This window comes from Ostrinia furnacalis, unplaced genomic scaffold (genome assembly GCF_004193835.3).
Source record: "Ostrinia furnacalis isolate ACB-3 unplaced genomic scaffold, ASM419383v2 OfSCF0069, whole genome shotgun sequence".
Taxonomy (NCBI): domain Eukaryota; kingdom Metazoa; phylum Arthropoda; class Insecta; order Lepidoptera; family Crambidae; genus Ostrinia; species Ostrinia furnacalis.
The window spans coordinates 648,582-768,434 of record NW_021130308.1 but is presented as its reverse complement, the minus strand read 5'-3'; the positions used below and the strand labels follow the sequence as shown (position 1 = coordinate 768,434).

Here is a 119,853-nt window from a genome sequence, read left to right as displayed (position 1 = left end):
TATTGCCTATTATTATTTAGAACTCACTTGCACAGAATACTGTACAGAAGGCGGACTTAATGCCAGTCATCTATCTTAACGAACTAGCTTTCCTAATTTCGGTAAAAGAAAAAGGTTTCAAATTTCACCACTTACATTTTTAATAATTTATGTCTGATTCGGTGCGACAGATGGTTGTTAAATTAGTTCGAGAAAAAAAGTCTATCCATCCACCAAGTAATAAAAATTTCCGTTAAATATCATAATATTTTAAGCGCATCGTATTAAAATAAGTTGCAGAATAAATGTTTTAAGTGACAATAATGTATGTATTTCACTACTACACACAACTATTAATTTGTGAATTATGATCATAATTAAAAGCAGTGCGTTAATTTCTTATGTTTTTCATAGAGATTTTTATAAAATTTTCTTTATAACATATTACTGAGCTTCGTGGAATTGTTAAACGTAAAATTATTAGCTACCTACTCATGTTAGAAATTTTAAACATTGTGAAGAGCAGCCTTATCCTAGGACAAGTTTTTTAAAAACTTAAATGGATAAGGCTAATTTGTAATTACAATGTACCTAACATGATGTGTTTCATAATAAAATATTTGTATTTGTATTTTGTATTTCAAGTGCAGGCTAAAATGTTTTAAGCGACATCAAGTATGAATTTCAAGTGCAGGCTGCATGTTTAAAGCGACACCAATATAAATTTCAGATTCAGGCATAACGATTCAAATGCCTTTTGTTGCGTAGTTTTCAAGCAAAATCACTTATGTCAAATCATTTTATGAAGTTTTATTTTTCTACAATTTATGTCGTATCAGACAAACTAGATTCGGACTAGACCTAAAACTGATGTTTCAAACGACAATAAAGTGTTCAGATCGCTACAAACCGAGCTCAAACAACGCAGAAAATTCTCGCAATTCCGAATATAACTCAATATCGCCCAAGATGTCGCTTAATGCAAATATAGCCTGTGAACCCTCGAATTGCACCACTCAGCGATACGTAACTAAATTAATTAAAAATATCGATCATATAATGGATTTTGTCCTGACCATGAATACGTGTGTTTTGTTTTGAAGAGGTTATTTTTCGTTTTTATTTAACTTTTGACAATGCATGTTTACTGTTTAGTTTGTGATTTTAGTTTTAATCACGTCACAGTGTTTTTAATTTATTATTCAGAAGCGTAAATTAGTGTGGATTACAATTATGTATTTGAAGAATAATATGTTATTTATTTTTAATCGATTTTATAAATGTACAGTCAAAGAATTATTTCATCATAAGAGCTATCATTTGCGCATGACATAGATTATGTTCCCTGTCTGCAACAATTAGTAACTACTACAAACAACTAAAGCCCGGTCGCCGAGTACGTAGAATTTCGTCCAATGACCCATCTTTATCAACCGTGCAACATGCGGCCGCAGTGAGTGTGCGAGTGCGACAGCAATACAATTACGCGCGAGTGATAAGGATGGGTTTGTTACTTGAAATGTCAACCTTACGGCAGTAGTAATAAGAGCGTATCGCTGACTTTAGCCCGCGAACTACATTGCCCGCGTGCAGTATATCCTTAAAAGTATAGTTAACGTTCGAAAATTTGTTGGATTATTGATAAATCTGTTTTAATATATTATCAAATGGTCAACAGATGTATAAAAATGGACGGAGCAATTATTCACACGACGTAATTACGTAAAAATAAGAACTATAACATAGTAAAGGAAAATTTATTGGATTACTGTGAAAAGCTATGTATTTGAACATATAAAAGCGTATTAAAAAATAAAAATCAGCAGAGCAATTTTTCAGTAGAAGTTATAGTGCAAAATGTTAAAAGTTAAATTTCAGGTATCTCTGAAATCGAAAAAGTGTTGGATTCTTTTACATACATATTCTAAGTAGTACATAGGTACGTATACAGAAAGAATTTCAGGCTGAGAATTTTTACACAGAGAGTTATTAACGATTTTCATGTTTAGGTCAAAAAACATAACTTCCCAAAAAAAAAATGTGTTAAAGTATTTGTCGAAGAGAAATACTAAGGGTTCGGACAATATTTTCATTGAATAATGTTTCCGACAAAGGTTGTCAAATTGACTGACATGTTTATCGTATAGTACAGTCAACTATGAAAATTAGCTGTGGTTTGTTTCAACTACCTATTTTAAAGTTTTTTGTCACTTTCTAAGTGTTGAATTTTATGGAATTGGGAAAGAAGTACCGAGCTTGAAGCGTTCATGAGCAGACATTGTAGTTGAATATTCAAGTTCAGAATTTGATTATTGATGAATAATAATAAAATCCTACTTGCTAGATTGATGGTTTCATTTAATTTATTTAAACCAGTTTACCTATAATATAATACGTTTTTGTAAATTTATGAAAATATTAAATAAGCCTTTAATCCTGAATCCTGATACATAAAGTTAGCCTATTAATTTAATACAGGTACGACTGTACCCAGTGTTGCACTATCAAATGCAATTGAAGCGCCTCTATGCCAGGGTTTTTATGTTCCTGGTCAGGCTATACTTGACATATTATTTTGTCAGCTATTGGCGGTCATGTTCCTTTCTCAAATCGTGTATGTACCAAGCACGTTTATTTTATAGGTATGCCCGGTCCATAGTATATACGTCAATTCGGATTTGTCATTCACTATTTCTGCTACTGTCATTGCTGTCAAGATTTCACAATCTGTGGTAAAAAAATTCGGGCAGGCGAGCCGGCCGGATCGCTTTGTACCAAATTTTTATAAATTTCGCATTGATTTGTTGTTTTAGATATTTATTTCAGGGGTAAAGTAGCGTCACCATTGCAATATGGCTCATTTTAAATTAATATGCTCGACGAAAGCTTCAGATGTAATTCCTGTTAATAAATACGTGTCGGAGAAGACTGGTTTAACCGTAATCATAGCAGAAACCGAAGGACCCCTTGTGAATGGATTTTTCTGTCTTGGTAATGTTAAACATTTGGTTATCGTAATTATCTAATTATCTCTGTTCTAAAGCTGTTGTAGCGTTGGCAATTTTTAAATCAATTATATTATTGGGTCAGATTCTATAATTTTTAGTAATGAAAATTATTTTGTTTAGCTACGGAAGCCCACGATGATGATGGCCTACCTCATACTTTGGAACATCTCATTTTCTTGGGTTCCGAAAGATACCCCTATAAAGGCATATTGGACCTCCTGGCGAATCGGTGTATGGCCCATGGAACTAATGCATGGACTGACACTGACCACACATGCTACACTATTTACACCGCTGGGGATGCAGGAATGCTGACCTTGTTGCCGATATACTTGGACCACATTTTGAATCCAACTCTCACCGAACATGGCTTTTTAACCGAAGTCCACCATATTGATGGTGACGGAGAGGATGCTGGAGTGGTATATTGTGAAATGCAGGGACGGGAAAATAATGCTGATAGCAGGTAAGTGAATAATATAATTTTAAAATTCAATATTATTTAAATAAAATCATTTGAAATTTTACTTGTAACAAATGTAATTTTATTTCATTACTTGACTTGAAACACAATTTTTTTTTCAGGTGTGAACTGCGTTTGCTTCGAGCAATGTACCCAGACAGTGGTTATTCAGCAGAGACTGGTGGAATCATGAACAATCTCAGGACTTCCACTGATAATACTAAAGTAAATACATATTTTTCATAGATTCATCATTTATTGGGGTAGTGTCTGAACATTGTTCTGTTTCCAGGTAACCAATTTCCATAAGAAGTTCTATCGTGCAGAAAACCTCACGATCATTCTCACTGGACAGATCTCGGCTGAAGATGTGTTCAATGCAATAGCCATTGTGGAGGATGACATCATTGCAAAGGTGAGATACAAATAATAAAGGGGTCTGACGCAGAATATACACTTTGCAAAATAAAACATAATAAGTTTGTTGTAATGTTATCTTAATCGATCATTTCTGTTTAATATCCATTTGTTCTATTAACAGACCTGCTCTTATTGTTCTTTTTGATTGGTTTTTTGCTATTGCCTCCTTATAGCATTTTCCTCCTTGTTCTTACTTCTAAATATTATGAGTCATGGATTTAATACACTACTTATAGGTAGTACCTACATCTTCATGGAAGCATTCATGTAGTGATTATCCTTATTTTCAAAGACTAGTTTCCTTATCTTAGGTCACCACTGCATTTTAATCACATCTATTTCATTGTTCTTGTTGAGAATTGTATATGATCATATTTTATTTAACATAAATAAAGCATAGTAATAAATAAATAAATGATAGTATTTAATACTGGTGAACTAATGTAGATGAAATAGTCAACTAGGTAATAAAGAAGCAACGAAAAATTTAAAACCAATATGCTTCTGTGCTCAGACAAAAAGGTTTTGGCATTTGCATTTTGTGGATGATATTTTTATAACTTAGTTGATGTGATCAGAACAGTTCATTAAACTTGTGACCAACACTTAGGTGTGAAGGTCACCCAATTTGTTTTATTGTCCGATTCATGCACTTATTATTAGGTATAGATTATAGATCTGATACAAAGATAGAGATTTCGGTATTTCAAGGGAGAGAGAGATCTTTATAATATCACCCTTCTAAAAACGGAATTAAATTAAATAACCTGTTTTCCCTTGGATTTCACTATTTATCACAAATTGCATCTTAATGAGTTTGATGGTTAAGAGTAGGCGCACACCGTTGATTTTTCGTCGGCCGATAGTTTAGTTGGGCAGTTGATCAGTATGGGCATGTATGGGAGTGCGCACACTACGCCGATTCGATTTGGCCGATTCTTCATACAATTTAAAATCGGGCACAACTATCGGCCAACTAAAAATCAACGGTGTGCGCCTACTCTTAAGCGTGAAATGGCGGGTACTAAGACACTAACTTACTCCGACAAAAGTGTCAGAGTAATGTGAACAGGATTGCTCATAGTAATCTTTATAATGTTCGCCTTATGTACAAATTTATTTTGGCATAAAAGTTTAAATAAATAAATAAATAATGTATGAGTCTAAAATATTTTCCATAATAACTTTTATTGCTGTAAAAACATGTTTGCTTGGCAGTTCAATCGTGTTATTATTTTCACAATTGTCGCCCAAATTTAATGTAGGTCGTTCTTTTTTTATTTTGATTCTAATATTTCGTCATAAAGTTGTCTATCGTATGTGAGTGGTCTACGATCTAATCGAAACAAGTATCTTTGCTAATCGACCTCTACATCACACTAAACAGACTCGTATTGCGTGACTCATGATCTATTATTATCACGCCAATGACCACAAAAAATCTATAAGCTCAAGCTCCAATTAAAATATGAAGTCTGGTCTGTATGCTAAATATCTAGATTATATTGCAATTAAAAAGTAATTTGTAAATAGGCAGAAAGAAAAAGCCTAAGGCGCAAACCCCCGAGATTTAGTTGGATCCTGTTGGACCCGATTCTAATTTGTATGAAAAATCGGCCGATACCTAATCGGTGTAATGTGGTCTGCGACTAGGCTAAAATTTACTGAAAATGTTTGAGATTTAATTTAGTGATTTCTATGAATTCTTGCTTGTTGATTTTATCATTATACCTACGTGTAGGTCCTCTATTATAGCAAATTCTTAGCAAACAAATGTTCTCATCATGTAGTCTGCCTCTGCGTCATCTAGGATGCATCACAGCGCATAAATTACGTTTGATTAAGGACAGACATCAAGGTCAAAACCTTTAAAGAGCTCTTATTCACGCGAATTTTGAAGCAATCCGTTGAATGATAACTACAGTAGAATCTCGATTATTTGAACTTCGATTATCCGAACTTCGACTATCCGAACTTCCATTATCCAGATATCCGATTATCCGGACTCATCTTTCACGGTTCTAATTACCGATTTAGGGCCTGGACCCATCAAAACGGCACGGCGCCGCTGCCATCGTAAAACGGTACAGAAGTCGTCTTGGTTCATTGTTAAAATGGATTCATCCAATAAGTAGTCTAAAATGATGTTTTAAAAACTCCTTTCTATTATAAAAAGTTAATTATTGTTTGATTTTATTTTTAAATCGATTATCCGTATTTTTGATTATTCTGAATACCCCTGGTTTTAATTGATCCGGATAATCGGGATTCTACTATACCTACTTAAAATAATCTGTATTATTCAGAGAGCGAAGGAACCGCAGGAAGATTGGGTGAAGCCATGGCAGACCATCCCTCCTATGCCGAAGTATGGAGAACTCAAGGAGCAGTGGCCCGCAGACACCGAGGACTGTGGTCAGGTATACATTCTCTTAAATCTTGTATTGATGCCCTGACCATTTTTAGTCAATAGTAGTTTTAATATCTACAATTTATTACAGTCTAATGAATGCACTAAACATAATATGCATCTTACAAAATATTACACAATGCCGAAAAGCAATCTTGCCTTGCAAACGACACTTTATAATTTTAACTTTCGTATGAATAATATGACGACCATCACGCATACATTGTCTTAATAATTTTACAAGTTTAATAATAATTTTACTTGTTTCTACAAGTGTTATTTCTAGATTTTCATGTCAAGTAACACCAAAACCAGTACATATTGCTTGAACTCCAAAAAAGTTATCAGATCTTATGCAGAGCCAAGCTCTCATCATAGAGTTTTGTGTCAATACTATCCTTTAAGTTCTCTAAAATCCCTACACCTTAAAGCTTGTTTTAGAGGTTCATACATTCTGTTGTCATTCATTCAAGTGACTTGTCCGTTTTCCTTGGCCTATTCTACGAAATAGTGATTTAAATCATGTACAAAAACACCCCAGGTGCTGTTCGGCTGGCGCGGGCCCATCTTGCTAGAAGACAACGCTATGAAAGACCTGACAGGGTGTGCGGTTCTACTCCGCTACCTCTGTGACACGGCCGCGGCGCCGCTGCAGAAATGCCTGGTCGAAAGGGAAGACGCCCTCGCCGGCGATGTAAGTTGACTATTATAGTTTGTAGTTTCACTGCTGAGCTAACTTGTGTTTGTAAATATTCTCATCTCGTAACCAATTTTGGTAATCGGGGGCAGCTGAGATTGGAGTGAAGTAGTTTCCTTGATGCAAGTTTTAAAAAGGTATACTTCAATTAATTGAGAATTTGTCCCAGACTTTGAACTGCTGTGAATATAAATTGCTCGCCACTTATATTAAAGATCAACCATTTGGAAGCCCATTCTCAATGGATTAATGGTCCTGAGTTGGACTGCTAGAAATAATTTGTAGTTAAAATCATTTATTGACCTTCTGGGCTTTTTCATTGAAGCGATTTAAACGTGTACATACTGGATAGATAACTTCTAAGCAAGTTGTGCTTCCCGTTTCTAACGCTACAATATTGCTAACGTCTACTAGTCCAATCAACGAGGCGTTTGTAACCCGAATAATTCGTCTGTCAATGAAACTTGGCACATGGTGAAAGTAGGTAATATAGATCATAGATTNGGACTATACATGAAAAAGCGTTTTATTAATCTCATGAGGTCACTTAAACTCAACGCGGATGCCAGCAACGAGAAACGTACGTATGGAAAACTAGAAGTCTATATTTCATCAACGTTTCACAATATCATGACGTAGTTCTAGTAGTTTTATAGATTTCTAAACTCCATGCTTTTTCGTTGACGATGATAGGTTGTGTCGGGGGATGTTTTTTTTGTTATACGCCACATGATGTGTGTTTGTGTGCGTGCGGCGGCGCTGCTATCGCTTGCTGCGCGCGACGCTGCGCACGCGCTTAGTGACGTCACGCTTCCGCGCGATAAAGTGGATACAGGTGACGCAAAATGAAATAATCTGTGGAAGGATTGTGCCAGATTTTGTTGAATGAAATAATACAATGAACTATTTCATTGATTTTCTAGTAAACCTTATTACACGTCTTGACAAATAAATGAGTGTGATCTAGAACAAGATGGAACTCTGATATAGTATTTGTGTAAAGTCCATTCACATACATTTCTTAAATAGATTAATGTTTCCGAAATTCATATTATGTTATATATTTGTTGTGTGCTTATGTAATTTCACAGTTACAGCTACGTCTAATAAATGGGTTTTAAACTCTATAAAATCTGGTACTATCCAATAAGTGTCTGCTGTTATATGGGTATACTCTGACCTTCCATTATCTGATTCGGAACCAATTTTAATTTCGAAATTATCGTTATCTTCTTTTTCCGTTTTTTGTGTGCGTCGTAGTAGTTGATGCATTTTCTGTGACATTTTTATTTTACAGCATTTTATGTTCAGCATTTTTAGTTTGTTGGTTTTTGTTGGCGTTGTTATGGTATATTCATATTCTTACCTCGGTGGGCCGTCGCGAGTTTAATTTAATTTATCTGTGAAGAGCTCTGCATATGCTACACCATGTGTTGTAGACTTGTATGCAAAGACATGCTCTGCCCATTCATAGGAGAATGTGAATATATCTTTATTAATTGATATAATAATAATTGAATGTAATTGAATATTTCATTCTTGATGAACATATTTTTCTCATCCAGTGCGAATTTGTTTGTGGTTAAAGTAAATAATGTTTTATTACATTATGATGTCACCTGACACTGGGTCTTCTATGACCCACGTGTCCAATATTTTTAAGTAACTTATTTTGAAACTGAGCAAAGCATAACATTTATAAATAACCCAATCTTCTACTCAAACATCTAACATGCCATTTCGATCGGCAGGTCTCATACAACCTGACGGAGAATATCGCGTCACTCATCAAGATCGAACTAGACAATGTGCCCATGGACAAGCTAGAACTGGCCAGAGACGAGGCTCGGAGGTGCCTAGGAGCGGTCAGGTCCGGCGAGGAGCCCATAGACATGGACAGGATGAAGCGACTGCTGAAGAAACAGCTGAGAGAGAGCCTGGCTAGTCTGGAGGCGGACCCGCATCACGCCGTGGCGTTCAGGTGCATCGGTGACGCGCTGTATTCTCAGAATGAAAAGGACGTAAGTTTACCAATGATGTTTTTTATTGCCATGTAATTAGCATAAAATTAAATGTGTTTAGCTATACATAGGTTAGGAGCTATTTTCATCTCTTGATACTTTATTAGGGTTGGGCATAGTCTGAAAATTTAGCAATACCAAGTGGTACTGAGCTGTTGAAGAACCGACAAAAGATGAAGTAAACTGGTTCTCAGCTGACTTAGCCTAAAATGCCCTAAAAATGCGGCAAATTTTCTGTGGCGAAGCTTATGTCTACTATTTGTACTGCCATTGGCTGAAATGATGATTACTAATGTCCGATTGTCTTGACAAATCGTTGTGCTATTTCCGCCTCTATTCTTCACAACTGACGGTTCATTTTCCTCTATTCCAGTTCGTAGACCGCATGAACCCGCAATACCAGCTTCAGGAGCTGCTACAAGAAGATGCAGCATACTGGCTGGGGCTGTTAAGAAAGTTCTTCACTGATGACCTGGTCACCATCGTGGGCTCACCTAGCATTGATCTGCAAGCAAAGTAAGTGCTAGAAGGACAAAAATGCTACACAAATAGTCTACTTTAACAGACCTGCCCTTAGCGCCTTGGTGTTCCACTATTTCCACTATTGGGCAATGATCAGGCCTTATTTAAAGTGTTTGATAAATCAATTATTTTATTTTAGAATGGCAGAAGAAGAAAAAAATAGGATCGAATCGCAAAAAGAAGAATTGGGTGAGAGTGGATTAGCTGAAAAAGCGCGTCTGCTCGAAGAGGCCACTGAATTCAATAATGTAAGAAACAAACTGTATTTATTTTTCTTTCGATTCCTCTAAAAAGCGTGTTTTAGATTTCGATATTAGTCCTCACTCTTCCCGTGGATATCGTAAGAGGTGACTAAAATGGGGGAAAGTGAACATCAGGCCTCCACGACCTGCCAGCGTGAGGAATACAGGCCAAATTCTCCATTTGCCTCCGGTAAATAACTCCATCACAGTTCTTCACGCGCGCATTTTCTATCAACGTTAGCAAACATGAGGGTTAATGGAATAATCTTTTATAAGGCTCTATCCCGTATATTGCTACCATAATTAGAATCTTATTCACTCATCTTACGGTACAATATCAATGAAAATATCCAACATGTTGTATATCTGATAGAGGATTGAATGTGATTCTAGCGCTCCGGCACACTAGCGTCTGTCCCGGTGCCGTCGTGCGACTACCTCAAGTGCCACGTCATCCAGACCTTTAGCACGGGCGGCGAGCCCAGCCCTCACTTCTAACATACTCTAGCTTTTGTCTCTAGGCTCACTGGAATGGATGTCGATCTATCAGTTTTTCACGCGTGCGTTTTCTATCAACGTCAGCAAAATGAGGATTAGTGGATTAATCCTGTATAAGACTCTGTCCCACATATGGCTACCATAATTAAATTAGAACCTTATTATTCACTGATCTTAGGGTACAAAATCTATTAAAATATCCAACATGCTGTATCTGATAGATAGAGGATTGAATGTGATTCTAGCGTCCACCGCCTCCCGGCACGCTAGCGTCGGTGCCGGTGCCGTCGTGCGACAACCTCAAGTGCCACGTCATCCAGACCTGGAGCACGGGCGGCGAGCCCTGCCCGCACTTCTAACATACTCTAGCTTTTGTCTCTAGGCTCACTTGAATGGATGTCGATCTATCACAGTTTTTCACGCGTGCGTTTTTCTATCAACGTCAGCAAAATGAGGATTAGTGGGATCCTGTATAAGACTCTGTCTCACATATGGCTACCATAATTAAATTAGAACCTTATTATTCACTAGTCTTAGGGTACAAAATCGATCAAAACATCCAACATGTTGTATCTGATAAAGGATTAAATGTGATTCTAGCGTCCAACGCCTCCCGGCACGCTAGCGTCGGTGCCGGTGCCGTCGTGCGACAACCTCAAGTGCCACGTCATCCAGACCTGGAGCACGGGCGGCGAGCCCAGCCCTCACTTCTAACATACTCTAGCTTTTGTGCCTAGGCTCACTCGCAAGAATGTCGGTATATCGCAGTTTTTCATGAGCGCGTTCTCTGTCAACGTAGGCAAACGTGAGGGTTTATGAGTCTTGACCCAGTGTGTAGGGTGTAGAGGGTTTGCCTCTATAGGGCAAAACGACACACAGAAGATAGTGAATAAGGTCAAAGGTGAAGATATATCCAGGTCAGAACATCATAAAAGGTTAATATCATTCCAGCGCCCACCGCCTCCCGGCACGCTAGCGTCGGTGCCGGTGCCGTCGTGCGACAACCTCAAGTGCTACGTCATCCAGACCTTTAGCACGCGCGGCGAGCCCTGCCCGCACTTCTAACATACTCTAGCTTTTGTCTCTAGGCTCACTCGAATGGATGTCGATCTATCAGTTTTTCACGCGTGCGTTTTCTATCAACGTCAGCAAAATGAGGATTAGTGGATTAATCCTGTATAAGACTCTGTCCCACATATGGCTACCATAATTAAATTAGAACCTTATTATTCACTGATCTTAGGGTATAAAATCTATTAAAATATCCAACATGCTGTATTTGATAGAGGATTGAATGTGATTCCAGCGTCCACCGCCTCCCGGCACGCTAGCGTCGGTGCCGGTGCCGTCGTGCGACAACCTCAAGTGCCACGTCATCCAGACCTGGAGCACGGGCGGCGAGCCCTGCCCGCACTTCGACCTGAAAGAAGTACCTTTGTACACGAGGGTGCACAGCTTGAAGACCAACTTCGTTTATGTGAGTTGAAAATTTGTCAATTTAAATAGTTCTTTGGATAGCTATTTCAAGAAGAGAAAAGAGAGCCCAATCTCAAATAATACTGTCTTTATATGAGCCTGAAAATATAAAACAATACAAGCTGGTAAATCGTCTAGGTGTTGAATATCTAATTCGTAAAAGCTAAACTGGCTAAGCTGGTAAACTTGTATGGTATTAATTTATCGTGACGTCAAATGAAATTAAAAATCTATGCATATCCTTTCTATCTAAAATTAATAATATACTTAGGTTAGATATCATACCCAAGTCAAATAAAGGTTTTTTAGACTCTGACATCCATTTCTTTGCTCTTACTCCTCTCACAACTATTAACTTATTATAATTTCCAATATTCCAGATCAACCTAGTCCTAGACATGACGTCAGTGGACCAGAAGTGTCGCAAGTGGCTCCCTCTGCTGCTAAACGCGTTGGCCGAGTGTCCAGTCCGGCGTGGAGACAAGCTTATCCCCCACGAGGACGTCATCTCTACCACTGAACAGCTGACGGTGCTGTTCTCTAATAACATCGGATTCAATTCCGGAGGAAACTTCTCGGTTGGAAGCTATGGGAATTTCTTGCATATTGATACGAGGGTAAGTTAAAACTTTTGCTTGGTTACTGATTTCTTTATTGGTTACATTGCTCCTATGTAAATATGTACATACATAATGTGATTAGCAGGAACATGGTCTTGGAATAAAAGACGAGTTCTTACACTGTGGAAATAAATTGGATTACTATTTTTTTGTGATTTACATTACATTATTTAATTTAAAATAACACATAAAATCTACGTTTTAAGTCTCCTAATAGGGGTCGTCAAATATTTTTGTCCACTTTCAAATTAACAAAACAAAATTTTCTTATTCCCTTATTATGTAACATAACATGTTCGTTTTTTTTAGTGTGAACCCCAAGATTACGAAGAGGTTGTGAACCACTTGTACGAAATTCTGTACACAGCTGAACTGACCAAAGAGAGGTTGCTGGTCTTCGCACAGCGGTTGATCAACGATGCAGCTCAGGTAATGTAAATTTATAAAGAATTGTCTTTATAAAGAACAAACTACACGACTTTGTTGAATATCCGTATTTACAAAATATGTTATTACAATAAAAAATATACTCCTGGAGGCGAGATGCGAAATAAAGTGAGGTTTTGCGTCTGGCACAATACAATACAATGTTTAAATTACTCTGTTTATATTGCACGCTTGTTGTAATTTTCGCTTTCACAAACATGTTCTTTTATCTGCAAAGTCATTGATAGATATTCTCGATATTTGAATCTCGTTAGTAAAACATCCGTGCGTAGATTTTATTTAAATAAAGGTGCTAAATAATCAAATTATAATCTACACCTTCAGGTCCGTCGCAACGGCCACAAGATGGTATACGACACACTGCGCGACCTACTCTACTGTAAGGACAGTAACGTGCACTGGTGCTCCGTGCTACGTCAGCTCAAATTCCTCAAGGAGCTGGTGGAGCAACTTAACGCGGGTGGAGACGCCGCTTCAGCTGCCCTCCGCGACGCTAAGGAGACCTTCAAGTGAGTACATTTACTGCAGCCCCGAACTGGTGAGACGCGGCGAAGAGACCAGTAAGGAAATAAAACCTTATTTTTTATGTCATACGGTTGGAAATGACATGCCAAATTGATGTGCGACTACTCTGCGCGACGCTTGACAGCTCCATCCGGTGTCTTGTGTCTCCGGATGCCGAATCTCGATGGCTTTGGCGAGTGTTGGAATCTCTTGTGACCCTATATGCTGTACGATATACCCTATGGCTGGTTTTAGTGTCGCGGACCGTCCGGTGTGGACCCGCTCCGCACGGCTAATCTGTATGGACTTCTAGGGAGCGTTTTAGAGTAATGCGGTCCGGAGGAACCGCTCGCTCGCTAGCAGTTCATACAGATCGGCTCTGCGGAGCGATCCGCACTGACAGTCCGTGTGACACTAAAACCAGCCTATGTGAGTACGATTAAATCATCCGGGTCATCTAGTCCTTAATAAATTCTGGATAAAGGCAGTCTCTAACAGGCATGGCTATTGCAGGTGCATCGCGGCGCGGCCGTGGCTGCACTTGGCGACGGACTTCGACCGCTACAAGCTGCGTACGGAGCCTTGGAAACAGTTTGCGCACGAGAACGAGATCACGCCGCTAGAGTAAGTACATGTAATATTTTTTATGAATTAAATAATAAAAATATAGGTTGTAGTATTTGTAGTTAAATTATCTAAAATGAACAAAATAGACCAGTAACGTCGCAATGTTTTCAGACTCCTTAACATCGTTCGTAACGTTTCTATAGTCTGGTCTGTGAGCACGTAGAATTTTGTCCAATGACTCCAAGCTACCCATCCTTATCGCTCGCGCGTAATTATGTTGCAATCGCGCTCGCACACTCACTGCGGGTGCCAGTCGCACAGTCGCGACAGCAATATAATTACGCGCGAGCGATAAGTATGGGTAGCTTGAGGTCATTGGACAAAATTCTACGTGCTCACAGACCGGGCATTAGACTCCGTAACGGTGTCTTAATTTTGTCAGACTCCGTAACATTGCAGTAAGATTGGGCAATCTTGAAACGTTTTCGTAATATTGACAGACCCCGGCTGTACATGGACGCGTCATTGATGTCAGACGTCAGCGGCGGCTTCGTGGTGGGCGTGGGCGGCGTGGAATCGTCGTTCCTGGTGCAACTGAGCGCCGGGCCCGCGGGCCACGCCGCCGCCGCGCTCGCGCCTCTCACCGTCGCGCTCAACTACTTCACGCAGCTCGAGGTGACTCCTATTGCCGCGCCGTAAGGTCGCTACTTAGGTCGCCACCTAGTAGGAGGCCTGCCCCCGCTACGTTTTCCAGCCCGTGGTCGCCACTCGAGAACTTTCCTGCCCCAACGGCCATCGTCTCTACGAGCTATGTGCCCCGCCCCCTGCCCCTTGATTTTAGCAATTCTGCGAGCTATGTCGGTTACTTTNGAGCCCACCCGTAACCCAAGCTTATTTAGCTTAACACAAGGGGCTGGACGGGACTATTAGTAATTTGTGCAATACAAAGTGCTTATAATCTTTAAAAAAATCTTTTTATTGCTGTATTTAACCTTCCTTTCGTATACTAATTTATGCGTCAGTGTCAAGTCTGCGATTTTTATTCTTTGAAATTTTCGTAAAATGGCTGCCGCCGCGGTGACGCCTTGTAATTAACAAATTAAAATTAAATTAGTGTTTTAAAGTGCATAAATGTACAACTTAATGGTAAAAAGTCATTCCTTGATTTTTACTTAATATGTATCTGGAGTTATTTGAACAGTATTTTCGTCTATAGGATGGCATATTTCAAAAAACAAAACTGCACTCAAGCGTGTTGTCACAGCAACCGCTGAGCACATACTAATTGAATTTCGGTCCGTGGACCTATTTACGTGCCAGAAACAGTCTAGTTGACATGTCTTCTCTAGTACGTAGTACATTATAACTCAATGCGTTAAACTTACGTTGTTACGTCAGCTGCAGTGTTGATGTGCTGTTTTGATACAATTTCACTATCACGGGCATTATTATTAGACTAGGAATTTGTTCAAATCATCTTATAAAAACGGAATATTTTTTAAATACGAATAGTAACTGCTACCTATGCAGTGACTGCTATTTAATAAATTTCAATAAAACTAAGGACGAGTAAGACTATTGTATCGAATCTATCGTATGAAATGCGGTCCCCACCCACAAGATAAGTACAAGATAATTTTAACCCTCGCTGTACGAGGTGGGGTGTGACACACCCCAGTCCTTTAAAAATCGCCATAATTTAAAAAAATTGCAAGTGCTGAATTTGAAATTCTCAGTAGCTGGAATTATGGCGCTGCTGCTTCGATCAGCGTTGCAAAATCAGTCCAGCGGTGACTACCAACTAGGGGTTGCAATAGAATATTCGAATATTCGAATTTAGATTCCAAATTTAATATTCGAATAGTAAATTAACATTTATTCGAATATTCGAATATTAAAAAAATAAACAGAAAAGATAGAACGAAGTCAAGTGTTTGCAAATGTGGTCGGAGGCATCAAATACATATCACCAACTAAAAGAACTAGTCATTGATGCTTCCGACTTCATTGGTGAACACTAAGTTGTCTTGCGAAACCAAGGTTCCAAATTACCTGAAAGAGACAACTTTATTGAGCAAAGTCAGCTAACGATGCTGAAGACGGCGGGCGGTAACGTCAACAAAAGCCGAGGTTCTGGGTGAGATCGAAAAGATTTATTGACAGCTACATACCTCCAAACCTGTTAATAACTCCGCAACAGATGCAAGAGCTAGGTTAACGCGACACTATACCAAAGACATCCCGTATATCAGCCTATACGAGATTGATTAGGAAGGCTCTCAAACAGCTAAAGAACAGCAAGGCACCGAGTGATGACGGAATAACCTGGGAGCTTCTGAACGCGGGTGGAACACCGAAACTCGTTCCGTCTTACTCTAAGGAACAACGCCAGAGGCATGGGATAGAAGCNCCATCGAGCCACGCGGCCACGTAGCGTGGGCAGGCCTCCTACTAGGTGGACCGACGATCTGGTAAGGGTCGCGGGAAGAACCTGGATGCGGGCAGCGCAGGACCGTCCATTGTGGAAAACCTTGGGGGAGGCCTTTGTCCAGCAGTGGACGTCATTTGGCTGAAACGAACGAAGGTCGCTACTGGTGTACGGATCTGAGACGTGGTTGCTCACTGTGGGCCTCATATCATCATCATCATCACAGGTCTTCGACCTTCTCGGCCGGTTCGGGCGTCGAGCTTGTGCTCATGGCCCGTGCTGCATCTCGACTGGCAGTAGCCGGTGGTTTTGGCGTCGCTTTGGCGACGGACTGCCTGGGCTTCTACCTGGCACCACTGTCCCGCCCTCGGCGCGGTACCAGCCCACCGGGTGAGTCGACGTTGGTCGAGGCCCAGTGAACGACCAGCGAGCGGGCGGTTCCTGGATGCCAGGGAGCTCATAAGAAAGCTCAAGGTCACCCAAAGAGCGATGGAGCGTGCTATGCTCGGAGTTTCCCTGCGTGATCGGATCAGAAATGAGGAGATCCGTAGGAGAACCAGAGTGACTGACGTAGCCCGCAGAATCGCAGAGTGGCAGTGGGCGGGGCACATAGTTCGAAGAGCTGATGGCCGCTGGGACAGGAAAGTTCTTGAGTGGCGACCACGAGCTGGAAGACGTAGCGTGGGCAGGCCTCCCACTAGGTGGACCGACGATCTGGTGAAGGTCGCGGGAGGTGCCTGGATGCGAGCGGCGCAGGACCGGTCTTTGTGGAAATCCTTGGGGGAGGCCTTTGTCCAGCAGTGGACGTCTTTCGGCTGAAACGAACGAAGGTCGCTAGTGGCGTGCAGCGAGCGCCGGGCCCGCCGACTGCTTCACGCGGCCCGAGGCGACTCCTGTTGCCAACAAATTGTTTGGATTCTCGTCTCTGGTACAGCTAAGCGCCGCAGTCTTTTTTGAAGGACGAATCCACGCCTGCTGAAGAAAATTGAGATTTTCGTTTTGATCAGTTGCTATAACTCATCCACTGAAAAGCGAATACTGTACTAATAAACCAGGAGCTTATAACTCCTGTGGCTAGGATGGCAGAGAGTATTATGTTAACACATCTCGTTCCAATCAAGGGAATCTCACAAAACCTGTAGTCGTCGGGTGGGGTAGGTCTTTACCCGTCAAGTATACGTATAGCATTTTCATCGCGTACCAAGAAAGTCAAAAGGCATTTTAAACTTGTAAGGTCTACTTATGCTCGAAAATATTTCTTGCGGTCAACTGCAAGGTACATTTTAGTAGCAACAATACTACCAATTTACGACCGACTGAAGATAGACAGTGTTCTTGGCGCGAATAGCAATATTTTAAAATAAGCAAATATTATTTTTTAACATTGTTCCCGTTCAGTTTATTTAACTCTCGCGGGCTACCAAAGTCGTCTTCGCGGTCGTCCTCTTGGCCATCACTGCCATATTATTATAGTAACATCATTGTATTGTTCCTCAGGGCCCGATGTGGCGGCTGATCCGCGGCTGCGGGCTGTCGTACGGGTACGGCATCCGGCCGTCGCAGCACGAGGCGCGCTTGGCCTTCTCGCTGTACCGCGCCAACAACGCCGTCGCCGCCTACTCCAAGACTAAGGCTATCGTGGTGAGTGGACATCTATAACGCTTATAACCTTGCCAGAACAGGTGCATTACAGAACGGAAATAAATATTCTATTCAATTTCAGTCAAGAGATTAACGCCCGTATTCAAAAACAATTCTTCCTTAAGCGAAGCAGCAAATCGAACGCACAGCGTTGAATAGAGCTTTGTGATTGGTTCGTATGTCACCCTGTGCGTCCACGCGCACTATGAGACCTTATAGTAAAGTTTGTGAATACAGGCGTCTATCCTGACAGAACGTCAAATCTATAAATCTTTTCTTGAAATTGAATTCAGTTTAGAGCTTCGTTCTAAGATTAAGTGTTTGACACTGTCAATTGTATGACGTACTTTTCTATGACTTGTCAAATCAACTCAATGACTATAGATGACCCACGCTGAACTGTCCCACCAAACTAAATGACAGGGGGGCGCTACCATCGTTCAACTATATGGTTTCCAACATGGCAAAAATCGGAACCAGCGATTCGGTCTTGACTGTGGCGCCCCACTGTCACTGTCATGGATAGGACTTTTCAGTATTTTGGAACTATAGCAAACTAGTCACCTAATTTATGTAAAAAACTCCTTTTTAAATGTTTTAATGAAAAACTAGATTTTAATGGCTTTATAATTTACTTTTGCCCATTTTCACCATCAATCCCTAATTTTTATATGTAAACAAAATTCCTGTTATTTGTTACCATAGGGGTCACTTAAAAATTAGGAATTGATGGTAGAAACAAGCATTATTGTATCTTAAGAGCTTGCCGAATGCCGACCCATGGCCTAAGCTATTCTGATCCAGTCATGTTTCATCACGTCGATCATCCACGTGGTTTCCAGGAGGAGTTCTTAGCGGGCGGCACGTTCGACGAAGAACTATTCGCGTCGGCCAAGAGCACGGCGCTGTTCGAGGTGGTGCAGACGGAGAAGTGCCCGGCCGACGTCGTGTGCCAGTCGCTCTGCAACTACGTGCGCGAGGTGCCAGCCACCTACACGCGGTAAGCTGACAGTTTAAGTGTTTTTTAGGCTTGATTTCCTCCTACGCTGACGTCGGTCGCGTACATCGGTCGAGCGTACGAATAAACACAATTTTCTATGAAGCATCGCACTGCAACGCCGTCGTCAGCGGCAGATGATTACATAGAACTAGTGTGTAATCGTGCGCGCCGCTGACGTCGGTCACCGATGTCAGCCTAAAAGGAAATCAAGCCTTGGGGTTCCGTAGTCCTGACAAGGAACCCTTATAGTTTCGTTATTTCTGTCTATCCGTCCGAGGTTTCGCTTGGAAAGTTTGCACTAGGGAGCTGTAATTTTGTGGAGATATGTATATTAATCACGCCGACAAAACGGTAGAATTAAATTTTGAAAAAAAAAAATTTTTAGGTAGCTCCCCTACATGTAAATTGGGGATGATTTTTTTTTCATCTTCTACCCCATCGTGTGGGGTATCGTTGGATAGGTCTTTTTAAATGACTTAGGGGTTTCTAAGACTATTGTGTTAACACGGACTACTACGGAACCCTACACTGCGCGTGGCACGACACGCACTTGGCCATTTTTTTTACGACAGAGACTGATATCAGACGTCAGCGGCAGCTTCGTGGTAGGTTTAGGTAGGGTAGTCACTCACAGTTTTGTGTCGGCGTCACGAAGCTCCCTACCACCAGGGTGATAAATGCCATCTATTTGGTGTCAACCAAATTTGTGTTGATGGGAGGTCATAAATCATCATCATCAGCATTCAGCCTATGGCAGTTCACTTGAACGTAAAAGTCTCCTAGGAACTACTCAGCACGATCTGCTTGTTTTATGAAGCTGCTGTCAGGTATTTTACTGAAGATATTGTTTTAAAAATATCTATACTATCTTTTGTTTACTTGATATCCATATTATAGAGATACTCTTGATGTCCCTTCAAGATTAGATTCAAGATAAGAAACGAGGCGAGTGCAAGTTATGTTTTACCACGAGACTATTTATGTAGACGTCAGGCAACTATGCCAGCAGTGTACAGCTACTATAATTATGCCAATAGTCTACCGAAACATTTTAAATGAGAAATGGAATTTTGTAATGCCACCTGGAGGGAAAGTACTCTTAATATTGTAGATAGAAAATTTCTCTCAAAGACATTCTCTCCTTTATTTTTGAAAAGAAATAGAACTACATTCAAAAAATTCCAAAAATTAGCTTGCCGCACCCGGGAATCGAACCAACTAAAATCTGTTAAAAATTACACCCTGTATATAATCCCTTCCCTCCCAGTGAGCTGGTGTGCGCGATCGCCGCGGTGACAGCGGAGGAAGCACGTGAAGCCGCGGTCCGCTGGCTGGGCTCGCTGTTCACGCCGAGCGCCGCGCTCGCCATCGTCTGCCACCCCACCAAGGTCGCAGACATACAGACCGCCTTCGACAAGTGAGTCTTCGAACTATATCTTATCAAGCAAACAAATGGATTTTGATCTTTTTTAAGTTCTTGCTTCGAAGTAAATAAATAAAGGCATGTATTTAAATGATCTTTTTAAATTAGCAAAAACGGCAAATAAAAAAATCTATTTGGTCATCTATTTAAATGATTGATCCTCTTTCTTTGAGACATAAAATAAATAAAATCGATCGATATTTTAACCTCATTTGAACTACGCAAAAAAAATTTGAGATGTAAAAATTATATCTGATCGTTACTTGTTGGTCCTCAAAAATAAAAGAAATGAGCACCAAATATTCAATATTGTGATACTTTTTTAAATAATTCGATTTGTATAAATTATTTTTTGTCTTTATCAAATAATCTTCAAAATAATTATGTTATGGTACTTATTTTTATTAAGTTGTAGTCAAAGGATGGAAACTATTTAAAGGCGCTTGATGTTCAAAGATTTTTTTTTATTAAAAAAGCATACTTAACACGTTCACACTGCGTTATCGGGTCGAATTGACCTTAGGTGCTGGATGCGTTGGTGCGGGATGGATATATTCGGTCTTTTCAGTAGTACGAAAGATAAATATTGTTTTGCAATTGTTTCGTCAAACACAGTAAATATTTGAAAAAAAAACTTATCAGGTCCTTACGACCCGATGTCGCACTAAAAGTAAACAAATATCGTTTAGTGCTTTTATCGTGTCTAATCGACCCGTTGACAGATGACTTTATGGTCACTGAGCACGGTCGAGATCGGTATACTAAGAGAAAATCAACCTTGCGATTTGAAAAAAATAAAGAGGTAAAAATTATGATGTCGGGTTCAGGGATGTCAGAAGTAAGAAATTATTTTACATAGCGCCTCTAGTCCCAAACTAAGCAAAGCTTGTAATTTAAACAAACATGGCAATGTACCATTCTGCTTGCTTATTGGCCGCTAAGCCCTTGGCCAACTCAGTAACCAATGACGGACGATTGTCACTCAACCACAAAGTACCGCGTAAATTAAAAGATATTTTTTAGTTAAAAATATTAACCAATAATATTTTTTGTTAGATCAAATATATTTTAAAGTTAAGTTATACATAGATCGAAATGTATTTATTAGGTGATCAATAATAAAAGGCAAACTTGATATAAAAATCATCAAATTAACAAAATTAAAGATCAATAACTAAAAAAGAGGATCAAATATTATTTTTGTTTACCAAATATTAAAAGAGTATGTTAAACATAAATATTATGTTACCTTAAATGAAGATCATTCATAATTTATCCGTAGATCAACTAATATAGACCCAATAATTAATTTAAAGATAAAATATAATAAAATACATCATTTATTTTTAAAAGTGCACATACAAAAAAGATCAATTAGTTTTTAGAGGATCAAATAATATTGTCCCATAAATAAATACATAATCTTTGAACAATTTCACACAGCACCAGCTAGCCCCAAAGTAAGCAACTTAATGCTTGTGTTATGGGTGCTAGCTTAACGGATATACTACTTATATACTTTTTTTTAAATACATAAATATTATACATAGTCACACCCAGACCCGTCACAGAAATTAAAATTCATCATTTCAATTTCTGCCCGGCCGGGAATCGAACCCGGGACCTCTCGGCATAGTAGTCCGTTCTGAACCACTACACCAAACGGCCGACAAAGTCTTCTTATATTCGTCTTTCGAACCTCCCCTATACTTATTTCGAACTTCTATACCTATTCTTATTTCGAAAAATAACAATAATATGGGAATATCCTCCTATCATTTTTCGAAGTCCTCCTTTCGAAGAGGAGTCGTAATAAGTATGTTCCAAACTCCTATTTCTCACGCTTTTTTCTTCCCGATATTTCAAACTGCACACCAACTTGTTACTGATGTTTTATTTCTCTCAGGATTGGCGTGAAATTGGACGCATTTGAATCCATGGAGGCGTCCCACTTCAACAACTGAGTGCTGCTATGTAAGCATAAGTATACCTCTACCTACATTATAAATACATGAACCGTATGTAATTTTATAAGTATTTTAAATAACCGGATTATTTAAATGTATAAGTATAACGAAAGATGAATATGTATAAATAACGCAGAATTTTAATCTTTTAAAGTGACTGTTTCTTGGCTGTGCCTTATTTTAAATATTGAAAAACACTATCTCCAGCTCAAAAACGCCCTTTTTGTTAATAACATTCACATAATTATTAGTGTTTAAGTAATAAATATTTACATTAATTGTAATCGCGTTTTGTGTTAAAGAAATAAAAAGCCATTTATTAAATATGATAATCATTTTAATTACCATTTATCTTAAAGCTATGTCTATACAAAAAATATAACTTAACTTAGTCAGATATTTAGTGAACATCTTTATAAATCATCTCACAACCGCTGCAACACCTGCTACATAAATTCTCAAACCCATCCATAGAATAATATCATTGTTCAACATTGTTTTAACATAAACACCGTTTTCAACAAATTAAAAGAATGTAGTGGAAACGTCTTATATTAATCAAGTTTAACAACTAGCTAGCCACTTTCGCTCGTAATGTAGATTACAGAGAATTGAGCTTTACACTACATTCTAAGCCCTGCGATAGAAGATAATATTTTATAGAATATTAACATCACGAGTGTCTAACGATATAATTTCAATTTGTAATTTTTGAAACAGGTGACCTTTATTCATTTTTAATGAAATAAAATGGTTTACATTTTTTTTTATTTCATCCATTATTAATACTGGTTAATAATTTTGTTAGTAATATATCATTGAAATGCGTGTTTAATGAGGTACAAAAATAAACTGGCCTTTTAGATAAGAGTGAGACATTCATTCCGCTAGTAGGCCACGTTACTCTTCCCACCACCCGCTACTGGTGAGATACATATATTTATAGCAATAGAATTATGTATATTATATAATTTATCCATACGAGAACATAGAGTTGCATTGTACACGCAGTTATATTTACAAGTTTTATAATAAAATTCTTAACATTTACTTATAGAGAAATAAAACTATTCTCAAGTAACAATTTTAAATTATGCATTTGATATGCTTTCGCATATGATTGCATGTCAGCACCATTTTGTTGAATTTCAAGTTTACAACTGCAATTTAAATAATACTTTTATTAAGATCGAGTTCTATTTTTTCGAAAAGGACCATAATCTGTGCATGAATTGTATCTTCGGTAGTGCTTTGAAGGGAGTTTTGGTAATGTTAAATTATTAATTATGTGTACAATCTAACAATATTACTATTAATAATAATAATTCACTAAAGAATATCTACTTGTAGAATATAATTCTCTAATAAATGACCTAATTACATTAATATTATTAAAACTACGTAATAATTAATTAAAGAGGCGGCCCCATTTCCATTACCTAACGTTGCAAGATCATTCTCGTCAGTGGAGGAGACGAACAGGTCTCGCACTGACACGTCGAAGCATTGTCCTTTTAAAATATTTCAGTCACATTGGGGCTTAATCAACAGACATTTCAATAGTATTGTCTTTAACAATAAAAAAATAAAACGCTCCTATTAACATATTATGGCATCCGCCTTGAGTTTTGCATATATTTCAGTGTAACAATACAGATGCCCCTTGAATTTTTTATAACTCTCGTCTTTCAATATTTACAGAGATTGTCCTCTAGAGAACCATTGAATTATTCACTTTAGAAAGGCCGTAGTGTCATTTACGTACGCCGCGAAAACAATGACAGTACGTAACGAAGAAATTCAAAGTTCATATTTTACCTGTCTTTATACGAGCAAAACAACACCTAAAAACTAACGAAGAGAAAGAAGGTACATTCAACATAATCCATTAGGTACAATGTATTTATTATTATCTTATTGTTCTCGGTATGTAAAGCATTCTAGTTAACAAAGTTAAACGGTAGGTTAATGACCTATATTAAAGTGATTGATGACATGAAATCTGACTAAGAATAAACTCGGGACAGAATCTACGTTCGATCTTAGATTCGGAAATAAAAGTCAGAGCAGCGGATATCTAAATCTTTTGCAAAATCTCGAAATAAGATATTACAAAAATAGAGCGCATTTGTTATCTTTTTGGTTTTTACAAATAATAATTACGGTGACCTCGAATATTTTAAATGAAGTTCAACCGTAATGAGTTTATTTATACCTAAGACAATTATTATACAGTTCGTGGCCGGTTGGTGTGGCTTAGTACAGAGGTGCCCGGATAATTTTATACATTAAAAGGTGAATTTGCTGTTTATTAGTCAACTGGTGGCGTCTTGAATGTAATTTTTAGTGTCAGATTGTTTTTTGTAGTAGAGCATGCTAAACGCAGAGGCAGTGTTGTTTCTCACATAAAGGTGTATGTTGTCCGCTGATGATGCCATACGCTATATCGATTAATAATACGATCCAGTGTTGTTTATTGCACCAAACTGGTTTTTAAAGAATGAACCCTAATCGAACTGCGTATGGTCACCATTCGCGGACGCAAGTAGCGAACGAATGAATGTATGCCAATAAATCGACAGATCGCCTAGAGATCATCTAAGGATCGACTGATGCGTAGCCACAAGTTGTAAGCGCAGCGTAACTGACGCGAGGCGTAACTCGGGGAGAGATGTAATGTATCGTAGACAAGGTAACAGCATAAAGTTAATATACCTAGAGGAATAGAGCAACAAAGAACTGAGCGAGCGAGATGTCACTAGCAGCAACACTGTGTGATAAGAAGAGATGCGTGATGCCGTCGCCGTCACGTCGAACAGAACCGTTTTTGGATATTGTGGATGTTTATGAGAAAAAGTGCTTCAGAAACGTAGTGAATGTTTCAGTGATTGATTACAAAACAGTGAAATAATCCTGACACTAACACACAAATGATATCCAGTGTCATCCAAAATCGGTTTCATTTGACAGCTCGTGGTTGTTGCCTTATTCCGAAGGAATATTAATTTATGGGTAACAGACTCCAAAAACTGTGAATCGTCGAGTCGTGATATCTGAGTGGCAAGCGCAGTGTAACCGACGGGGCGCGGCCTAGAAGATGGCAGAGGCATATCGTACCCAGGTAACCGACCAACCGGCTTCTAGACCACGATTGTTGACTGACTTAGCGCTATGCTAAATCGAAACCGCATGATAGTTAGCCTATAAGACGTGCGGCAACCAACTCTTAGAACGTGCGGTTTGTCGACTAGTCATAGCGCTAAGTCGCAAGCGTATTTTAACCGGCGCAGTGTATTTCTGGGGTTCGGCCTAGATCACGATGGCGTCGTCATAGCATATTCAAAGCGCAGGGTGTATTCGCTCGCCTAGAACAGAGGCGTCAATATATACAGGTAACCGACTCCTAGATCACGTTGATGGTGTACTGGTGAAACGTCGCCGACTCGTCGCTGCGCTTGCGACGAGTCGGCCTGCAGTCACTTCCTAGCATGGCGGAGGCGTTGGTATACACAGCACGTTGATTTTCGACTGGTGATGTCGCCGACTAAGACTTTACAGTCGCTTCCTAGAGCATGGCGGAGGCGTTGGTGACTTTCGACTGGTGATGTTGCCGACTGAGACTTGTCGTATAGTCGCTACCGAGAGCATGGACGAGGCGTCAACATACATAGCACATTGACTGTCGACTGATGATATGTCGCCGACTAAGACTTTACAGTCGCTTCCTACAGCATGGCCGAGGCGTCAACATACACAGCACGTTGATTGTCGACTGGTGACATGTTGCCGACTAAGACTTTACAGTCGCTTCCTACAGCATGGCCGAGGCGTCAATATACACAGCACTAAATTGTCGACTGGTGATATGTCGCCGACTAAGACTCGTACAGTCGCTTCCTAGAGCATGACCGAGGCGTCAACACACACAGCATTGATCGTCGACTGGTGACACGTGACTTGTCTTACAATAGCTTCCTACAGCATGGCGGAGGCGTCGATAGGCGGCGCGTGCGTGCGCAGCGCGTCGCGGATGTAGGCGGCGATGGAGGCGTCGGCGACGAGGTGGAAGAAGAACAGGTGCTCGAAGCTCTTGAGCGAGATGGAGCGCAGCGCGGGCAGCCGCAGCAACAGCGATGCGAAGCGGCCCTCCTCCGTGCCGCGCGAGCGCCGGCAGTACTCGTCGAGGCACGAGTACATCTGCACACAAATACGAATAAGGTGACACCACTATACGATGTTCATGCTTTTTACGAGCTGTTAAAACGCGATTCTTGTGGGTAGAATATAAGCCATTTGAGTTTTTAAGACGAGCATGTGTCGCAGAAATCTATACTATCTATACTAATATTATGATGCGAAAGTAACTCTGTCTGTCTTGCTTTCACGCCTAAAGTACTGAACCGATTTTGATGAAATTTGGCATAGAGATAGTTTGAGTCCCGGGAAAGGATATAGGATAGTTTTTATCTTGGTATTAGAAACAGGGACGCGCGCGATAAAGTTTTTCTGTGACAAACAAAATTCCACGCGAGCGGACAGCTTGTTATTGATAAATGATATCGAATTGATGTCTAATTAGGCCTTGTCCAGACAGCTATAATCGCACGGATGCTGGGCCCATGAGCCCATGAGAACTTTATATTTTATATTTTCTAAAGATTAAAATATAGTGTTAGAATTGCAAGATCCCGCACTTCTTTTCAAATATTGCATTGAGGTGAGCTCTGTCTGAAGCTAATAGATATCAAGTTTAGTTGTGATTAGATAACTGAAAAAATGAACTATACCTTTTCCCGAAGTACTTCGACTTCCTGACGGTTCTTCAATCCTTTTACATCTGAAATAAGAATTGATAAATTAATTATTATAATCGTCATAATTTTAATATATCAAGTTTTTAGTAATTTCAAAATACGTGGCAGGGTTGCGACCTCAGTTGTTACAATTAACCAGCGATGAGCAGACTTACGGCCTTGCCACACTGGCAGATTGCAAGCGTCCAGAAAACGCTTGCAATCCGCCAGTGTGGCAAGGCCCTTAAGCTGTGTTTCACCATCTTACTTTAACTTTGACAAACGTCACAAATTAATTAAGTTATCATTGTAATTTTATTGAATTGTATTCTGTGGTAGACCTTTAAATAAATAAATCTGTTCAACTCCATACAAAAAACACTAGTTATCGTTCAAATCCAAACGGTCAAAGTTAGGTCTGCACCACTCAGTCTTAGGCTGGGTTGCACCATCTTATTATAACTTTGACAAACGTCAAAAGTCTGTCAAACTCCATACAAAATACACCGGTTATCGTAATAGTTACTGCTAAAGTTAGGTCTTAATGTCTATCATAAGATTCATAAGGGAAGTGGATCGAGTTGTTACCGCCCCTTAAGAAAGAGTATGTTAGTAGTTACCCGGGTTGAGCAGGATGATGGCCTTGAGCGCGACGTACTCGGCCTGGTCCATGCGCAGCGCGCGCATCTTCAGCGACAGCTCCGACAGCACGCGGTCGAAGATCTGCCCCACGCCCGCCTGCAGCGCCGAGTTGCGGTGCAGCGTCATGCCTGCGAACACATTCATGCGGCACACTGAACACCAGCGCCGTGGCCTTCGTCACCGTGGGCCACGCCATATGCTGAGTGGGGTCCCGTTGCAGTGGGCATCTTGTTTGTGAATGGGTGGCACTGCTCAGTTTTACTCTTGTTTTTATTTTATCTTCTTCCATTATTTGTGTGAAGTCCATTGTAATAAATGTATTTTTATTTCTTTCATATTTTTAATCAGTACTAGTTTTCGCCCGCGTGAATTTCGGTCTGTCAAATCAAAATACCCAAACCTTGGCATTAAAAAGCCTCTTTCTTCCATAGTCCAAAGTCGTATTCTCGCTTTCTTTGGCCATATCACACGTGGAGACAAAACAAGCGCAATGCAAGTCGCAAGTAAGTCTGCATGCAATGCGTGACGGATTGTGAAGCTTATCACCATCCCAGGTGTGAAGACCACCACGACTCCAGAGTTTAGCGACGGAGAAGGACTTTTTGAGTTAACAGAGACAGAGGCGACAGAGGACTTTATTTTTATTTTATGTAGTGATTGACCATTTTTTTCTATCGGGAAATGCTTTGCACATACCCACTGGTCGATACGACGACCAGTATGTGGGACTCGCCCCGCAAGAAGGATACCTACTACCTGCCTACCCACTAAAACCCGAAGGTCTCCTCCGAAACCAATGAAACGGAGGCGCAACTTTTATCCTAACTCGGACTTTCGCCCGCGACTCGTGTAGTGATTGACCAAATGCGACTAACACACATCCAATAGTGGATCATACAGCGGTCTTTAAAATGTTTTAAAAGAAAATTTTATATTTTGTTCCAAATGAAAAAATCTTACGCGAAAGTTCAACTTACCAGGCATCAAGCACATGAGCTGTGGCGGCGAAGAGCTTCGCGTGCCATCCATGTTTTCACGCTCATCCGTCAGGAACTGAAACCAAATACATACATCGTGAAAGAAAATCTCAAAACTGCCTTATATCATACTTTCAACAACATCACTTGATTTTTTTTGCTGTAAACACATCTTAATCGTTGGAAATTATAGTCTTTTTCACGTAAGATGATCCGTATGACACTTCAAGGTTATCCATATTACGCATACTACACATGCAGAATATTTTTGAAAAAATATTTGTATTTTATTAGCAATATAATAAAAAAAAATAACTACCTTGTCTTAAAATATATAGTAAAATCTGAGTCTATTGATTATATTTTAATTAAATACGATATAAAAATATTTTTTATTTGATGTACGCAATGTGTGAAACGGAATAGATTTAGTGCTGGGGTATTTCTTGTATAATAAAATCGATTATTTCCGCGGTTCATTAATCGATTGAAGTGAATACTTAGTTATTAAAAACATCACAAAAATCAACTATATTTTTCGATTATTGACTTTAATAAACGCATTAAAAATAAATTAATAGTTTTTAATTTAAAGAAACAGAACCAGTGCTTTTTAGGAATCGTTTTTTTGAACACGAACCATGAAATTTGAATATTATCAATAAAAAATTGTTACAATAATTTGTAATTAAAAAAAACATGCTTTTTTGTTAAATAACACCTATACAAAATATTTCTCTAAAAGTAGGTTTTACTAACTCTTCGAAAAAATCGATAGATAAATCGCTATGGTTTAGTTATGTGACATCTCTAAATCTTTCAAACTCGAAACGTCATACGGATCATCTTAGGTGAAAAAGACTATAGAACTAAAGCACTATTTTCAGTTCACTTAAACTACCCATTTCGTTGGAAACAAGATATTCATGCCGATAAGCCTGTTGAATAAATCAACGCCCACGCCCTTTAAAATTTTTAGACGTCTTTCTTTGAAATAAATTTCAATAGAAACTAGAAACGCCCCTCAGTAAAGTGGAAATATTTAATATTACACAATGTTCTTTGATAAATTAAATCAAGGCTTTGTTATATAAAACTGTAATTCCTTTTTTACGTTTTTTAATAATGCCTTTGATCTTGACTGGTATAGTTCTAATCTGCCTTAACTACGATACCTATTCGCAATTTCTTAATAATAATTATTTCATTTTCTTTTTCTTTGTTGAAATTTAATCAACTTTCTTGAAGTGGTTTACATTTGCGCGAGTGTAAACAAGTCGTTAATGTTTTTAAGGCAATCAGAGGGTATATTAATTTAGGTTGGATCGGTCTCTGTAATTTTAAAATAATACAACGAAATAATAATGATAGTGTTGAAAAGATAATTTTCTATATCTAGCTAAAAAGCTATCGAGGCGATCGGGAGAAAATGTTTTCAGTTCATAAGCAATCTGTTAGAACTTTTGTATCATCAAGGCAAAATAATTAGGGCAACCACACCGGGCAACAATGTTTTAGTAGGTCATAATAACTTTCCATTAAAATAGGTCGTTCGTATGAACGTGAATGTAAGAAACACATTTTAAAACAAACGGTGACGTTATTATGGCCCAGCTTCTGCGAGGCGAGCTTATGAGGAGAGAATGGGCAAATCTTATTTTAGGCAGGATACCCAGCACTGAAGAAACGTGGCATGTAGGTGGGGCATACCATTACTAGGGGAGGGGAGCTTACACATTGGGACTTTTTGCAGCGATACAAACGCGCGTTTTACAGTCACGAGGCTGTATCGCAACGGTATCGCTGCTTTTAGTACTGCGTATGTGTTTTGCCACTGTTTCACTGTTTCGATGCTGAATCGTGTTTGCCTGCAATAACTCGCAAAGTAAAAGGGCCCTTTAGCCTTATGGTATTGAGTCGGATGTTACCTCCATCGAGCGCCACGCTATCGCGAAGAGCAGCAGCTCGTTCCACGCGCTCTTGATGAGCAGCACCTGGTCCTCCATCTCCAGCTGCCCGAAGTGCGGGATGTCGCGCGCCCACACCACCAGCGCCGCGATTTGTTTGTTACCTGGAACCAACCGCACAATACGGTTAAAACATATCTACACTTATAAAGAGGAATCATTTTTGATTGTCTGTATTGAATATAGGTTACGATACTAATGGGCCGATTTGAAAAATTCTATAAAAGATAACATTCGAGCCTGCCCGATCCAGTAACAAATATTTTTCTAAAAATAAGGCTTCGTTCGTATTTATTTAGCTATATTTTGACATAGGTATTATCTGTATGGGGTCTTGTAAAACGGTTGGTGAAAATCGACTCAAATATAAAAGATTTCCAATTTCTCAACGTCAAAAACTTATTGTTTTTTATTTTCTCAAAAATTAAAACATACGTATATCGCAATGCAAACGATGAAAGTTCAAATGGATCGTAAATTCTTTTCGCGCAACAACCTAAGCGCTTTATATTTATTGAGATTGGCCCCAAAGGGTTAACACATAAAACACCTAGAAAAGGATATAAACCTGTTTTACAGGGGTACAAGACTTTATGACGCTGCTCTAGTTGGTACAGCAAGTTCTATTTACTTAATTTTTGTCACCGTTTCATTCAACTTTAATATTAACTTCCATTTTAAACGCACCATCAAATCGTTTACGATTAAACAAAAAGCATAAAGGTAATTAATCAAGTTTTAATGATGCATGAAGTCAATAAAACATCAATCAACACAATAATTTATTCACATATTGTTGATTGAGTATGAGCACATTGTAAAAGGTAATCTAATCCAACACATAAGTAGGACCTAAGAGAGGAATAAAAATAATCTTTTGATTCTATTTAATGAAGCATAAAAATCTGTAAGTATTTACATTATCTTGGGTGATTATAAACGGAATCCATGTTAATTAAAACTTGTTCGATTAATAATTTACACAGGGATACTGCAGAAATAACGTCGTCCCGGGCGAGGATAAAGCTGCAGAAAACAATTTCAAGCCGAGCAATAAATATTAATTATCACTTTCCCCTCCGGTCATTGTAAAATTCTAAGAACGAGATTGAGATAAGGATATTTTTTCTCCTTTGTGTTTGTGTTATCATCCCAAACGCAACCACACAAAGGGTTGGCATTTATCTCGTTTTGTTCACTCTTACTCGACTTTTATTAGAAAATCGTTTTACGGACGCATACCATAGTTTGAACAGAAGGCTAACTTTTATTGGTAACAACAAATACTTTTATGATGTCTGACTAATACTCAAACATTCCATGATGTAAAGTTAAAGAATTTTGTATAGATAAAACACAAAAAGTACGCATTTTTGTGGAACGACGACATTACAAACCAGTTTCGCGTTATATAGGTACGCTATATAATTATGTACATAATACATATCTGCGTTCCTTCGCTTTTTGTAGTGTGTGGAATTTATTTACGCCGCGTAATAGAGCCACACCAATAAAACATAGGGACAAGTTGCAGCCTGGACAGCGACAGAGGTCGCGCTAGTAATTGAATCAATCATAGCAATAAAAATAAACTAGTAAATCGATTACTTACGTCGCGAATGATATTCGTTTCAAATCGATTAAAAATAAGTGAATGATCGTGGAATCTTTAAGATTAGACTGTTTCACACCTATTCGTGGTCTATCTATACTAGAAATAACAAGGAAACCTGTTTTTACATTAAAATATGGACAATAATAAATATGCCGGTAGATGACGTGCATTGGGCACGTGAAGTTTTAAAAGACTTGCTTGTTTGCTAAATAAACAGACTATTTATATTGCAATAACATCTAGAGCCAAATGTTTTATACCTAGAGCGTAAAGTACAGTCACTATTTGTGTATGAAAAGTACGGAATTTTTGGTCGCAAAGATCATAGAATTAGAATATGGCTCAGCTCGACACCAACTCACAATTTCGTCCTTCGTTGTCCTGTTGTATCACGACAATACCTTTTATCGTAATGTTTGTCGTACTCGTATCGTACTTGCCACGTCATTCATATATCACTTTGTTTTTCGTGACCATTTCGCATTTAAAACAGCGTTGTTATTTATTTAAGTTATTTGAAGAAATAAACGATTACTAATGTACATTGGACTCATTAATCTGCTTAATCAAATTACACCAGTATAATTAAACGTTTTGCAATTGCAATAAAATCCACGACATCATTATGATTAGTGCTCATTGATTTATGACCTATCACTTTATTTCCTAATCTACCTACTTGTTTGTATTTTCATCATGACACCAACCCATGATGTTTCTAGTCAATTTTGCAATAAAATTCATGACTTCTTTATAATTAGTACACATTATGCCTTACATACTATAATTCATAATATACTTGCTTGTACTTTCATCATGACACCACCCCATGACGTTGCAATAAAATCCACGACATCATTATAATTAGTGATCATTATTACTTACTTTATTTCGTAATCTATTTATTTGTATTTCATCATGACAGACCACCTATGACGTTGCTAGTCAATTCTGCAGCGTGAAATAGCATCTTTATAATTTATTGAAATTACTGAATCTCTCGTCACGTACCCGTTAGAATCGATTAATTAAGGGTGCGATACCGAACCGATAGGCATCTTGTCCGAGTATTAGGAATATTTAAGCCCGGAGAACCCTAATTTACATTTGGTTTAAGCTTCATCTCCTAAAGGGATAAAATAAAGGTTTTTTTCGGATTTGTTATTGTTAGCGTGAGTAACCTAAACGTTAATATAACATACAGGGTGGAAACGTTAAGTGATCTCACTCGATTATTTCTAAACTATACAGGATATCGAAAAACTGGTTACTGATCCTGAAAGTGCTTCACGAGCTCTTTCAAACGGCATCAGTAGTAGTTTACAGAATTAACTGGATCTATCCGAAAATTCAATGTTTTCAGCCTCCATACTAAATGTATTCCAGCCACACAATATTAGAAGTGTTAAATGTTTTTAAAAAGTAATAAACACTTATGGAAAACATTGGTTTCAGACTTTATTTGCTAAAATATTATCAAGATATGAGTGCCATGACTGTGGCAGTACTAAATGTATGGAAGCTGGAAACATTGAATTTTCGGATAGCTCCACTTTATTTTGTAACTTATTATTGGTACCGTTGGATAGAACTCGTGAAGCACTTTCAGGATCAATAACCAGTTTTTGGATATCTTGTATAGTTTAGAAATAATCGAGTGAGATCACTTATCGTTTCCACCCTGTATAATCGTTTTTCTGTTGATGAATGTGCATGATTGTATAAATTTTAGGGTTCGGCCAAACCAACGCGTGCAGCCTGTGTGCGCGATGGCGATCCTACTGATTTCCACTGATCACCATCGTCATCGCGCACGCAGGCTGCACTGCACGCGTTGGTTTGGTCAAACCTTTAGTGGTCGAATAAAGAGTTTTACTTTCTTTCTAACATTTAAACACTGACCTATTTGACAAAGGCTAGAGTCATAGTAAGATTTTAAAAGCTCACCTATAAGGCTAGAGTTACAGTACGATTCTAACGCTCACCTATTTGACAAAGGCTAGAGACGGGAGCGCGGAACTTGGGGGGCACGTTGCTGTCGGGCCCGACCCGCAGGAACTGGCACTCCTCGCTGGTGTCCGCCACCAGCGACTCCATCTCCAGCAGCCGCTCGATCGACAGCTCCTGTAACAAGATACGGAGATACAGGACTTGGTACTGGTAAGTGCGGAAGGGCTTTATTTATTTGGCATCTTTCATTTGCGTGTTAGTTAGAGGGATAGACTTCCCTCCCTAAACTTTAAACTCCATTGTCAAAGAGACCGCGGTGGTATACCGTCTAGATACGTCGCAAAGGTAACAAAGGCACTCTTCAGAACGTATTTTTTCATCCTTCTATATTTGAGAAATGTCGACGCGGTTCTCAAGATTTCCTCCTGGAAACTTAACCATCAATGGCAGAAATTTAGGCCTGGTTCAAACACAGCGATAATCCCACGCTAACCGCGAAGTTTCTTGGTGGTTCTCATTGGCGAGGCACCGAGGCAATAATTTTTGCCAGGTTTGATACAAATATTTTAACAACTGCTCAGAAACCGCGCGGTTATCCGTTCTGAACCAAGCCTTATTGACGGTTAAACTAGACCAGACGGAACGTACAATACGAAAACAGTGTTATTGCCTACCTTGGATTACCGAGTTCCATTTGATTTCAAACAGTGCAGTAGTGGTGTAAATTTTTATCTAAGACAAGAAACAATTTATTATTATCTATCTATACCTACCTATTACGATGTTTTAGCTAGTCGGTGCGATGCCGACTAATGTCACCTTTCGTAAATAGCTAATAAATAAGTTAGTAATTGGTGCGTCTGAAAAGTATTTGTTTTAAAGTTAACTAGGTCGAAAATACAGTTGAAAAATAAAAAGACAAATCGACAAGAAACCCGATATGTACTTAGATTTAAGATGTTTGCACTATAACGACCCAATAAATATTGTTTAATTGACTGCACCAAATATAAATATTACCTACAATGATGCATTATGGCTTCTTGCCATTTTATGATATTTATGAGGTACAATTTACAATTTGAAAAATGTAACCTATTCATCTTTTCACTTGAAAGCAAAGGACATTGTCAGAAACCGCCTAAAAAACCGCCCAAAAACATTAACCCATCATAATTATTTTCTATTTTTTTTAATACATTAAGCACCCTTTCATTCTAATGGACACTTAAGCATTGAAAAATTAAATAAATAAGTCTTTTAACGTTTATTCTACAGGNAAATGAACGTATAAAATGAGTTTATTTTTAAAAGTATAGGTACAGGGTGGAAACGATAAGTGATTTCACTTGATTTTTAATTATACAAGATATCGAGAAACTGTTTAATGTTCCTGTAAGTGCTTCATGAGCTCTTTAAAACAATAACAATAAATAGGTCAAAGAATAAACTGGATCTATGCGAAAATTCAATGTTTCCGAATTTCATACTAAATGTATGCCGTCAGCCATACCTACCATATTAGAAGTGTTAATTTTTGAAATTTAAATTTTTAATTGAGTAATATACACCACTAAATTTTAATCACCGAAAAAAAAAATTCTGGGTAATGAGTTATTGATACTGATCCCATTTGTGCAAAAAAAAGAGTAAAATAAAGTGACTCAAAATATCCTCCTAAAATTGGTAATTTATTGACACACGCGTCGCTAGCACTATTTAAGTACGATAATGTAACACTTATTAGAATTAAAAATGGTCTAAGTTAGCTAAGTATGTAATAATAACACTGGAAGCGTGGTCGAGGCGTGAGCGAGACAGACAGATCGATGCAACGTGCGAGCGCGTACGACTACTCTAGCAAGCAGCGGAGTGACCCAGCTGTAACGCGTAAAATACGGACTAACGAAAATTTAATAAAAAAATTAACTTCATGAAAACCATTTCTTTTTCTTTTGCTTTCAATATTCCACACGTTTCTACATAATCTGTTAAAATTTTTTCGGTGATAAAAATTTAGTGGTGTATAATAATCAAACAACAAACTCGTAAATTGCATTCTTATTTAAATTGTTTACGGAAAACATGATTTTAGGTTTAACTTGCTACAATATCATCAAGAGATACTAATTAATAAATACTAAATAAACAGATAAAGGGGACGGCATTAAGGCACTTAGAATTCTCAGAAACCATTGATTTCGTGTTTGTTTGTAACAGACTGTATTAAATGTATGAAAGCTGGAAATATAGGTTTTTGAATAGATTCAGTTTGTTCTTTTAAACATATCATTCATTGATGCCGTTTGCTAGGTCTCATGAAGCACTTTTTCAGTAAGTAACCATTTGTTCGACATCTTGTATACCTACTATAAGAAATATTCGAGTGAGATCACTTATCGATTATTTTCGTCATCCTTATTTGTATTAAATTTAATTAAAATACACTAAGGCTGAGATGCACCACCTAACTTTGACCCTAACTGACAATAACCGGTGTTTTATGTTAGACAAATTTTTGACATCCAAAATTTTGATGTCAATGTTAAAGCAAGACGGTGCAACACGGCCTAACAAATGTATCGTAGACAGTACTTTTTATTTTCTTTATAAATCTTTCTTTTCTTTGTAAAGCTATCTACAAGCTTTTATTTTCTTTGACATCTGGAGTTGTAAAATCTTGCAACTTAAAATTTACTTACTTCCCGTTTTCCCATTGAGCTGAAATTTTGCATAAAAGTGGAATGCCGAGTTGTATTTCTAAAACTTGTTCTATTATTTTATACTATTTGGCTGCGACTCGGCGTGACGACAATACAAAACATTTTTCGCGAATCGGTGTTCATACATTCACACAATACATTAGACGCCATGTTGTCATAAACGACATATTATAAAATCGCTGTGATTTAATATTCTTAATCATTAATTTTATGGCAAGTGTCCATCAGGAATCATTGTTCTTACACACAGAATCGTATTATTTCGCTTTCGGGTAGTAATATGTCAAAATTGTTGGTTCTTTAGGCGAACAATGTATGGAGAACGAACATTGTCCTTTTATTTTTGTTTATAAACCACTCTTCAGATCCTTAATCCATTGTGATTTATAGACTTTATTTCTTTCTTGTTATAAATAACATTAAGTTTTTTATACTCAACAATTTGCTACATAGGTATGTTTGGATCAATAAAAGGAACGGTATAGTTAGAAACAATAAAACACTAATTAATTCCGGGGGGTTATTTAGCTATTCTCTCAGTTCAAACAACGGGACATTTAATAAAAGACAAGGCAAATAAGTGTCTTTGATACGCAATAAGGGCACCCGTATACATATTAAATTACGCAATTTTCTAGTTAGGTAACAAAATATAATGCTTCTGCTAAATGAACCTGCAATTTGTATGATAGCTTCACTGGGTTTTATAAACCGGTAATAACTAGACCTATTAGATTAATATAGGTACATTTATTATCTGGCTATGAATAATTCGATACAGCACAACTTTTATGGAAATTATTGTTATTGTTCAGAAATCGACTTAAGCCCGTATTCACAAACGATGCTTGCTTAAAGTGAAGCGTTGAATAGAGTTATTTTAATTATTATTTATTTAGAGCTCTGTCGTGCGTCACCCTGTGCGTCCACGCGCACTGTGAGACCTCATAGTAATGTTTGTTAATACTAATACGGGCATTAGTCATGTAACAACAATCTTAGCAAAAGTTTTCATAGCGGCAATTTACTGTTTAATACTCCATTTTACACTATTTTACTAATATGAGTAAATATCGCACGCATGGAACGGTCACGTCACGTCCGATATAAGGCCGCAAATCGTTCTATCGCGACATTCGTGATATTTTATGTAAATTTTTTAAGCTACGGCAAATCAATCAAAACCAGGTAGGTACTTACTAAAGTTTCCAAAATCTGGCGTTATGTCGACTGTACAACTTTACCACGAATATCCTCGTGAATATTCGCCGATATAGAGTTTTGAATTGGATTTAAATGAATTTAACGGGACAGTTCGCATACCTCGTCCGAAATTCCTTTGCAGCCAAGTTCAACTGGATAAGTGTGCGCGTAGCCTATGTACCCAGTTACCTTCAAGGTCGTAGCCAGGGCGACGTGGTCCTGAACGCCCTTTCAGCCCTTTGTAGGCGCCCTCAAAGGGAAACCGTATCAGCAGCTACACACAACAATACAACATAAGTCTTATTCAACCGAAAATACTTAAAAATAACGTGTAAACGTGTTTTTGTATCGATATTCTCCGATAAAGCTTGTTATTGTATGCCCTTTGTACATTTAGGTATGTTACACACATGGTTCTTGAATGTGTTTTATAAACTTATTGTTGTATTGCTAATGAACACCTCACAGTCTGTTAGGTACTATCGATTAGCATGAGGCAAGTCTTAATTAAACTATAATACCTAACATCTAAATTGGTTTAAAACAAATCGCCGAGTAATATTGATGTTTGGTGTAAACAGCAAAGCGCGTGCGCGTTTAAAATTGTATTTTATTCGGCAAAATAAGAGATATTGTAATTTCACTCTCTGTGAATCACAAATTCCACCCATTATTGTCAACAAACTTTAAATTTTAAAAACTCCGCAGCGAATAGTAGTGGGCAAAACAAAAACACAGCTATTACGCAACACCTAGCTAGATAGTACCAGATTCGAGGCGTGACTGTAATGTGATTCGCCATGTTTTTCTGCAAACAACAAAGCTACATAGGTACTTTTCGATATCTTCTCCAAATATAAATTACGCAGCGTCATCAAGCCGCGGAAAACGAGTAAAACGACACAAGATCGATGGGATAGTCGGGCCATAAACAAAGAAATCTGTGGCGAGTCACCGGTCAAGTTATTTTTATTGCAGTCGTTTTAATTAATCGGACCGCGAGTCTTTTATTTCTAACGACCGTACGCGACCGTATCCCTGCGATTTTGTTGCATAAAAACACCACGCGATTCCTGTGTAGTCAAGTTATTTATGTTATTGTTATAAACCTTAACTAGGTAAGTAACATTGCAATACTCATTATTATACTATGGTTATAATAAGGTAATATAGATTGTTTAATTAAACTACTTTAAGAGAAGAGGCTCTACGGCTTTTTGCTAGGATACAACATGCGTTTAACGCAATTAAAATACGCGTGCACTTATGCGCACGCTCACGCACGAATATCGAAAATAACATATGTACACGGCAATGCAGGAGTGCGGACGAAATGGCTTATGGCACACCATAAATTTTACCAGCACTTCTGCTCCTGCTATGCCCTTGCCCATACCACGATTTGACAGTTTATGTGTAGTGCGTAAACTCTTAAGACTTCTTTTAAATTATGAGTAACATGTAATAACTGAATAAAACACAATAAATACACGATTAATAATCTCGTATATGGTAAAATCACACCAAAAACTTTTAATAAACTTGTCTGAACCAGAAAGTAGTTTTTCTCTTGTCTAACGCGAAGAAATAATCAGGTGAGCAATTAATTTTAAAACAAGTGAAGGCGTGCTGAAACCTAGTAACGCATTAATTAAGTCATAGGTGAAACGAGCAAAGTGGAATATTTACGCTAATTAATTTCCAAGTCGTTTTTGCGATGTTTTCATTGAAGTGAGTACTGTATTTGACGCACGAGTTAATTGCGTGTCATTCAAACGATAGCAAATTGACTCTGGTAATATTTATCGAATCAAATATCAACGTATCATCAAAGGTGCCTTCAATAAAAATAATGTCGTATCTGTTTACGCTCGTTTATTCCTAATTGAAGAATTTTTTCTACTCTCATTTGTTTCCTTCAATAAGTAAGTACCTACCGTTAATGTGAAATTTTCATTCATTGTGTTTTGTGAATTCGACTCTTAACTTTAACAGGTGCACTGGTGCAGTCACCAGCACATCAGGCCACATATTTTATTATTATTTTAATAGCAAAATTAACAAATTACTCGCATATTATAGTGATTGTGTGGAACAAAACCACTTCTTGTAATTACAAAGTGAGAGACAGACGTAGGTGGATCCTTCAAAAGGTTGGTAAACATCTTCGTGTTTTATATTCAAATATTGCCTAAATAAACAGTCGAAATAAATAATGAACATCTAATTCTGTCTTCAAATCATCGTGGCTGATGAACAATCCCAATTTCTGATAAGCAATCTTCAGAAGCGTGACTACGCTCGCTTTAATTATGCCGATCGGGCTAATTAGCTAATTTCACAGCCCATTGCCCAGCGGTGGGACAGCGGGGGCTCATTACATTTTATTATGATCAAAGATAAACATATCCAAGTAAAAGTGTTACTAAGAAACGTAATTCACAAAACAGTTTATTGCTGAAAATAACTCTCAAGGGCGCCTCCAAGCGCTAAATTGTGGGTTGTTGGAATACAAGTGTGGTGGCACATCAACGTTGAGATAACCTTTACAGACATACCATATGACCCCAGGTGGCCTGCTCTTTATATCTTGCGCCACTGCGCATTTCATGAGGCCTTCAATACACATTAAGCACTTTGAGCTGAAGTACAGTTACGAGCAAAAGTGACAGTAGAATAATTTAGGTCGACACAAAATTCATGATATTTTGGATGTGTACAGCTAATCAAGCAAACGTGGCGCTGCAGACACGGTACACAAAAGGCAGATTTTCAATGCTACAGGAAGATTAGTTAGATTAGAGAATAACATTATTCACATACATTTGAAACAAAAGCTGGGAAGAGGGGGATACATTTTCTTTGACAGAAATACACATAACTTCCTCACGAAAAAGCTCACCTTATACAAAAGCTGAAATTAGCAATCTCCAGACATTCAGCCTATTGCCACCTGTACCACAAATTTTATACGTCTGCATCAATACTTCTTTGTCGATTGAGCTCACCTGCACAGTACTGCTTGGGTCTTCTGTCCTAGCCATGACGTCCTGCCATAGCTGCCATTCCTCTCGCTTTCTCTCACGCGTCATATTACGCGCTTCTGCTAGACAATCCCGGTATAGTTGAGTCCAAGCCTTTTTGCGAAAGAAAATAAACCTAATAATAATATTTGTTTAGATAAACTTGTCTGGACTGTTATTACTTGACTTTTGACATTAGGTTATTTATTTTGCATTGTTTGTTTGACATACTTAATTGAAAAAATTAAAGCTGTCCCTCCGTAACTCTTCACTTACGCTGCACCAAGACCCTTCAGAAAAGTGAGACCAAGGCCACCTGACCGTTCTATTCAGGTTCGTATCACCTATACAGATCACCTGTGAGAATTCTGTCTCTCTACCGCTAGCGTTCCTCCTGCCCTGTCTCACACTTCACATGCCACAGCTACACATCAGGCTACGTCAGTCATTTGTTTTCTAACTAGGGCTGTGCTCACCTGTACAAAACTGCTCGAATGAGCATCCTCTCTCTAGCTGCCCGCTGCCGCTTCTCCTGCACGATCTCCCACTTCACATGCCACATCTACACATCAGGCTACGTCAGTCATTTGTTCTCTAACTAGGCCTGTGCTCACCTATACAAAACTGTTCGGATGAGCATCCTCTCTCTAGCTGCCCGCTGCCGCTTCTCCTGCACTATCTGCCACTTCACATGCCACATCTACACATCAGGCTACGTCAGTCATTTGTTTTCTAACTAGGGCTGTGCTCACCTGTACAAAACTGCTCGAATGAGCATCCTCTCTCTAGCTGCCCGCTGCCGCTTCTCCTGCACTATCTGCCACTTCACATGCCACATCTACACATCAGGCTACGTCAGTCATTTGTTTTCTAACTAGGGCTGTGCTCACCTGTACAAAACTGCTCGAATGAGCATCCTCTCTCTAGCTGCCCGCTGCCGCTTCTCCTGCACTATCTGCCACTTCACATGCCACATCTACACATCAGGCTACGTCAGTCATTTGTTTTCTAACTAGGGCTGTGCTCACCTGTACAAAACTGCTCGAATGAGCATCTTCTCTCTAGCTGCCCGCTGCCGCTTCTCCTGCACTATCTGCCACTTCACATGCCACATCTACACATCAGGCTACGTCAATCATTTGTTCTCTAACTAGGGCTGAGCTCACCTGTACAAAACTGCTCGAATGAGCATCCTCTCTCTAGCTGCCCGCTGCCGCTTCTCCTGCACTATCTCCCACTTCACATGCCACATCTACACATCAGGCTACGTCAGTCATTTGTTCTCTAACTAGGGCTGAGCTCACCTGTACAGAACTGCTCGGGTGAGCATTCCTCTGTCCCCCTAACAGCCCGCTGCCGCTCCTTCTGCACTGTCTCGCACTTTAAGCCACACCCTGAGTCTGGCTACGTCAATAATTTGTTCCCTAACTAGCGAAGTGCTCACCTGTACAGAACTGCTCGGGTGAGCATCCTCTGTCCCCCTAACCGCCCGCTGCCGCTCCTTCTGCACTGTATCGCACTTTAAGCCACACCCTGAGTCTGGCTACGTCAATCATTTGTTCCCTAACTAGAGATGTGCTCACCTGTACAGAACTGCTCGGGTGAGCATCCTCTGTCCCCCTAGCTGCCCGCTGCCGCTCCTCCTGCACTGTCTCGCACTTTAAGCCACACCCTGAGTCTGGCTACGTCAATAATTTGTTCCCTAACTAGCGATGTGCTCACCTGTACAGAACTGCTCGGGTGAGCATCCTCTGTCCCCCTAGCTGCCCGCTGCCGCTCCTCCTGCACTGCCTCGCGCTTCATGCCGCACGCCAGACATTTCTGATATCGACAGTACTGGCATCTATTCCTCTGTCGCTTGTCGATGATGCAATTCCGTTCTTCGCGACACGCGTATGTGAGGTCCTTCCGTACTGTCCTCTTGAAGAACCCTTTGCAGCCTTCGCAACTAGAAAGAAATATTTTTTGTTTAGTGATGGATTCATCAAAACTCAACAGACATTATGTAAATTTTAAAATAAGTCACTTCAGATTTATGACAAGAGAAAAGTATCGAAAATGTTTGATAATTTCTTTGGAGGCGTTAAATGCCGTCTAAAAAAAACCATCTCGAAAATGTATAATTAATTATTAATTTATACCTCGTGCCTAGCAAATGAAGTCGATTGCAATAAAAAATATTTATTAGTTGTAATCCAAAAGTATATATGCCTCTCATAATAATTATTCATGTAATAAAATTCACAAAATTCATAAATTATATTCTGCATAAGCAGGCAACGTGGTGGCTCTATATGCTAAATGTCAAAAACATAAAAAGGTATCTATAATGACTATAAAACAATGCCGGCATTGTGTCTGAAATAATTTACACTGGGTTTTAATAGCGTAGACACTGCCCGTGCCGCACCAAGTGTGGTGACTAACATATGGCATTATCTCAACGTGAAATCTCGTGGGATATAAGCGGTCAATGTCAATGGTCAAGTAAGCTTAACAATGAGACATTAAATAGCCTCTTAAAGCAAAGGAAATTATAGTCTGTAACACGAAGCACCACATTATGACTTATGATGAGATCATTATTACACCTTGAATGCGATCGTTTATATAAATCAATCCAGTTTTTTTGTTACTTTCAAAAGGAGTCATCATTCGTATTATTAGAGATGCAATTGGGGTCAGTTTTTGCCGGGGTCAAGTAGTGCCGTTAACGCCGTGACACGAAAGAAGTATTATTTCGCTTCCATCATTTTGTAAGACGTGATTACATAAGACCCTTTTCTGCTAGCCCTTTTCCACCTTCATGAAACCAGACGTTTAGCGTGCCAGCCCTATCGCGTTGTGACACCTGCCTACACAGAACGTTTTCCTAACTCTATTCTGTTGCGAATAGCTAGATATTGAAACTCGATACCTGCCGATGTTATTCCGAGAACGAAAGTTCCATTTGAAACTTTCCACCACCCTTCTGCTAATAACGAGATTGCAGTCAAATAAAAATAAACTTTCGTCTTCATCTTTAAAACAATAATAACACGTCACCAACAGCTCGATGTCATCAAAACAACGAAACAAAAAATATTTTCTCATCTAATCTTCTTTTTCGCAACCATAAAATTGATTTGTATATCATCAGTGTGTTTGAAGAGACCTATTAGTGCTTGTCTATCTATAATGACTGACTTTATGTTGTGGTCAGCCAGTTGCCGATGGCAACCCCTATTATCTGTGATTAATTATTAATGCAAGTTAATAGAAACCAGTTACCTATATCACGTTTCCTGTAGTTTGATAAGTATAGGTTTTAATACTTCAAACTAGTTATAATTATAATGATACTGAGGAACCATCATAAAGACATGCATAGAAAGTGCGGTGGAAAGGTGCACCTTTACAGAAGAAAAGGTATCTTAGTAAAATTATTAAATAAACACACACTACTGCCCCCGGCTTCGCTAAATTTCTGTCCGACAGTAATCTTACGCATACCACAGTTAAAAGTATTTTTTTCTTTAAAAAAAAATCTAACCAAAATTACATAAATAATTTTCATATCCATAACGGCCATCCATAAAAAGAATTGCAACAAAAATTCTGCAAATCCCAACCTATTTCTAGATACCAATATTAATCGGAATTTTAATACAGCTTATTAATGTAACAAGTGAACATACAGCGCTTCTTTCGCATAATAAATAATAAAGTATCAGATCCTCTTCTACCCTGGATGGAATTTAATACAAGCCTCTCTATTAATAACAGCTTCTAAGTTCACTAATCTCAATCAGATTATTAAGAGATTATTAAAACAAGTATTATATTTCACACACGTCACTCTTCATTACCAATGTGTAATTGGTGCCTAGATGCACTAAACATTGATTAATCATTATTGATATTGTACTTGCATAAAAGTTAATTATGTAAATGAAAATGAATGTTTTAGTGTTCTAAAAAACTTAGTTAAGAGACAAAGGTATGCAAATGACGGACATTAGTTTTATTTCCAAGTAGAATTCAAACCAATAGTTTCTGTACAAATACAGTATTCTGGGGGCAACTATTTAATCCAGGAATGATTTGATTGTTTGTTTGTATTGAATAGGCTCCGAAACTACTGGACCGATTCGAAGTCTTTCACAGTTACAATCCTACATTATTACTGAAGAAAGAATATAGGCGAGGTACGAAGTTCGCCGAGTGAAGGACTGAATTAGTACCTATGATTAACGACTAGCGAAAATAATGTATCGCGTGAAAGTAAATAAGAAAATGCGAGTGATAAGGGACAACGGTCTCTAGACAATAATCACACTTGTCACTCGTTGGAGTGAGAGGCAGAGGTATAATTAGTCTCCAAGCAGATGGATGAGGGTTAGGCTTTAATTATCAAGTAGGCGTTGAAGTATACTGCCGTCTGATACATTACAATACATAAGTAACTTTATGACATAGACGGAATACTGAGAAATGAAGAAGAGTATATTATCAAAGTTTGCTTATCATTTATTTAAGAGCGTTGTCACATTTTTCATGCAGAAATCGAGAATTTGGCAGATTTCGAAATGATTTTAGTCATATAATTTATTGTTATAGCATCTTTTGACTTATATCATCGTAATTATCATACGTTTTTACGGAATGTCTATTGACAAAATCTCGTTCAAATTGGATTTTTGCCTACGAAAACAGCGAATTTCGAAAGCCCGATTTCCAGGTAACTCGCGAAGGCACAACTTTGAACTAATATTACAACAAATTTATTTCTAAGTAAGAAGATAGAATGTATTCATTAGAATAAGCATACCCTGAAGAAGAAAGTGTATTGAGAAAATTTTGATGTTTAATTCATTAAAATGCAAACCCATCAACTTATTACTTTACTCAATTTAAAGATTAAAAACTTGTCGCGGGATTTACTAGTGTAAAAAATACATTAATTACGTAACTTGATTTTGCTAAAAGTCTGATCTGAGAAAAAAATCAAATAGGTAAATTATACATTATTTCTTTATAATTATGTATGATGTACTGTCTTAGGTACGATACAACTACGGATTAAGATCGTTTAGTCGACGCAGCGTTGAAATTGTACAGATAAATGCAGTTTGCGCACTCACTACGCGACGTCAAGCAATAAAAACCTAAAATTCGAACGCCAACTTTTTGCTACAACGCTCTTAAGCCACTCAGGGTGAAGTTAAGATTTGAGACTTATTAAAGCATTATTTAATGAACTAACGGCCGCCCGCGACTTCGTACGCGTGGATCTCGTTTTACTCCCTTCATCTATCCTACGCGGTTTAGATTTTTTCATATAAATGTTTTTTCCCGCTAACTCCCGTTCCCGTGGGAATTTTGCAATATCCTGTTGTAACTAAGCTTTAAGTTTACTAAGGTACCTGCATGCCAAATTTCAAGCATCTAACTTAAGCGGTTTAGATTTTTCATACAAAAGGATTTTCCCACTAATTCCCGTTCCCGTGGCAATTCCTAAGTATACTATAACCTGCCCAGGAGTATGAAGAATAATTGTACCAAGTTTCGTTAAAATCCGTCGAGTAGTTTTTGTTTCTATAAGGAACAGACAGACAGACAAAAATGTGACTGATTGCATTTTTGGCATCAGTATCGATCTAATCGCCCCCTGATAGTTATTTTGAAAATATATTTCATGTACAGAATTGACCTCTCTACAGATTTATTATAAGTAGATATAGATTAATGTATGAAACACTATTAATTTAGTAGCAATTTGTGCAGATTAGATTAGATTATTCGTAAGTGTGAATTTTCTAACGCCTCTACATCACGCATTGTATCGCGTGAGCTACAATATTCGAGCTTAAAGTTAGAAGTGTCTGACTGATGTTCTGGCACAACCGATTCACATAACACGCAAGCCTATCTCCATTCTTATAAACTACCTCCCTGCATGATAAATCTTTTTTACGGGAACCTCTCGTTCCCACCGCTGCAACTCCTGTGTAGCTAGGATCTACAGCTTGAACGCCTTTAAAAATTCACCCAGAGAACCGAATATAGTCAAGTCAAGGGTACAGTGACTACAGTGAAGGCGGATCACTCTCGAACTCGATATCATTCACGGAAATGAAAACCGAATGTTTTTTTTTTTTCATTTCTTTTTTCAATCTTCATCAATATTCAAAATTTTACAGCTTTTCATAATGTAAGGTATTTGCTTTGTGGTAGAGCCATACTACAGAGTTTAATTTATTAGTTCAACAGTTTGTTAATTTCTCAAGTCTGGGAAAATCGTTACTTTTCCTGAAAGAAATTCACTTATTTTTCTACTGAAAAGTATAGTTTGAATGAATCACTCTTCATTTGAATGTTAGTGTAAGTATATTTCAGTTAGTGCCTACACCTTTGCCTATTTTGATAGTCACGATAAATAACATCAATAACCCTAACAAATGAGTGAATATTTTCCCTTTGCGAGACCATCCTTTGTTGGAACTGGCGCCACTCATCCATCTTGCTAATGTTGTCTAATGTGTTCCTGTCAATCCGTATGAATGTGTCTTTCACGTCATTATTATTCGGTAAAACAATATCGCTATCTGATACGATAAAGGAGAATGAGCGGTAAACAAAGGTGTCTCGGGTCACGACATGATGGTGACGCTTGAGGCAACAGGCTAATGTCACACTACGTTGCTATTTGATATAAGGGATAAACTATGCTACTTGTATACTATGATTTGTGTACGGCATCTCAACTTTAAAGATACTTGAGTCAATCAGCTAATTCACACGGCTACCCGCAGGGGTGTAGAAAAATTACATGCTATGAAGCTGAAGCGAAGGCGATCACTTTTAAAAATTAATTTTGAATTGAAGTCTAAAAATAAAAAGGTTCATAAGTGGCTCTCTACACGTTTCCTTATCTTTTGGGTCCTACTACCAGGTGCTGTGCGGCATATGACAAGTGCAAGAAGAAGGTACCGAAACTCAAATCGCTTGAGGAACTTTTTTACCCTATACAATTTGTGTGCATTCGCGTGCGAATACAAATTCTATAGCTTCGAAAATACGTGTCCTCGGCCTTAGTCCTCATCGTGATTTATGAGGGCCGCCTCACTCATTCGGCGCCCGTCCGAGTAGCACCTACCTACACGTTTCAGACGCGTTTCAGCCGTGAAATGTGTCCTTATAATATTACGAAGGTAAATAGAAAAGTCCCTTTCTGAAACGTAATATCGCCGCCGAGGCGTAAGCTATGATGATATCTTTCGTGAAATCAAAGTAGGTACTTTGAGTAGGAATTTATTAACATTTAAGCCTTAGGAAAATCTTTTAGGGCTGTGTTTATGATAAGCTAGCCAGAGCCCGCGGCGTAAATTGCACGAATTTTGATTAGTAATATAAAAAATATTACTAACCTGGGAAGTACCTAAGTTTCCTGGCAAATCACGTAATAGAATGTTGCTTTTTATAATGCATCTGGTCTAGTGGTTCGGTCCGCCAGCTGCGAGTTTGAATCCCGCTGGGGGCAAAGTTTGTGTGATGAGTACGGGCATTTATACACGTTGATGGACGTTTATAGTTCTCATTGTTTGTCTCTATTTATGTAGCTCAACAAATTGTAGAGACTACATAACTTGGTGTTATTATTTAAAAAATCTATTCAATTATTTTGTTATTACTGAAAAATATACCTGAAATATAGCAATGTAATGGTTACAAAGCAACAAAGTAAAGAAAATCAATTGGACCGGACAAACTTGAATTCCAAGCAAAACATAAAGAACTGAGTAAGCAATTTGCTTATCTCTCGCTACTATAGATATGTAAACTTATCAAAGGATTCCAACCCATTGGCTACGTCATACACTTACTAAGACCATAAATAAATGATCGCCAAGTCTGAGTGTTTTGCAAGCGTTCGCTTTATTTTTATTTCCATGCAGGTAGATTTGCTAAATCTGGATACCTATAACAACACATTTCCTCAACATACCTTCCTATGTAGTTCAGAAGATCCATAAATTAGTGGATCACATTTACAGAAATAACGACGACGTAGTAAGACCGGTTTACTATATTTATTTCAAAACAAACTCAGTAGATGAATGTAATTCGTTATGCTAATTTAATAAATGATTTCTTTTTTTACATCGTTAGTCGTTACACTTTAATTATAATTATTTAAACTAAGTTACGAAGTCAAACTTTGGTACACAGGATCAGTAGTTTTTGATGCGGCAAATTAAGATTTTCCATCTAAAATACGTCATTAATTAACAACTCCGTATTATTGAGCTGTAAGTTTGTTTTACGAGCTAATTAGCGTTGTATAATTAAGAATAATTTAAACACGTTAATGGCAAATTAAATTTAGGTTTGCATTACGTTTATGCCTACCTAAGGCGGATTTTACGACAGCATGTAATTGAATCGCTTGTTACTAAAGGGATCTTATAGCAGTTGGCAGCTAATTAGTTGATAAATGGGATCAACATAAAAAAATCTGAAATCTAATGAAAAGGTAGTAAAAGTGTTGTTTTGACAGATATTATTGTTAAGGTAGAGTCCGCAATATACATAGGATCTCTCCAGGACTTAACACCCAAAAATGGAGATACAGGCAAAAGGGGCTCAACAATCAAGCGAAAGGGAAAGACTTGCCTACACAATGTGTAACCAATGTAACCATGTCATGTTATAACAAAATAGGTAACACAAAAATATGAAATTAATAAAACACAAAAAGTGATTTAACTGAACATAAAACATCCGTTATGGAGTACTTTTGAAACAATAACAAAACATTCGCGAGTGAACGTCACTTCACATAGTAGTAGGTGATTAGGTCATAGGAGAAGTAGGCAGGTATACGTAATTCACAAAAAAGCAGCGGCTCGAAATAGCGCACGCGCTCTATCAGCGTGTACCAAAATGTGCCAAACAGCGAGTTTGCACATCATCGCATGATGTTTATATCATTACCAAACACTAGTGATGCAACGGATACTCGTAGTTTTACTAATGTAATTAGGTTTGTACGATTCACATAAAAAACCATGGGTTTACACATTTCTGGTCACGTGGAATCAGGCCACAGTAATCAGATTTTACATTAAGATCAGATGTCTAAACTTGATGTGCGTCGTAATGGTAACTATAAAATTTTATATGGACACCACTACGATAAGATTTGGTCTACTCGTAAATTCGTGGTTTGACATCTCCATCTCCTGGGTCGTGTTTTATGAGCGCCACTGGTCACAACATAATAATTTGTTTTACTGAATTTATAATCCAATCATTTTTACAAGCTTTTATTTTCCGTAACCACAAATCAGTGTTATTCCCACAGAGAACTTAGGAGTAAAATGAAAAAAAAGTCCATAAAATCGTATTCCTAATAGATTTTTTTTCTGCTTGTTGCATCACTATCAAATCGCGTGATTTTGCTAAGAACAAAATTATCAAAGTACAACTGACGCTTCACAGTGCCTTATGATAAAATTAAACATGCTTTGAAGTACTCGATGGGACTGGGCTCACAGTGGGTTGGAAGCTTGGAACAATACCCAAAAAACTGAAGTTTTGTTTATTTATGCGTTGTCGTCAAATCAAATGTAAAAGACTAGACAAGGAAATTAAATGTACGAACTAAACACTAAAGAAAGAAAAATAAAATAATACTAGAAAGGAATGACAAAGGAAAGATAAATTTACAGATGTCACAAGTAAAACCACAACAAGAAACAATGATCTCATAGTAATAGACCAAGCAAAAATAGAGTTTTATAAAATCTAATTTATTGACAATAGGTGCTTGATTGAACGAACATGCTTGCTTGCTTGCTTGCTTGTATTAGTCTATGACTTGTGTTTATATGTGTAATACTAGTAAGAATAAAAAAAAATTAAGTATGCTTTTACCCGTTACATACTAATTAACTAAGCTAATCTTTGTTATGATTGAGAGTAGACGGTGCAGTAAAAGATGCCCAATGACATTTAATTTTATCAATATCAAAAGAACCATAACTTCTACCCCTGTATTGTAAACACCCACAAAGTTAATCCTGACAAGAAGTTTTAGCACAACAAAAACTCGTAAAATATATCATTGTGAGAAACGTAAAGTAGGATTAGTTAACTTTAAATCCCAAGAGTAGGTTGTCTTATTTGTTTTATTTAAATTTCTATTTGTAAATTCAGTTTCAACGTCTCTTCAGTCGTTGCTTTTTCCAGTGGGTAGATAGAGCTTGACTTTCTAGAATTGGAAGTTCTAGGTTCGATTCATACACGGTACACATAGTAGTGTAAGAAATATTTGCAGGCTTGAATCAACCTTACATTCTGGCGACATCAAGTCAAGAGCTGAGTCATCTACAAGTTGTAAATTATCTTAGTGTGATTTTGCAAGAAACCTAGTTTTTTAAACTGGTCTTGACTCTACATAATTATTTATATCTCATAAATTCTGGTTTAAAACAAGGCCAAGTTATTGAAAAAATAACTATGACCTATAGTGTATTTCGCACCAGTGTTCATGTTGTATGTGTACGTAGTGCAGGCTTTATTAACATAACAATACCGCGCTACATTCGATACTAACTCGCTATTGTTATACAAAAGTTTTCAGAACTAAATTGATTTGCATGCGTCAAAATGGTAAACAATTCAACAATGTTGCAAAATGAAATTCCTGTTATTAATTTGTAACTCTTACAAAGTTTATAAGGTCAGGTAATGATGCAATTTGGTGGTGGTAATGGTGGTCAAGATGTAGATCCTGTCTACACAAGAGTTGCAGCGGTGGGACTGTCTGTATATTAGTTTTCGCAACTAGGTATGCCGATGATCATTAATTTTCACATAGAAGTAGACTAGAAAAAGTTAAGCCTCCAATATTTTCAGAAACTTGTGATTTAGGTGGACAATATTATTCTCAATCGATTCTCCTGACACGCCAAAAAAAATAGCTACTTTATTATTTGCATTCACAAAACGACCATGATCGAAGGACCTATAGAAGACGACTTCGCAATTTTTTTGAATTTAAAAACATGTAAATCCATGAAACTTAACTACCTGCCCCGAGGGTAGACCGTCAGTGGGCATAAAGAATTCCCAAGGTGAAAATAAAATGTCTTTGCATGGGAGTACAATCGACCGACGGCCGATAGAATTGTAAATCATCTCAATAATGTATGCCCAGCCTAATTTCAGATTCACACACCTATTATAGTCGAAATAGTTTTTGAGTGCCTCCCACGCACATCGACAGTCGATAACCAATTAAATTGACACACGAATAAGGTGCAAAATCTTTAATTTTGCGCATGCCGCAGTATTTGCTCGAAATCTATAATAAAGCTTAGCACTCATATAAGGTAAGAAGATTTCATTTTTATACACACATAATATAAAGCGCACCGCAGCTGTCTAGAAGTCTAGACCAGACACATTTTCTGTTTATGAACAGACTGGGACGGAGCTTATATTGCGTCGTTCGTAACTCTGTAACTATATTTTAGAAAACATGCTGTATTATTCAATATTTTGATTTAAAATTTATGACAAAAAACGTATCTAGTGAATATATTCATCGTTTTCACAGAGACCACTTGTTATTTTTATTTAAACATGCGAATATAATATTTCTTTCGGCTGGATCAGTATAAGGAAAACCACAAGTAAAGAGAAAATATCAGCGTTGAGCAGAAAAAGGCTGTTTCCAAGTTAATGTTATAGGTAGTACTAGCAGTAATTGTTAATTATTAAAAGGAAAAAGCTTTCAAAAAGTACCTTTAATTAATGTCTTGAACACCGATAGTCCATGCTTTAATCTAGAATGTGCCTAATAGTTAAGCGTAGCTAGATTAGTCCAGTAGAATTAGCTTTTAAATCGGAAATAATTCCTACAAAAGATTTTATTGTTTTAATGGCTTCATTGGTTGCCCAATAAGACTCTCCTAAGTTTTCGACTTCGACGGAGTTGTGCTTAAGTGGTGGGGGCCCCCGAAAGGGGCATTTTCTCGGTTTTCCGGTTATACCGCGTAAAGGACTTACCCTATCAAAAAGTGATCCTCATGACGGTTGAAGGGCACTTAATTCTGCATTGAATAAGACCAAATTCATATGTTTTGGACAAACCGTTCTCGCGCTAAAGTTCGGCAAAGTAGAAAATATACGTATAATTAATGACCCTCTCCATGTCCAATGGTTAGTTACCCACAGGCTTCCAAGTCTTGAAAAGGGCCACCTCAACCAGTGTAACCCTATCAAGGCTTACGAGCTTGATGCGCCTATCCTTGTTCGTCCCAGCCGTTCCTTAACTGCGGTTGCTGCACCTCTTCCTGGCACTCACCTGAACGACTCTGTGTAACCTACTGTGGCTGCCCCTCTTCCTTGTATCCTTCTGCATGACTACGTTGCCTAGCCGTATGCCTGGTCTAAGGTTCGACGCCAAAAATCAACAACAACAAGTTCATATTAAAACGCTGAAGAGTTTTTTGTTTGTTTGTTTGAACGCGCTAATCTTAAGAATTACTAGTTTGATTGAAATCATTATTTTTGTGTTGAATAGCTTATACATTNGGAAAACCAAAAAAACGCCCCTTTCGGGGGCCCCCACCACTTAAGCACAACTCCGTCGAAGTCGAAAACTTAGGAGCGTCTTAATGGGCAACCAATGAAGCCATTAAAGCAAAAAAATCTTTTGTAGGAATTATTTCCGATTTAATCAATTTTTGTGTTTAATTCTACTGGCCTAGATTACAATCTAATATATCACGCAACGGTTAGGTCAGGTTAAAATACTTTTCCACTCTACAAAATAATTTATCATGCTAAGTGGCACCTAGTAGCAGTAAAATAATGGTCGAGGTTATAAAATGTTAAGCGTCGAAAATTCGAAGGAAACTTCTGTCTATAAGCTAGACTTGGTAAAAATAGTACCTAGGTAAACCTAAAGGTCACGTGAAAATAAGCTTTATTTTTTCGATAAATCGCGTAAAACAATCTTTATGAAAAATGGAACAATGTTCCATTTAGTTTCTGAAATATNATTGAATCATTATACACAAAATAAATAATCATTTGTCTTTTACTTTTTGTGATATAAATTAAGTTACATTCTTTTTCACCAACCAACAATACATAGTTTTTTTTGTGTATATTAATATGAGTCATCTTATATTGTTAATCACAAATTCAATCTGAACAACTTCAATCGTGTAAAAAGTAGTAACACGAGTCGTACCTCTTGACACAATAAAAAATTGAAAGAAGCCTCCGGTACACTTTGTTAAAAGTAGACATGTATCAATATACACGAAAGAAAACTCAAAATTGGTTCACAAAGCCTTACTTGTATCATTTGGCACAAAATTATTTTCTTTTCTATACGTCGTAGAAACATACCGATTAGATACAAAAATAGCTAATTTTTCAGAGATTCACATTATGTTATAAAGTCAATTTTGATCTAAGTCGAGTTAGATCCCTTTTCACTGGGGGTACAGATATTTCCTGTTCGTAGCTATTAAAAAATATATCCCAGTTTCAAAATGTGTTAACCACAAAAGTAAAGAGGTTTTTATGTATATGTTTTTAACCGACTTTAAAAAAAGGATATACATAGCATACATATATCCAAGTACTTGAAGATACTAACATCAAATAATATACTGTTATAGACAGAAAAAAAAGGTAAAGTAAAAGCTTTTCGCTGTAAGTAAATCACCCAGGTCATTGTAACCCCAAAGAATTTGAACCAGAATGTTGAGCAAATCGTAAACTCACTTTAATTTAGAACGTTGTTAAACTAGAGTCATCACTATAATCGGCGAGGATGACATTGATGATCATTATGTCATCATGTCAGACCGACCATAAAATATTCATATTCCATTTAGTTGGTATGAGCTAAAAATATAACTTGTCGAGGCGAATGTGAGCTTGAGTTAGTATACATATTATAATTATATTACTTTATCGGAGGTATTGTTAAAAGAGAGCCGTCAATACCTGATTTTTATATTCTTTTAAGCTCTATAATGGTCTTTTTGTGGTATTATGTAACTGTTAAGTTTCAGTAACTGAAATCTAACATGCAATGCTATACAAATACGTTTATTTAACAAAATTGAATTTCATTAAATTCCTTCCTTTTTGTCAGATGAGAGGTGGCTATAATTCATCGTTATCAAATATCATAATTCATTTGTCAGAACCAACCTGTAATATTGTAAGCTGTTGGGTGATATCTCCGAATTAAAGGATCTGATTATAAATATAATTTCGTTCTCGTGGACATCCTAATCTTCGTCGATTGAGTTTCGTTGCCTACTAGCCTGTAGAGTACTACGTACAGGAATTTCAGTGATAGAAAGTAGACAAGTCCATTTTATATTGACTGAGTTTCTTGCCCTGCTTCTTCTCAGCACTTGCCCATATTACTGTCCCGAAGCAGTGGTAGGGTTGGGACATGTAAAATCCTACTTGCATAAACGATTTGATTTGTTAAGTAGAAAAATAAGTACCTGTATACTCCGTAGTGTTTCCCCGAGGCCCTGTCTCCGCATATTGAGCAGAGGTGTTTCGACCCGCTCAGTGGGTGATTGGGGGGGTAGTTCTTGAAGGCCGGGGGGGAGGTCGCGTCGTCGCGGAGCCCGTCCAGCATGGCTGTGTCGGGCTTCATCTCAGGCGGGGACATCGGCGACATGAAGCTGCTCTCCAGGTTTAACCCTGCAGACAAGAACACACTGTTTGACTAACGACTTTAGGGCGGAAAATAGATAGCATAAGCCCAATTGACTGCTCTACCCTAGGCTAATATCCTGTAGCATAGATTTTTCTTTGGGACATTAACACCCGTATTCACAAACGACTCTTTCTTAAATGAGGCAGTAACGCTACGCGAAGTCGAACGCACAGCGTTGATTAGAGCTCGGTGATTGGTGTGCACTCACTCAAGTATTATCTATGAATAGGGTTTGGGACCCTGTGCGTCCCACGCGCACTGCGAGACTTAGACCTCATAGTAACGTTGGTGAATACGAGTGTAAGGGTCTTAGAACATAATTTTCACCTGAATAAATCGAATGCTTCAGGTAGGACTCGAGCCCACGACCAATCAGGCCATTTCTCTAGCCACTGAGCTACAGATACATTTGATTTGTCATTTAGAAGTAATTTCGTGAATCTGTGTGTGTCGCCATTACAATACAAAGCTAATAATAGCTTTTAGCACGACTAAAAAAGCTAAGTAGTATTTTGTTACAATTCGGCAACCATTTATTCTGATAAAGTTAGTGAATAAACTTGACTCTCAATCAAAAGCTCTTAATAGAAAATCTATTTGTAGTTTACGTAAGAATTAATCGATAAAACAATCAAGAGCCATTTAAGCTTCATAATTAAAAACTATAAGGAAAGTTCTATTCTAAAGCACAATTCTTACTTGATGAGATTCATGAGTAATCCCCGAGTATTAGCAATCAGCTTTCTATATAATCTAAGTTGAGATATTTGATATGAAATCTGTAGACGTATAATTTAGTTTCACGAGTTTATAGCATACGTTTATTTAATAAGTTTTATGTCTCCGAGAAATGTTCAGTTGAATGCTATACGAGTTCTAAAAACCAATCAAACTAGACAACTAGGTAGATAAGAAGAAAATGATAATAAATACCGCGCGACAGGTGTAAATTTTCATTTTGGCATGAGCCACCTGCCGGTCCAATTATTAACAAAAGATGGAAATCCCGACGCTAATCAACGTTTCGTAGATTGTGAAGGATGAAAAATAAAGCACAATAGCGACTGTGTTGTCGAGGTGTGCACTAAGCCTACAGTTTAACTACAGTCAAACTCTAAACATCCCTTTTGTCTTGATTATTGTCAAGAGAAAAACTTTAAGTCTGTAACAAAATTGATAATTGAATTGTTTTCACAATATTTTAATGGATGTTTTCTAAAATTACTAATGTCGATATTTCATTTACTTTAACATAGGTGATTAATTTCTCTTCAAGAGCTTTTACGTTTTCAGGTTGTGACAAATCTAAAATTCTTAAATTCAACGTGGCGCAGATGTTGGTCCATAAACGGCATTATTGCGATTCTTGAATTTAACAGGAAGATGAAATCCGACCTAAACAAATAAACGCTTTAATTCGAATATAATGAAGTCTATTATCATTAATTTGCTGGGACAAAGAGCAGGCTCTCCGCATGAGCCCACAAAATGCGTTAGGACCTCGAGACAAAGGACTGGCCGCATCCGCCAAAATTTGAAGCAGGCCCGCCGACTGCCGTCGCATAACTTCAAATGCAGGAAAAAAATCTATGTAGACGGTTCCGAAAAACCAACAGAACCGGTCCATTAGGAGGAGGGCTGGCGCGGGCAAAAAGAAATAAACACGCAACCCTCCGGCCCACGTTAGAAAACTTATGCTCGAATATTCCTATTTCAGACATCAGACTTTGTTATAAAGCTTGATGTAAAACTCTTTGTTTGTCTTTGCTTATTTTAATGAGATTTGTTTCAAACTGCGAATGTAAAGGAATCCATTTTCTCTACATCAGCAGTAAGTACTTATCAATATAGCCCTGTAAAGCTTAGCAGATTACATCTTTTACATAATTCATAATAGGTATTACATTACCATATCATAAAAGTCTCGTAGGTGACTGTAATTATATTTAAATTATTTTATTTTTAAGCAAACAAACGACCCTGAAAATCCGTAGTCAGACCCATAATAATTATAGTAATTAGGTATACTACTTTTATTATTATTTTATTTTTACCACTGGTTGTACTTTATTAAAACTTCATTATCAAAGGAAAATTATTCTCGGTAGAGCTCAGATCGTGATAAAAATACTTTTTTTGGCCACGTTCACTTGAATTTATTTAAATGTTTTCACAATCGGATGCAAGAACGAAATAAATAAAATGGCGAATGAATAAAGGAACACGTCTATGAACATATCACTTGCATACTTTTAAATAACGCTTTTAGCTCATAATGATTGTATTTTATTGCTAATTTATGCAACTCCGTCCAGTCATACAAAATAATCCTACCATGACGACATGGTCTCGGATAAAGTATATTCGTTTTAATATTACCAATTAACGTTAAAAAAGCCGAAATGAAATAGTAGAGGGCAATTTGTTATGCAAGGCAAAAAGCATACATGCATGATTAAATCAAAGATTTTTACTTGAAAGTCATTTTGAAATATTCTTTAAACCTAAATAGTAATGTTTCCAATGCCCGAACCATCTAGAATTATACTAATCCACCCGAAGTAAAACACAAGGGAACTGCTTATGGTAATCACGGACAGATATCTATCTATTAGAATTTACAATTGTTTAAAAAGGAAAAAAAATAACATTAATCTTGAATCCATACAATCGCGAATCGTCAAAAAAATATGTTTTGTTTGTAAGTAAGTAAACACCCTGAGAGTAAATAAAGGACATCATTCTTTTTGGGCCTTTTCTAAAAGTGCCGGCCAACAAAAAATTATGGTACGTATTGTTAGAACTAGCTATTTGGAGCAATAGTTAATATGGCACAAAAGTTGTAGGACCACTCAGAACAAAGTCATACAAGTTCGATGATTCATCATTTTCATACATTTATTGACTTTTAAAGTGTTGGCAAACTTGAAAATAATTACATATATGTTTTGTTAGAAACTCATGATGCAAAACAATTATCAACCGACCGCTCTAAGTTAGCGATCAAATGACGCGATGACGAAACGAAAAAGATACATCCGTGGCCCGCGCTAGCAGTGTCGCTGTGGCCGGGAAGAAACGAGCAAACATGCCAGCCAATAGGATGGCTCGGAGCATACCCGTCAGTGAATGAGACGGGGACATTGAAAACTGAAGTGAAGGTCATCCAGTTATCCATGCGACTCGCGTTACATCAAACGGCTACCTGCTTGCGTTATCGTTAAACATCATTGTTAAAGCCCGGTCGCCGAGTACGTAGAATTTCGTCCAATGACCCCAAGCTATCCATCTTTTTCGCTCGCACGAATCTATGTTGCTGTCGCGCTCGCACACTCACTGCGGCCGCCCGTCGCACAATCGCGACAGCAATAGGTATAATTACGTGCGAGCGATAAGGATGGGTAGCTTGGGGTCATTGGCCAAACTTCTACGTGCTCGGCGACCGGACTATATGTGAATATTCGACTCAGATTCCGTTTGTTGTGTGAAGTGGCTAATCATTTGTGTATAAGCTGTCGTGGAGATATTGGTACACGGCGTAGATACACCTGGGCTTCGTGAGAGGAAGGTTTTATAAATATTGCTCAGATTATAATGGATGAACTGGTGGAAAATGAAGTAACATGAAAACTACTTTTTTGTCACTTAAATAACTGAACAGACAATGAACCCACACTTTCGCACTATAATGACAGATGCTTCAAATAACTAGTTCTATCAATATCAATAATCATTATATGATTCTCTGCACTTTCAAAAATCAATAAATGCATGAAAATGATGAATCATCGAACTTGTATAACTTGGTTCAGAGCGGTCCTACAACTTTTATGCCATATTAACTATTGCTCCAAATAGCTAGTTCTAATAATACGCACCATTTTTTTTTGTTGGCCGGCACTTTCAAAAAAGGCCCAAAAATGTATGAAGCCTGAATGATCTCCTTTAAAGCCATATCTAAAAAAAACTTTCAGCAAAATGTTTTCCAATAATTTAGGTACTCCATAAGATGTGGGTGGTATAATGTAAACTCAATAAGTAATAAATAACGATTCACTGCAAACAAGTATCGCAATAAGAAAAACTATTTCAAGTCTTTGTCTGCTGATAGGAAAACGGTAACAAAGGTATACAAATTCTGCTCCATAAGTAATGACTCTACCACCAATAAGAGACAGGTAAAAAATTGATCAGGAAAAAGTAGGTAACGGAAAATCAAAACATTTACATAACCCAAAAAAACATGACTTAATTTTCGTGACTAACATTTTGAACTCGAAAAATATAGGTAAAAATTATAATGCCATTAAAAACACGCTTGAAAAAATAAAAGCGTCGCTACCAGAAACCGAAAGCGCCTATAAAATGCAGAGAAGCTGAATAAAACGTGTTATCAAATAGGATCATTACAGCTTTGGATAACATTATTTATATTCAACCTTTAAAGGACTCGGCCGATTGTGTTATTCGTTATTCTGTTGTACGACGCCGAATTGATTTAAGCGACACGAAATCCATTTTTTGCTCTTATAAGCGGAGCTCCACATTCAAGGTGAGACTCAATAAAGGACTTCCAATCATCTCGTTCCCCAGAGTAAATCATATTACATAGTAGGTAGATGTTATAATGTACCAGGCAAATAATTTGTTTACGAGCGATGCGAAAGGCTTCAGAGACGCAATATGAAAAGATAAACATTGTTATGGAACAGTATGAGATCGTAATTAGTTTATTGGGCGTAGTCTCGCGAGCTCGTGTAGAGTAGATAAAAATAAAAATGCTGCTTTTATAGAGACGGAAAGCGTGAAATGCTTTATGACATACATAATTTTATTATGAAATAATTGATTATTATTATTACACGGCTATAATATCTACATACGAACACTGGAAATCGTCATTCAGTCAGACAGGACAAGGAATCAAGCCTTAAAAAGACATTATTAGCACAGATATATAGATACAAGGGAAAAGGAGACCATCGAGTTTAATGAGAAAAGCAATTAGAATTATATTCCCAGTTGCAGTAGGAGTCTGCAGGTTGGCAATTATACAATAGATCATGTAGGGCATATATCAGCAACAACACAAGGAAGATTTAGCAAGGATAGTAATGAAATCAGTGAAAGGAATCCCAAAAATCTCTACAATTAAAATGTTTATGGCAGAACAGTAAGAAAACTTCTTGGTTTTATTTTGTATTTCAGACTTTATTTATGGATGGAGTTATGCCTCAATTGAAAGACGAGAGATGATATACCAAGAATAAAGTATGATATAGTAGTAGGTACACATAGAATATAGATCCATCCGAAGAAAGCGATCAACTCAAAAGAGAGATTAATATGATGCATGATGATGTTGCTGTTAATGAACCTCGCGATACATGTGATAACCTTGAAGTGCTAATCATTCCAACTCCTAAAAATAATGTCGGATGCAATACGCGAATTGAATAAAAATTTAACGATGTCGAAAATAAAATTGCAAGCAATAACATAATGTGTTTTCCAGATATTATGATGTGTGATGCGTCTTTATTATTATACTTATCGCTTCTGGAATAGTTAGTACTCTTAAAATGTGCACTGTAAAATAAACGACCAATATGCTCGGCGGACACATTTATGATCACGTATTTAAATATTTTAACGCTTTTGATTTTAAATTTATAAAGTGTAAAATACCAATCAAAATTATTTCGCCGAAACAGTGTGTTTTTGAAACATTTAAATTTGGTTTAAGTAAATATGAGAATAATATTTTAATAACAGGATGGGTTTTGTCAGGACAATACAGTTTTAAAAAAAAAAGTAATGAATTAAAATAAACTTTAGTATAAATAAAATAGCTCGTTATAGATTTCAGACCGAGCCAAAGACGAGGGCGTAATTGAATGAGAGTTTAATAAGTTAATGAACGATCCACACGCGTTTCATATAAAATTATCAACACACTTGTAAGAAAAAATTACGCAATAAATAAATGAAACATGGAGCATGTTTTTTTGCAATTACAAATACAGAGCATGATCCCAATGAGGTTGAGTTGGAGCGTGAACCTGCAATAATAAACTGTTTAAAAATATTTTTGTTGATGAAACAAATTAATATTTTATGCAATTATAGCCCTTTATCATAATATTTTAATTTCGAACCTTTATTTGTTATTTAAATATTTTACATCACAAGCACAGCCCTTACACTAATCGGTAAGACCTTACCAAAAAAGTACACGTGCGTTTAAATCTTTATTATGGACTTAAATTCGGAGCAATAAGAACCACTTTACGAGTGCGTTGAAAAAACATATTTTTGCAGCTGTTTGCGCACGATATCAATCATTAGATAAGAAAGTAAACGCCGATTGTAGCAGCGATCATGGGAGGTCTTCAAAGCCTATTGATACTCTTTATTAAATTCAATAATGCTATCTTTGTGGTAGGTAGCTGAATAAATTCTTTCATTGGATATCTATTGGGTATCGTTCGTCATTTATTCCGATATTTTTTCCCTTAATTAATGGCAAACAAATAAGCAACTAACAAGTTGCTTGACAAAATTAACCGCAATATTACCATTTAACCGACTTTTTCCTGACGTGCAAAAAGTCATAATGTCAAATGTCTCCTCAGTTTTTTATCTTCTTCTTTTACTGAATCACCTTATCCCGTTACACGGGACTTTCCCTAAAAGAATATTATTTTCTATCATCTGGATTTTCTGAAGGCTTGGTAACACTAATCGCATTTAACGTCAAAGGATTACCACAATTAAAACTAAATCAGGAACCGCAAGATAATCGCGACAAATCCTACTTTTATCTACAGAATATAATTAATTAACAAGATCGTAACGTAGGTATAAACCCTTTAGCGAGACAAGATAAATAACAAATTACGTTTTAATTTAAAACGTTTATTATAAATTAATGAGAAGTTTTATGAATTCAAAGTACTTCGAATAATAATCCAGTCTGGTACTGGCTTGGAAATATCATGCAATAAGTATTACCATATTTATTAATTTATTGCCGCATAATTAGTGCTATTAATTAATATCGCAGAGAAATATGAGTTGATGAGAGGTGGAAGGAAGTGATATCTGTTCACTCACAGGTATTCGAAAGACGATTGTAAATGAACCGTCAATTTTAAGTGCCCTTTTCCTGTGATGCGGATTTCGCCAAAAGCGTGCGGATCTGCTCCGCATACGGGCTGCACGCATTTCATTATTTATATTAGTTTAATGGGAAAAACATTGATGAAATAATGAAAACGAAAAATATTAAAAACTTAAGCATTGACAAACGTTATGAAGATAACACTCAAAATGTCTAATCGCATTTGACTGACAAAGAGCGCTAACCAAATCCGACCTTTCAACAAAGAACATGTACCACAACATGTACGCACCTTTGTTTTAAGGACTTCGTCATTCACTAAACTAAGAAGCAGCAAAGCTCAGTACCAAAAATAATGAAAATAAACACAGTGAACACACACGATGATTCATTGACAATCAAGGGCGTGAAGGCTTGAAAACATATGTAGAGACATGCAGGTGTCATCAAGTTAGGTGTTTTTAACCACATTTAGATAATGGGTATAATTAATTTGACAACGGTTACATACAATGACGCAGCAACATAAGTGCAAGGCAAGTTCTGATTGGCCTTACAGATATGCACTAAGTAAACTCATATTCATAAAAATTCTGTGTTATAAATGTTGATATCAAAAGTGTAAACTGTTTCCGTTTTCATGGAAAAGGGGGTGATTTTAAGTAAATCCTGAATTCATAATCCTAGTCCAATTAACAGCAGGATATTGTAGTGATCAATCAAAACCAATTGTATGATTTATTATGTATACTGAAAATGTCGACAAAATAAATATCGTCGTTTTAGGTGTGACTATATTTAACTCGATACATTGTATCATGTATGAGTAGCAATAAAAACACCAAGACTGACCTAGAAGGGATTTCCCCGTACGCAGTTGTTATAAGGCAAACATTTCAACGGACTCGATGCCGTACTTTAACATTCACTTTAAGTTATTAAGGGGCACTAGATCTCTATACTACTATACGCAATTTCATCCATAACTATAATATCTACTACATAATTCGTAGCTGTGTTGTTATGTTTAATAATGATATTGATTCCGGTGGAAAGTTAATGAAAAAAATATGAAAGTTAAACAGCACATTAATATTATCTCGATTTGGTTAATAGTTTTCCAAGTATCAACAAACGGTATCGCTTTTAATTTGTTATGCTACGGATTTGCGTCAACTGCTAATAAATGTAATGTAAACATAAGTGCATAATGCATTCTAGAAAATTCGTATCAAACATGATGCAACGATGAGAGCTCAGCCGATTAATCAGCTTTTTACTACGCAGTAGACGGAGACAAATAAGCCTAGGTATGTAGATGTCTTGAGACTTAAGTTTTCATACAAGTTACGATCAAGGGCAAGACAAATGGAATAAATCATAATGAATATTGCATGTCTACTGGTTTTTAGGGGTTTTAACGTTTCAGGAATAAAAACGGAACCCTTGTGATCACTCACGTGTCTGCCTGCTGACCGTATGTCACACCACACCACACACAGGGAATTTCCCAGAAGCTGCTCGATGGACTAACTTAGATTAGATACAAGGCGGATTTTGGAGAAGAAAAGAGGTTAAAATGCAATTAGCGGAGACTTTTAAAATAAATCGTGAGAAGTATAAGTTAACAAAATATGCATCGAATGAAAAAGCTCTTGGCGATAAACTTTTTTAATTTATTTTAAACTGCATAGTTGATTATTATGAAATGTATACTAAAAATGACCGTTCACTTTTATCACCCCATAGAACTATGGGGTATTAGTCTTTGAATAAAATCGATATAATAAAGCTGTTGTATGTAGAACCAGTAGTAAATTTATAATCATTCTATTGATTTATTGATTACTTTCAAGGCTTCTGCTATTTGCGTACCATGTGAATTGGTTAACATTTACGGTAGTGTTGGCTTGTTGTGTATTTACATTGCATGTCGAGGGAGCAGTCGACGCTGGGAATGGTGGATGGCATTGCGAACGGTTGCAGGAGGTTGGTCGCGGGCGGCGGCTGCTGCGGCCCCGGCGGCGGCGGCCGCGCCCAGTTGATCAGCGCCGTCACAGACATCGTGGGCTTGTCTTTCTTCGCCACGCTAGACATGGCCACGCACTAGCATCCTCACATCACTAGCAACCCACTGCACATAAGCGAGCACCAATATAATGCACGGATTCACACGGAAAATCCAACGGCCCGCGTCTCACCGACACGATCCTCACGATCAATTTACGCCCTGCCGAATCAAATCCGCGAGTCGTGAACTTGTGACTGTGACGATTAAGGCTCTAAATTACAGAGAAGGCGATCGAGCGAGCGCGAGCGGCCAGAGAGATATGGCAAACAAAAGCGTCACAAAGCAGACATCGTTGCGACATTGCGATAGCGAGCGATAGTTGTTGCACCCGACGCGACTGACGCTATCGCAGTGCTGCATGCATGTCGACGATGCGCCGCAAGCTTCGACACTGATGCTAAACTAGTGACTAATGCGCAATTCAACGAGCTCGAATTTGACAAAAAATATAGGTACCCGCCGACTTCCGCGCGGTTACTGGCGTGAAGGTCTCACCCGGGCCCGGCGCGCTCAAGGTCCGCATACAATCATACGTGAATAAATCTCATTTTATGTAGAAAACGAGTCGCTATAATCGCATTTTTTGCTTTTAACGGGCAAATGATACCCGAATTGAACTATGTAATTTTAAATATTTTATAGTTGTGTCGGAGGAATCATCTAAATAATTGGAGTTGTTAGCAGTTGGCCTTCGTGATCGTGGTTGCGCGTCGCGTTTCTGTAATTAAGTTTTACGTCACTCATGGCTCATGGACCGAACTCCCTGCGATAGCCTCTGCCATATAAAAATTTTCACAACACAGTATTACTCAGCACAAACGTAACAATGAAGTACATAATGGTCAAAAGTCATATTTGAAATGAACGGGTATTAACCAGGTCTTTGGGCTTGGGAATGTGCATTGCACTTTGCTGAAAGTGGGTCAGGCATGTGACAAATTTTGGCGGAGTGAATCTGTCAAAAACGATTCGTTCAAACATTATCACACGTGCGCTGGCGTTTGGTTTGTTTACCCATGCTCGGGGACATATGTGCGGCCTTGGATCTGCCTTGTGGGCACATCAACTGCACGTGTGTTAGTTTGGAGCGTACAAAAAAACTCGTATCCGGACTATCAGATACCATAAACTGAAGTTGATGTTCAGCATTATTCATTATGTCCACAACAGACAATAAATCAACTATGTAGTTCTTCCATCCTGACGAGTTTTAATAACTTTTCACATACATAATAAAATATCTTTAATGCAAGTATGTTTATAGAAATGAATTCATTATTCTTGACCTAAGAGTAAGTAAAGTAGGTAAATATTGATAAGAGCCGAGTAACAAAGAAAATAGATAAGGATAACAATATCGCTTTATAGCCACTTCACATTTGAATACTTAGCAATATCGTTGAGTAAAGGTCACCGAAAGACGTAGGTAACGCGAGCGATGACAATTTTCACATTTGTCAACAAGTTGTTGATACCGAACTTGATAAGCTCCCTAGCGTGATTTGCCGGCTTTTACCGGCGCAGTAATCTGTACTTTATTTGTTTGTCACAGTGACTCTGTTTACAGTTTGGTATGTAGTTAGTATTATAGTAAAGATAGGGAGAAAGACATCTTAGTTTCTGTTTCCACCTTTTGTAGAAAATAAAAGTAAAGGACAAAGAAATCTGTACTCATGTGGTACAAGTATGTGATGAAAGTTTGTAGGGAGTTCTCCGTCTCCTCAAATCACCGATATGGAAATAAATATGTATGAAATAAATGATGGAAACTTCCTCGGCAATAGCTAGAATTGGAATACAAATTGTAAACATGATTAGCCTTTGAAATCGTGTTTTCAGATAAAATTTACGCTTGGGAGTTACTAAATCTGGAATCTACCGAGTTCTAAAAATGTAATACATAATATTGATCTTTCATTGGAATAAATTCATCTGGTGTACGCCCGATAACTGAATCCTTGATTTAGTTATGATGTGGATGTGGAAAGGATATTGTACAGCTTAATTTGCTAGCTTCTTCTACTATTACTTACTAGCTGGTATTAGATGCTATTTTTCAACAAAAATACAGCCAGGGATAAGAACAATCCAGGCATCCAGCCCAGATTAGATTACGGGTCAACCGCATGTGGATTGTGGACGCGCCGCGCCGTCAGTAATATGATTTTTATTATAGAATAAAAATATTCCCAAATCAACTCCACTGACGCAAAGATAATTGAAATTCTAGCAAAAACATTTTCCCCAAAAATAGCTCGCTCAAACAAAATAAATAAACTTGGTTGTCCTAATACCAGCATGCTCCGTTCTTTATGTTCAAATTTAAAGTAAGAAGTTCAAATGCAAAGGCTTTCTCCATAAATTACTTTATCCACTCATTAATTGAAATTATTTGCATGCGTTTGTAAACTAATAAATCACTTTTCTTATAAAACCACGTAGAAATACTAGACGTTAAATCTATAAACCCATTCATTCAGAAAGATTAACTCAGTAAACAAGACATGAAAAATGAAATATCCAACTGTAAAAGCAGATAGCTATAAAGGAGTGCAAAGAATATCTTATTTATGGCGTGAGCGGTTGGATATTATTCACGCCCAATTCAAAAGAATCCATCCAAGCGCAAATTCATATCCTTTTACGCTGCGTGTAGATTGTCAGTAGAGTGTTCATTATAGGACCGCATTACCCGAACCTGTCAATCAAGGAGGCGGTATCCTTGACAACCACCGGCTCTATGAAATTGATAGCTTCTCTAGTGAAGAGAGGCTTCGCTCTCCCCATACGGCTCTATGTGGGCGTGACATTACGTACCCATAAATAAGGCTACAAATCAATATCAAACCCCGGTAAACGGAACACGCCATCGTCAATGCGACGAATAAAAGCATTATTGGAGCCCTACACCATCACCTCCACAAGCGGAGTGAATGGATTGAACCATTACGATATTGTTGGAATTGATGGTCCACATAAAAGGAATCACCAACAATGGCTAAAAAGCGAACATCGATACTACCGACAATAAACTCGACAAAAACGTATTTCCCTTGAAGAATATGCGATTATTCTGAAATACACATTTCGAGTCATATGATGGGAATAAAAATCGAAAATGATATGGAATGAACAATACGAACGTTCACGGATGTTTGGCGATGGATACTTTCACATAATTGAGCAGCGATGAAATGAAGTGAGGAAAATAAAGGATGTGACAGCACGCACGTAGATTTATTTGCGAATGTGAAAGATGTGTGGGGGGAAAAATGAACGTCTTATTACGCAGCGATCATCGAGCGTAGAGTTGTGTTATCAAGGAATGTACTTTCGTATACTTTCTTCGGTACGCATGACGTGCATGCATGCAAGTGGCAGTGGCAGTGAGCGCGCCCCCCTCCGCGATCGATCCGCGCCGACCTTGACTTGACGCGCCGCCAGCCGCAATTAACATTGACAATAGCGACGCGCGCGCATCACATCACCTAACTGGAGTGGAGGAGCCGCATACTCTCACTTTCTTTTGAATTGGGAAACGTTAAAAGCACGTGTCACGTTAATCACTCCAAAAAGACTTTTATTTAAACGCCATCGCGATCGCTCTTACATGCCAAGATTATGAGCTCTAGACGTAGTCTTCTGTCCATCCTCAATCAGCACCGGATATTTTTTAAAGAAAAATAATACTAGAGATTGAGGTTTTCAAGACAAGTCTCGTGGCTTGTAAATCTTGTAATAGCTTGAATATTAAAAGAAAAGAAAAAAGATACGAGCATTAGCAGCATGATTAAAACGGTTAAATTGTAAATTAGATCAATCACAGCCTTGAAATGAAACTAGTTTCGACTTCTTGTTTGGTTGTTGTCTCAGGACATACCTGAGAAACCTGGCGTAACTATTTTGATAGAGGATCCACTTCCTCTATAACCATGAATGTCACAATAGTAGAAGTAATTTTACTATGATATAATAATGGGTTGAAATGGCTTTTCAAAAACAAAAGCAATGATAGAGAAAGATTATTGAACGTTATACCTAGATCAAGTTAAGTTAAAGGATGAAAATGTCTTAAATGACGTCAGTGAAACAGCATCATGGTGGCATTGGTGGCCAACAGAACCAGCATGCATAAAATCTAAATGGCCGTCCTAGACATGACCCGAGCGAGCGGGTGTGGTGAGTCAAATTCGCGGGGGCGCGCGCCGCGTGCATTCGCCGCGAGATATGGGTAAGCGGAACGCGGAGAAGCGGCCGCGGGGCCTGCGACCTTGGCGATTCGCTGACGACTACAGGTGTTTTTTGTTTGTGCTCGAGATCACCGATGCTGGCCGGCCACTCGCTGCCTGCCCGCGCGGCGAGGGGAGCGCAACCGGAACTCAAACGAAACAATGCCTCGATTCCTAGGACGAAATCGAGAATCGAGATGCTGCATGGGATTCTTTTTATCGAGAAGTCACTGGAATACAAATTAAGGATTCGAATTTCAAAATATACCCATTTTCCCAAGATCTTAAAGATAAATCTGTTGGGTAACTTCCAATTAATAGGCGAGGCACGACTTCAGATCAGAGGTGACGGACGACATTTGTAAACATTGAGATTCGTCGGAATTAGGCTCTAACGATCTATTGTTTTCAGAAACACAAGTAATGTATTTACTTGGATTGAGATAGCTGTGAATCAGATGATTGGAATCTTCTACTGCAAACTTATTTTGTAGCAAAAATCTTGATACTTTGATATAATATCAAAAATATCCAAAAATGTAAAATTTTAATCATTAAATGTTAGGACTCTATAACCATTCTCTAATGATTAATGCACATCTAAAGAGTAAATAGCAAATTGTATAAGTTATCCATGAGCTAAGTTCCAGCCAGCCAGCTCATTCAAAAGTTCACGTAAGAATATCAATGTCACAAAAATATAACAATGCGTATGATACACAACCGGATCTACAAACTATAACCGATAGAAAGCGTCGAAAAAAATCCAGGGCGATATGATAAACGCAATCCGGAGCGGGCAATACGAATTAGATAATGTAAACATTGTTTATGTAATGAACGCAAACGCTGCCGTTTTATCATTTGCCCAAGAACGGTCTCGCAATGACGAGCCGGGCCGAGACCTTGGCCGTGACCAGAGAACGCTTCCCGCGTCGCCTCCGAAAACCCGCGATTGCGATTAGGCGACCGACACGCGAAACGATTACACGCAACTATTCTACAGTATAACTAGCCAACAATCACCATAAATCAATTATCATAAAAATTATCCACAAAAACTACAGACGTCTTGAAATTGTTACCGAATGAGCGATGCATATTGCTCATCATGGCTATAAACACTGCTCAAATTGACAGAATGATCCAATTTATTCCAATTTGATCTGAGACTGATTAATCAGAAGCATTTGGTCATCTAGGAAAATAACTATTTTCATCATACGTTGTAGGAGAACTGGATCTTTGAAGTTAGCTTTACATTCTGTAACAAAGCAGTGGAGAGGTTTGTCCTCTTGGCGTATTGAGAATTCGAGATACTGTATTTTTGACCAATCATAATGCTTGATTATAAGTTTAGTTTTGAGCGGCTTATCAACCAATTCCTATATTTTGATTTGAGAAATCAAAATACTTATAAAATCAAAACCAACGCCTTTAATGTTGGCAAGTTATTTCTACTTCAAGAATTCTATCACTCCCATTTAATTGTCCTGGGTCCGCCCACCGAGATAGAAAGAGCCTTTTGGTTGAATTAATATACGAATGATTGGTTAACGAAATACTGAACCGTAAATTGGAACTCCGAAATTCGAATTAAACGTGCTTTACCCGATAAATTGCAAATAACTTGGGGTTCCATTTTGATTTAACCGTGCAAACATCAATCAATGTTGAGTGGTAAAAAATTTGAATTCGATTTAACCGTGTAAATATTTTCGGTGATCCCAAAATTCCAAGGTAATTTCAATCCTCGACATAATGTGGCTATCAAAATACATATGATGGGACAAGGAAACTATTTGGCTATAAATTTGCAGATTTAGCAAAAAGTAAAGTAACATATTAGTATTCCAAAAGTGAGTTAGCGTGAGGGCGGCACTGAATTCTAATAAAGTAGAAGGCCTTGACAATGATACAATCGTCTTGGATTAACGCAATATAAAATAATAAACATTTCATGACTTTAGTAATAAGTGTTTTACCTGACAAGAGGATTAATTGTTGGTTGGAGAATTCATTGCATGAAAGAAAGTGGTAGCTCAGCAGAATAATAACAGTTTATGAAGATGTCTACAAGAATCTTTTTTTCTATGAAAGAAGGTTAGACAATAAATTACAACATAGAAAAGAAGTAAAGATTGCGTTAATAATATTGAATGGTAATAATGACGAAGAGTTATTGAAATAACAGATATTTACGACGCAATAGCATAATAGTTTAGTAGACAGGGAATATAATTTTTAAGTAGGTACATAATATTGAGGAAGATTTAGAAAACCCTAGTTTTGGATATTTTGTGTGTTGTAATTTTAAATTGGTTTCAAAATTTAAAGGTTCCTGGCTTTTAGACTTTAGTTTATTTACTTAAAAGGTAAACTAATCAATGAGCATGTTTTCATCTCTTTACGATAGGTTGATGATAACTAGGATCATGGTACTTAAGACAACCATCATCAGTGGCTCAGTGCTCCGTTTGGCACGGTTTCTGCTGTAAGGCGGTTACATCACCCTGACGTCAAACTATCAAAACGAGGATAGTTCTGGGTTATATGTCATTACAAGATATCTTGTATTGTATTTGCCCAAGCATAACTGAAAATGCGACGCCTAGAGCGATAGAGCACTCAGATAAATGTATTCAAAACACATAGAGTCAATACACTTGCAACCTTGCAATGCTCTTTACGACTCGTGTCAGATAAAGACATAAGGGCGTTAAAACATTATAACTTTATATGAGCAAAATTAATTTATTCCTTTGATTTAAATTCCATCAATAACGAGCCAATATGGCTCGCTCGACGATTTCTTTAAATGGGCATTTTGTTCTAAAATTGTAATCGACATGCAAATTGATAGCCTTTGAGCATATCAAATTTAACAGGCGAAGCGTTTTCAGACATAGGTTGGATCCTTAAAATAAGAAATCAAAACCATTCAGCTACATTATTAAGTTTTATGGCTCCATTAATTCTTGCATTGGCGTTATTATTTACTTTAATATAAAATGCACAATTACGAAAAAGGTCTTAGGAGATTAAATTGATCCGCTAGGGATTGACGCCGAATTATAAATGGAGATTATTTTCCATTACTTCGTACTTATTTCATGGTTTATATTCGCGTTTGATTAGCGGCACCCACGTGCAATGCATTCATAACATACACAGTAACAAGTTGAAGGGGACTAATAGGTAAGAAACCCTTTACATTCAAGATCATAATTAGGATTCTTTTCAATTCCCAAGATATAAACACGGCAGTGCTATGCAGGAGCACAGGCGGACGCATCACAACAACGCGTGTCAGAGAGACATGGGGCCGTCGCACGCCCCTCGATGGGGGTTTACTATTGTAATTACAGTTGATACGTGATGATGACGGCCGGCAACGGATCGTGCATCGATTTTCGAAACGTCGCGAGCGGCGCCTTGCTCGCGGCCGGTGCGGGCGGCGTCGCTGCTCTGACTGGCGGCCCGGTCCCCGCGCCATCCCCGCGCCGCCACCGTTGTTTTGCTGTATTTTCGTTGTTAATCATTCTCCTTGACCTTGTGCGACGTCGAGTGGTCCACTGCACACGACTGCGCACCCCTCGCCCTGCCACCCGCCCGCGCTGCCTGTCGCCGCATCACACGTGCTATTCGTGCCAGACCTCAACTGCACCATAAATATTGCCCACATCAAAATACACGTACGCAATAGGAAATCGATTGTTTTTGACCGCGGGAGGCTCGGCAATCTATGAAGCGCTCAAATTTTGACGAGGCAAATAAAAATGTCTATGCTAATCATAAAATGAGATTTTTTAACAGTTGGAAATGGGCAAGTTTATTAGTAGTTTATGACGCAGGATCAGATTTTAGTCAGTTATTCAAATCTACAAAAGGTAAAGGAATGTGGTTAAGATGTAATTTTATCAAGATTCAATTATCAAGTTAAGTTTAATTATAACTTGATACTGGCGTATATTTCAGACAAAGGAGGGTTGATAGAGATATCGTACCCTCTCACAAACAAGGGTATGTGCGCGGCGCAAAGCCTACTCGTACTTGACGGGTTTTTTGTAATGGAAGAACTTAATAGGGCTCTTAATAACTTTGAAAAGCTTCAATGATTCTCGATCATAATAATAAACTAGCTGCTTGAATGACTTTTTTTTCAATTCAATTCAGACAAATGGATCATATAAAATAGGAAAACTACTTTCTTTCCTTAAATTATTTTGGTATTTTACAATGGGATTTTGAAAGGGATTCAAATAACTTAATGAAAATTAGCTACTTTGAGATTGAAATAAAACTTTATAATTAATTTTCTAAGCTGTAGTGTAGTAAAGAACTAGTACCTAACTGTAACTTAAAAAAGTTCATAACATTTTTTGTATAGGTACAGTAACCAGAAAAAAAGGATTAATGTGAAATAATAATTTAGTATGATTATGGAAATATATTTTCCAAATATATCTACAGCATTCTTTTTTCAACTACCAAAATTTTTGTTAGCCAACAATCCAATGAAGAAGCTTTGAGGAAAGTTGAGGCATGTGCTGCCATCTACCACCACTGTTTGAATCATTTAAGCTTCTAGCGCCACCTACAATATAATGTTTATCTAGCATTACAATAAAATTTTCATTATTTTATTATTTTGGTGATTGTTCACAAAAAAAAAATTTAGAGATTAAAATAAAATTTGCGATGTGTAGGTACTTATTTATTTTACTGTATGTGGATTTATTTATTGTTATCAATATAAAAATAATTTATAACAAGACTGACTTGTAAAACTAAATTAAACACTTGTTTATTTCATTTCACTTCAGAGGTTTGAGATAACATTTGCGTATATTGTTCAGTTAATTTATTTAAATTTTATGCATGACAAGGAAAAATCTTAGGAGGTAGAATAAGATTTAAACAAAATACATATATCTTGGGGATTGAAAGAGTATGCACTTAAGACTAGAGATTCATAGGGTGATTGACACCCACCAGAAGTTTCAACGATATGGTTAGAGGATATTTTCTATTATTTACTATTTTCTAAAATATACATTCTTCATATTCTAGGTAAGAACAGCATCATCGATTGATCCATATAATGGAATACATAATGGATAATGCACAGTATTGCTATTTACTGCTTTATGTAGGCAGTGCTTACTTTAATAGGTACCTACCTGCCTCATAGACATACATACAAAGGCCTAGAGTAACATGCTGACATACCATATGAATAAAAAGACATTCCTGGGTACATACCTGGTTCTCTCGAGGGCTCCATCCTCTGCAGTTTATTTAACAGCTAGGGTAGGTATACCACTTTCATAAATTAATACAGTCGCAAAGATGAACCTGTCAGTAACAAGGTCGTTGAACTAAATATACCTATAGATGAGCTTATCCCGCCTCTGACACGGACAATGTTTATGTAAATTCTAAAACACATATAAGGCGAAATGTAATTATTTGTAGTATTAAGCACGTTATATCTTCAAATAAACTATCTCTTGCCGAATTTTAATAATTTTAACAAAAGATCTACACAAATGACATAGCGTCACGTCACGGTGAGTTTCCGTTTTGTTACAACTTCGCATTATTGTACAAAGGATTGCGAACTAAAATCATAATAAATTACTTTATTATGAAGTAAAGCCTAAATAATGAAGAATGTTTTCTTCAAAAGGTGCAATAATGCTAATTTCTAAATATGATTTTCAATAGTAATAATTTTATTTCATTTCTGAAATAATGACCACACAAAATCTCTCTTAACAAAACTAAACGCAATTTGTATTCACAATCACCTATAATAAATAAATTACTAAAAAATATTTTATTATGTTATTAAATTTAAATCTGCTTGAAAAAATGTTTTCTACATAATTAAATGTATATGTTTTAAAACAATTATTAAAATTCTAAACAAGTGAAAAGGAACTTATGACATCGCTTTTTGTGTAAAAAAAGTTCAATGTCAAATAAATGTCATTCACCGAGAACCTAGAAGAAAATCAGTGCGTTTTCGTTACTTACATTTGAAGCAATTAGTAATTGCCACACTAATTGCTTCATAACTATTGGTCGATTGCTCAATTTTGATTGAATTTGAACCTATCATACGCGATCATTACTAATCATTACAATCTGTAAAAGGGAACAAGCTAAAACTGTGGTATATAAAGTGACTGCACTTAGTATTGAAACTTTTGAATATTTTACAAATTTTACTTTAAAAACGGGTAGGCCGTTTTTACTTTAAAAGTGTGCAAAATAAGTGTAAGAATTATTGCTTTAAAATAGACACCCGTGCCGTGGTTCGTGTTATAAAATTCAGATAAAAGTTTGGTTAGGTTATCACTAACATGGAAACTAAAGCAGATTTTCAGTACCCGCACACTTTTATATTGCTGGGTGCATCAGGAGACTTGGCAAAAAAGAAGATTTATCCAACCATTTGGTTTTTATATCGTGACGACCTTTTGCCAGAGAAGACAAAATTTATTGGTTATGCACGCACCAAACAGACTATGGCAGAAGTTCGCCAGAAAAGCGAAAAATATATGAAAGTGCGTCCCGGAGAAGAAGAAAAATTTGAGAAATTTTGGGCTGCAAATGACTATCATGCAGGTTCCTATGATAAGCGTATAGATTACGAATTGCTCAATCAACTCATTACTAAGCATGAAAAAGGACCTGTAGCTAACAGGATATTTTATTTAGCTGTGCCGCCGACTGTGTTTTCGGATGTTACTGTAAATATCAGAAACGCCTGTACGTCAATAAAAGGATACACCAGAGTTATTATTGAAAAACCCTTCGGCAGAGATGACATTTCTTCCAACAAATTAAGCCAGCATCTTGCGGGTCTCTTCAAGGAAGAGCAGATCTATAGAATAGATCATTATCTTGGAAAGGAAATGGTACAGAATTTGTTGACTATTCGATTTGCTAATTCTATTTTTGACCCCTCATGGAATCGTGAAAATATTGCATCGGTTCTGATTTCATTTAAGGAACCATTCGGAACCGAAGGCAGAGGTGGATACTTTGATGACTTTGGCATCATAAGAGATGTTATGCAAAACCACCTTCTTCAAATCCTATCTCTTGTTGCTATGGAGAAACCAGTGTCATTGAATCCAAATGACATTAGAGATGAAAAAGTGAAAGTATTGAGACACATTCGTCCTATACGTAAAGAAGACATATTGATAGGCCAGTATGTTGGTAACCCTGATGGACAAGGTGATGAGAAGTTAGGTTATTTGGATGACCCCACTGTTCCTGATGGTTCAGTGACACCAACTTATGCTTTGGCAGCATTGTGGATTAATAATTCCAGGTGGCAAGGTGTGCCATTTATCTTACGATGTGGTAAGGCACTTAACGAGAGAAAAGCAGAAGTAAGAGTGCAGTATAAAGATGTGCCGGGAGATATATTTGACGGGCATGCAAAGAGGAATGAGTTGGTACTAAGAGTACAACCAGGTGAAGCAGTGTACGTAAAATTGATGTCCAAATCTCCAGGAATGAATTTCGATCTTGTGGAAGCTGAACTGGATTTAACTTATAGCTTGCGTTATAGAGAAGCGAATGTGCCTGATGCATATGAAAGATTAATTTTAGATGTCTTCATGGGCAGTCAAATGCATTTCGTACGCAATGATGAGTTGACTGAAGCTTGGCGTATATTCACACCTATCTTAAAAGAATTGGAAGAGAACCAAGTGAAACCTATTCCTTACGTGTTTGGATCTCGGGGTCCTCAAGAAGCAGACAGCAAATTGAAAGGATATGATTTCAAGTACTCAGGTTCCTACAAATGGGTCAAACCTGCTCTTCCTTAATGCTATATGCTATATTCATTATTTATATCTCCTGGGTGATGGCTTCCTACTACTTTTGGTGATATTTTTATTGCGGTGAAAGCATAATATGCATTTAATAATGTTATCATTCCAATTTTGTGAAAACTTACGTATTTATGTTCTGAGGTTATAATAGAACAATAAGGTCATTGTAAGGTCACACAAGAGCTGCATAATTTGTATAAATGTCTACACACTGTTATATTTATAAGTTGACATGTTTATAATGTTACATAAGGTTGTGGCAAGTGCCTTATCCAAGTAGAATTAATATAATAGTTATTCCTCATTGTTGAACAAAAATCTGTGATATAATCAACTTCCATTGTATTGAATTTTAGTAAGAAAAGTTTTAGTATTGTTCTTATAAAGTAAATTATTGTAATTTTGTGGTTCTTTGAAAAAGGCCAATTTATTTAAATTGAATATTTTGTTAATTTTATCTGAACTCAAAAATAGAAATGGCTATAATTTTAGTTAGGATTAACTACATAGAAACAGTTTTTCAAATTATTATCAAATACAAAATATAACTATGTATAAACAATAAATAATACTGTTAATAGTGTGTATCTAAAAGTACTCAAACAATTTTTTAACTCCTTCTAAGTTATAATGACTTAACATTTATTACATCTAATAACATGAATTTGCATATCTGTGGATGATGAATCTTTAGATAAGTTTTAAGTGGATATTATATTGCTTTTAGAGATAAGTCCTACTTTTAAGAATTGACAATTTGTACTTTAATATTTTTAGGTACAACTACTTTTGTAAGCTGTACAACAGTAACAGTAATAAATATCTACTTTTATACTTTAATAGTACTCACTGTACTGTACCTATTGATGCAAAAAATTAATAAAAAAACATTGCGATTATTTATCGTTCTTATTTAATTTTTTGGTACCTACCCACTTCTTACGTTATTTTTTTCTGATCTACCTACCTAATTAATCTACCCTGTTTGCCGCATGATGTGATAACATGAAATTCATCATGTACCTACAGATAAACTAACATCAATTTTACATGGTTACTACGACGTCCGTCGACCCACTCAACACAAGTAGGTACATAGCTACTTATTTCACCTAAGTTCTACTCGTTTTACCTACCTACTAGTACCTACTTAATTAAGATAAATAATTGATAAGGTAAGGTGACATTGCATTTTAAGGAGGGCTTTGTTAAGTTGGTATTGTTTTTGAATCAAAGGCATGTTTTCGTACGGGCGCGGTATGAAGTGCTTATGCATAATTTGTCTTTTTTTTACCCATGTTGACATATTACGTTGAATGATAAAATTAGTACTTATTACGTCAAAACTATTGTGGTAGTCTGCGAATCACACTGACTGTGCTGCCCCTAAGTAAGATAAATGTCTCCACTTTCAGTAACGTGACCCAGGTGGAGGTCAAACACGCAGCCGCCACCGTTTGGTTGTTAACAATATCACGTGATTCAGATAATTGCAGTGTTATTTTTGTGATCTAGAAGACTAAAAATAAACTGTAATTAAAACTTGAAAAGATCGACTGCCTCGGGTAAGACTTGGACGTATGACCATGCATGATCGCTTGGGACACCTGCCCTAACTTTTATTTTATTAGAACTTGAGCAACTGGAAAAACATCTAATTGCTATGACGTATTTCATTAGAGATGCCAGAACCTATTATCGCTAAAAAAATTAATAACTGCTCTAACCACTTAACTAAGTGCTGATATTTATTAATATGAGTGAAAGTAAATGACGATTGACTTACTACTTAAGTACTACTATTAGGCCAATCACAAAGGTACATAGTTGTCGATTGCCTTAGAAGTTTTTGCGGTAATTTTTTTACCAATGGGTAACACTAACAGTGTTACACAAAATGGTGGGGTGTGACTCAACGGGAACAAAGGGAATGAACGAAGGGAAAACTATGAAAATTAGCGACAAGGCCTCGGACTGGCCGATTCATGATACGAGGAACGCGGGTTCGAATACCGCCGCGTCGCGGCCGGCCGTTACGACTAAGTAGGTATATACCTACATAATATGGTGAACCCACTCCTATTTATTACGGAACGAATTTTAATGCCATTTTCAGCAATAGATAGAGTGAATCAACAAGAGGAAGGTTTATTATGTGCCTAAGCACCGTGCCTAAGCACTGGTGCGATTCGCACTGTGCGAAGCGTAATCGTCCCGGTTCGTTATCATGTAGGCAATTCGTTATAAATCATTTTTGAAAGTAAGTTTGCCCGTTCCATGTGAGGCACAGATGAGGTGTGAGGCGAGGGTAGTAGATAAGTAGGTACCTACCTACCTATCTCTCTTACTTTCCCTGACGAGCAAGTTGATGTCGACTATGGCATTAGTCGTCGACGGTCGAGCGAATTCTTTTTTTATTAAAAGATTAAAAAAATTCTTTAAATATTTTTATGTAGGTATTTAGATTTTAGATTGATTAAGATGAAAAAGAAATGCAGTGGGTCTAGACAAAGTGTAAATTATAATCGCAAACCAGTCGAAAAGTGGTCGAAAAGCCCCTTTTTTGTATGGAATTTGACGGATTCGATTTTCGATTCGATCAAAAAGTGCGTTTTGTCTAGGGGGGCAGTGGAGTATAATAAAATCATTTTTCATTTTAATTGTGGCAAAAAAGCAGCTACCCTGTCAACAAACGGAAAATAAAAAGAAGTAAAGAAGTGTTGTCATCCTTAAAAAATAAGTGTGTGTGTACAAAGTATAAAAATGTCGACCCCATCCAAAAAAATATAAAGCTAGTAAAAATAAATCATCAGTGATTAATTCAGCAAGGTACCCACAGATAACTGTCGGCAAAGACCATAGTCGGCCCATCACCATAAATCAGTGATTAATTCAGCAAGGTACCCACAGATAACTACAGGTAGGTACATTACTGCTGCTACTGCCCTAGATAATTTTATTGGCAAAACAGAGTGTCAATATTAAAAAGAATTCGCTCGATGGCGTTTTTTCGACTCAAGCAAAATTGCAAAGTTGATTTCAATTCTTAATTCAGAAAATCAAATAGGCTTATGTTCATACTTAAGTAACAGCACGCTCAAGTTAAAAATCTCAAATTAGAACCCGAAGGATTGTGTAATAGACACCACCAAAGCAATAAGTTTTAAGCACCACGTTTTTTAAATATGTATAAGATTACTAGCTTTTGCCCGCGGCTTCAGCAGCGTGAAATTTAGTTTGTCACAGATCGTCATAAATAAATTATAACGTATATTTTATGTTATTCTGGGTTATAAATAATGATACTGTAAAGTTTCATCAAAATCCGTTCAGTACTTTTTGCGTGAAAGAGTAACGAACATCCATTCAGACATTTCAAAGTTTCGCATTTATAATATTATTAGTAAGATTTTGTTTTATAAGCAATTTAGTTCCAAGTTCAAATCCATTCTTAAATTTTATTATAGAAATATTTTTTGTTACAATGATTTTTTGTTAATAATTGGTAAAATGACAAGAAATAAAAAAAAATTGCAAAAACTACCTCTTAAATTTTTTGTTGTATTTCTGTGAAAATCTGTAAGTTTTATAAATTAATAATGTAAATTATGTCCAGTAATGTGTATCCGTTGATTTCCCAAATAACTAAATAAAATAAATACCAGCATCATGTTCTTTACGGAATATGATACAAGCTGAGTAGGAGCCATTTTGGTTCAACAATTTACTTATAATTACTATCCAAATTGTGTAAAGTTACTATGTTTGAACCAAATAAACAATTTTTCTTTCTTTCTCTCTTTCTTTCAAATAAATCTTAACACCAAATTCATCAAATAATGAGGCAAAATTTGTACAAAAAAAATTATGAGCTGGTAACCCCACAAATGTCAGCTGAGTGAGTTGATTATCGAGCAATGGTGGTATTATGACCTCAAGGGTTTGATACAAAATCAGTGCATTAATTATTGTGTTGTTTTTCTTCAAAATCTACTGAATTATATTGCTAAATGAAACATCACGCTTCGAATTTGATGTTATGCAACAAACTGTGATGGCCTGCAGAGGCCTAGTGTGATTTTCAGCGTATGTTTTTGTAAGTGTTAAATCTTTGTTGTTGAAATGTCTTCAAACGCAAAAAACAACACGTTACACTTTGATGATTGAATGTGGTATTATTTTTGGTTTAACTTTGATATTACTTATAGTTTAAGTAAATGATTAGTTTATTATTTATTTATGGTAATTTAAAATTATCGAATGTTTGTAAATATCAAATTACTTAATTAACGCAAAACTGTTTGAAGTGTTTTTTGCGTGTGATTTATTTTTATGTCGAGATTTTGCATTGTTATTCAATTATTTCGTGACTCAGCATTTTTAATATGAATTCTCTGATGATTATAGTGTTGTCTTCAATTAATAAATATTAGAAGCCTGTACTGTAAGTCACTAAGGACCTAAGATTTGGTTAGTAAATATATCATAATTTGTTGAAAACGTCAATTTCCCCAAAATTATTTTTGATAGATTCTGAAAAAATATGGCAAAAATACCACACACTAGGTACCACAGTAAATATCAAGATTTTGCTGTTAATATTGTATGTTAATGATCTTAGTTTCTTACGAAAAGTTATTTTCATGCCAAAAAATTACTTGAATGTATGTACTTTTGTACTACTGGCACTGAATCCTTATTATCATTTTGTTCAATAATAGTTTTTGTTGTAGACTCCATGGAGTATACTTTTAGACATAAGCGGTAGCGAAGAACTGCTTCACTAGTTTTATATGCAACACTGAAAGGGAAAACCGCCACAATGTTGTACATTTTCCACGTGGACGCTGGTCAGATGACCATGTATGATATGAATCTCACACTACAGAGGTAGGTGGTGTATAAATTGTATGCTTTTACATAGGTACTTAAAAATATGTATTCATATAGTGTGTTGATATTCTGATCTTATAGTGCTTAAAGTTTCAAGTTTATAATTGTATTTATTTGTCGAATAGTGTTTGACGTTTAGTATGGAAATGTCCTTTTAAAACAGTATTCAATGGGTGTAAGTTTTTATTAGTAAAAGTTAAAAATAGTTTGAATAACTAAGCCAAGTCTTCTAAGTTCTAACACATTATTAAAATAGAACACTTTTTATTTATTTGTAGCGTGGCCAGTCTGAAAGCTGCAATAGAAAAGAGAACCAAGATTCCAGCAAACTTATTGGTTTTGCTAGTGAGTGGGGGTGAGGTCTTGCAGTCAGACCACATGGTGTCTTCGTACAGTGCTGGCACTGACACCAATCCTATCTACATGTTTAGCAAGCCTTCAGTCAAGGAAAGTCACATTAAACAGTCAAGTAAGTATGAAGCTCATAATACTTGTTTGTTCTTTACTTTGCTGTTGCAAAGCACATCTTTTATTTGTCATACAGAGTCTGTCTCTCAAGTGACTTAAATTCAGGTGGATTAATAAAATTGAAATTGGTATTTGCTACTGTTTGCTACTATAACTGTAGTACAACTCAAAATAGGATAGGCAAAACTAAATATCCCTATAATTTTTAGTATGCAGCGACTTAAGCCCGATACCAGAGTTAGAGCCGGAGTTCCGTGGCGACGGGCGCACTACATACGAGGGCAAGTCCATCGCAGACCTGGCGTCTCTCGTGGAGAACTGCCGCTCCAAGGGCCCAACTGTCCACACGGTGATGGCGTGCACTCAACTTGCGGAACAGTTCAGCGACTTGGCACATGAAGTCTCCAGAAGCTGTGAGCAGCTGGTCCATGAACAGCATTTGCAGCATCAGGTATGATATTATTTTTTATAGGGTTTCTTATACTGTAAATGGCAGATAACGTATTTTACCGTAATCACACATGACGTTAAGTGTAAATGTAGTCTAGGGTGGCTCATAAAGGCCTTATTAAAATTGTATTGCATAAAGGTAAAACACACTGTCTTAAATGCGAGAATGTAATACCATAAGTTAATTTATAACATTTTAGTTAGCTTATATGCTATTCTGATGTATAAGCTGTGGCATTGTAAAGTTTTATCAAAATTCGTCCAGTACTTTTTGCATGAAGGAGCAACAAATATCCAGACATTTTCATTCACTTTGGTATTTGTAAATAGATGTATTACAAACATTAAATAAGCATTTGATACCTGATAGATACCAAGGCAACATCTCAATATTCAAACGAATAAATATTTTATCACAATGTAATCAGCACTTAATTTGGTTGATGCAATAAAGTGAAAGTTCTCCAGGTAATAATGTTTTTGTGTTGATGAGTTTTTAAGGCGATACACATTAATTTGTCATTTATAAACGCTTTGTGGATTAACTGGTTGTAATTGTGCGAATTGTAAATTACGAACGCTATTACGGAAGTAGCAATGTCATAATATTATATTATTTACGTACTAATAAATACCTATGATGATAAAACCTGAGTGATATGTAAAAATTCAAAATTCATTGTCTGTTTCGAACAAGTCTAAGTTAGGTACAACTAAAAGTTGCCCATGCGCATGGCGAGTGATACGCTCGTGCGCGCCGAGACGAACATTTATTTGGCCAGTTGATACGATATTAGCGTGCGGAGGCACATCAAGCTAACTCAGTGGCTTATCTAGTCGCAATACAGGCTGTTTTGCAACAAAAATGTATCTGACGACTGTACATGATGAACCTATTAATTATTGAACTGATTGATAAGTTTGCACTGGACAGAATTAACTGTATTATAGCTCTTTAAAGAGATCAATAAATAAAATTACAGGTTTTGTGTGACACAAAATGGTCTTGCTCTGTTAACCTTTTTTGGGTTCAAATTGGACAGACCAATCTAATCGCCTTTCACAGAAGTTTTATCAATTAATTATTTACATTTACAACAATACTTTACTTCCGTATAGATACGTGTTAGCTATTGTACGAAATTCTATAAATAAATGTTTATCAATCGTAGGTATTTATTGGTTTTCAACAAACAGTATTTATTATCTTTGATGACTTGAGATGTCTTTTCTATTTTAAACTTCGTCGATATAATCCATTACTCATTTGACCATTTATATCCAGGTTTTTATCTGACAAAAATACATATTTTATTACATTCAATTACTTCTTTTTAAATTATATCTCGGCCAGACAAAAGGCAGACCGAGCACTATTCCTTCAAGGTCGCTTTGCTGACGGATTACCAAACTGATTAAAATGCTCGAATTTATAATCGTGTCTCGCGATTACATCTTTTTTTTGAATTATTTCAATCAGCGTTATTTACAGATTGATGCGTGTGCATCTTAATGTTATCTCTCATCGTAATAAAACTATTCTTGTTGATTATTTTATTTTAAATGCCCGCATAGATTCGGTTGTTGTCACGGAAACATAGCGTGCACAACTGCGTGCTTGCTTTACTATTTCTGAATTAAAGAACTGTCACTAAAGCTGAGATAAAAGTAGCTTATAAAACTGTGATTTAGCTTTCTTTCATCAGAAAAATCTAAATCAGTAGTGCTAGAAGGTTGCCAGTTGTGCCACACTGCATTAATAATGAAATTTATTTTCAAGCTCTTGGTACTACCGTCATAACACCGCAAAAACAAATTTTGTAATCCTTGTTAATTAAGAATTCATAGATGTTTTCTTGTTGTATGAATGTACACGTTTGAGTTTGAATGCTCTATCTTAATAGAAAAATTTGACAAAAATACAGGACCCTTAATTTTGTGATTTCAACGCGTTTTATTTTGATCTTGTATTTAATCAAAAGCATCTAAGTACAGTCGACGGCACATCAGATAATTTAGTTGCAAAGTAGCGTCTAGAACACCTAATATAAGAAGCCACAGGGTTCCGTACATACTAATTCTGCTATACCAATCGGCTGCCTTTGGCTATTGTCTAGATATGCAGATGGCTCTATGATTATTGATGAATCAAACGCGCATCCAGTTGATGCTCAAGGTAGCGTACGCTTAGCCTTAGATAAGATAGCTTTTATTGGGGAATCGGATCACGCCAAAAGTCCGTGCACGTCTGTTTAATTGCACGCGTGCGATATGCGACCCATATTACTGATGTAGGATTCGTTAACCCTGCTCGTTATTCGATTATGTCCTCTTTGTGCGGTCTCTGCGCACGTGTAACGCTTCAACCAAACCAACGCGTGCAAATCGCCAGGATGTCCATTGCTGACCATAGGCCTCCCCCAATAATTTCCATATCGCGCGGTTGGTAGCGACCTGCATCCAGCGCCTTCCTGTTACCTTTATGAACTCTTCAGTCAACCTTGTGGGTGGATGACACTTGTGTCAATAATTGAAAACCATCAAAGATAATTTTGTCTTCGAACCACTAAGCTGCAGGACTATACTGACGTATTATGCATCGATGTATGAAAGTAACTTGGTTATATGACGTTTTATTCCACAGGGTTGGGCAGCTGTTGTGGCCAATTTAGAAGACATATTCAATGAGTTCTGCGAGAGGTCTAGAAATTTCAAGGAGTCATTCAGAAAACACCGGCTAAAAAAGGACGAGTATCACGAGAAATTGAATGCGTAAGTTACACACACTTATAGTTTAATGTTATGTATGATTAATAAATTATAACTATGAGTTCGGTACCGTTGGTATTGCTTCATATTTAGAGCAATTGGAGACTGTTTCATAAAAATACACATAGTTTCACATAGTTTAAAATCTCACCAAAGCAAAACAGTATTCACATTACATTACAATAGTTGTACAAAGTACAAAAGTAGCAATAGTTAATTTATTATGTAGATTTCGGTCTATTAACTAAATTGGGTCATTAGCGCTTGACCTTCCGGTAGTACAAGCTAAGATGCGTAAAATGCTACGTTAGTAACTGTAGTTTTTCTAGCCGCCGTCCGTACGCCATACATGGTAACTTGCGGAAATTTTCGCAACCTTGACTAAGAATCTAATGTAGTTCAATACGAATAAAATTATATCGTACAATATAAAAATGTACAACAAAGACAAGTTAGCGTAATCGTAATTTAATGGTTGTTTGATAGATTCCGTTTATTATGTAGTACAAACGCTATTTGCTCTAGTAATCTTGACCTACCGACCTTACATACGGGGAAGTATTGGTATTGAGCCAAATAGGGTGAGGTAACAAACAATATTATAAGTAAGAAATGCCCGTTTCAACGTTTTTGGGGCTGCCCATGCATTGGTCTATGCATTACAAAACTGGTTTTAAAAATAGCGCATCTATTTATGCGGTGTTGCTATGAAAAGTTGGACGTATCCGACGCTTTCTGTTTCCGCTATGAATTCAAAGTGCTAATGTATCGCTACCGTGATTTCTATTTTTAGTACAAACGGGTGACGGTTGAGTGAATATAACTATTAATATAGCGGTCATCTCAAATCATTATTCACCGTATCTTTCTATGTAGTAATGAGTATTCAACACGCTGTTATTGTTATTTAAATGCAAGTGTAGCGTGACGTATTTGCTGTACTTATTTACTCAATATTGTTTGTTTTTAAATTAAAGCTAATTTTAAAAACAGATTAACTTTCTCACCTTTTGTAAATAACTATCAAGAATACTCGACTCAAACTAAGATAAATCAAATGAAGTCATGATTGTAAATAAACAATACATATCTATTACATTTATTGGAAACTGATAGTAATTATGTAATGTCACATAAGTTTGAGTTTCTCGACACAACAAACGTGATCGTTAACAAATATTAACATTATTAAGCCAAATGCGATAAGCATTATAGAATCAATAATAAATGCCAGCTGATGTTATAGTTTGCAGCTGAATGTATGTAAATAAAACAAATATCAAGGACTTGAAGTTCAGTTGAATGTATTATTTTCCGTATGTGTAAATGTATTGTTTTAAAGATTACTAGTAATTTGTGGTATAACTCCTCCAGGTTAGCCAATTATTATGTTTATAGTGATAGGTTAAGGGTGGGTTCACCACAATATTCCAGCGGTCGACGACCTCACTTCCTCTCGAATCAGCAGTACAATGCCTTAACTGTAAGCATTTACTGTCCCTTTTAATTTCGTTGCTTATTTCAATTTACCTCTTACTTTTTAGGCTCAACGAAGTGTTAGAATCGCTAGGCAAGATTCCCATACTACCCGCACTACAGTTGAACGCTGAAGCGCACAGGTTCTCGGCGTTTGACGTGTTCGAAGAGACAGACTTTGAGGGTCACCCATACCGAGTCAGCCATCCCCTGGACAACAGTTCGGAGACCAAAACCTGCCAGGACTTTGGCGTGGAAGCCCTGAAGTTGTCTGAGGAAGAAGGTAATAATTATATTACTTATCTGTATAAAGTAGGAAAGCGCGAGATGCAGTGGACGTCCTACGGCTGAAATGATGATGATGATAACTGTAAAGTACTATCTTTGGTATTATATTTACATTGCTGCGAAGTGTATTTACAATATTTGTGTAATACGCGGACTTTTCCCATTTTCGCACCGAATTTGTTCACGTTTTAGCTGAGAACCGTACAAGGTCTTGTTTAAATCACAATAAATAAAATTTTTTCGTCTTTTCGAAATTTCATTCTGTTCAGAATTTTAGCATGGACAGATTCAAAATAAATTGGCTATTCAATAATATGTGCATCCTATGACGTAATCTCGTTTATTAATATGTCTTACTCAGTGCTAGGACAAAAATAAGAGGTACGCAAACTTCTGTTTGTATTAGTAAAACGAAAACAGGTATTGTCTTTTTGGAGTTATAAAAACAAGAATTTAACATCTAAAAGTATTTGTTTACGTTGGTAGCGCGTAACTTTTTTAGCCCATATCTACGCATTTGTTTATTTCGCGTCCATTGTGGGTTTGAATATTTAGGATATTAAACTTACTGGTCACTGCGTCACAGCGAAAATCGATCTTATTTCGCAAGGAGTAAGGGTGATCTCAAGGACAGCATCTAATCTGTCACATCATCTTACAATATGCTTGTGATTTGAATCAGTATTCTATACACATTTCTTTTTTCTATATTTTGATGCCAAATGTTGTAAAACGTATGTTAATAACGGGTTAATAATATATGGATTGTTGTATTAATGTCTAAATAATTTGTCTACAGTATTCGAAAACAAAGATGCATCGTCATGTAAAGACGTCGTGCACTCTTCAGAGTCTGAGCAGCAAATCGAAGAGTCGGACGAAGGCGTCACCTTCCAAGCCCATCTGTACGAGAAAGACGACCCTACGCTACTCCACTGGATACTGGCCCAGGGAAACAAGGCTTCCTTACAGGATATCCTGGACTACTGCCAGAAAGGACTGGCCCTGGTAAGTCTAAAAACGTCCTTCGTTCTAATGTCTTTTCGCGCAAGTGTCCATGCGCGCAAATGGCCTTTCGCACTTGTATTTTTGCGCTTGTGTCTTTCGACCAAGTGTACTCATGCGCTACTTCACTAGATACAGCAACAACACAGGGGAACAAGACATCTCTACAGGATATCCTGAACTAGTACCAGAAAGGACTGGATATGGTAAGTGTAAGGGGAACACGGCATTCCTACAGGATATCCTGAAGTACTTCCAGAAGGGACTTGCCCTGGTAATTGTCTTCACAAGCTATGGATACTTGCCCAGGGGAATAAAGTATCCTTATAGAATATCCTGGATTATTGCCAGAAGGGAATTACCCTGGTAAATCTGAGTACACCCGAGTATAAACAATCCACGTTATCAGAAAAGGCATAAATAGTTATCAAACTGTGTTATAAGGTTAAATTCGCTCTGCATCGATTGTGTTTTAGTACTTTCCATTTAACGTACCTATGGTTAGTGCGTACATTTTTATGCGTAGCTAAAATATTGTTACGTTCATGATACGCATTTCGGATTAAAACAACTCCATGTATGCCATAGATAAAGTCATAAATTCTATGGATTCCATTCCCGTTGGGGAGAAATTAAATTAGTATATGATGTAGTATGACAATGTTTATGTGTAAACGTTGATAAATGTGTCTATTTTATTCAGTCAGATGTGTATCAGTACTATCAGTTATACCCATTTGGCCCCAACTGGCCCACATAGGGAAGAAATAATTTGCTTTGTACCTTAATGGTGCAAATATGTAGTATTTATGTATTATCTGATTTCATTTAAATCTTTTAAAATCATTCCAGATCGACGTAGAACCACTAAAGGAACACGAAGACCAGTTGTGCCACATCCTTCAGTACGCGAATGACCACGGTCTCAAACAGATTCGGGGCATCGAGGACCGATTGTTCGGTCTTGACCAGATCCTCAGCGAGGTCAAGAAATTGGAGCGAGATCAACACGACCAGGCCGCTTCTTTGATACAGGTATGAAGTGTATCTTTGATGATGAAGTATGATCGTATGGGCTGTATTATAAAATGAAGCTCAATCCCACATTCAATTTGAGACTTTTCATTGGTTGAACTTCCATATTCAGACCAAAATTGAGGCATAGAAGATTCTATATTATAGACATAGAAATGTCTGACTGAGATTGAATCAAGTTTTGAGCATTGTTTTTTAAAACAGACTTATGCATTATTGCAATCACGATGAAGTATCATAATAACTAAAACGTAATGGTAACATAGCAATTTGTGTTTTGATTGTGTTACAATACAACTTCGTTTGACTATTTAATTTTGAATTGCTTCTTTCATAATATCCTAATTTAACTCTTTCGTAGTTTGTCTCATTCTGCTTTATTTACACCACCATCTATGCTTACGTTACTTGACGCTTTACTAATGGTCTAATTTCTTATTTATTGACTGACGTTTATTCATAGCATCTCACAAATACGAGTAAAAGGATCTTAAGAGTTGCCAACTAGATTTAGATGTGAAGTTTTTAAATATTTTAGCAGAAAAGTACTAATAAGTATAGAAAAGGTCCTGACTGATAAAAAGAAGGATAATGTAGGATAACAATTATAATGGATGAGTGTGTGACGATTTGTGAATCAGTTCAGTAATCTGCTTTAGACTTACCTTAAAAAATGTCAAATCTTTTAACCTACTAAAACATGCATAGTGCATACTTTCCTGTGGTATGTAAAATGTATTCTTTAGATTTCACAGTGCTCACGGAGCATTTACAAGTTTTATAAAAGTCATACATACCTACTACAGGGGAGTAAAGCATTATTTTTCATTTCCTTTTTATTTATCATTTGCTGTACATTTCATATTCGATATCTTAGACGAACGTGACCAAAGCTCTGCCAGTGAAAAGGTACTCTCGAATGAATTCGCAAGAGTTGATTAAGGTAAGGGTTCTGTTCTGACATTTTGAGGCTTGAAATCTTGATATTATTGAGTTTATAAGTTGATGAATGCTACATATTAATAGTCAACTATTTATAAATCTTAGCAAAATTCACCTCACCTGCACGTAACCTTTCATTCTTCTGTCTTGTTTATCCTTGAATATTGTAATGCACTAATATTTACTCTAGTTTCAGATAATACTCTTGTAAATAAGGAAGCTACCTAGTTCTTAATTTCATTATGCATGTCATCGTTACTTCTAATTCTTTCAATAGTCGTAAATACCATCAGGTGATCCGTCTGCTCGTTTGCCTCCTATCACATAAAAAAAAAGGTTTGCTTGGTATGGGATTGTAGGAAATTATCTAAAAATATTTATTTATTATTTATTCTTTGGTCAACAGTACCGCGACCGCCTAAACTCGGCGTTGGACCCGTCAGTGCTGCCAACATTAGTGCAGTCCCACATCTGCCAACTTGAGAAGCTTCTGAAGGGCCACCAGACGCTGGTAGACCGACGGCGGCGCATCGCCAAGTCGAAGGAGGAGCTCTCGCAAGTTTTGCGGGCGAGATTAGAGTGAGTAATTTCTTTTTATCGGCTACAATGTAGATGTTTTTTCTGCAATAATTTAGGGAAAATCTTTAGTCTATATTTTGTGTATTATTTCATTAAACTGCTTTGCTTTCTTGCGAGTTGGACTAATAAATTTGGGCATTATTAATTTAAAACAAGGTCCACTCGTTCCCTCTTCCTTCCGTCTCGCTTCTCTGCTCTGCTCAACCGTTTCTACTAAAGTTGAGTGGAGACGAAACGTAAAAAACGAATTTCTATTGTTTATTTATAACACGTGCACACAAAAACGCCACGCACAAAGTCCCAAAAATATTATAGTGTCATGGCGGTGAAGCACATGATCTCTTCCCGTGCCCTCTACGAATAGTGATGTGCGCGGTCAGTTGTGTAAATAAAATTGTCATCGATGTATCTCTCTTTATCCACAGGGCGGTGCTGAAGATCGAGAACTCGATGTCGGTGCAGGACGCGCACGCGATGCTCTCGTTCCAGTGCTTCAACCGCCTGGAGCGGTACTTCGGCATCGTGGCGCAGTTGCATCAAGCGCCCGCGGTGTTCGTACGCGCTGTGCACGAAGTCGCTAGGAGGCGGACGTTCTCGGAGGCGCATATATTGGTACGTTTCGTCTTTAGTATTATCAGGCCTGTTCATCTCCGCGAGTTTACATCGAAAACAAAACACGCACGATGGCCCACCTACAGGATACTATTCGACAAGGCCTCACATACGAGCGAACATTGACTCACGCACGAGTATTCTTGTGTATAATGGAAGAAAATAAAGAAAATGGTGTACTAAATACTGTGCAGTATTTAGCTGCCTAAATAATAATAAAAACACAGAATGTACTTTTTTAAGTTGCCCCAAGACACTGAGAGGTAAATAAGTAGTTAATATTATTCATGATAATTCATTCTAAATCATGTATTTTCTCAAGCAGCCACATCATAAGTTTACGTTTGAACAATTTATTCGGTAATATCTTTAAGTCATCAGGTATGGCATTGAAAATTTTTACACACATAGCATTACATTGTTTCATATAGAATGTCAGTTTAGGTGCACTATTAAAGACTAGTTTTTCTGCATGTCTTAGGTTTCGATTATTGACTTCAAGTCGTTTTCTAAACAGATTACCATTATTTTTTACGAAACATGCAACTTCCAATATTTTATTGCATCCATTATGTACTTAAAATTAGAACATTATGGGCCCTCTAGGGCACGGCAATTAGGAGAGAGGAGGACCACCCTAGATCCACCGAAAAATGTATCAGAAGTTATGCGCCACGATGGTCTCCGCTAAAACACGCGTGTCTTTATCGAAAAATAGTATGCCTGCGTCGGACGTCTAGAGTCGGCACGTGCTCCATACACCCGCGTACATTTTATCTTAGATTAATTACATGCCTCTAGTACATAAAACAGGGTCATGTTTTTGCAGTGGATACTTTACATTAATGTGTATTCAAGTCCCCTAGTTCTATTTATAGCATCTTTTCCTAAGTTTATTTATTGTATCCTTTTTTTCTAGTGGGCAGCAGACCTCGCAGCGAAGCTCTTAAAAATCCACGACGAGGAGGTCACTCGTCGTCAAGAGTTCAACTCCCTCTTCGACGGACACTTCCTCAAAAGCCTCTTCCCTGGGATGACGGATTTACCGCCTATTTTCGCGACCCAAGTGCCTCCGGAATTCGACGCGCGACTTCCGAAACTGTCGGACGAAGACGTGGAGTATATCGCAACCTCTTTCCCGAATCTGGCGAAGGACGTGCCTATTTCTGACATGGAATCTGTGGTCAGATTCTTCAGGCAAAGGTTTGTAGTCTTTCCAAATAGATTTTGGTTTTGACATTGGGAGATAACACATAAAAATGTAAATTTTTGAATTATTGCGAACTGGAAGAGTAGCTTTTGTAAACAATGAATACAAAAAGAAAAAAAAATGAAAAAAATTGATCATGCCGTAGCTCGCGTAGATAGAATGGTATGGATTCTATTTTGTTACTTTTTTGTTCAACAGTTGTATAACTAATGCTTTTTGTTTCAAGGTTAAACGCTTCAGAGCATGAAGAAAAAGAAGCTTATGTGCAAGTGGACCTTGATAAGTAAGTACAATCACTTGTTTACTGCATTTCTGTGACCTAGCATCTTTTGGATATCGTAAATGATTCAAATATTCCATTCCATCAATCACTAGAGGTGCCCTTAAATTTGTCTAGTGAAAAACAACTGCATATTATGCGCTACTACGATAACACAATCTTGTTTTCACTTACTTTAAAAAGCTATACTTGTGTGACAAAATAAAATTGTTGTCGTTAAGCAATAAAGTATTGAGTACTAGCTTTTTCCCGCGGCTTCATCCGCATGAAATTTTGTTTGTCACAAAACGTCATAAATTATAGCCTATATGTTATTCTGGGTTTTAAAGAATAGTACTGTAAAGTTTCATCAAAATCCGTCCGGTAGTTTTTGCGTGAAAGAATAACAAACATCCATCCAGACATTCAAACTTTCGCATTTATAATATTAGTAAGATTGATCCCAACAATCTTGACATTACGACATAATGGGATTTTAGAAATTCGAACTAGGTACAGTCGCAGAATGAAAAGGTTCGTCACCTTAGTGTCGGTTTTCGCTTGCACTAGGTACTGTAAGAGTCAAACCTGCCAACATAACAGTGCAAGAAACAGAGCTGCTAACATTTAAATAAATATGACGTTTGCTAACGAATAAGGTTTTGCTTGTTTATTTTTCTATTCCATCTGTGCAATGTTACAAAATGTAGTTTTTTTTATATAGAAATAACAATAGCAGGTTGAACCAACAAGAAGGTTTTATTTAGTTTATCAATCATAATAATCTTCTTGACAAGATAAATCGACTTTGATCTGAATAATTTTGAACTTTACTGACGAACAGTTAAAGATTATTTTCTCTAACTCGAGATTATTCTGTAACATAGTTTCAAAAGGTGCTCGCGATTCGTTGAAGGAATCAATTTGAAAACTGACGAACCTTTTCATTCCGCGACTGTACATTGGTTTTCTCTATTTTTTAACAGAGATGTAGAAGACGAAACCGAGACGGGCGAGTTCGAGCGACTGAGTGGGCAGTCTTCCCAGCAGAGGATGCGTCACGATACCGCCACCAGCTGCGAGATAGAGACAGCTGCTGCGGCCACGATTACTGATGTACGTACACTTACTACTTACTAGTATTTACCGCAGGTAGTATTTACCCTAGATACTATTGACCATAGGTAGTATTTACTTCAGGTAGGATTTACCCGCTCGGTGGACTGACGATCTGGTGAAGCGCCTGGACCCGGGGCGTATAGGTTTAAGTGGTCGTTGTAGTGATTCTTAAGGGATTCCATTGGCCATCAGTGGACGTCTTTTGTTTAAAACGAACTTCGAACATACTCGCGAGTTTCTGTGTCAAGTATATTGCACTAAACTTACCTATAGATTAAATTACAAATACATACATAGGTACTACATAATTAAACACCTTTAAAATACATAATACAACACGTGTGTCTTTTACATTATACTCTAAGTACGTATTTTCCGTGATATTTTCAACCGTCTTCAACCGACTTCGATCTTAGACCATGTTACATGCGCTACATCTTATTCATTAAACTAATTCACTTTGCTACATTTCTTTTAAAACTTCTCAATTTAATTGTCAGAATCAATTAGGCTTGTTTTTCAATTAATCGTCGCGGGCATAGTTTCTAGCAAACTAAAGTGATAATTTTCACGATTATGTTTAATTTCTATCTATACATTCCAGTATTCCACAACAGTAGTTTCAGCTTAAAACAATTCTAATATCGTCATAACATCCGTCTTCTTATTTCGTGACTTGTGAGACGTGGCATGCTTTCCAAACAAGATGGCGGTCGCGGTCTCGCCGACCGAAGCGCGTCTCGCGGCAATCGCGGAGGAGTTCGAGAGCTCTGAGTTTTACATCGACGAGTCGCTTCCCGCCAGCTTGGAGTGGGGCCGGGACGAACGGCAGGTCGACACGCACCCTGTATGTTGCCGCTCTAGTCACACCCTGTATTCTTTCTGGGAATTTGAAAAAATAGAACGATTATCTTGTGCTTAAATGCGCTTGCGCTAAGATCGGTCGTTACAGATCTGTTTTGTAACGTACTTTTAATAAGTATGTTAAAGTGGACGAGTTTTACTTTAAATACAATAACATTAATCTTTGCTGTTGACAACCCAGAATAGATACATTAGGTGTTCTCAGGAGGAAGCATTGTAGTTACCGTTCAACCGACTTCGTTACCTTGTCTAATGTTTATGTTTTATACCCATTACCCATGATATACAAATCCCGGTTTAAAGATTTTCTGTGGGCAAATTATGTTTCCTTGAACATGTTTGCTCTTAGATTTGGTGACTCCCGACTTTTCAATCTACCTGAGTAAAAAGACGTATACCTAAGAACGTGCCACAGCCCACACCTCAAGCACTGACTATTATACTATAGTATAACGTGGGAATGACATCAAAGTCGGTTGAATTGTTTTTGTTGCTCCGTTTCACCGGCCCCGTATAAGCTGTAGCGTATTAGCGTTTTTGTTATCGCATGATTATGAAACATTGTATTTTATTTTCCATTTTTTCAGTATTGTTACGTGTCTCATTTTATATCATTCATCCTTCAGCTTATTGTCGCAGTATTATATGCCATAACAATTTAATCTTTATATGTATACTCTGCCTTGAGACGATAACGGTTTGCCTCTATATATTTTTTGTTTATTTTCAGGACAACATGGACACGCATAAAATTAATATAGACAAACTACAGGAGTTCCTTGTAAAACTGTGTACATTATGTAGAGCGAATATGGTATTTATTAAGGAGGAATTAGCCAAACTAAAAACAGACGCGGATGAACAGAAGAACTTTATTAAAAGTTGGTACTTAGAAATAGTTCAAGCTTGGGAGAAAAGCAATCAAGAAATTGCTCTTCGTCATCGCGAACAAACACAAAGGCTGACTGTAGACCACGAATTGGAACTAAGCGATATGAAAGCAACACTCACTCAAAAAGACGAGGCAATAGAAAATCAAAAGAAAGAGATGGAAGATCTAAAATTAGAACACCAGAAAGAAATAGAAAAGTTAAACAACGAACACCAAAGTACAAAAGACTTGTTAGAGAAAACCCGACAGGAAGTAGCGGGATTCGAGAAGAAATTGGAAGAAATAGAGGTTCAGAAACAGAAAGATATAAAGGAGATGCAGGAGAAGATGCACATGGATTATAAGGCTGAAATAGAATCAATGCGATCAAGGTAATTAATTGTATGGTATCTATCATATTACTCAAATATGTCGAACTAAACTGAGCTTGTACCTACAGATGAAAACAACACAAACAGCTATGCATTGAAGTCTCTTATGCCGTTATAATAGGCAACAAAAATTGATAGTTTGATGTGATGTAGTCTGCACTATGGCCGCTAAATGAATTTCCTATACAGTTTTTCATTCTCTGTTTCTCTTCAAGTATTTTTTCGGCATGATGTACCCTATCTTATAATACAAATATTAGTGTAGCTTCATCCTAAAACAAACTACTTCATTTCTAGGTTCCGTCTAGTAGCACTCACAAACATGGACCGATCGCCATCCGAGTCTAGTTTAGAGAAGATCGAGCGAACCGACGTCATCGAGATATCGAGCCACAACGCGATAGTCATGCAGACGAAAGAGAACGCCGAGGTGGAGAAAGAGGAGGCTGTGAAGGATGCTGTGACGAAGGCCGAGGCCGAATGGAAGGCCAAGATGGAGGCCGAACTCGCCTCGGTCAAGGCTAAGCTAGAAACTGAAAAGCAGGTTAGACTTTTTATGCCAATAGAGTACCTTAGTATGGGAGCGACACGGGAGTTTTTGAAACGTCAGAAGTCTATGAGACTTCAGAAGCTTCAGATTTGTATGCTCTGTCACGCCATAATATGTCAATATCACCATTCCCGTGACGCTTTCATAACTCGGGCACTGACTTATATACTATAGTTTGGTCGCTGAGCACGTAATCCAATGACCCAAAGCTACCCATCCTTATCGCTCGCGCGTAATTATACAGTGTGAGTCACGTTAAAGTGTACATATGAAAATAGATGAAACTAGACCTATTTTTATCGACAAAAAAGAGGTCAAAAAATTTTTGAGATTTTTTTTTATTTTTTTATAGAATTTTATTTCTTCCAATTAGGTACTTATTGTAAAGAAAACGTAATAACTTTTAAACTAAGCGGTATATCCTGATAAAATAAAAACAGTAATAATGCTAAATAACAGGCGATACTAAAAAAATACATAAAATCCATAAAAAAAGGCCAACAAATAATAAAAAATTAAACTTTTTGAAAAAAATCAGCTTTTAAATTCGTGTTTTTTTGGTTATTTGATAAATTTCTCCAAAAAATGCCCCTATAACCGGTAGTTTTTATTACTTTGTATTATTCTCTATCGTATTGTTAGATTTCAAATAAAAACAAAAGATTTCAAAGTAAAATAAGCATTTTAGTTAAAATTAAAATTGTCTCTAACTGTAGCGGAGAAAAATGTTGTGGCAGGCCTTTGTTCAAACGATCATAGCAAATGTTGTAATAGGGATAGAGACATGCAATTTTTGGTTTTACAAAGATAATACGATAGAGAATAATACAAAGTAATAAAAACCACCTGCTATAGGGGCATTTTTTGGAGAAGTTTATCAAATAACCAAAAAAACACGAATTTTAAAGCAGATTTTTTTCAAAAAGTATCATTTTTTATTATTTGTTGGCCTTTTTTGTGTATTTTATGTATTTTTTTAGTATTGCCTGTTATTTAGCATTGTTACTGTTTTTATTTTATCAGGATATACCGCTTAATTTAAAAGTTATTACGTTTTCTTTACAACAAGTAATTGGAAGAAAAAAAATTCTATAAAAAATAAAAAAAAAATCTCAAAAAATTTTTGACCTCTTTTTTGTCGATAAAAATAGGTCTAGTTTCATCTATTTTCATATGTACACTTTAACGTGACTCACACTGTATTGCTGTCGCGCTCGCACACTCACTGCTGCCGCCCGTCGCACAGTCGTGACAGCAATATAATTACGCGCGAGCGATAAGGATGGGTAGCTTGGGGTCATTGGACAAAATTTTTCTACATTAAACCATGTACAAACCTTGCAAATAGTATGTAACTGTAACCTATCTCCATTCCCACAGACAACGATAAATGAAGTGACACGACGTCTGCTGGCTGAGAAGAATCGTCAGCTTGATGCGCTTCGGGACCGCGAGCAAGCGTTAGCGCGGGAGTGCAGCAAGTACCGCGACACTATACAGCAGCTGACCGACCCCGAGACCAACGACTACGACGCCCTGCTCAAGACTCAGGTCAGTTACACTGTCAAGTGGAGTCGTCAGCTCGAGACGCTTCGGGACCGCGAGCAAGCGTTAGCGCGGGAGTGCAGCAAGTACCGCGACACTATACAGCAGCTGACCGACCCCGAGACCAACGACTACGACGCCCTGCTCAAGACTCAGGTCAGTTACACTGTCAAGTGGAGTCGTCAGCTCGAGACGCTCAGGTCACTTACACTTTCACTATGATGTTAGCGAAATCACAACCCTAGGGTCAGTGTTAATGAGCTGCCAAAAACATTTGATAATGTTCTGTCAGTAAGCCTAGGGCCACGACAAGCTTTATCGATAACATTTAATCACGACGCGTGACGCGCATCTTAGATAGGCTTGTCAGAGGCTTTCTTTGCTTGTTGATCGTGTTTCTTTTCTGACCGGTTGATTTTAGTTTATAATGTCATGAATAGACTGAAAACTGATGAATGTTTGTACAACACTCATAATTTATATCCTATCAATTTGTTTTTATTAGTTTGCAACACTGGAGAACGAAAAGGCAGTGTTGCAACAACAAGTCCAGGACCTGAAGAAGGAATTGGAGAAGAAAGCAGACGACGCTGAAAAGAGCAGGGATGACGATAGCGATGGCAGGTTTGTATCAACTTTTGCTTATAATGACAATAATTTCAAGCTTTAATGTTTAATACTTATAGTCCAAACTCCTTTGCTGCCCTTCACTCCCAGAATATACCCACAGATTCAAGTTCTAACATTTACAACGTAAAGTTCAAACTCCTTTGCTGTCTTCCATCTAGCTATATTACTCCAACACTGAACTCCAGTGCAATGCCTACAATGAGGGCTATCGTTTTTTTACTTAACAGTTGGCACCCCTGGCGATTGACAGGACCTTACTCTACAGTGGCGCCATCTTGATGAGTGCAAATGCGATAGTCCTCCTACCACTTTAGCGCTCACAAGTTGGCGCCACTGTCTTCGCGACTAGCAAGTGACAGGACCTTACTCTACAGTACAGTGGCGCCAACTGGTGAGCGCTAAAACGATAGCCCTCATTTCAAGCTTTAACCTTTAGAACATAAAGTCCAAACTCCTTTGCCGTTTCCAGGTCGTCACCAAAAGAGAAAGAAGGCAAGCGGTCTCGCTCGCGCTGCCACACGCCCTACGGCTTGTCAGCGGGCACGCTAAGCTTGTCGTCGTGCCTGCCCGGGCACACAGTTCTCGTGCTATGGGATCCATCACATCTTAACTACACAGTATTGCAGGCAAGAAAACTAAACTTGAAATAATACAATATTGAATTTTCATGAAATATCTTGTGATACGAAATGTTGATTTTATTCCATTTTCCATGACATGTAGGTGCGTTCATGTTAAAAAGGCACTTAGTATAAATCGAGACACACGCGTGTCCTAGTACAATTTTGTTTGATTTTTTTTATGCTAATGTTTCGTAAGGTATTAGCTAAACGACGAGCTAAGTAGTTTCTTTTAAGCAGTATTATTTTTTGCCATATACAACTTATCAAATATTCTTATTTCATAGTTTATTATTTTGGAATTTAAACAAATTAAACAAGGTTCAAAGATGACAATAAATTGATATATTTTTTGTTACAGGAAGCGCCAATAATGTACTTCGTGCATAGCGACTGCCTGCCCGCGCTAGACCTCAGTATACAAGCGAAGAACGAAAGCGAACGTCGTCTTTACGCTATCGCCACAGTCGACTCTAAGGAGTACTGTTATGCTAAGAAGGTAAGTAGTCTCCTGAACTTTTTTTTTACATATGTACTGACATTTGCCATGCAAGGTTTTTAGATTGCTATTACATTTCAATCCAAACAAAGCGATTACTATCAATGAGGGTTTTCGCGAATGAAAAATCCGCCAGATGGCAATACGTAGACGCGAGGTCCAAATGTTGCATGATTGGTTATTTTTGACATGACATTGACAGATTGACAGAACCGTGCGATGTGGAAGTCATTGGGGGAGGCCTATGTTCAGCAGTGGACGTCCTGTGGCTGAAATGATGATGATGATGATGATTGACAGGTATGTCAAAATCCACCAATCACGCAGCAGTCAGACCCCACATCCACGTCCCGCCATCTAGCGGATCTTTCATTCGCGAAAACCCTCATTGACGGCTCTGTAAAATGAAAATAGCTACATATTGGTTTGCATTGTGATTTTAGACTTATATTTGAGTCTGACGCCCGAGGATCGAATCCTGGAAACGGCCTATAAAGTATGTAGTGGAAGAATCATTCCACTCACACTCGTTTAGTCTTATGTCACGAAGCGATAGGAGCAGACGTGCCCCAACACCCGCATAATTTGTAGCAGACAGATGCCTTGATCACACGTACCGAGCAAACGGGCGAGACAGTGCTCTCGGCCGAGTACTCGGTGTGAATGAAGTTAACGCCGAGTGCTCGAGTATGTGACTCGCTCATCCAATTGTCTCCACCGAGTAAACATTTTATTGTCTCGCCCGTTTACTCGGTACGTGTGATCAAGGCTAAACCATTTATTTTTATATCGGTGAATTTTTGGTGACAGGTGTCATGACCTAATTTTTAGTTTGTAATGTTTGTCTCATACTTAGTATTTAGCAAATAATTGTGTACTTTTTGTTGTCCAGAGCGGCAACCGTTTCGGAATGCCGCGTGGCTCGCGTTTCTACCGCGTGCGAGTGCGGCCCCCACGCACTGCGCCTATTGCGCAGCCGCCGTGCTGCGATCACCGCCACAAGCCCGGTAAGTCGAAACATACATAACACATACACGCCCACGTAATACGCCACAAAGTACAGTATTGATAAGTTTAATAATGTCCACTTTTTCACTTGATGACGAAGTAATTTGGTGTATGGCTGTAGCTAACAAAATATGTGATTGTTTTAGGCCCGGTTTCCACTAAGGTGGAGCTGAGAAATGTTTTGAATAACCAATCAGATTTCACTGTCCAATAATGAAGGAAATCTGATTGGTTATTCAGAACACCGCGCCGCATTGGTGAAAACCAGGCCTAAAATAACTTTAGCCAATTTGGTCGTCAAGTGAAAAAGCGTGATTGCAACAAAGTAGATACTTATGTATATTTTTAGGTTCTTATTTTAGATGTAGTGTGGAGACGATACTTACACTTAACATTTTAAACAACATAACCATTTTTTTTTATTTTACTTGCCTACTTGATATAGTTTGTGAAAAAAATACGAAAAACAAACTAGCAAGTTACGCTTGTTGTACGCACAACCTATTAGTGTGTAGATGTGCTTCTGTTTGTTGCCTCTCTTTGCCAGTCACGTGGTCTACGGTCATATGGGAATCGACTTCCAGGCTCTTGGTACATCATAGAATAGATTAAGTTGAGTTTAGTCAATAAAAAAACAAAGTACAGTCGTGGCTTCTAATGGCTATAGAAAATATGTAATCTCTTCTCTTTTTAGGCTGTTTGCTGATACCCTTTTTGGCGCTGTGAATAGTTGGCATTCGCTGATTTGACATTATTTTTTCTTATTTTGTTTATGGCCAGATCTGAGATATTATGGCCCACAGACACAAGGGCAACACCCTAATGAATTCTTTACATTAATACTATGGTGTTAAAAGAAGACTACGTCAATCAGCGGATGTTCTTCTTTTTTTGTTTGTACAAAAATTTCTCCAACATGTGTAAAATATATCATCGTAGCTCTTTTCATTTCACCTTTTCTTTTATTGTCCAACGCAGGCGGCGGACTATCTAGATTTGTAACATAATTTTTAGTTATTTAATGTTATTCGAACTTTACATTTATACTTCCAACAAATAATTCTAACCATTTTTCGCCGTCTGCGAAGGGTATTACAGTAGGTTCACACATTATTTTTTTTTGCAATGTATAGTGTAGTGTTTAAATTGGCGACCGTCTAATGTGAACCCGCTACTCTGTAAAATATGGCTTGATTTCTATGACAGTGATGCCAAGATATGTGTGGGACTTGAAAGATACGTGCTATCAAGCTCAACACGGCAGATTCTGATGTGATGTCGACTGTATTAGCAAAGTACAAAATAGACTCAGCAACATCAAGAGTCATTCTTCACCTGATAAATATTGATTACATTTATGTGTCCGAGCATAAAATACTCGTGCCTCACACTATGTATTCTTCACTATGTATGTATGCCCCCGGTGTGATTCGAACTGTTGTCCGGCACTTAGATCACCAAGCCAGGCGGCGCAGTTAATTTCAGAGACCGTCAAGCCAGTTGGCTGTCATAATAGGAATCAAGCTGTATTTTACTTCGTTCCCACCCTTATATGCCGGCGTCTAACAAGCGCGCGCGATCAGTTGCAGATGCCATGCGCGGAAGCGTGCTCGCCGTGTTGGGCGAGCAACGGCCGGTTAAGAAATGGCTGACCTACATGCATGCCCCAGGTCTTTGCCTTTTGTCTTCACCTGCTCACCTCTGTTACGATACGCCAAATAAGTGTGACGTAGACAATTTGACTACAAGAAAGAAAACAACTTTGACGTTGGTATTGCCAGTTACAAAGAATCTTGCTTTCCAAATGTCATTTTGAAAATTCCTTTATCTGATGACATGTTAATAAAAAAATACGTAATCACTGAGATATGTGAGCATCGCGCGCGCAACTTATTTGGCGTATATTGTTTGTATACTACTCTTACGTTGGATGTACAAAATAATAATCATCACGTTGTCTGCGAACTTCTTTCAATTATAAATAAAAAGTTATACTTTTAAAATAATTGAATTTTAAACTGATAATTCCCCTGATTTTTTTTAAATGATGTATGTACGCATGACTGATGTACGCACGATTTGCATCCTTATATCATTCGTCGCCAATTTGATTTATAATAATTAAATGAGTAACTCCAACGTACGAGAACTAAAGTAATAGAGGTCAGCTCTTCACCTCATCTTATCGTTTCGTTGCATCGCTTGCTCGACTAACCTACTTAATTTACTAACCACTGTGATTAACCCTGTACTAACACTACTAACAATTTTATTGATAGGTCTGATACGACGGTCGGGTGAATCGGTACTATTGTAGTTTGGGTAATAAAAATAATTACATTTTGATGAAGATAATGTATGTTATGTGGATTTTTGATTTCTATTGTTTGTTTTAAACAAGCTGGCATGGATGAATATTTGTAACGAACACGAGAGCTTGATAAAAAGATGGTATAATTAGAGTACATATCTTATATCTTATGCAACAAAAAACTAGTTGTCTATTTTGGGCTTCTTTACCTCATTAGTCAAGTTAATTTCATACGTGCCAGCTATCTTAAAACAGGCAACGAATAATCGGTTTGTAGATTTATCGCTCAATATGAGTATTGTAGTATGTGGTTTCGGTAATGGTGGCGGTTGGGGGTGTGTTATTTGGATTGCTAATGGAATTAGCATGTTTCTTTTTACATTTTTCATGTTTCTATACTGTATTATTTTCTATAGACATCCAAAAGTCGGTCGATACAAGTCAGTCGACCAGTTCGAACACTGACGAAGCGAGTCGCGTGGGTGAGGTGGCTACGGCGACTCTGATCAACCTGGATTCACCGGTGTCGACCAGCGAGCCGGCTTCCAGTGGGAGCGCTAATGTGCCCGGGGAAGACCAATTGGATTCGATTGAAGCCAGTGAGCAGTGGCAGACCTCCAAAATGCAGTTGTCAACTGTCAGCGCAGTGTAAGTATTTATTGTAACAACCTAGTTAATCATAATTATTTCAGTCAAAGGATGTCCACCACTATTACTTCTGTTGATTGATAACGGCGGCGTGGTCGTCACTTCACATTGTCAAAAATTTGAGCTTAAGCTGATTTACTTTGATGATGAGTGTGTCAATTCACCAAAATCACGTCGTCATATACTGCTTTTTGCAGAGCAGTTTCAATAATATGGCAGATATGGACAGCTCATTTCCACTTCTGCTCGCTTTACTTCTGGGTTATAATCATATCGAGCATAATTTCGTTTACTTTATAGCTCAAAATACTATTTTATCCTTTCCAGAACCGACATGGAATGCAGCGTGGGCCGCGTAGTACCAGAACCCCTTGAACTCACCGTATCAGCAGTCTCTGTAGTGTCGCGTGGAGGTGGTCTTCAAGGCTCCGAGCTGGCTGAAGAGGCCACGCCTTGACACGGTGACCCCTCCCCCGGGGGGTCAAAGGAACCCCTCATTTAGGGGCCCCGGTCGAAGCCTCTCACAGACAGGTAGCGAAGGAAATGTACCCTGATACTTGTATATGGCCGGTGGCCTTATTACTTCTCCCCTTATTTACTAAAAAAGACAGTCAAATTGTTTCGTGATTATCACACATTTAAAACGGTGATATAAGACTAATATACTTTTTATGAATAAGGGGGCTAGTATTATAATAATTAAGTATTGCGAATAAAAGAGGGAATGAAATAGAAATCTGTGCACAAGGCAACACTTCACATTTATTGATATAGCAACACCAGTCTAAGCCAATCTGTGAGAGGATATTTTTATGTCTTACAAAAGACGAATTCGTTATTCGTTCGTCTTAATTTTTACAAGGGATCGACGTCATATTGAAATAGAGCCATTCCGTGTTATTTGCTTTAAACAACAAATTAATAATGCTGATGTCTATTAAATGATTTTAAAGGTTATGTAGGATAAGAACGATTGTAATACCCGATCGCAGTAAATAATACGGGATAGCTATAATATTATATCTTATTACATTTGCCTGATTATAACAGAGTATATTATTAAAATCAATTATAACGCGTGACTTATATTGTAATAGCCCTTGAGAAAGGATATACCTTGTTTGGTGTGTAAAGGGCGAAAAAATAATTTTATTTAGATCTCCTTCGGGAGCCTTTGGAAAGATCCAACCCATCACTTTTATAAGGATCACAAAATATATGATATTGTTTAATTATAGTGTTAGGGTATTTGTTTTTTATGTCAAATACACATTACAAGCATTATAGCTTTACTAATGTCTTACTATATTATTTTATTTTTAAATGCACGGACCCGTTGAGAAGTTTTTACCTTACAATTTCTTTTATATATAACTCAAATACCCTATGATAGGTACATATCGGTCAAATAACGAGTATATTTACTTTATTATATCGCATACTATTTGTATGAGTAAATTATTTTTTACTTTCCGAGCATTATTCCACCTATTCGATGTCTTCCAGGCTTTACATTTATACATGATGTATTTCAAAATTTAAAAAGTTATGCTTGCTCGGAATCGGGTATAATGTTCCTTGCCCTTCAGTATCCGACAAAAAATACATTTGGCTTATAAAAACATTGATTTAAAATAGAAATGGCCAAAAGAGTTTCGATATTTCGAAACTATCTTTCTCCTTCTTCACGTCATGTAATCTAAAAAGAAAAATGTGTTTATGAGGTTGAACTCATAGTTAGTATACTATTTTTGGCGGGTACTGTTTAAATGCTTGTTTCATGAAGTTTATTTACATCAATATTCATGATAACAACAAAAAATTAAACCCAAAAGAACTCTTCATTTAGATGTTATACTTGATCTTTATGATGTTAGTTTTCGAGAAGTCGCCGTGACTTCGCTTCGATATTTCGATTGGACAGTGATTTTTCTCTATAGTACAAATTATTTAGTCGTCTTAAAAGCTTTATAGGAATTATATTTTGATCTATTTCATATTTATTATTATTTCTATACAGTAGTTGTGTTGTGTTATATTTTAGTTGGTCTTAATGATTTATTTCAACAGATTTAGCGTTACATTTTATAATATTATAATTTCACCTATAAAGCATTGGTGATATAATTTAGACAAGCACAAAATTGATTGCATGAGAGAATAAATTATAAGTTAGCTTCGTCCGTAACTTCAGGAGAAGTATAATAATAGCAGGAGTTTATAGTTGTAGGTGAAATGCAGGACTCGTGAGTAATTTAAATACAGGATGGGAGAAATAGATTGTCAACAACAACAAGAAGAATACTGTAATAAATGAAGAAAAATTTGTATAAAACGCATAAATTTATAGTGACAACGAATTCGAGATGATGGCTTTGATTTTTTAATAAGTTTTCTTCTCTGCACCCTGTATTAAATAAGGTATCGTATCTGGAGGTTGAAAGACATTTCGTCAATTTAAAGTTACACTTAAAGTATTAACGAGTTACAATTCACGGGTCCTGTATTTGGCCTTTGCAATAGGATGTGTTTAGACATTTAACACGTGCTTGGTAATAACTGGGCGTGGTTAAAACAGCACTCTATGACGAATCCAATCGACTTTGAAATGTATCGTTTTAAGATTCAAATTCAATTGAGGGAATCCACCGTTTTATATGTTGTGATCATTGTAAAGAAGTACAACGTTTGAAATATTCGTTTAGAGAGTGCATGTGCACAGTGCAAGTGACATTACGTTTTGTAGAGCGTTTTTTTCCACGCGCCTACTTATTATCGAGTTCGATACCCAATGCGTCTTTAGAGTCGCATGCTTAATGTTTCCCTACCTACCTGTAAGTCTACTATCTTGATACCTAAGTCATAGTGATTATTTAGTGGAACTCCAGTTCTTCGTCTTAGGAATTTCTCTTTAGGCTTCAGCAATGATAACGCTTAACACTCGATCTCGATTTAATAACTCGACGAATCCCTTTACTCCTAAAGATTTGACACTAGCTAATAGTATTAGTGCTCTTCATAGATCTTTTGATGATATCCAACTTTCCTCGGAATTAGAATTTAACGTGTCCCAATCTAAGTATTCTAACATCCATTAAAATAGAAAGTATTGAAACAGTTGTGATTAGAACTGATAGCACACCCATTTGCGTCCGGTAAATCGTTAGCGTTTCAGACTAATTGGTAAACACGTCTGTCGAAGCGCAAATTGATGTTGTGTTAATTAAGACATGAGAGCATCGCTTCGTGTGAAATTTTTTTGTGGCCTTATTATAAGTGGCGCCCAACGTGGGGCTACCAGTGCCACCGACCTCGTTTCTGCGGAACCCGAGTGTAAAGAAATAAGGTTAGTGGCACCGTACTCGGCGACCCGCCGACTGCTGTGATAGTGCGTGCTGTGCTCTCCTCGACTCCCAACGAATAGTTTTGTAAGTACAAAACTTATAAAAGCAAACTAATTTTAATTAATATTAGGGCCTATTGTTAAGAACGTAATTCACATGTTACACTAAAATTAAGTCTTGTTTTGTACTGATAAAACTGTTCGTCGTATTCGGCTCAAGCGGTATTCGGCGATCGAAGTTTTTTCGTGAATTCGATATTGATTTTCGTTGTCATAGTTAGGATTTCAGGTTATAGAGTAAGTGTGGTGGGATGGCTTGCTGGAGCTTGATTATGGCTTAATCTGGGGGTGGGGATTAATGTTAATGGATCCTGTTAACCTGACTATGGCGACTCGCAATCAATATTGATACTCGATCAGTCGAATGAGTGGGAAAACCTCGGGCACGAGCGATCGTTGCGACTCGTGTCTCGGCGGAGGTTAGCCACTACTGAAAGATTCGTGTATTGTTAATGTAAATAGTTGTCGATGAGCTAATAATGATCTTTAACATAGCAGCCGAATTTGTTTCAATCATAGTGATATGATGAACTTTATGTATTATGCCATTCGTGAAGGAGCTGACGTTTAGGGTAACAGTTATTGATATTGTGTGTGTGCTGGACACAAGGATTCACCGATTTCATCATGTTGACGAATTAATTTTAGTTTGCAGGATTGTTCATGTTAAAATTATGATCATGTCATGTTATTGTGTCATATGGACAGTTTTTGGAATGTTTTGCGACTGCAAATGCATAATAAATCAACCGTGTGATTGCTTAATTGTACTATTTTGTAGTGACCAATTTTATCGTTAGAAAATAAAAAAATGTAAAATTGATAATTTTAATGTAATTTTTATATACAATAAATAGACGATTTTGTACAAATTGTGTTTTTATTTCCTCACAGATCGAACTTATTCTTAGTCTTAACAATATCGAGATTTAATGTTATTAGCATTGACATAGGAACCAAAGGCTGCAGCTAGCGATACACCTAATATAGACATATCAGTAGTACATACAATCCAATTTTTAAGTATGTAATAACAAAAACGATAATCACTAGGAATGTACACTGTACAGAGTTATTTACATATTGCTAAAATAACTATTATAACAGGGCACTAAAGGCGTTCATGGCCTGATGGTGTTGCACATCAAAGTACTGTTTGCACTCGGGCGCGTCGTTGGAGGGAAACGCACAATCGGTGTAATTCCAATTGGCTTGCATCTCCATATTGGTCTGGCCGCAGTCCTGGTACCTGTAGTACCGCTGGTCCTGCATATCCATGACAGGGGACGTCCTACTCTCTGTTGGGTAGTACTGAGCTTCCTCGGGGTAGTACATCTGTGTCGGATAGTTCTGCTGCTCGCAGTACGCCTCGGCTTGCTGATAACCATGGGTGAAGAGTTCAGGTGACGGGGTTTCGCTGGATTCTGAACCACCGGGCGCTCGCTGCCAGTCGAGCCAGTAGGCGTCCTCGGGTCTGGAATTGTCGTTGAGGTCTGCGAACGTGGGCGGGGATTCCAGGGTGTTTTCTTCCATGGGGAAGTCGAGGCGAATGGGTTGATCTAGTTGGAATATTTCTTCGGGGTGGAAGATGTCTTCGGCCGGGAGTGCTGTGGGGTCGTATTGCTGTTGTAGCGGGGCAGGGGGCGCGGGCGGGGCGTAGGCGCCGTATCCGTGGGCCTCCGCCGGCGACCACGCGGGCGCCGTGTAAGCTTCTGTGGGATGCTCAGTGCGCCAGCGACACGAGCATTCGAAAGGACCACATGTGCACGTTAGCCCTGAAAAGAAATAAAGAAATAGTTAAATAGGCACGATAGTTTTGTTTTAAGAGTAGGCGCACACCGTTGATTTTTCGTCGGCTGATAGTTTAGTCGGGCAGTTGATCAGTATGGGCATGTATGGGAGTGCGCACACTACACCGATTCGATTTGGCCGATTCTTCATACAATTTGAAATTGGGCACAACTATCGGCCAACTAAAAATCAACGGTGTGCGCCAACTCTTAAAGATTCATAAATAACTAATTAATTATAAGTGGGACAATACCAAATGGGCAGGAAATAAGTAATAACGATCATCGCAAAGGGCCGTCATAAAAGTACATGTTCTCGTAATAACGAGTAAGTAGGTAAAATAAATACATATTGCATTCTACTCGAGATAGAAGTGTAGAAAATTTAATTTAAACTATGCCTACCTCTTTGATTATCCGGTATAAGCGGCGGCGGCTGCGGATGTGGCGTGCAGATCTTCTGCGGCATTTGCTTATCAGGCTTCACTGTGAGTATTTTATCTGCTATTGCAGCCTCTCGGGCCAGCAGCAGGGCGAGGCCACGCACGCGTCTGCCCGCGCCCATGGTCCTCCGCACTTCACTGGCGCCCTTGGCCTCAGGGCGAGGGTGGTCGTGCGCGCCCTTTGCTTGGAAGAAGATAGCGTGTTCTGTGTGCCGCCAAAAGTGCGTGACTGGGTACCCGCAGTGACCTCGGCACGGCTGGACTTCTAGACGGCCGCCGTTGCACATCCGATTGGGACAGGGTTTACCTGCAAAAGATAGATTTTATTAGGATACTTATTATCAAATGACTTGCATTAAGCTCACGTATGCTGGCCATTAAGGTTATTCGAAGTGTTATAATTTCAACCAATCATTATTTGGGTCACGAAATGTGTTTATACTTTTTGAGAGTCCAGTATTTATTTAAACTAGCTAAATAACTAACTAAATTAATAGTCCTTGTAAAACTTTATAAGTTGCTTGAAAGAAAAGCTAATAAAATAAATTCTACGATAATGCAAGCACAAGAACCAAGGTTTAATGTTTACCTTGCTGTTTCTTCCGCGCCTTATCACAGATAGCGGGTCGCAGATGCACTCGGGAGCCGTCGGGCAGTCGACACCTTGCTGAGCAGACCAGTACACCTAAGCAGCTCTTCTTGAGGATATGGACGTTGTGGTTATTGGTATTTCTCATGGCCCATCCAGAGGCGTGTCGTCTGGCTTCCTCGCAGCCTGGAGGGTAGACGCGCCTCACGTGGCCGTCGCACCACTCTCCGAAGGGGTCGAAGGCGGTCACCCGAGGGACCACTGCGTCGTTGATGTCCCACTCAGGCGTCGCCGGGCCGTCTGACATGTCCGCGCGGCTGCTGGTACTGTTTTGATGAGAATTTTATTCGTTAGCTGATGGAAGACAAAGATTCTTTAGGGTCTAACAAAAGTTTGGTCTAAGAGGCCTTCTTAGTTATAATATTGTTATCGCAAGTGCGCATAGAAAACAATTAGGACGTTCATCTTGGGTATTGATTACGTTCATCTAGCTAGGGCTTTAGAATAGCGAAGCTTGAGTCGGTTAATTTCGTTATATTAATTTACTAGTTTTTGCCTGCGCCTTGCCTGCGTGAAATGTATCAGTTTCAGATTGAATTTATATCACGCGCGTGTCCCTTTCCTAATGATCTAAACTACTCTACGTACGAGTATGTCATCAAGAACTTTCACATTTATCTTATTAGTAGGCTCTTATTTATTCAAATTGATTGAATAGGTATCCGCGAATATGCATTAATAGAGTCGTTTTGCAACTGTTTTTAGACCACCATAAAACTTTTATTTTCAAACATGTTTTCAAACTATTTAATTTCAAACAAATGTGCTTTAAAATCTCTATCTTACGAAACGCAAACGCGAGCAAAAAAAGCTCGGGATCGCGGAGAAAGCTCCGTCCCCTCGCAAGCTCGTTGAGCCAATTGCCTGAATTGCGTCTGAGGGGCAGCTCTAATTGGATAAACAACTCGAGAATAAGTAAATACAGCCGAGACGATATTCAACTTGTTTAACGGTAGAGATACGCGGAAAAGTAGAGAATTTCACACACAGATTTTAAAGCTTTTCATACATTTCTTTTAAGCACGACTTTAGTTAGGTTTTATTTAGACATTGTGTATGTCATAGAATGAAACATTAATTCCTTGAAATTCGTTTTGCAACTCTACCTATTACTACTATTAACAAAAAGAAAGTTACTTGCTTACGAAATAAATAGATAATACAATTATTGTTCTCTCCCTGGAAAAAGATTGCTTCCTAGCGATTAGACTGCCTAAACCGTGCCATTTCAATATTGTATTTCTCTATCATAGTCGTAAAAGTAATACGTAGAGCCTACTTTTCATCTTGTTGTGTCAACAACAAACCTATACAGTGTCAGCCCAAAGCCGCTACAAGAGTGGCGTTCTCAATAGCATTCATTAAATATTCCTGCATGCAGTTGTAGAGCCTACTTAAACTATAAATTAGGCCAGAAGGTTATTTGTAATCTTTTGTCTGAGCAGATAATGTTGTTTGCTACATGACGTCACTCACAGGCTACCCAGCGGTATTGTATAGTGTTATCGCGTCACCCCTCTAAAAATTGATTAGACCCGTTTAACTTCCCTTTGATACATGCCGCAAAACAAGGAATTTGACTCATCTTTTCACGTTCTACGATAAGCGCTTGGCAAGTTTTTTTATCTTTTATACACAACATTTTGGCACCTAATTACAAATTATAAAAATGTACGAAAAGGTATGGGATGGAAAAAAAACCTTTGAGGCGACTAACAATGCTTAATGAAGGGTGAAGTTAATATAATATCAAATTATTATAACTTTGGATGTTGACATTTATGCATTTAAAACAGACTATATAAAATTAGTGCTTAATCGTTTACAACACGTCATTTGCAAGGAATGGAAGCCTATTATTATGAAAAACTTGGCAATTCAGTTCTTGTTCATCATCATAATAATTTCAGTCACAGGACAATGATTTCCATATTGACTGGTTGGCAGTTTTTGTTATAATATAAATAACCCTCCTGGCGCAGTTGGGTAAAAATCCTAGTTCGTTCTATCTGACGTCACGATCACGCAGTCGGTCCAGCTCGGCTTCGTCACGCCAATGATGTCCAATTAGGCCAATTGGCTTCCCTCCGGCACCTTCCACAATGCACCCCACTTTGACTGCTTATTTATAATGGCTGATCGACACGTCATCCGTCTTTGAGTATGGATGTTATCGACTCTTAAGTATTATTTTTAGAGATGGTTCAAATGCTTAATATGGATGGCTTCCAAAGGTTTATTAAGGAAATTGTGTAAGGCAAATTCATATCTAATGCACATCACAGCATAAAATGGCAATTTTTAGGATTATTATAATCACGTTGTAGCTTTTTGATTTATTTGTATAGATATAAATAACTCATTAAGGCATTTCCGAAAATCAATAGTTTAAAAGTTATGGTATACTCGTAACTCGAAAAGTAAATTTTTATTAATTTTGTGTTATAAGATCCTACATTTTGAAACGTTGTTTAAATTTTCAGTAGACAGACAAGTTTACAGAAATTAAACATAAAGCAAAAAGAAAAGAAAAAAGTGTTTCTGTTACGGTTAATGTAATAAATGTGAAAATTATGAATAATCGTCGGTTATCTATATACACAAGTTTACAGAAATTAAACATAAAGCAAAAAGAAAAGAAAAAAGTGTTTCTGTTACGGTTAATGTAATAAATGTGAAAATTATGAATAATCGTCGGTTATCTATATACACAAGTTTACAGAAATTAAACATAAAGCAAAAAGAAAAGAAAAAAGTTTTTCTGTTACGGTTAATGTAATAAATGTGAAAATTATGAATAATCGTCGGTTATCTATATAATAAAAGAAAGTCGTGTTAGTTACTCCACTTATAACTCAAGAACGGCTGAACCGATTTAGCTGAAAATTGTCAGGGAGGTAGTTTAGAGCCAGGAGAAGGACATAGGATACTTTTTATCCCGTTCGAAATAAAATAAAAAAGTCTGCTTATTTATTGCCATTAAGGCGGAACAAAGTTCGCCGGGTCAGCTAGTTATGAATAAAATATGTTACCGCACAAATTAATCATTTAATGAACGAATTATGTAAACATAACTATTTTATCGTTGTGACTCTACATTACTTCTGAAATACCTACTCTACCTACCTCTCCCAGATCATTCAATATGAAACCAATAAGAATCTTATATGATTCATGCAAGAATCTTATATGATTCATGTAAGAATCTTATAAAAATATGTTATCACTTTTGCCGTAACATAACGAGTTGCCGTAATTTAAAGCTAAAAAAGGGCTCAAAAGCTCCAATACAAAAACAATGTTTACTATTTTTTATACATATAATTTTTCAGGTTGTATTTAATCACTTACTTATTTTTTCGACTAATATCACAGAATACATAATAGTAGCAACAGAAATTACACTCCTTTGTGTAGGATCAGATGCCGACATTTTAACGGTAATAATAATAATACAAAATATCCAACGCACATGGTGCATTCGAAATCGCACCTTACTACTACGATCACAAGAGCGCATTTTTTTTGTGTTTAGAATTGATCTACGTCACCGCTCAAGCGTCAGGGTTGTATGAGCAAAGTAAAATAAATAAAAACTTAATTTTAAGAAGCATTTATTGTATTTACGATTAGAAAACTTTAATCTAGTTTGTATAATCGTACCATCTCTAAAGTACCTATTAATAAACTTCAGTGTTGCGATAATTCGAAATTAAACAAACAGTTTTAAAAGGTGTAGTGTCGGAAAATAGACACGGTGAAGTAAAGTTAATGTTTTTATTAGCTAAAATAATTTTTTTGCTATAGTTTTTTGTCATAAGTATTTCAAAATAATTTATTATTTAAAAAGTGTAGTTTTTTTTTATTATTTAAATCACTAATTTAATTTAATTATTATTCCTAAATATTAAAATTTTTCATTAAAAAAGAATAACAGTGCTGTTGGAACAATAAACCTTGATTGCGACTATGATCGACCGAGCGTGTATAGATACGCGTGTGCAAACAGGCGCGTGGCGGCCCGGACTGATTTGCAACTTGAAGTTGTCGCGCGCTGTAGGTAATTATCTCGGCCGACATAGGCGAGTGACGGAGGCCTGCTAATATCTATACTATATTTACTTTATACTTTTAAATTGATTTTCACCAATATTACATTGACTGAAAAACTCTCCACTAAAATAAACAAATTATTTGTGTTGTTAGAAAATATTTTGTTATTTTTGCCCTTGTAATATAAAGCTTAAAGCTGGTCTATGTAAATATTTAAATCATCACTAAAATATTTAGATGGCACAAGAGGGTGGAAAAAGAACAAGAATAAAATTATGCACTTGCTCTACATTGGACACCTATCAAGTTTACAAAATTTTACTATTATTAAAATGAAAAAAGTTGCCGGTCTTATAAAATAGGATAAACTTACAGGATCACCATCTCCAAATAAGGCGGTCAGCAGCACAAACAGAAAATTGTATCCACTGTTCACTAATACACAACACTTCAACTCCAGTATTTGAGAAAATAGTTATTATTTTTCGCAAATCAAAAGCACGATTAGCGTGGCCCATCCATGTGTTGCAAAAGCGCACGGCTCACTAACTTGAACAACAAAAATAAACATAGGGATGATTTCCCCCTCCATAGCTATAGGTGGGGTCGCTCGCCGGCCAATGGGGACGCAGAGCGCGCTCGATACCGCCTTCCAGCCAATCAGAGGGCCGCATTCGGTCGTATTCCATCGCCAATAGGAATATTCGTGACGGTTAACGTTTTTGTTTTTTGCGAAAAGCCTTGTTGGGAAATTTCAGCGATGCATTGTTTGAACTGGAACGTGTGTTAAATCGATATTTTCATGTAGCTGCTTATGTGTTTATCTGTATCCAGCCTACTGAAATTGCTTTTTATAAAAGGTTCTACGATCAGTTCTTCTTTTACTAGATAGATCCTCACTACTCTTCTTCATAAGCTTAACTGAAATTAGTGTATGAGTAGATAGCTTAAACGACGTTTTACAATTAAAATTGACCTTTCTTAGGGGCGACGACGTTAATTGCAACTACGAAAGCTGCATCACTACACCCATAAATTACCGTGTTCGATATGGTGGATGGATGAAGGAAGCCATCCAGTCAAGTTTGACTTCTTTTAACTGAATCATTAATAACTGCAGAAATCTCATAAACTAAGCAGGGCTTTATTTGGTAGAAACATCTACTTTCACACCCGTTTTTACACCCCTGAAAAAATAGACACTGAAAACTATTCATGTTAAATCCCACCTCAATCATATTTCTTTGTCTGTTTGTGATACTTAACTATAATTTTAAATACAAATAACTCTATTATAAACCTTCCTACTACGTAACTAAGTTAATTATTTCAACGGAAACCTTAACCGCCTACTTTTAGCCATTTACTAGCCTAGGGCAACGTCTAACCGAACAGAACTACAGCTGGTGCCTAAATTACCCAATGCACGGTGGTTGAATAACATTAAAGGTTTATTGTAAGGTTATAGGTTCAGCTAGTGCCGAGGGTGAGAGATGCGGGCGCGGCCAGCGCACGCGCCTGAGAAACTTATAAAAAACAATAAAAAATGTAACGTTGCAACCCGTATGTGAATATTAGGATGTACTTAGTTTCGTTTTTGCAAATTATATCCGTTGCTCTACTTAATTGCATAAGAAATGCAAATTGGTTAGTTTAAGTTATAAAGTTTTTCTGAAAGAGGAGAGTCACTAGGGTGTAAGCGTACTTCAGACATCATGGTACCTAACTATATCATAATTGTTAATTAAACAGCTTGAAAATACGATTCTAAAAAATAAACTTTGCCCTGTAATCTAGTCGTCCATTTGAAAGGATTTTTTGTCCCAAAAACATCTATTTAATTATAGTCGAAAATACGCTTATTAACTGCTACTCGTATAACAATCATAGGTTTTAAAATTAACTTAACTATATGCTTTAAGCATTTGTTAGTGCATCTGTAAGTTTTACTACTTTAAATTTTAAAAATTAAAAAGTTAGTCCTTCTTGATTATAGAGCTTTGTAGAGCTTTCAATTGACGTGGTCGAACTACTTTAGTTACAGTTACAGAATATTGTAGGTTACTTGTAACGTGTTTTTTCGATCTAACTATTAAACACTCCCACCAGCCTAAATCTCAATCAATAGTTTATCTCAGGACCATATAAATAGATAGACAACAATACCTATAGATCGTAGACCATGATGTTGAAAAAGTAGGTAGAAGCCCTAATTGTCTAGCCATAACTAGCACGTGTTGATTTCTTTTAATCCTTCTTTTGTCTAAACAAAAAAGCTCACTTTTCGTTGAAAACATTGTTTTGACGTTTTAATCCGATTATGTCGGCAACCTTTTAAGGCATTTGTGCGCCGATGGAGGTTCCTTTACAAAATATTTGTTTTGGCAGACAAGTCTAGCTTTACCTATTATCTACTAGAAAACCACCCACATTTCTACTTCATTAAATGGTAACAACTGACATGATAAGGCTCTATTGGACCGACTTAACGTGCTCTCCGAAGCACTTAAATGTATTTTTGGGACAATCAGGTTTATACAATCTTGAAATGTCCTAAGTCCAGTCAATAAAGCATTATAGATGGAAAACTGTAGAACACAATTTCTGACTTCAGGACTTTATTTAGACTAGTTAGGAGGTGAACATAGCAAAAGTCCCCGCCCTTAGCCCTTGAGCCGGCGGGGAGAGGGGGGTTTAAAGGTGCCACTTTTCAGTTTTTCGCTTAATTCTCGGAAACTATGCGTCCTAGTGACATGACTACTTTGAACCAAAAAAAGCATATTCAATTTGCTACAAGTGAGATAGACAAGTTTTTCTATAAATTGTATACTTTTCGCGGCATCTGCTCTAGAAAGTCTGTAATATTGGAAATTTTATTTTGGTCTTACATGTTCCCATCAGGAGAAAATCGACTAAATCAACATTGAGCAATCATTCTAGACATGCGGGAGCATGTTAAGCCTAGTTCCAGCGAGGGGACTACACCGTGCGTATATTTAGACGAATCACTTTGAGCCACTTTTGACTCCTCATCACTCAAAAACTACTGTGCATTAACACTTCAAATTTGGCTCATGTGTTGAGACTTGCAAGATATACATCAGTTTCAAATTTCATAAATATGCCTCAAACGGTTCTTTAGATATTGACGTCCAAAAATCTACATGTCTGACCTATAGACCAAATTCTAACCACTTCCAGATGACCTCGAAGGTTCAAATTTGGCATCCAGAAAGGTAGTTATGTAAATACAAAGGAACAAATAAAAAACCAGTAAATTTTAACATTTCACATGTGATAGATAGATAGTAGTGCTCTAAATATCGATTTTTGAACGTCAATACCTAAATAACCGTTTGAGGTATATTTATGAAATTTGAAGCTGATGTACATCTTGCAAGTCTCAATACATGAGCCAAATTTGAAGTGTTAATGCACAGTAGTTTTTGAATGATGAGGAGTCAAAAGTGGCTCTAATTGGTTCGTCTAAATATACGCACGGTGCAGTCCCCTCCATGGAACTAGGCTTAACATGCTCCCGCATGTCTATAGTGTTTGCTCAATGTTGATTTAGTCGATTTTCTCCTGAAAGGAACATGTAAGACAACAATAAAATTTCCAATTTTACAGACCTTCTAGAGCAGATGCCGCAAAAACTATACAAGATATAGAAAAACTTGACGGTCTCACCTGTAGCAAATTGAATAAGCTTTTTTTGGTTCATAGTTGTCGTGTCACTAGGACGCATAGTTTCCGAGGATTAAGCGAAAAACCGAAAAGTGGTACCTTTAAACCCCCCTCTCCCCGCCGGCTCAAGGGCTAAGGGCGGGGACTTTTGCTATGTTCACCACCTAACTAGGCTAAATAAAGTCCCGAGGTCAGAAATTGTGTTCCACGGTTTTCTCTCTACACCGTCGTTAAGGCATTCATTGACTGGACTACTAATAAACAAGCGTTAATGTATTTTAAACTATATTTTTGTATGTTTTATCTGGAAACTGAAGGCTGGACCTCTGAATTGAGAGATTGCAAAACCGTCTAAACACTTATTTCATAGGCGGAACCCTTACATGATGTGTACAAAAATTTAAATCCATTTTAGCAGATAAGTGTACCTATTACATTCTAGTTAGTATGTTTTTTTTGAATAAACTATGATATTTAAGTACCTTTCATAAATCTGTTATGATGATGTCGATTATCAACCATTATTTTCTGTGTTCAGAAACAATTCTTGTGTCTTTCAACATTGACTGCCTACTTAGTCCCTGCGCTTCATTCAAACTTATTTAATCCTTCCATTGTTTCTTACAACCGTCTTCAGTGGTCATAGATACCTGTGTAGATACTCTTTAGAAAGTTTGTTGTGCTTTTATGACGCGATTATTTCGGTAGCCTTTTATGTGATTTGTCTGTGCGCTCTGAATAGGAGGATTACATTTTTTATTGTTTTTCCCGTTTGTAATGAAGTCGAAAGTGAGGTTTTTTCGTAGATGGTATGAAGATGGTATTTCTATGAAGATGATTTATAACTTGAAACGTCACGTTTACTATTCATAAAAGGATTGAAACTGGTTTAAAACGAAATTGGATGCAGGCCGCTACCAACCGGCCAAACTGGAAATCATTGGAGGCCTATGTCCTATGTTTATGATTGGTCCTATGTTCGTCATAATATGGCTAAAATGATGATAATTATGGTTTTAGACAACTTAATATACTTAGATATTCTAATGCTAATTTATCAAACATATCTATCGTGAGTGACTTGAAAAGAGTAGATATTGTCTAGTTTTCCACTTTTATATTACCTAAACACAGGTATCCATTCTCATCCGTCACATTTGCTTCACAAACGAGGTTTTAAATTAATTTGTTTTGTCCAAAGTAAGATTCTAAGTTTATTTGTCTCTACCAAAGCATGCAGTCTGGTAATTGGCGCTATGTACTCACGATCATCGTCAAGGCTGGTGCTTGGGAGCGAGGGGTCGCCAATTGTCGCCGACACTCCCCACGACTGCGGAAGCCGCCAATTTGCGGAATTGGCGAAACCACTGCAATAAGGACACAACATTTCAGAACGGAAGACACAAGTGGAACCAATCGGTAGAGAGAGTCGGAAGATTTTGATTGAGGGATCCCTGTCTTTCATGTGAATGGAAGTTAAAACAATTGATTCGATTCAGAAGACTTCCTTTCACAGTGTAGG

The 119,853-nt window shown here is 37.4% G+C and overlaps 5 protein-coding genes across 14 annotated transcripts; 3 read left to right on the top strand and 2 right to left on the bottom strand.

Moving 5' to 3' along the window:
* The first annotated feature begins 2,700 nt into the window (after positions 1-2,700).
* Positions 2,701-22,849, top strand: LOC114365064 (uncharacterized protein C05D11.1). The gene is made up of 19 exons (XM_028321554.1): positions 2,701-2,970; positions 3,108-3,453; positions 3,573-3,675; positions 3,743-3,865; positions 6,177-6,290; positions 6,822-6,974; positions 8,729-8,998; positions 9,372-9,514; positions 9,660-9,768; positions 11,567-11,737; positions 12,117-12,353; positions 12,666-12,785; positions 13,128-13,312; positions 13,821-13,931; positions 14,375-14,549; positions 17,800-17,943; positions 18,786-18,943; positions 20,211-20,360; positions 22,273-22,849. Exons 1-19 carry the CDS (start codon positions 2,832-2,834, stop codon positions 22,328-22,330), a joined length of 3,009 nt encoding a protein of 1,002 aa, XP_028177355.1. The 5' UTR covers positions 2,701-2,831; the 3' UTR covers positions 22,331-22,849.
* Positions 22,850-23,008: 159 nt separating this feature from the next.
* On the bottom strand, positions 23,009-75,000 carry USP (RXR type hormone receptor). Of its 7 annotated transcripts, none has more exons than XM_028321057.1 (11): positions 72,768-72,882; positions 65,027-65,331; positions 55,758-55,962; positions 42,949-43,174; positions 41,212-41,340; positions 34,313-34,451; positions 30,674-30,816; positions 28,746-28,821; positions 27,747-27,896; positions 27,121-27,170; positions 26,309-26,530 (listed from the first exon to the last, which is right to left on the bottom strand). In XM_028321057.1, exons 2-11 carry the CDS (start codon positions 65,196-65,198, stop codon positions 26,309-26,311), a joined length of 1,512 nt encoding a protein of 503 aa, XP_028176858.1. In that variant the 5' UTR covers positions 65,199-65,331; positions 72,768-72,882. The 7 variants fall into 7 exon arrangements, with proteins under 7 accessions (XP_028176778.1, XP_028176858.1, XP_028176930.1 ...); XM_028321129.1 differs by having other exon boundaries at positions 65,027-65,235; positions 72,768-72,880; XM_028320977.1 differs by lacking the exon at positions 72,768-72,882 and having other exon boundaries at positions 23,009-26,530; positions 65,027-65,578.
* Positions 75,001-75,444: 444 nt separating this feature from the next.
* On the top strand, positions 75,445-78,164 carry Zw (glucose-6-phosphate 1-dehydrogenase Zw). The gene has a single exon (XM_028322484.1). The coding sequence runs from the start codon at positions 75,773-75,775 to the stop codon at positions 77,255-77,257; it is 1,485 nt and encodes a 494-aa protein (XP_028178285.1). The 5' UTR covers positions 75,445-75,772; the 3' UTR covers positions 77,258-78,164.
* Positions 78,165-81,157: 2,993 nt separating this feature from the next.
* Positions 81,158-108,186, top strand: Atg17 (autophagy-related 17). Of its 4 annotated transcripts, XM_028300007.1 has the most exons (24): positions 81,158-81,359; positions 81,997-82,153; positions 82,435-82,625; positions 82,834-83,075; positions 85,719-85,846; positions 87,388-87,602; positions 88,407-88,615; positions 89,465-89,647; positions 90,525-90,590; positions 90,996-91,168; positions 91,594-91,780; positions 92,700-92,983; positions 93,217-93,273; positions 94,236-94,365; positions 95,963-96,495; positions 96,793-97,039; positions 98,426-98,596; positions 99,096-99,214; positions 99,690-99,846; positions 100,202-100,339; positions 101,232-101,346; positions 102,931-103,017; positions 104,075-104,306; positions 104,634-108,186. In XM_028300007.1, exons 2-24 carry the CDS (start codon positions 82,086-82,088, stop codon positions 104,761-104,763), a joined length of 4,062 nt encoding a protein of 1,353 aa, XP_028155808.1. In that variant the 5' UTR covers positions 81,158-81,359; positions 81,997-82,085; the 3' UTR covers positions 104,764-108,186. The 4 variants fall into 4 exon arrangements, with proteins under 4 accessions (XP_028155808.1, XP_028155817.1, XP_028155826.1 ...); XM_028300016.1 differs by lacking the exon at positions 90,525-90,590; XM_028300025.1 differs by lacking the exon at positions 102,931-103,017.
* A 386-nt stretch (positions 108,187-108,572) lies between these two features.
* Positions 108,573-115,176, bottom strand: LOC114349607 (transcription factor glial cells missing 2). Its single transcript, XM_028300048.1, has 4 exons — positions 115,018-115,176; positions 110,532-110,857; positions 109,905-110,249; positions 108,573-109,484 (listed from the first exon to the last, which is right to left on the bottom strand). Exons 1-4 carry the CDS (start codon positions 115,026-115,028, stop codon positions 108,808-108,810), a joined length of 1,359 nt encoding a protein of 452 aa, XP_028155849.1. The 5' UTR covers positions 115,029-115,176; the 3' UTR covers positions 108,573-108,807.
* Positions 115,177-119,853: the final 4,677 nt, after the last annotated feature.

Excerpts from the sequence above, each read along its gene's own strand:
- Atg17 (XM_028300007.1), top strand. The coding sequence starts at position 82,086 with ATGTTGTACATTTTCCACGTGGACGCTGGTCAGATGACCATGTATGAT. Across the intron at positions 85,847-87,387 it reads TATCACGAGAAATTGAATGC|GCTCAACGAAGTGTTAGAAT; the intron begins GTAAGTTACACA and ends CTTACTTTTTAG. Across the intron at positions 97,040-98,425 it reads AGCTAGAAACTGAAAAGCAG|ACAACGATAAATGAAGTGAC; the intron begins GTTAGACTTTTT and ends CCATTCCCACAG.
- USP (XM_028321057.1), bottom strand. The coding sequence starts at position 65,198 with ATGTCTAGCGTGGCGAAGAAAGACAAGCCCACGATGTCTGTGACGGCG. Across the intron at positions 34,452-41,211 it reads ACCCAAGCAGTACTGTGCAG|GAGCTGTCGATCGAGCGGCT; the intron begins GTGAGCTCAATC and ends ATCTTGTTACAG. Across the intron at positions 30,817-34,312 it reads CTCTAGCCTTTGTCAAATAG|GTAACAAACAAATCGCGGCG; the intron begins GTGAGCGTTAGA and ends GGTTGGTTCCAG.
- Zw (XM_028322484.1), top strand. The coding sequence starts at position 75,773 with ATGGAAACTAAAGCAGATTTTCAGTACCCGCACACTTTTATATTGCTG.
- LOC114365064 (XM_028321554.1), top strand. The coding sequence starts at position 2,832 with ATGGCTCATTTTAAATTAATATGCTCGACGAAAGCTTCAGATGTAATT. Across the intron at positions 2,971-3,107 it reads GAATGGATTTTTCTGTCTTG|CTACGGAAGCCCACGATGAT; the intron begins GTAATGTTAAAC and ends TATTTTGTTTAG. Across the intron at positions 3,676-3,742 it reads CTTCCACTGATAATACTAAA|GTAACCAATTTCCATAAGAA; the intron begins GTAAATACATAT and ends TTCTGTTTCCAG.
- LOC114349607 (XM_028300048.1), bottom strand. Across the intron at positions 110,250-110,531 it reads GGCGCGGAAGAAACAGCAAG|GTAAACCCTGTCCCAATCGG; the intron begins GTAAACATTAAA and ends TATCTTTTGCAG. Across the intron at positions 109,485-109,904 it reads TATACCGGATAATCAAAGAG|GGCTAACGTGCACATGTGGT; the intron begins GTAGGCATAGTT and ends ATTTCTTTTCAG.